Source organism: Rhipicephalus microplus, chromosome 9, assembly GCF_043290135.1.
Source record: "Rhipicephalus microplus isolate Deutch F79 chromosome 9, USDA_Rmic, whole genome shotgun sequence".
In the NCBI taxonomy this organism is placed as follows: Eukaryota; Metazoa; Arthropoda; class Arachnida; order Ixodida; family Ixodidae; genus Rhipicephalus; species Rhipicephalus microplus.
Genome location: NC_134708.1, coordinates 10,541,532 through 10,680,434, shown reverse-complemented (window position 1 = coordinate 10,680,434; position 138,903 = coordinate 10,541,532). Strand labels below are relative to the sequence as shown.

Below are 138,903 nucleotides of genomic sequence, written 5' to 3'. Positions count from 1 at the left end.
AATAGGTCAGCTAAATTTACATCTCCGTTTCCGCACCATTGTTTATGGCAAGCGACATTCTGGCTCTAGGAATAAAAAAAAAAAAACGCCAGGCCTGCGTGGAATGCGCAGCACAGTCACAGTGAAAACTAGAAGAGCAGCCTTTCAGAGTCTTTTTCTAAACACTCTTTGGGTAACTACTGCAAGCACACTTGCTTCATACCCACTAGTTCATTATTAATAAATTTATTTAGGTAGTAGGCCAGCGTTCGCTATGCTATTTTTTGTCATTCTTCTGAGAATCATGGTATCCGCTCAACACTTGCAATGAATTTTGTGGCAATTGTTCATGCAATGGCTGACGACGATGAGGAATTATAGCTGAAGTGGGTATGCGCCAAAGTTAATAGGGGAACAGGAACAAGCTTTTGTGATGGGTTGGAGCATTGGACGGTTACGTCATTACGATTCACATAAAAAACAGCGCCGATAACGAGTTATGGGCGCTGTTTTTTGGTAAATCATGTCGTACAAACTCGACCAAGCAACCACGTTAGCCACCCGTTACGCTATTCGCATTGTGCGACGACTGGTTGATTTTTCGCTGTTTTAAAACGCTTTATAAGTCGTATTAACGTGATTTCTTTACCGACATCAAACCTGCCTAACGCAAGTTTGACAAGTCACAAGCACCGGCTGGACTCAGTGGTAAAATACTGGGCTGGAACGCAGCGGACCCGGGTTCGAGCCCCACTGTGTCATTTGTGCTAGTTTTTTTTTCTAATTTCGCGCGATGTGGTTACAGACATCGGCATCGGCGGTGGACTATTGCGTGTGACCCTAGTTGTGATCTCATAACAGCCTTTGCTGTAAAAACTATGCGTAACTGCAACCTTTATTGAAAACGTTTTTTTCTTGTCTAGTGAATATCAATCACCTTTCCATACGTAGATAATACATCGTTGAAACTTTCATATGTATAAAACCAATTAATTTCCAGACCAATCACGTGGGTAGCTAACTTTTGTGTATTTTTTCTATTGGACCAGCTACTAGCCACGTAGGCTATTGGTTCAACTATTGTGTACGCGCCATTGTATACACGTCTTAATAAGCTCATTTGATTTGATTTGATTTGGAAGGTGGTCTTGCGTCCAGTCGTAGTGAATATCATGAATCGATTAATAAAACAGCAAAGAAAAGAACTAAAATATAATTATTGTGTGCACACGAACGGAAGCCGACGAAACATTTACCTACAAGCACCGGGACCAGGAACGCTGACCATAACATACAGGATGTTGACTCGTGCAAGAATCAGAAACGCTGACCAGAACGTACAGGATGTTGACTAGTGCGAGAATCAGAGCCCCTACAAGAATTTTTATATGTGCTCACGCGTCTGTAGCTTCCACAAGATACAACAAGTGGCAGATTGCAGTGTTGCACTGCACCACGTGGGAAGCTGGTTGACAGCCTTCGATATCGCTGAACTGCGTTCTCAGTGCACAAGGTCATGGCCTCTGCATGATAAAAGTTCAGGGTTCGGTCATTCGCCGTCCTTTTTATACCATTGCTTTGGGGAGTTCATTGCTCTCTGCGAGGCAGCCTCTCTCTCTCTCTCTCTTTCATTCATATTATATATATATATATATATATATATATATATATATATATATATATATATATATATATATATATATAATATATGTGTATGTGTGTGTGTGTGTTTGTGTGTTTGTGTGTGTGTGTTTGTGTGTGTGTGTGCGTGTGCGTGCGTGTGTGCGCGTGCGTGTGTGTGTGCGTGTGTGTGCGTGTGTGTGAGTGTGTGTGTGTGTGTGTGTGTGTGTGTGTGTGTGTGTGTGTGTGTGTGTGTGTGTGTGTGTGTGTGTGTGTGTGTGTGTGTGTGTGTGTGTGTGTGTGTGTGTGTGTGTGTGTGTGCAATATTACTCGCAACAATGGGCATTGCTGATCAGAATGAAATAGGCACGTAGGGAATTCACATTATCTTCCACGCTGTTCATTGCAAGCGCTGCTTACAAAAAGCGGCTCAGAGTACATGAACCTGGCGTTGTCATATCAAATACTCGTCGGAAACTTCCGTTGGCGTGCACATGCTTTATTACGCAATATCTACGCAGCACATGATACTCGCACACATTAACACACAGTACATTACACAAAAACCTTTGCAAACGCATGCGTAAACTGACTTCGGTAGGCTTCGAGGGGAAGAAGGGTGTCAACTTTTTCAAACATATTTACAGTATGGTTGACCTGTCTTGACTCCGCTCACAATCCCTAAAGTTTGGCATAGAAGAGCAAAAGCTTAGATGACCAGTTAGAAGTAAGACGCTCAAGTATTCCTGCAGTCTTCTTTTCCCTTCAAGCCTTCGCTATTTTATGCCAAATGTCAAATCAACTAACAGAGCAATTCGCTATTTTGATACACCAACGTCTTTATTCACAAAGTACTTTCAGCATCTCAGCGCTGCTGATATATTCCACTATTTCAATTGACCAACATTGATCTTGGTTAATTTTATAAGGAATTGTTAATTGGTTTGTAAACTTGGCAACTCACAGATCTCATTCATCGTGAGGTATATGAAAATTGAAAATTTCACCACCCTTCAGCATGACCAAATCCGTACTTTTGCTTGATGCTTCGTCAACATCTCCTGAAAATTATACTTCTATTGATACTATGAATGCTACTTCAACACTCGAAATGGAATGAACGGTAGCACGCCTAAACGATAGATAAGTCATGGAATATACCTCCGCTTGTGTCTGGCCCTGATGCTGCGTGATATTTTACCGGGGCAGTCTTAGGGCTCACACAAGTTTTCACACGTGGTTAGCGCGTAATATTCTCCATAATCCGGGTAAGGTTTGAACTACGAATCATGGGCAAAACTTTCTGTGTTTACCTTTGAAACCACATCAATACCACGGCTGCGTATCTACGAGCAATTACGGTATCTTGTGTCGTTGTGCAGGAGTGCCATGATAGGCCGTCATGGGAAAAAAGAAAAGCTGTTGCTGAGCTTTTGTTGGAGCTCCCTAATTATATTGTTTGTCGCCCGGATGCTACGTACGCTACCATTCAATTGTCACGTTGTGGTGGAGGTGCTACCCGCGACTGATAACAGCACACGTTATCTGCTAGCGAGAAGATAATATAAATAACGGACGAGTATGCACTTTACCAGCACAGTTGTCTCGCTCACAGTAGAGTAAGGAACACCAGCCACATTTTCACCACCTTGGCGCTCGAACTAACTCTCTGCAAAGTGGGAACCGCTGTGGCAAAAACCGGTGAGTACGTCGTCTCTGTAAAACGATAGCAGTAATAATAACTGTAGGAATATTACCCGCCGAAACTCCGATATGATTACGAGAGGAGCCGTAGAAAAGTGCGCCGAAATTTTCGACCATCCGGTATTCCTTGACGTACAGCTAAACTGAAGTGCAAGGGCCCCTAACATTTCACCTTCATCGAAATCCGGCCACCGCAGCCGGGATTCGATACAACGACCTTAGAACCGGCAGCAGAGCTCTACAGCTGCTAGACCACCACGGCATGTAACAAAAGTCTTCCATTGTGTTTTATGCCGCCCACTTTGCCGCCCACTAAAAGCCTATTAGTTGAAGTTTTTAGGCAGTTAAACACAAAATATGTTGAGAGGAACAGCTAGAGAAGTGACGTAACAAAAAATTGTGTTTTTCACAAGTAGAAACTCATTGGATATTTTATGCTGTACCTTCATACATATAAAATAGTGAGAAGTTTCTACTGCCGGACGCAAAAAAAAAAGTGCGCCTTTATGACAAGTACCCTGAATACGTGATGGGCATCTGTTAGCGAGTTATCAGATTTTAACTAAGTTTTCTTAGTTGCTCTTACTAATTCAAACAAATGTTCGAGCCTTAAATTATAATTTGCCAACTTTTAGTGAGGTGAGCACTGTTTCATCTGGTAAATGCGGCTATAGCAATTGAAATGTGTTGTGAGATTCCATGGAACTTGTTAATCTGCCTACATCATCAACGATAACACTGACTTAAATATATCCCTGTGATATCATGTTCGCGTAGACCGAATCAGTTAAACTGTACGACAAAGAAATCAAATTGCCCATTCGCATAAAACATTTTATGCTTTGTCACCACAAAACATATTGCTCATGAAGCGAGAATTGACCATTGAAGTTTGTTATGGATAAACCTTTTAACTTGTTTAGTGCAGAGAATTGCGATCACTGTTCATTGTGCACTGTTGGTACTTTCACGAACATATAAGAAAATTTCGTTTATGCTTACTCCAATTATTTTACTTTTGTAACGAATACTCCTCACGTTCCGTATATGATTTTTACATCATCTGCTACGTTAACGTTTTCCGTCAACGTAAAACATATCAACTGAATTTATGGAGTCGTAGACTATGTAGGAAATGATTTATTCAATCTAGTACCCTTAATAAATATAGACTCTTGAAATACAAATAGGAAGATGCGCGTAGCTTGAAGGTTTGTGGTAAGCGAGCAAATATTCAAAAGATTCGAAAACAAATTTTATTGCCAGATTTGAAAGTCGATTCAATGAAGTGACGGCCGAGCTAAAATTATTTTGTTAAATCAGTAAAATTGTGAAAAGGATAAAATAATTTTTCCGTCTTTCGAAATTTAATATTGTCATGTATTGAGGAGCATGACGGTACTGGCTTTCTGGCTCACTCCCTGGCTATGCCACCGATGTGAGCATCTGCGTAGGTTTGCGCGTTGCTTTAAAGGGACACTAAAGGCAAATATTAAGTCAATGTTGATTTCCGAAACGGTAGTCCAGGAACATCGTAGTGCTACTTTTGTGTGAGGAAAGTGTACTTTGAAATAAAATCACGTTTCGGCAGTCCCCACTGCGTTAGCGCACTTCAAGACTCCCACCTGAAAGCAGTGTTTATCCCGTCACTGTTGCCGTGCACAACGTGTCCCAGCTTTACTGCAGGGCCGCCGACACTAGTAGCAGCGATTCCAGCGTGGCGGAGCCACAGCAGTACAGTGCAGCAAAAACAACCGTAGAAAAATTTATTTGCTTGCTTGGTTCCATTCAGTGCCAGTAGATGGCGCCAACTGTCCAGCCCGAACAGGCGAAAACAATTTTTCAACCAGTCATGTCATTCCCCGTAGTAACGCCAGGCAATTATTTTTTCCACAAGTCAAACAGAAACGAACAAGCAGCATTTTATTGCCTTTCCCGATGCACGGAAAGTTGTTAGTCTTATTGCAGCTAGTGTGATTACTAGTGATTAATTGTAGTCAGACGCTCTCACGTCATCGGGATCACATTCAGAACAAAAATCCCGCTCGTGACGCACGTCATGTGGCACATTTAGCCTAACTTGATAGTATGGCAGTTTTAGACGTTGTCACACATTTAGCTTTCACTCTGACAATAATTGTTCTTGCCTTTAGTTTCTCTATTAAGGATGCTTCGCTGATCTGCAAAAGCCAGAATTACGGTGCAGCAGGCACGTCGCAACTGCTATGGCAATTAGGAATTCTCGGATAGCTTGCAACGGCCTTACGCACGCAGCAGTGTGATTGCGGTATCTATCGAGAGCCGAAGTGTCAGGACAGCATTTCAGATATTGATGCCTACGGGACCCGATTGCGTAATCGCGTTCTACTCTCTCTCCACACACCCACACAATATATATATATATATATATATATATATATATATATATATATATATATATATATATATATATATATATATATATATATATATATATATATATATATATATATATATATATAGCGTAATGAAGAGACAACCTCCGCAGCAAAAAAACATGGAGCCTTTCACGTCATCTGAACATGAACCCTCGCACATGCTGCGAGGGTTCATGTTCATGAACATGCTGGGACAAGCTACCGATCCAGCTGAAAAAGCAACAACAAACAGTGCTAATGTAAACACGGGCGAAAAAAAAATTCGCACAAGTACGGGCTCTGCGCTTGAATTAGTGCTGGTTTTCTCAGATGAATCGAAACCAGCGAGCTCGCATTCATTCCATTCTGAGCTGTCGATATGCAAAAAGGAGGAGAACGAACGCTGTGATTGTGCGAGCAGCCGGAACAAGGAAGTAGCATAGATATTTTAACTGCCGTTTGTAGCATAAACAAATAAATATTGTAAATAATGAAAGCGCGCTTGTAGTGGAATATAGAAGGACGATAAACCAACTCCTTTGGGTACGGAAGAGCACTATGCCGACTGTTACGTTCGTTCTTCCGTGCTTGCACGGACGCAGCATGCAGCCCCACCAAGTAAAACTATGGTTGTGACTGCGGCGCCCAGATAGATTTTGATGCGATAGCATTAGAGTGTGCACACGAAGAAAAGCCTACCTGTGTCAGCAATTAGCAAGGAATTATTTTTTTCATTTACCTATTTCAACAGCAACAAAAAAAAAAACTTCGTTAAACCGAATTTAGTGCTATTGTAGCTTCGTTAATTCGAGTTGGTGACAGCAATGAACCTTGTGGGAGAATAACAAGTGTACTTGTAGGAGTATATTTTTTTTTCGTTATATGGAGAAACTCGTAAAAGCAGGTGTCGTCAGATAGGGTTTAAACTGTTTCTATTTTTTTTCATTTTTCAGCCTTTCTGGCAACAACATGGCCGGTGTGCTAAGTATAGCGACCGCCCTCGTGTGCTTGCTGTCGCATGCGTCACCGCTGGAGATCGACACCTCGGACGGTGGCTACAAAGACATATGGGTTTCCATCAGCGAAGATGTCCCATACAACGAGTCCATCGTTGAGAATATCAAGGCAACGTCTTACTACTCCTTCCAAACATCATCATTTACTTCTTCGGTCTTTCGGGGCTCGCGTCCTGTCATATTAACTGCTGTGGTTTCACGTGAAAAAGCCACGATATGACCATGCCGTGGGGAAATTCTGTTTAATTTTTTTTTTTTACCAGCCGGGACGCTTTAACGTGCACCGAAACCTCAGCACACGGCTGCTCCTTTACATTTCATTCTATCTGAAGTGTTTCCATCGTAAAATAGATTAGAACCCACGTTCTGCAGCACAGCAGCGACACCTTACGTGTTAGGCTGCCATGACGGGCGTTTAGGGCCTGTCGCAACCAGCAAGAACGGTTTCAAATAATACACACCTCAAGCTTCTAATTACGCTGTTCCATGTACATTCTACTATAGCAAAATAACTAACTAAACAATAAATAATTATTTTAATAATTCGCTGTTCAGGGTACATAAAACTATATAATACTAACTCAAATTTACCTTACCATTACCTTATCTCACTTTACCTGCCTTATTATATCTTAACTTGCTTTAGTTTTGATGAATTTATTACTTTCCCTTCATCTTCACTTATGATTTTACATTGCTTTTGCTCCCTTAGTTACTTAACAAATAAATCAATGAATAACCTCGCAGGATCTGTTCCGCTCATCGTCCGAGTTCTTGCACAAGGCCACCAACGGACGCGTGTACTTCAAGCACGTAACCATCGAAGTTCCCAAGACTTGGCCGAAGAGAGCCACCGCCCGTGCGCTGTCGTCCGGATTCTTCGAGAAGAGCGACATCCGCGTCGATCAGCCCAGCGCACCCCACGGGGACAAGCCGTTCACCATGCAGAAGAGGCGGTGCGGCGAACCCGGCGACTTCATTCAAGTCACGCCCGGGTTTCTGGCCGCCGTGGGTAGCTCCACGGTTAAGACACTGGTGAACCCAGGCAAGCGCCATTTTGGGCTTGGAAAATTAATCGTAAATTAAAGAGAAACACTCGCATGGCACCGAGTGTATTCGACTCAGGTGACCTCTAAGGCGAAAGCCAACCTTTTTTTCTAAGTGGTTGCATTGATTCACCATCATCCCCCTGCAAAAGCTCTCAGCTAGCGAGCATACTTAAAACTGAATGACATATTCTTGTTCGGCCCCATCTTGAGGAGAAAAAAGAGCATTTAGTGATGAAAACAAGGGCGAGTAACAGGTCCGTAGCCGGAAACTTTTAAAGGTTGACGACCATGACAAGCACCTATATATATTGTAAGTCTGCCGAGGTAAAAGTAGCCTATAGGGGAGGGCTCTACCGACGGGCCTCTAGCGGGACCCGCCATCAATCAAAAATCAGTAATGGCTTCTAGTGAGACCCACCAGTGCTCTTGCTAGAAGCCATTGTTGAACGTTGAGTAATTGATTGATTGATTGATTGATTGATTGATTGATTGACTGAGCTCGTGAGTGAACGTGCTCCCATGCTGCAAGTCATTTAGAGTGCGAACAATTCAAAGTACGACTCTGTCTTGAAGCGTACGTGATGGTGCACGAGTGGGCTCACTACCGTTACGGTGTCTTCGACGAGTACGGCAGCAAGGACGACATCACGTACCCGCTCACCTACTGCCATGGCGACAAGGTGAGGAGAGGCATCCACCCACGTGCTCACGTAGCCGCTTTTAAAACCTAAATGTGTTTTAAGTAACATTGGTGCCTGGGTATAGCTCCTTCTACTCTTCTCTTGTATAACAATCTTAAGTCGGGAGGTTATTAAAACTATACTGTAATGCGGAATTCACGCTAAACTGTCTATTCCCAGAAGCAATGCGAGAGGGATACTAAAGAGGAACAATGACTTGGGTTTGAATTGGCAAACAGCACACTGAGAACTTCAATGCCCGATGTTTAACTACCGTGAGTTCATTATTAGAGGCAAAGTGAAGGTTGAACTTTCACTTTTGAATTTCGCGCCAGTATCTCCACGCGTGGCGTAAAAATTTCAAAATGTACTTTCAGTATTTTCGAAACATATAGCCTTGATGAAATCTTCTGGAACTTCCTATGCTATGCCTGTGGCAATCACAGCTTCTAATCTACTTCATTTTTATTGATTGGAAGCTACATAGGACCCAGGAGACGGCTTCGAAATTTCTTACGTTGCGGTGTTCTATGCGGGAATATCAATGTGGCGTCTCCATCCGCATTACATTATCACAAGTTTTCTCGTTTGCTAGCCGTTGTGTTACGGTAAGAATGTCGTTTTTTTCATGATTGTGAAATTGTACTTTATTAATGCGCGGAAAATTGTTATGCTATTCAGTGTCCCTTTAACATTGCTAATGCGACTTGTCATGAACAATGTTCCCGCATCAACAATAATGTGCACTCATAGTGATGGAGGAAATAGATAAAAAGAAAGGACGAAGGTAATGAGGTTAACTAGAAAGATTTTGTTTGAATATCCTACGCTGTGAGGATTAGGGCTAGCTCTATTTATGCTAACGCTCAGAATGCAGTAAGGAAAACTATTGAATAGAACATCACTGGCGTTTCACGGTGTGCTTTCGATTCATACGTGTAGCAGATGGGGCTGGGCATATACTTTAGCTCATATCAGTGACTAGAGTGCTGCTCGCCTGTAGTTCGGCTATGAAAATGCGAGTTGGAAGTGTTATAAAAATGTTATAAACTTTAATAAGTAATTCTTTAATCAGTAAATTTTTTAATCAGTAATCAGAACTCTGCAATCAGCTTCAAATTGTGTAAAAAAACGTAATTCTTTGTCTTGTCTCGATTCTTTATCGCGCGCGAATAGCACTAACCAAGACACTTATTTGATAATAACAAACTTGCCAAATTTACTAATGTTCCAATGAGTCTTGGTTGCAAATGGACGCAAGGGAAATAGCATGGATTCAGAGCTCGCTTTCAACTCACACACACACAAATTTCTATTCAAAATGTAATCACCGAGATGACATGAACCTCAACTTCCAGAGAAATTGCAAAAGAACAGAATAAACAGAGCAAAGGCCGTTGTGCACACACACACACACACAAAAGAAAAAAAAAGTGGGAAATAACATGCGTGTCAACTTTGAGGTCTGTGTTATGTGTTCTTAAACGATTTGACTTTGGTCTGCAACACATTCACGATTACGCGTTCCACCTTACTATTCAGGTGAAGCTGAACGCTTGCTCGAGCCGGATCACCTTTACTGCACGTAAGACCAACGGAGGCAATTGTACGAAGATAGACACGAAGTGCCGTTTCATCGACGGATGTGAAGTCACGCCGATACAGCCGACCCAGCACCCCGTCGAGTCATCCATCATGTTCATGCCGTACTTAGCCAACGTAAGAGCAGCCCTGGATTGACCGCCATAGGCGTGCGTAGGATTCCCTAAGATATCCCGAGAAGAGGGGGCTAATGTTTCCCCGCCTCAGTGCCCGCCCCAGCCCACCTTTCGGATACTCGGAGTAGATAAAAAAAAAGAAAACGTTTTTCTCAAATGTTGCAACAACCTGAGGGCTGGTTTTCCTTAATTAGACAAAATGATGACGAGAACTAACGATGATGTCATTGTTCGAACACTCGTACATATAATTCTGCGCCAAATGCTACTGTACTTGCTGCCACAGGCTCTTAACTCATCCGCTAATATGATAAATTAAACATTTAAATAGACTTCCATAACTAGTGAAGTAAGAGCGATTTCTGCCCCCAATGATTTTAGTTCCGTCATATAAACGTAGATTGAAAAGTGTATCTATAAGCCGTCGCTATGTTTATAGGCCTTTCCTTACTATAGCACTTAATTCGTTGTCCACTGTTGTTTTTGCCTTGTATGGTTTTGTGAACAGGGCGCTGGCTTTTGTCAAGCCGATAGAGGCTTTTTGCTAGCCCCCGTTTTATTATTATTATTATTATTATTATTATTATTATTATTATTATTATTATTATTATTATTATTATTATTATTATTATTATTATTATTATTATTATTATTATTATGATTATTATTATTATTATTATTATTATTATTATAGAAGGTATAGGGGATGTTGTTACCAGTAATTGTCAAGTAAATGTGAAAAAGCAGATGAAAAGACAACCAGACGCTGGTGGGGAGCGAACCCTTGACCTTCGAATACACACCCGATGCTCTACCGACCGAGCTACAGCCGCGCTTGTACTGCCGTCCTATAGACCTATAAAAAGATTACGAGCTAGTATAAGCATTCCTTGAGTTCGGAGAAAAAAAGTAAAATAGCGTGCAAGCTAGCGGTTTGATAAACTACAGCAAGTCCGAGTACCCAGCACCTCCATCCAATGTAAGGAGGTTTATCGAGCGAGCTGAACAAGCTGGTGGCAGCTCGAAGGTTACGCCGGCAGAACCAGACCTTGGTGCTCGAACGGTGACCTCGTGCCTATACGCCCCCTGGTGATCTGGAGCTGAGCCCGTGACTTTACCTTCTTCCTCTGTTCGTTATATTTTTATATATAGTTTAACTACTTCATTGCTTCAAATAGACAGTTTGCAATAATCTACAAGCCGCCTTATCTGTAAGGTTTGTTTTCCAACCAAAAACTCGCGTTCACAGACTGCTTTTCTAGCTCATTATGCCGTACTCGCGTGCGTTTGCTGCACAATGAGCGAGAAAAGCAGTCTGCGAACGAGAGTTTTTGGTTGTAAAACAAGTCTTACAGGAAAGCTGACTTGCAGATTATTGCAAACTGTCCAATGAACTTGATAGAAATCGCATGCAAGTGAGAAATAGTTATGCGAGTGCTTTTATTATTACCTGGTAGTTGAAGATCAGTTTATCGCCGAACAGTGGCGCTTGCGAAGGTACCATTGCTCTTGGCGAGCGAAGTAACACGACTGTTGACAAAAATATTGCCTCAGGTAGATAGGTACACACACCTTTCCACAGGTGAGCCAGTTCTGCGACGATAATGACGGCCCAAATTTCCACAACCCGTTTGCTCCAAACAAGCAAAACCACCTCTGCAAACAACAGTCCACTTGGAAAGTTATCTCTTCGAACGCTGACTTTCAAGAGTAAGTGAATTATCTCCCTTATGCTGCATGCAGCCGTTTACGTATATTTTATCAGCTTTAAGAGGGTTTGTCTTTCGAAAAAACTGTACACAAAACGTTTTTCTTTCATGCTGTAACTATAGCTCCCAAAATTACGCGGCATAAACTCTAAGGGATCCTTAAGTTTCACCTTCGAGAGTTGAAACTGATAGCGATAGTCCGTTCCTGGTGCGTACTTCAAACACTTACCTCCGTATTCACAAACGCTCCTCGACTCGACTTTCACCCTTAAACTTGACAGAGTTGAGCACTGTGCCGCTGCTCGGCTGAAAACGACGCTGCGCTACTCAAGCATAGCAGCAAATTATCACAGATATGCAGTGACTTTCTCTGCCTTGAGATGGCGCTCCCATCGGCTTTCTCAACCAAGACATATCGGTCCAAATACGAAGGGGTAGACATGGTATGCAGTGCGTGTGGAGAGGAAGAAGAAACTGCCGAACACTTGATAATGTTCTGTAAAGGGCTTCACCCTATAGTTCAGGATGATGGCGCAGAGTTTTTCAAAGCACTGGGGTTTAGGGACAGTGAGGGCAAAATAGACTTTAAGTGGGTAGAATTAAGTAGAAGGAGGTTATCTGACTGGTGGTTAAAGTCAAAACACTAGTGAAATTTAAACCCTTTACTGCAATGTACGAACCCCAACCTCCCTATTTAAAGGGAAAAATAAATATAGTTTTTGGTTCGTTAAGTATTACGGCTTGGTGGCGCTAGCCACCGCCCGATCTAAAGGGTACAGCCACGTCCGTCCACCCGTCCGTCCGTCCGTCCGTCCGTCCATCCATCCATCCGTCCATCCATCCATCCATCCATCCATCCATCCATCCATCCATCCATCCATCCATCCATCCATCCATCCATCCATCCATCCATCCATCCATCCATCCATCCATCCATCCATCCATCCATCCATCCATCCATCCATCCATTCATTCATTCATTCATTCATTCATTCATTCATCCATCCATCCATTCATCCATCCATCCATTCATTCATTCATTCATTCATTCATTCATTCATTCATCCATCCATCCATCCATCCAGTGAAGGTGGACGTTGAGTGAAGGGGCGTTCTAGAATACGGTGGTTAGTGTAAGCAATTTTTTCGAACTTGCTATGCCCCCACTACGTGGCCTTAAGGGTGCAGTAGTGTTTTGACGCCCGATGGCAATTACGGCGATTTTTCACGTTGTATTGTGAAGCCAGTGTACAGGATGCGTGTGTTGTATTTCAAAGCATTGAAGCTACTTTCAATGCATTTCCAAGTCGACGAAGTTATTGTTACTGGACTCCCAAGCAGAGAGAGGCTTTAAGTATTTTGTACACTATATGTGCATACCCGTAAGCTACATTTTTAATAAATACCACGAGAGGAAAAACAAAAGAGGCGTGGCTGTGAGGTAGAACATCCGTTTGCTATGAAAACAACCCGCGTTCGATCCTCACTCAGATAAGAAAATTTTAAATATTCAAACTCCCGTTTGAATTTCACGGAGGTCTATGGCGTTTTTCCCTTTAAGAGATTTGTGGAGAGCGCCATATTTCTGCCGTGTGCATCGCTGGTGAGCAAGAAGCTCTGCTCTCGCGGAGCCATCCGAGCCGGGTCGTTTTCCTCCTCCTCGCGAAAGCCATCGTGTGTATAGTGCTGGGTAGAGGCAGAGTCCTTCAATGCTTTTCTGGTCACGAAACTCCGCCCGAAGGTTGATATAGGGACAAAATCTGTCGCTAGAGGCGCCACCCGTTGTATGGGGGCCACAAGCCGCCGCCACTGCTGGGCTTGTATGCGCACTGCGGCCGACGTTTCGACGCGATTATGTGCGTGCTGTTCTTCCTGTTACCTTTTTTAAACGTCTCTGAACGCATCAATGCCAACAGATAAATAAGTTGAAACGGGATCCAGTGTCGACGACGAATGAGAGCTGTTTACTTTGGAACGCACGCGTAGTTTACTTGGAAGTGCAGGCCCACCTTATAAACAGCAGCACATTAAAAGTGTTCTCACACCGCGCGATAACGCATTGTGTCAATAATTGCCTCATAGCCCAATTATATGCATACTTACGATGCCTCGAAGCGGTACTTGCGAGCTATAGCTCGCAAGTGTTGAAAGACGATGCTTATGCTCCATGCTCTTGATGCGAGCAGCTACTGCTTGATCTGCTCGACAACATGTTTGTATTTGCGCCCGGCCAAAGGGCGATTATGTTTATGCGGTAGGTGAGCTTTATATTCTGGTAGGGCCGCTAATAGGGGGAGGAAGGGGAACGAAACGAAACACGACTGGGTAGTACAGGAGCAATCACATTGGTTTATATCCGGCTCGCCTCTCGCGCGTTACTACCCAAGTATTCAAATGAACTGAATGGTTGAGACAGAAGTTTTATTCCAGACCTTTCAATTGAGTTTATACCCAAATGCGCAGTTGTTTTGGACACACGTTTGTGAGCACCGATCGCTTTTTTGACGCGGGGACTTTTGATGCCGAGGGCTTTCGCGACCGCTCTAAACGTGCCCAACATTTGATTGATCACTTCTTTCCACGCAGTTTACACGGGACACCCGCCGCTTCACGTTTCCTTGTGTTTACTGTTTAGGGCATTATTATTTACCGGCCGACAACCCATGATTTCTCCGGGAACAAAAGTACAGCAGCCTAATCTGGAAGTTCCTTTTGATGCCAGTGCTAGCCGCTTGGCCGCCTCTGCCACTACCGAGGTACCTCATCACACATTTGTTTTTATTTTTTGGGTGGGAGGGAAGGGCGGTTATGATTTAAGGCATGCAATAAATCTTAAATTTGGTGCTAATGATACGCCCGCCGCCTAGTAGTCAGGTGTGTACTTATGAATGGGAGATTCACATATGGTGCATGTAATGGGGAGAAAGTTGGAAAACATTTATTTACACAAAATACACTGAGGACAACACTTTGGAGGAGAAAAGCACTAGAAACTATTGCAACTGTTCTGAGCAATGTTACACAATCTGTGACTCTACTGTACAATGTGTATTTCATTTCATTAACAGCTGCACTCTGCCTTAGCTCACTGCCTAAAATAAACTGTATTTGAATATACACTATTTACACTATATGCAGATAAATATGAATAGTACGAAAATATTACAGTGTAATGTATACAAGATATACAACACTATATACAAATGGGAAGGCGTGCTCACATACACAGCCATTATGCTTAACACTGTGGCTTCCGCCCACCACTTCCAGGGCATGAACTGCGCACAGTTGCCCGCGAGGCTTTGTTTTTTTTCTCGAGTGAAGAAATGTAATCTACATCTCAAAAAAAAAAAGTGTACAACCTCAGATGTTGTCCCTAAAAAGTGCAACAGACAACCTACACTTGCTGACGCTGTGCGGCTGTTGAGCAAAATGCCCTCAACAATCCTCGCGTACACGTCACCGCATGTAATGTTTTGCACCGTGTACGTCTCTACATGTTCTGCAACAATTTTCAGGAGAGCAAGAAGACGGCTGCTAGGTACTTTCAAATAGCCCCTCGATTTTGTTTGGATCAAGGCAGATGGCTGACGTGTTGTGCTCGACATCGTTTCGATGCAGCCTAAGCAATCCAAAGTAGAAAACTTCTTGGCCACATATCCACCGAGGTAATCCAAAATGGAGTCTTTGGTCGAAAGGGGGCCGAAAGGAAGCGACACGACCACCCCGTTCACGATGTGCTCGTCGGTTCTCACAACGTCGCTAGCATCAAAATGCTTTTCGCAGACACAAACATTCTTACTTTCGAAGCTGAAACCGCCAGCTTCCAACCTCGGTATAGCTCGCTTCATTTCTCTCGGAGTTCGGCGCTACTTGGGAAACAGAAGAGCGACGCCTTTTCTTTGTTGCTTCGGTATCCGGAGCTGCAACCCGTCACACAGCACGTCTTAGGCATTGTTCATTCAAATTTTCATGCCGTCCATCTTGAGCACGGTGCACTGGCACATGAAGTTCGCGTTTCGCTGATGCAGAAACCGCGAGTTGCCACCACACAACGCCTTCGGGATGCCGCCGCGGCCAGTACGTTCCGCCGGGCGCAGCGGGGCGATGGCCCCCCTAGGACGACTTGCGCCGCGTAGCGGCCGCTCTGGGCACCATATCAAGCTCTCCCATAGAGTGACGGAGAAGTTTCGTGACCAGAATGGTATTAAGGGACTCTGGTAGAGGTAACAGCGGGAAAAGCTGCTGCTCCGCTCGGTTCGTGAGCGCTCGAGCTAGAGCGTCTGCCTTCTCGTTACCCTCTAGGCCTGCATGTCCCGGGCACAAGACAAACCTACAAGTGTTGCTCAATTCACCGCCTAAAAGTTTGCAAATGTTTAATGGGAGGCGGCCTTTCGTGAATAGCCGGCACGCCTCTTGCGAATCTGATAGTGTGTTGATGTACGTCTGGCCATCGTTGCGCTCTCGACTTTCAATCGCCAATGCAAAGGTGAAAGACTCGGCCTTGGTGATGGATGTATTGTACAGTGATGCGCTGGACGCCATGCTTCTCGTGTCGCTGCTTACCATTGCGACGACGCAGTGCTTCAGGTTATACCTGGAAGTGTCAACGTATAGCCCGTTCTCATTGCTTCTGACTGATTTTCTGATCCATTTAGTGCGCTCCTCGAGGGGTAGAGGAGGCACATGCTAAATGAGGTGTAAACGCCGCCGGGAGGAATGCCTAGAGGAGAGAGAGGGGGAGCGAGCGTAGATTAGCAGACGCTTTCTGCATCGGCGTTGCAAGGAGAGAGGGTGAGGCGTAGGAGAGAAGAAAGGAAGCGGACGCACAAGCGCATTAAGGGTGGTCACGCCGCACACCTGACTGAGCTCGACCTAAACTGTTTGGCATTAAAAAAAAAAAAAAAACTCGAGGCAAATTTCAAAAGCTTGTCTGAGAACTAACAATCGTAGATAAGATGTTCGGTAGAAATGATGCTTGCGATGACCATTGTAGAGATCTTTTGGCTGGATTCCCTAATGTTTAAGGTCTTGTTGGTTCTTTCGCGAGTGTCAGTATGTTCTCGTCTGGAGGCCCATATGTTCTAGATTGACGGCCCGGATTTCTCGTCTGCCTACTATTAGGAATGAACCTATGTGTTTTCAACGAATAATAAACTGAAACATAACTAAACTGTAGTGCCTGGATAACGGCCCTGAGATCTGGGTCAACGTCGCTTGAAGGACCGGGTACGGCTCTGACAACCTTTTATGGTTATATAAATGAATGAGTACAAGCGTTGAGAAAGAGTACCAACTTTTCGTGAGGGCAACGCTAAAGCTACAGGTGACGACATAATTCTGAAATGTTTGTGCTTACCAGACTTCCCAGTCCAGACCTATCCAAGTCCATTCGCGTGACCTTCGAAGAAGCCCAGCAGACGGAAGACCTCGCGCCCCGCGTCGTCCTTGTACTGGACGTTTCGGGCAGCATGAACGTAAGTGCCCTTTTCTGTGCAGCGTATACGATATCAGAGTGGCTATTTGCCATGCCTTCCTTCACACCTTCGCCACCTTCCATTACACAAAAACGTTACTCGTCTGCAGTGCAACATGAATGATGGCCTAGTCATCACCCAACATGATTTAAAAATGAAAGAATGACTTTACGCAAAGCGCTCCCAGTACGTAATGTTTTCAGTACAGCGAAATAGCCGCTGCCAATTTTTTTCGTTTATGTGGTTTAATTAATTAGATCCTATTAACTTTGTAACTGTGCACGGGCTCATCTCATCAGAATATCAATGAGGCTCGTGATGGCACGTTCAAATGACATCTATAGATTCGCTATTTAACGTATTAAGTGCATAATCATTTCTCCCGGTTGATAAGGAATGCCCACAAAGCTGGAAAATCACTTTTGACTGGACATCAGCGCGCACAATTTATGCTATAGCTGAAAAGCTTCACCTCCCTGGCTTCAGCTCGCAAAATTACTCGCCGAAATCGCAGCTGAAGGTGACTAAGACACTTGTGACGTTTTCAAGAAATGTCGTGTCCGCAAGAGCGACAAACTGTAACTAACTCCAGTTAGATTGTGTAACAGTGCATGTGTGTGCGTGTGTGTTATATGCTGTCCTCCTCTCTCACTCCTCTGCGTCTTTCAATCTTCCCTATCCTGTTGCGATGAGTAGGGAACCAAACCGGTTGTGAAGTCGTTACCCTTCCCAGCTGCCTTTCCTTCTCTGCTATTTTTTTTTACTTGACTGCCTTGTCATTCGTTACAGGACAACAGACGCCTGGAGTTTCTTCAGGAATCGGCGACACGCTACATTAGTGACATCAAAGACGGCTCACGTCGACTAGCCATCATCACGTTCAGTTACGACTCTCACGTGGTGCACACCATGATGCCGGTGAATGTGAACACAAGAGATGGGTTCCTGAATGCCATAAACAAGTTGCGAGCGTATGGAGCCACCTGTATCGGATGCGGCCTTGAAAGCGCTCTAAAGGTGCGCCTACATTTCGCTTCTTGTGCAGATTCATTTACATATGGCCATATTGAGGAGGAAGAAGTAATGATTAAGCATTGTTATTCAATAGAGCGGTTATCTGCGTTCACCAGAGCACTATTCACACCCTGAAATGCAGCTTTTTAAATAGCGTCAGCCGATGTATCGTCCACAGCACAAATCTCTCTTGTACCTCCTCTCATTGAAGAAGCAGTGCCAGTAATAATGAAATGATTCATCTGTTCAGCACCGCGGCGAAATACGTAACGGCGAAAACATTTTAGGTTAGCCTGGGCAATAATAGTAGTAGCAGTCCAGATCCGATGAAAACTCAGTGGCTGAGTCACCAGGTCACGTGATTCGCTTTGACCGATCAGCTGTAAAGCGCGCATTTGAAAGATAACGATGGATTCCCAAAATCACGGGACCTCGCTAGTTAGTCATGTGGATTCACGTCATTTACCAAGTACACGGGATCTCGCTAAGCAATTGGGTATCCTCGTGCGTATAGCCATCCTCGTACCGTAGACGCAGCGTTGCCAGCTCGTCCAGTGGAGGCCAAGCTCAAGCAGAAAGTCAATGACTCCAAAGTGCGAACTGACGAAGCCGAGGTGACCTGATAACGAAGGAATGCCACCACTAGCATCAAGGGTCACCGCTAGGAAATTCTGTAAGAGAGGTCACTGAATATAGACAGCTTTGCTGGACGACCATCTTCACTTATTGGATGTGCCATGATTTGTTCTAAATTAAAAAAAAACAGAGGGAAGTAAAAATACATGTAAGAAAAAAGATAAAACAAACGTTAGCTAATCTGGCACATCGAAAGACCCTTCTGACGGTTTGCCATGTAGTTCAAAACATTCACAAAGAGTGGCGAAAGTCAGAAAAGGAAAAAGAAAGCACATTTACGTTGTCGATGATGTCCATGACCGAAATTAGAGCTAACGCTCACGCGTTTTTATTTTCCGTGGTAGTCTTGTGACCTACTTCAGTAAATATGGCTCACAGGCAGGTCTTTCAGGGTGTCTTGCATACACAGAACAGCTTGTTTGAATCGAACTGGTATTAAAGAACTGGTTGCCCGTTTTATAACACATCCTCACCAGTACTTTTAGGCCATGGTCCTTAATTACAGGTGCTGACAACCGCCAGTGAGACGCCGGAAGGTGCCATCATTGTGCTCATGAGTGACGGAGAGGAGAACCAGCACCCACCAATCGCTGAAGTGCTCGAAGAAGTTATCACCTCAAAAGTCGTCGTCAATACTCTGGCCTTGGGAGCCACGGCTGACCACAACCTAGAAAAACTGGCCACGTCGACGCGAGGAAAGGCCTTCGCTTTCCGCGACCTCGATAACCTTGTGGAAAAACTAGAGTCCGCCTTCGTGTCGTCCACTACGACCCAGCACGACCCCGTCTCTCGAGCCCACACGGTACGGTTAAACTTCTTCGACTACCTTAGAGAGCGGCGGGGCAATAAAGAGCAGAGTTAGTACAACATAAGGAAGTCATAGATTTGAAGTACGATATTCTTAACCCTCGTTTGTTCCCTGACACACGCTGCTCTCTTGTGGTCTGTTAATGTGACACCTGTCAGTTCCCTTTCCATCGTTCACCGCGTCGTCCTCAATATAAATGGAACCCTCTTTGCAAGCTTCGAGGCTTCTGAATAGCGCGTAGGTGGGATGACCGCTGGTCATTTAGCGTGACTGACTGAATTTCAAGAGAAGGCAAGTGCCTGAGGAGAACACAAAATTAGGTAGGCATATGAGACTAAGACATTTGCAGGCATATCGTGGCAGCAGAAAGCCCAGGGCCGAGTTGATTGGCGGAACATGGAAGAGGCCTTTGCCCTGCTGTGGGCGTAGTCAAGCTGATGATGATAATTATGAAACAGTCATAGAATTAGGGTAGAGCGAATCGAGACTCTTTGAACAAAATATTGGCGTTTATAACGGCGGATAGACAATCTTAAAAGAAAAAAAAGAACTCACTGGATCTTTTATACATTCAACCTAAGGTGGAAGAGGAATAGGCCAAAGCTATCTTCCTATTCCGCCACTATCTGAAAGCTTTCTACATGCAACATGGTTCCTCCTTGCCTTCAGAATCGGAGGCGTTGAAAACTTTCAGCAAGTCACCCGCTGTCGCACTTCCTCTGTGATCACCGCACCTTTTACAAAGCAATGATTTCATGTTATGACGCCATCATAAGGAGTGATCAAGACGTCCTAGTAATGCCATGGAACCACGAACTTTGTCGTGTTACGATATATATATATATATATATATATATATATATATATATATATATATATATATATATATATATATATATATATATATATATATATATATATATATATATATATATATATATATATATATATATATATATAGCTGACGCAATGATGACTCATCGTTTTTCATTTTTTGCAACACCCGTGTTGGCGTCGCGAAAGTCTACGGCCAAATTTCGCGTTTGATTTACACCTTATTATTTATCCATCCTAAGGTAGAGGTAGTCGACATTAACCATAATTTCATAATTAATCATAATCTATTCTAGGCGTAAGTATAGGCACGCATGCTACAAACTGGAAGCGACACCCCTTTATTTACCCTGTATTTCGACTTTCCTGATCTTAACGTAAGTTTGCCAATCAGACGAGAGTGTTCTTGAGCTCCCCGCATTTCCTCTCTTTTTTTCATTTTGTAGCTCTTCCACGTCATCCTTAGTGAGGCAAGAGATGCAATACATTCATAATCCTATACCCTCTTTTTCTTCTTGTTCCATAATTCGGAGCAGTTGATGGAGTCTGAGGAAGAGTTCACGAAGGTATTCGAGAAGAAGTTCCACGTGGACGCCGACGTGGGCAACGCGACGGTGGTCCGCGTCATGCAGAACATCCCGCGAACAGGAACGATTGAAGCCCGCCTCACAGATCCCAGTGGCCAACCGTGCCAGCAGTGCAAAAGTACCACGAACGGCAATGAGGTCCTCATCTCCTTACCAAGTCCTGCAATGGTGAGGCACTGATCTTATCGAAAATTACCGCACTACTTTACGCGCCTTGACGACAATAACTGCCTGGGTGCCTCCATATAATATTCTGTCTGGGCTGTTAATATGCATGACCCCCGGAAATTTCACGGCCGAGGCGGTGACGTCAGCTTTCTCACTCTCGTGCAATACGGCAGAAAGGAGTTGATCGTTCTGTCCACCGCGATGTATTAGTGGCTATATATACGGTGCTCTGCAGTTGACATGAAGGTCCCGGGTTCGATTACACCCGAAACGGTCGCATTTCAATGGGGCGAAATGATTGATTGATATATATGCGGGGTTTAACGTCCCAACACCACCATATGATTATGGGAGACGCCGTAGCGAAGGGCTCCGGAAATTTAGACCACCTGGGGTTCTTTAACGTGCACCCAAATCTGAGCACACGGGCCTCCTTCACTTCCGCCTCCATCGGAAATGCAGCCGCCGCAGCCGGGATTCGAACCCGCGACCTGCGGGTCAGCAGCCGAGTACCTTAGCCACTAGACCACCGCGGCGGGGTGGGAGAAATGATTGAGGCTCGTGTGCAGTGCCATTTTAGTGCACGTTAAGGAACAGCAGATGGTCCAAATTTCCGGAGTCCTCCAGCCCAGCGTCTGCCATAATAATATCGTGGTTTTGGGACGTAATACTCCATGTAATAATATTAGGAGTTCATCGTTCTCTCCACTGGAAACGTCCACGTGTATTGATGACTGGATGAAACCTAAGATATACGTAGCAAAAAAAAAGCGTTCGACTATATGAGATTTAATTAAAAAACCCGATATGATGGCATCGCTCATTGACTAGTAGAAAGATTTAGTGCACCGATTTCCTCCACGCGTTCGTGCGTTGCAGTCAGACCGACAAGAGTTGGGCATACACTGATCCAATCTACCATGCTACAGGCCCGCCCTTATTGGCTCACTTCCCGAATAAGCAACTGAACTACGTCTTACTTTTTTAAAAGTACCTAAACACATGGGGGTGCTCTTTTGGCGGCTTAGGCGTGGGCTCGAACCTTATTGAGCCCAAAATTACTTCCAAATGTTAAATTGAAGCTGGAATGTCAGCACTTCGGGAAGTATTAGGCTGGCCATCGTGCAACGTCTTGTAGGTTGTTGTAGCAGATAATGTTTTCCAAAGGTTGTCTCTTGAAAACTGCTTTGCGAAGGTCGGTACTTGGACCCTTCACGTTGAAAGCTCCAGCTCCAGAAACGTTGAAATCAGCATCAGCGTCAAGTCACAGGCTAGCAAGACCAACGACGAGCCCATCCGAGTATCGTGCGAAATGAGCGGCCTGTTGGTGGACAGGCCCGACGGAGCTGTGATCTACGCCGTGGTGACCAAGGGAACAAAAGTAGTCTTGGACGCCGTCGTCTTCGCCACGGTCTACCGTCCCAAGAAGCTGAACGAGCCGCACACAGTCACGATCCCGCTGTATGACAATGGACAAGGTAAGTGACAGACACTTGAAGAAAGCCAACCAAAGTATCGCATTTGAGACAGAGGAAGACACAAACACCGCTTTTTTTCTTTCCGCCTTCTTTGTCATGTCCCGTGCTTTTGCTGGATTTCTTTAGGTATCGCCAAGAAACTGGCTGCAGATATCAAGTATTCTGAGACAGACAGAAACATGAAAGTCCCATGCGTTCACCTAAGACATCTAGAAGGCGAGAACCATAATGACCATTTTTTTTCTTCTCAGTCGATTGTATTGATCATCCCCACGACAGCATACGTGATTCTACATGGCCTCCGAGATCGGAGGCACTAAAAGCTTTCTGCATTTCAGCTGACTTCTCAGCGCCTCCGGGCTTGGTGCGCCTTAGACCGAACGGTGACGCCATAAGACGTAATCATATGTCACAACCCCAATTGATGTAATGTAGACGCCATACTGACATCGCAATGAGCTAGGCTTTCAGGGAAACGTGTAAGATTCAAGCGACGAGAAATTCTTGAAACACGGGGGTCACTGGCTCCGCTGACACTATGTTTTAAGGATTTTCTACAACGTCACGATGGCGTAACATTGACATCAAATCTGGAGATGTGTGACATCGCAATGACACCATATCATGATGTTGTTACGATGCTTGTTTCTATCACTCGTGTTGACGGGAACGTCATCACCGCCGAAAACTAAAATATGTGCACGGAATTCAATAAATTGATCAAAGTGGACCTACCTTATTCTTCCACTAAAAATATTTTACGAATTTGGACAAAGGAGTGGGAGTAATGGGTATTATGGCATTGCAGTGTTGTTAGAGCCAATGGCTGACATTAGCTTAAGGGTTTGCATAGAGAAAGTAGTTGTGGTATTAGAATAAGAAGAGCACACTTGACGCAAAAATTAATCATTGCTCTGTTGCAGATTTTGTCTGAATTGTAGACTTAAATGATACTGTATACACCCCCCTTCTCATCACAATATTTCTTCAGCCAAATTTTAGCATCAATAAATAATGCACTTATTTGCGGCAGTTTCCTTCGAGTGAGGCGGGGGAAGAGAAATTTTTGCATAACAAGGTTGTTTAACGCTCACTTATCCACTGCATCTGTGAATTCAGTTCTGTCCGCATAGAATGCACATTAAAGATACGTACGCCGGAGAATGTCCTGACGGCACTGTGGTGGTTCGTACTTCGACCGCTTCTTAGTGTTAACTGTCGCACTGCACAGAACGTCATATCGCATTCCGTCACGCATGCAGATCCCGACATTAAAGCCAACGACGGAACGTACAGCGGATACTTCGTCCAGTTCACAGGCAAAGGTCGCTACGCAGTAACAGCACACGTCTCGCAACAGAAAACTACGCGGCTGGCCGAACCACCAAGTGGCTCCGGTAGCTTCTTCAGCACGGCGCTGTTTTCTGCGAGCACAGGTGAGTCTAGATCATCTCTTGCACCGAGCGTGGAACCAGCTGCCACTCTCATCATGAATCGTAAAAGAGGTTTGGTGGAAGAGCATACAGTCTAATAAAAAAAAGAGTATTTCGAATCTTTTTGTTTAAATGGCTGAGCTCTTAAGGTTGATCTTTTGCGCTGTTATAATATGAAAGCATACCAACCAGCACAACTCTTCCTTTTGCTTTTTGAGCGTCTAAACTTCGGTACCCACAAAAAAAGCCAGCTGGGTATCATAGGCGTAGCAAGAAACTTTTTTCGGGGGTAGGAGGTTTAAATCACACGTTATGTTTGCTGGCGCGCTCATTTGTGTGGGTGTGTGTAATACGCAAGCCACATTAATTTTTTTTCGAGGGGGTGGGGGGTTTGAAACCACTAACCTTCTCCATCCCCCTGGCTTCGCCCCTGGTGGGTACCTGCCACAACAATTCGTCAAGTCCCTCTGCTGAGTAGAGCTGGAGCAAGCGTTGAACGGCAACTCTGCTCGAAAAGGTGAAGCATGTTAAACACGAGAGGGAAAGAGTAAGAAACTAAGAGAGAGGAATAATAATAATATCAAGAGTTTTACGTCTCAAAACCAGGATATAGTCATCAGAGACACTGTGATAGAGGGCCCCGGAAAGTTACTACCATCTGGTGTGTTTTTGCGTGTACCGAAATTCGTGTATCCGAGCCTCTCACGCTTCACCTCCATTGAAACGGGGCTTACGCGGCACGGGATATGAACCCACGACCTTTGGGTCAACAGTTCCGCATCATGATCACCTCGACGGGTTAAGTTGAGAAATTCATTCTGGAAAACGTCTGTATTCAACACAATCTCGTTTTACGGTTAGGATTAGGATACCATAGTTTGCCAGCAGGTCTAGTCTTGCGAAATTTGCAGGCAACTGCGCCGCCCTCTGTCATTTTCTCTGATCGTATTGAACTAATGTTTATTATAAAGCGAAGCGCAGGCGGGCTACCAGGAATGCACGCGCAGCGCGACGAAAACGTACCCAAGCCGTTGGCTTATGAAATATTCCGCATACAGCGTTGTACCGGACGCGGTCTGCCTCGATGCCCCAAAATTTCTTGATTTACAAAACACCAGTGTGGTCATCTTGCGTTAGCGTGACGAACTTAACCGTTCTTCTTATTATCCGTCCACATTAGCACCGACCATGATGACAGCAGATCGAACAACTGCGGCTTTGGAACTACAGTCCGAGTACCCCATCAGCGACTTCGAGATGGTGGATTCGACGGGTCAAGCCACCAATGCAACAGGAGAGGAGGCGGTAGATCCATTTGAGAGAGTGGCATCCGGGGGGTCGTTCCAAGTGACGACAGACTTGGAGCAGAAGCAAGTACCTCCTGGAGACATCCGGGACCTTACCGTCATTGAGGTACGCCCAGGGGTGAACAACTCGATGGTCGTGGAGCTCACGTGGACGTGGCCCGGAGCTCATTTGACTCTCGGAAACGGTAAGCGTTAGCTTCTCAGATGCCACACAAAAAATTAGGGCAAGCGAGCCTGACCCCCTCACCCTACTCATCTGTCCTCCCACCTGCTTTCTCTTACCTACCTGCCTACCCGCCTACCCACCTATCCACCTACCTACCTACCTACCTACCTACCTACCTACCTACCTACCTACCTACCTACCTACCTACCTACCTACCTACCTACCTACCTACCTACCTACCTACCTACCTACCTACCTACCTACCTACCTACCTACCTACCTACCTACCTACCTACCTATCTTCGAAAATTCCATTCCTTTCTCTCTTTCTTTCTTTCTTTCTTTACTTATTTCTTTCCTTCTTTCTTTCTTTCTTTCTAATTGCCTAATGGTCCCCCCAAGCCAGGGCGCATGCAGCCACTCATTTTAGGGTGGATGGAGTGGCAGTCGCTTGAAGCGAATCAAGAGGGGTGTCCGCGTATTTGGCTTTTTTTAGATATTATCGTAACAAGAACTGTAAATAATAAGTGCTCTAAATTTGCCCACTCATTTGTTCTTATCTGCGATAGGGGTGGAGGTTAAGCACCGAAAAAAGGGGTATTGGAGGGAATGCAATACTTCAGTCGCCACAGGTAGCAATGGCGTGGTCGTGCATTTGAATCCAGAAAAAAAAAATTGAACACAGAAACATCAAATGACAATTGACCTCGATTAAATACCATACTCTCATGCCAGAAACGACTGATCGCCCACAAGAACACCATCGAGAGAGTGTAAGTTTTTGTAAAATGCCGCATACAATCACTAATGCCACCGGCGCTTCTTTGAGGGCCGCATTTACGTATGCTCAAAGAATCGATGCATTCATCAATGCGATTCGTTGATCGATGCGTTGAATCGATGCATTTAGTCGCAAGACAATGCTGCCAACGAAATACACAGCTCATTACCTTAGCTTGAAATGCAATTTTTCTTTCATTAGAAAATAAAAAATTCACCATACAGCAAGCACCAGTGTTACCCCCAAAAAAAGCGTGCAAAAATAATGATACAGGTGGTGACGCCGTCTTTGTGGTTCCACACCAGTCAGCCACAAGTCAGAGATTTTGACGATGCCTGGTGAGAGTTACTTAAATGTTTGTCGGTAAAAATTATTTATATAATGTTATAAAAGACACAAAGTCCTAACATAGCAAGTTTTACGAGATTTCATGAACCAATGTGGTCCAAATGCCCGAAAAATCGATTCGGAACCAAAATCAGGGAAATGGATTACTCTTAGGCACGACCTGATCAAACCAACAAGTAGTGAAGTCAAGTAAGTTAAGGGGGGCCCTATTTGTAGTCTTTGAGTGCCGTCCCCATCTGTCGATGGCCCCTAAGGCGAAGCTCCCTCGTGCTTTGTGACGATGACAAGATTGTACAAACGCTTCTCACTTGTGATGCAGTCTTGTTCTTATTCACCTTTTCTCGTGACTCATACGCACTGTGGGGGATTGGCCCACAAATTAGCAGTCTTATGAAATACCACACGTGGCAGTTAACTTTTTTTCCTTCTCTTTCCTCCTTCAGTATCATCTTCCCAATCCGCTTTCCTTCCCCCTATGTGTAGGGTAATCAAACAGAAGTTTTTGCGGTTAACTTCCCTTTGTTCCGTTCTTCCTCACTTAACTGCAGTGGGGTAATTATAAAATGAACGAAAAGAAACTAAAGTGTGGGAAAACGCGACTCCACCGCCGGTACGGACCGCGGCTAGAACCTCTGGCTAGGGCGTCCGATGCTCTACGACACTACTGAGGTCCGAATGACACTCATGTTCTGAGTGAGTGCGAAATCAAAAAAGAAGGTTATCAAGCTTTGACCATCTCTTTTTCTAATATTTAACATATCTTGGCAAAATGAATAGCGAAAAAAAGTTTTGAAAGAACTATTTATTTGTCAAGCAGATCTTATATTTCCCCTTAATGTCCTTCTTAACTTCATTGCTATGAAGTTTTCAAAAGTTACTATGACGAAAGCAAAAATAATCACTGCAACATGGACGCAAGAAGTATCGCCAGCCATAGAGTTTTTTTTTTTAATTAACTGGAGGGGACCTTGGTGCTGCAATCGTTCAGCACACATGGGAAATGTGGGTAGTACACCGATTTGCCTATTATTCATACTTGCGGGTGGCAAATCGCACTTGTCGCTTCGTTCATTGCTGTGTTTCGGCTTTGTTTCGAAGGAAAGAACGAACGCTTTTGAACTTCGCGACCTGATTTGAAATGGTAAGCCTAAAAGAGTGAGGCGACGAAGCGCAACCAATGAACATTTGCTGATTTTTGTTTTGTGAAAAAATAATACAGCTTCGAGCCACATGAACACAAGTGGAGCCAGAAGTACGTAGATTACACAAATCCGTGTATTACCTATAATTTCGATGCTCGCTGAAGTGCCGTGCGTTGCAGCTCCCATAGAAACTAGTGCCAGAGTTCCCTCTAGTGTATATAGAGGAAACTATGTCACCAGTGCAGTGCAAAGCAGAGCTGGAATTTGCACATATTTTTTTTTCACTTGACACTTATTGCCATTTCAATTTCAGTGTGTACAATATTTGAAAACGACATAAATTGAAGCGGGTACACATCAAATTTAGTGAAGTAACTCTCCTTAGCTATAACCAATTTCTCTGTTAAGATATTCACGGGTTAAAATTTATAGGTCGCACCTAAGCTTACTTCCCATAGTGCTTAGTTTCCGTAAATTTCAGTATCATAGGTAAATTTGTAAAAACGATTGAAGAAAGCGCGGCTACAGTACTTGCGCCTGCTTTCTGCGCCAACGTCAGCAGCGATAGCACTGCATGCCTTTTTAAGATTCGCACCAAGATCTTAGCAAGAAATATTATTTGAAAAGAGGCATAAAGTTAATCACAACACTCTGTAAATAAACTTAACAAGGAAAATCTGACTTTCAATGAAAATCGAGAAAAATGGAATAGTGAAGTTTAACTATCATAATACTGAATCTGGTATACTTTTATCACGACGAAGCTTCTCTGTGCCCTTCAATTATAACTTGCGTTCCAGAAATGATATAGACCAGTTTGCAGCTTTAATTTACTCACTACACTTGCACTCGCGAATGACTTGCTACCGGCATGTCAATTTTGTTGCTTCCAGCCTCAGGTGTGGAGATTAGAGCCAGCAGAAAGTTCAACGAGCTAAGGTCAGCGTTCGATAAGCAAACCAATGTCACTGACGCCGACGTCGTGCAAGGGAACCTCGATCCGCTACCCCCCGGCTCCAAGCACACCGTCGCCGCGTACCTGCCCCGCATCCTGTCCACGCTACGTTCGGACGGCGCCTCGGTCTGGAGTGGGTACCTGGCGGCTCGCGTCACAAACGCTGACGGTCTTTATTCCAAGACGTCGAACATCGTTCAAGTGTTCCACGTTTCACCACCTGTAACAACCACGGTGGCTACAACCACCGTGGCTACAACCAGGACGAAAGTGACCACAACAGTGGCCACTACAACGACAGCTAGCACCACCCATAAAGCAACGACCACCACCGTTCCACCACTGACAGATGTTACACGAACGCGCACTGGCGTGTCGACCTGGGTGTGGATTCTGATCGGCTGCGTTGTCGCAGCGGCCTTAGTGGTCCCCTTGATAGCACTAGCCGTCAAAATGAACCCATCGAAACGCAAGATCTACCGTCTTTTTGTGAGAAAGCCCCGACAAAGGCTGCAAGATTCTGCGTAGTGCTTGTTGATTCGTTATAACGAAAGTGGGCTGTGGTGGCCCTTATTCCTACGTGTTTCTAGTCGGTTGATTCATATTTATCAGTGTAACTAGGTTCGAAATGATGAAAAAATTAGATCAGGGAATGGAGTGCTTCTTTCTTCCCGAGTCTTATATTCACAAAAACGTTTTACTCTAGAATGGTTTCCCCGATCACAATATAGGACTTTTTGCCAATAGCGAAGCCAGCTATACCTAATGTAAAGAAGCTATTTCATCGTATAAAAGCTTTGTAATTTCGGCCTATGGCGTTCTCACAATTTTGTGATCTATTACATCATAATTACGGACGAATCGTTCACTGCATCTGTAAAATCCATGATCTTCCTTCCTGTTGACTAAATACTCATTATTGTTTATTGTTGAGAAGATAGCTTGATAATAAAGTTTATCTTGTGTGCTTGACTATTGACTGTCGTCTACGAAATACAGAATGTGGTCGTCACTACTGTGTATACGTAAATTATTCCTTTCATTGTTAGCGAAGATGTCGTCAATTGAACGTTCTCTGTATTCACAACGGTCCTGCATTTGTCAGCGAGCACTTGAGTTTCGGCAAGGTTCTACTCCGAAACCCACGCATCCTCTTCACCTTTGAATACTTATGTGTGCGCGTGCTGGGGCAAAACATGGAGGTATCGGGGAGCACAAGTCGAACGACCCTTTCAGAGCCCCGGTTGCGCCATCTGACGAAGCGCGGAGCAAGTGTTCGATGTCTACAAGTGGGGTGAGCATGCCGCTCCCATCGTGCCCGTGTGTTTGATAATACGTTATTTTTTGGCCAGTGTGCCCTCAGAACAATAACAGGAGATCACATTCCGTATTCTCAGTTCCTTTACACATGTATTCTCAAATTAAGAAATAAATAACAATCAATTTGAAAGTTGGTGCACCCTGCTGTGTGTTCCAGCAGTGTGCTGATCCATATGACTGCTAAATACGTTGGTGAAAAGCAGTTTACGAGTGTTGTGAACGAAACAGAGATGCACAGCGTTGAGATAAATAGCGCTTGTCCTGTGCGTATTTTTGTTCCGTCTCCGTGTCCTTCTCAGTACACAAGCATGAAATGGCGACAGTTAGCTGGGCAACAAAGATACAGAGATGTGTACTGCATGACGACTGTCACGATGCCCAAAGTGGGCTGAAATCTCACACCTGGAAAAAATTCCGTGCTGCTTACCTTACAGAATATACTATTAAAATTTCAGTACTTATTGAAAAATTCGGTAACAAGGGAAGGGGCTGGAGCCGACATTTGGACAAGTGCTCATGTCTTTTCCAACGCTGAAACTTGAAATAGACAAGTCCACCTGTCGAAACGTCCACTTCAGCACCCATCCCCTTCTTGCCCTTCTTTTGGAATATTTACTGACATAGCAAGAAGGAAGCAAAAAAAAATTAGCAACGATTATGTTACTATCTAATGCGAAATGTGAGCGCAGCTCCAGGCGTCTTTTCATTTGGCGATATACTGGGGCAGATGATTGGAAAGGGAAGTGCATTTTAGTAAGGTTGCCGCGTAGTATTTTTATTTATTATTTAGTTAAAGAGTTCTCTCCTACTTCCTTTTTTTGTTTCTTTCAGGCTACGGAAGTGTGAACTGAACTTGCAGGCAATGATTTATGTGTTATCTTGCATTTATCACTCTTATTTATTACTTTTATTGCTCATGTTTAGAGAGAGAAACGAGGAAAGAGGAAGGCAGGGAGGTTAACCAAATGCTAGTATCCGGTATGCTACCCTACACTGGGGTTGGGGAATAGGGGGTTGAAAGAGAAAGGGAGAGTTAAAAAAATAATTAAGAGAAAAACAGCGACACACACGCACACACAAAATCAGTCCACTCAGAGGCGTTCCGACAGGCCAGTAGTTCGTAAGAAGCCCAGTAGCGCTTGCACGGCTTTCTTCTGTGACGATGAGTCATGACGATGGCGCAGTATCCTTTCTTCTGACAGCGGCTGGTCATCTAACCTGTTTAGTTTATTAGAAAGGTGTTGTCTTTCCAGGTTGTATTTCGGGCAGTCACACAGGATATGTCGAATTGTTTCTTCATCTCCGCAGTGTGCACAGTCGGCGGTGTCGGCCATACCTATGCGGAACGCGTACGCACCGGTAAACGCGACTCCCAACCATAGTCTGCACAGAGCAGTAGCGTCGCCTCGTCGAATTTTTGTTGGAAGCTGCATGCTTAACGTTGGATCAAGGGATCATGTTTAATAATTCATTTGCCTATTGGGGGTGAAGGCTACAGAGTAATCAAGCTTAAGCCGAGACAGTCTTCAACATGCTAGTTTATGTGGTGAGAGACACGGCGAGGGTCGGCAAGGAAAAATAAACAAAACGGAAAGGAAGGGATGTTAAACAGTTTGGCATAAGGGGTATGCTGCTCTGCACAGGTGCAGGGGGAAGGGATTGGAAGTACTCAACCCAGGAACAGTGCCTAAAAATTCTCTACACGGTGTTTCAAGAAATGTGTCCGCTATTACTGAAAAAAAAAAAACAGGAAAGAGGTGTCTGTCTGTGGTCTGCCGCTTTTCTTTATTGTGGCAGAAGGTATCTTCAGATGCCTACAAACATCAATTACGACAGTGATCATAAAACTTAGGACCATTAACTTTTTAACCGTTAGATTTAAGTGGTCGAGTCAAATTAGTGAATTCAAGTCCTTCCTTTCGAATAGTCCATAGCCACTTTGAAACGTCTTAAAGGTGGCCACTATACAAATGACCGCGGGGCGATAAAATCTCGCTAATCTAGCAGGTGAAACCGAAATTGACGCACCCAACAACGCATCTACCATTCACTTCAAAAACACCCTCAATGACGACACTGTTTCTCTCGCATCCAGGGAACAGAAGAAGCGAGTGTCGATAAGTGGCCATGCGGCAGGAAAGTGTTGTCCCTCCGAAAAAAATAAAAATAAAACGTAGTGTATAGATTTACGGTTAATAACGGCGAGGAAAACAGTGTCTTCGTGGATGGCGTTGTCGAAGGGAATGGTAGATGCGCTGTTAGGTACGTCGGTTCAGGTTTAGCCTGCTAAATAAGCCAGATTTCATCGAGCCGCGGAGATTACCTGCGCTTTTCAGAAATTTCGAAGTGCCTATGGACTATTTGCCGGAAAGACTTCAACTCGCCCATTTGACTAGACCGCTTATTTCCACTGGTAGAAACTGACGTTTTAGTTAACTCCTGTAATTGGTGCCGCGAATATTGTTTGTACGCATCTGAAGAAGAAGAAGAAGAAGAAGAAGAAGAAGAAGAAGAAGAAGAAGAAGAAGAAGAAGAAGAAGAAGAAGAAGAATAGAAGAAGAAGAAGAATAGAAGAAGAAGAAGAATAGAAGAAGAAGAAGAATAGAAGAAGAAGAAGAAGAAGAAGAAGAAGAAGAAGAAGAAGAAGAAGAAGAAGAAGAAGAAGAAGAAGAAGAAGAAGAAGAAGAAGAAGAAGAAGAAGAAGAAGAAGAAGAAGAAGAAGAAGAAGAAGAAGAAGAAGAAGAAGAAGAAGAAGAAGAAGAAGAAGAAGAAGAAGAAGAAGAAGAAGAAGAAGAAGAAGAAGAAGAAGAAGAAGACATATCGGAAAGGTGGGGAGGTTAACTAGACTAAGTCCAGTTTGTTACCCTACACGAAGGAGAGGAGAATGAGGGAGAAAAATAGAGATTCCTTCTGCCACAGTAGAGGCGACGCCGCATGCAGCACGCAGATGACCCCTTTCTGCAATTTTTCAATAGTGGACACACTTCTTGAAACGCCCTGTATATAAATCTGCGGGAAAGATCATAGCCTCCTAGAGCACACTTCCTAAAGGAATACTACAGCAGTGATTAAACAGATGCCGTTTTACACATTGAGAAGAAAAGACATGAAACACTGTGCGCTAGGTTAAGATCAACAACAACAACGAAAATAAAACAGCCAGTTCCTCGCCGTGAAAAGTTTGGGATAGCGAAGCTGTCAGCTGTTTCCTCCGGGATTAAAGTTTGGTTATATGTTTCAGCAAAGTTTTTACAAATACTTTTTTTACAGTTGTCAGTTTTTAAGCCGGGTGCCGGACTTCAACTGAAAATGGATCCCACACCAGACGCATCAAACAGAACGTCGGACGCGTTATTCGAGGGTCGTAGGGAAAATACCTGCCAGCTGCAGGCTTTCTTTTCGTCCACTTTGCTTTCATCACATTTGCATTACCACTGCTGCTAAGAACACCCCAAATACTTTCCTTGACATCGTTTTCTGTTCTCATTAATTTTGTGGTTCGTATACTAAAAGCGTAAGCTCCTTCCCTGTTGACATACTTTTCTGAAAAACCATTCTTTATCCTCCTCGAACTGGATCTACCCATTCGAGCGATCTTGCAGCGACGCTCCTCACTTTCTCCGTCTAGGAGCGAGTCTGTCTATCGGTACTCATGGCGAGGCGCCTTCGATTCCCTATTTTTATCGAGCCTCATTAATCTTGATCCTCTTGTACCATGACTACTACGTCAAATGCTTACTACTACTACTACTACTACTACTACTACTACTACTACTACTACTACGATGATGACGACTGCACCAGGTGGACTATGACAGCTTACGGCCCAATTTTGTTTGCTTTTTGCATTTTGTTTGAGTCCGAATCACAGGTGAAGTAATGAACCAAATAGGGAGTTGAACGCAGTAAAGAGGCAGGGTGACTGTGGTATTGGTAAATGAGTATGTCCATGGCTTCACAAATAGGCACCACTCATAGGAACAGCTGATCACGGACAAGCCCACGACCATGACAGCATCACTCATAGGAAATCGGACAACGCCACCATCACCATCTAAATCTCCAACTCGTAACAAGCTTTACTGAAAATTCGAATGCGCTAGCGCAAAACGTGGTTAGGTTGTAGTTTGATTGGTAGAAACTCGTCCAGCACTAGACAAAAAAATTGGCTGAAAAAAGGTTCCGGCTGGCTACCAGGGGAAAAAAAAAGCATGACGGCGTTTTCTTGTCGTTGTAATAGATTTGCGTCAGTGTCCTGAGAGCTGGAAAAATTGCGAAAATATGTATTGAAGAAAATGTAACACGTCATGGCGTAGGTCTGTACATTTAGAGTGATAAAATACCACTGAGCAAATGCTTTTCGCAGTCTTTTTTTTTTTGTCTATGCCACGAAGTGCGATGAAGTTCATTCGTAAAGGCCGCCTCTAGACAATTCGAAAAGGTGTTGCATTGCAGAATTTCAAAGATGTCTTATCTTTTTTTTTGTGGACACTCGGGTGTATTGTCCGCAGTTTGTACAATCGCAGAAAAGCAAAAAAAAAAAAAAACTAGCATGCTCCCTTATGCATTCGCTTAAAACGGCTCGAAAGTGACAGCCAACGTCTTTTTCTTCTCAATCAACGCTTCGATTCCCCTTGCCAGTTCGAGAGCTTTACTCCCACAACGTGGTTTTGCATTGCCTCTGTGATCGGTCTCCCACAGACCAAGCAAAGTTGTCTTGTGATGACGTCATCGTTTAACGTCATGGTGTGTGACATCCTCCGGATGACGTCACAAGCTTTAAAGATCTGTCAAACGATAGTGACATCATACGGCACGTCATCACCTATTGATTTCTTGTATCATTCTCTCTAATTGCGGTGGTATCTTTGTGTTTGATGAGACGTCTGAAGCATTATCCTTAAACGAGAGTATAAATCTATTTGTGAAAGCTGAAACTAAAGACGGATGGGCGCTGAAGCTCTACTAACCACGGGAGGGGTGAAGCATGCAGTGTTGTTCTTCCTCTTTTCTCTACATTGTTTCAGTTCCATATACAGAATGTAAGGAAGGGTGTTTCAGCTCCACTAACATCGTTTGCTAATTTGTTGGGCTAACTGATGCATTTTTGATTTTTAGTGGATCGGCTGCAAGTAGTGGATTTTACCCGTTGTGGCGCATACCAGTTTTTACGACTGACCCGGACTACATGACACACCGTGACAACAGGCGATGTTGGCAATTTATTGATTGATATGTGGGGTTTAACGTCCCAAAACCACCATATGATTATGAGAGACGCCGTAGTGGAGGGCTCCGGAAATTTCGACCACCTGGGGTTCTTTAACGTGCATCCAAATCTGAGCACACGGGCCTACAGCATTTCCGCCTCCACCGGAAATGCAGCCGCCGCAGCCGGGATTTGAACCCGTGACCTGTAGGTCAGCAGCCGAGTACCTTAGCCACTAGACCACCGTGGCGGGGGGCGATGTTGGCAAGCCTAGCCACCTAAGACTAACAGGTAGAGAGCCCTTGTCATGTTTCAAGGCCCAACGAGAGCAGAAGCCACGCAGACGGAATGAAAAAAAAAACAAAAAAAAACTTGCTGGTGAGAGCAATCAGCCGATGAAAGATTGCCTTTCGAGCCCCTGATATAAGCAGAACATGCATGCTTTATTGACATTCATTACGCGTTCCGATAGCCAGTTGCACAAGGTACAAATGAGAGGTGTAATCAGCCTGGCGCCCATTTCCTCACCGAGTGGAGTACCACTAAAGAGGGCAAGTACGCGATGGAAAAAAAAAGACTACAGTGACAGTATTGATTATCGGCCAATTAGGAAACTATCACGTAGTGCTCCCGTGTTACGCATGGCGCGTGTTTCTTATCTCGATTATCACGCGTGCAAATAGGTTTACATAACATCGCGATATTTGGTTCCTATGGTTGGCTCGTAATTTCTTCCGACAAAACATGGTACGTTGTTTTGAATATGTGAACACAGGCGTATACAACTTTTGACGGACATACATGCCAGTGTTATTAAAGCTCCTGCAAAACTTCCACAATGACTCCGATGGTCAAGTTGACGTCACTTTTGCTTTGCACGTTGTTTTGAGCTCGCGGTTTCAATTTAGCTTGCTATTATCTATATAGAAAAAAAAACGTGATTTCCTCGCGCAAGTTATGAATACAAGCCAAAACCGGAGATCTGGCTGAAAACGTCGAAAACAAATGCAACTCTTTCTTAGTGTTCTCATGGCGGATCTGCAGTGTTTACCCAGCTACGCTCACTATTTACTATTCTTTTTTCTTTATTTGTCGCAAAAAATATACACGCATTGGGGTAGTATATACAGAAGGAGGTCCCATAGCACAAGGCTGAAAGGGGACCTTTTGTTAGAGGGCCTACACGGGCCTATACATATATATATATACTATACAATATATATCTATACATATATATCTTGTATATACTATACAAGAACTACTGTTTCACACCGTGGCTAAAGTAAGTCAGCACTCTGTCGTCTCTTTTTTTTTGTTCTCGTCTCTATTTTTGCGCTGTTTTTACATTCCAACCAAAAGTATCACGCTGTGACTGCCATATTTAATTTAATATGGGAGATTTAAGGTCCTGAAACGACCACATGCGAGACGCCTTACGTTATGAACTCATGACTGTGAATACTTCGCTGAAACGCCATGTCTCTGTGCGCGCCGGAACACATTGTAACTCGCTATACTCACGCCGGAAATCGCGACCTTTACGCGAATGAAAACGAAAGTGTTTTCACTGCATGCCTATGATTGACACTATCACCAACACGTTGTTTATATCACGCGCCTGGTTACTTGCACATCATTTAACGCAGAGGCACATGCACAGGACCGAGAAGAGTAATTTTAATGTCTAAATTAAGCGTACGTGGGTGAATGTACTACAACGAATGCTTGGAAGCAGATCTGCTATTCTTTTGAGGCTTTTAGGCACAATGAAGAAGCTGTCAGTATGTCTTCCATAGTTGAACTGAAATGAATCAAGCACTTTACTTTTTGATTTGTATGGATTACTGCAGATCACCATATATATATATATATATATATATATATATATATATATATATATATATATATATATATATATATATATATATATATATATATATATATATATATGTATATATATAATTTAGTCAAATTCAAGAACCTGTGGTAAAACAACAATTATACTTAAGATAATTTCTTAGCCCGCAGCGATGGCCCAGTTTGTCCAAACTATGTTATCATAAGGAATACTCGCCGGAACGTTATCAATATTTTGTGTGGTATCTCTGCGTATCAGTTATTAAAATGAGCCGTTGCCAAACGCAATTAAGCACGAAAACAGCAAACGATTGCGAAAAAACTTATATACAGGTATCGTTCCCTAGATCAGCAAGTCTGGTGATTCTCGCATCACCGTGTGAACAGGATGAGCACAAAATCACTCGCTGTCAAACAGGTAACACTCGGGCAAACTCACAGGTAAGTGTTGGACGTGTGTGTAACAACGAAATGACTTCTCAGACGATGATTTGCGCGGGATATTCTTCGTAATGTTGGAGATAATGCTTCCATCACTCTCCCTCTGAACGCTCCCCCCCCCCCCTTCACCCCCATATTCTTTATGGCATTATAACGTACATCTTGAAAGTCTGGCGAATAGTGATAACTTTAATATGCCGAGGATCATAGTGATCTGTTCGGCTTGCAGCTAGTTTTTGTAGTTTGAAGAGTATGCCACTTACAGCTGAAATATTCAGTATGCCGATTAACTACTCCTTTCCAATTACTCCTGCATGGTATTCATACCAACTTGCGTAAAATCCTGTAAGCGCGAACAATTTATGAAACAATGCCACTGTTAAATACTTCGCATGCATTGGGTATTGATGATATGCTGATAAGTATGTTTATCTGAAATGAAGTAAAAATACATGCCGAAAAATCATTTCTAGCTATTCAGTGCAAAACGGAATGCGACCAGATAGCACTGCGCTCGCCTTTTGATTTTACCTCTCATGTGACGAAATCAGCTACGCTAGTCCATTACCAATGTGCGACAGGCATGTTGATTGGCTATATGTTAAGGCGTAAAATATGCATAATTTTATGTCGAGCATATGCCTACTTATCATAGAGGAAGTATGTTAAAATAAATACTAGTGTACTATAGAGGAAATTCTCACTGTTAAAACATGAATATTTATCTCAATATTGTAAGGTGAGCCATGCTATAATTCTTCACATACCGAATTCAACTACAAACCAAAATTACAATAAATAAATACGTGCGTAAAGCTAGCATATCAAAAAAGTGAAAAAAAAAATGTGGTCTATCGTCTTTTTTAGGAATCGGTATAACACAAAGTGAAACGTCTTCTCGCCAAGGTAGTTGAGCATTCATTGCGCATTGTTTCGATACGAGGGCGATGGAAGAAATGCTGCAGTAACAAATTTCAGTGTCACGCGAGCAACGGCCAACGGCTTGTAGCTCGCAGCGCACACCTCAAGCAGGAATCACGCACAAAATGAGCATAGAGAGCAGGAGCACGGACAAACAACTGTCACAGCTCGACACTTAATGAGCGCTGCTCAAACAGAAAGAAAAACGAAACGAACGCACAAGTAAACACCAGGACGACCTCGAACAACGGTCACAGTTCGTAGTATTATGTACAGCACAGCAAACTATCTCAACCCAAAGTGATATACTGAACTTTAGGCAGCAAGGATGCTTGATTGACCACAGGCTCAGCGTTCGTATAGTCTCTTTCTTGCCAAGAGTGTATAGAAATGACAAAAGTAAAGTTGACCTCCACGTGAGGACGCTGGGTCACAAAAAGGTTTACATTACATGGCTTTTTTTTTTTCCTGAAGCGATGATGAGGAAACAATGCCTTGTGGTGATCCTGATTTGGTTTGCAAGCTCGGCTGCGTCGCTGGAAATTGACACATCGGACGGTGGATACACGAACCTGCTCGTGTCAATCAACAGAAATGTTCCTTACGACGAGTCTATCATCGAGGACATTAAGGTGAGTACTGCCACAGCGTGGAACATCACTTCCAGCTCCCTTAAATGCTTTCTGCTTACGTTAAAACTTCTTTAGACCATGTTCTCACCAAGAAGATGCAAGGCTAAGCTAGACAAAGGGTCCTTTATAACTTCTCCTAAGACGCCTTCAAGGCGAAAGCTGTAGCGAAGCTCCTTAGGTCCTCATGATGCGCGTCGACGCCTTCATTGTGGTAGCTCCCCGTCCGACCAAAACACAGGTGTTGCATATACCGTACATAAAATGTTCATAGCGCATTTAGCTTTAAAATAGACCGTACTCTGCCCATCGATCTGTCCATACAACCGTCCATCCTTTATAATACTCGGCGATTTCAATGTTAAAGATTACGGACCTTAGTAACTACCTTTTCTCTATAATCACTGTTAATCAGCATTCACATTGTGGATCGGCTGCCAAGTTTTTTTTCTACGTCGATGTACGGATCTTTCTTTGCCCCCCATACGAAAGCTTTCTGCCCCTGTCATGGTTTTGAACCCCCTCCACGATTGAAAAGTCTTTGAACGTGTGACGTTACGCAACGTAACATCAAGTTCTGGAGTCATGATGACGTCAGACATTCTTGCCAATTCATAGCGACGTGATGATTTTTTGAGGCACATCCTTGCTGACGCCGACACCTCGGCACGCCGAAAGTCAATTTTCGTGTTTGGAGATGTATCTAGAGAATTCATCTATATTAATCTAAATGAGCGAGCACGCATAGCAGGATAAATTTCCGCTTTTTATCACTGTGTGTTTTAAAAGCTGTTACTACTATCACGCTGCTATTCAGGGTGATTGATTAGCATCTACCCGAAGTGCCAGCTCTGGGGCGATAACGTTGTGTTTCTGTAGAATGTGTGGTCATTAGATAACCTCGATATAAAACTTCAAATATGCATTCGAAAAAAAAAACGGTCAACGAAGTGCAACAAAAGCTCTTGATGTATTGCTGCTCAACATTGTATATTGCGTATTTTGGATGAAGTATGTCTACCAACAAGCGCCAAAAGTGGTTAATTGATTGAGCTGGCACAGCGTGTCATAAAAACACTTGCTTCCCGAAATGCAGGACGCTTGATCTGATTCGCTTGAACGAAATTTACAATTTTTACCAAGTATACACCAAAAGAGCCGACATACTTGTCTGAGAAATGAACGACTTACAGGTGCTGTTTACGGCTTCGTCCAAGTTCTTGCACCAAGCTACCAACGGTCGAGTATACTTCAAGCAGGTCACAATCGAGGCGCCCAGCACATGGCCCGCAAGAAAAGAAGCCCGAAATATGTCATCGAGTTTTTTCGAGCAGAGCGACATCCGCATTGGCTTGCCAGGTGAACCGCACTGGGACAGGCCATTCACGCAGCAGCTAAGACCCTGCGGTCAGCCTGGAGACTTCATTCAACTGACGCCCGGATTCCTCGCCAAATGCAGGAATTCGACCACGAGCAGGCTAGACAACTCGGGTAGGAGCGACATCTATTCAAGCTTTTAAGTGCAGAGCGCCTCAGGGGTTTATGCCTGTCTTACGCTGTGACAAGGTTCTTGCCCTGGGTAGTTGGTGAAGATCCGTAATAGCTTACAGTGCGCTTTGACACACGGACGAAGGAGGGACACACGAAGACAAGCGCTGACTAACAACTGAATTTCATTTTTAAGGAACACAGGGCTATAAATGTACAGAATTGCCAGTGCTTGCTGTCGAAAACGTCCTTTTACAATTAGTGTGGCTGCACACCTGTCTTTGGTGACACTGCTGTAATCACTAAAACATCATGTGAGAAAAAAAGAGAGACCATTAAAGCTGAGGTAATTGAAGAAAAAAACGACGATTAGTAAACCTTCTCTACTGCTAGGCACAAAAGATTTATATTTCTTGCCGGGGGCGAACTCCCTCACAAGCTTTTCTCCACCTTTCAGTGACATAACTCCTTACGTTTTATCATTGTTAAAAGGCGTTTTCGACGGCATGAATTAGCGCATGGCCTCTTCTGTATATTTTTACGAACTTGTTCTTTTTTCGGTTGTCAGCACTTGTATTTGTGTGTCACTTCTTCGTCGGTGTCTCTGAGTGCGCTGCGTCAGCTATTATTACTGTCTTATGCGGTCGTCCTCGCAACCAGAACCACGTACAAAAATTTAAAATTAAAGCCAACGAACGAGAAAAAGAAATAGAGAAGGGACACGAAAGAACAGGAGGAAGAAAACAGTAATCGAAATAAGTAAAAAAGACAGAAAAAGTGGCGAAGAGAAAAAGAAAGAAAGAAAAAAGAAAAGAAAGAGAAACAAAGGAGATTTCTCAAAATCGCACTTCCTTCGGCCTCGGCACCACTAGCACAAGCTGCCTTAATTTTTAAAATAAACCCTACAAAGAGCAAACAAGTGATATTTGCACGCCATTTTAAAACGAACACTTAAGTAAAACACTCAGTGAGCTGATTGGTTAGCCAGCTAATCGCCCACATCATTCTATTAGAATTCGATCGCCTAGCGAGAACAAGAAAGTCCCGAAATTTCATATGAAGTTCGCGTCAAAACATCACCTTCTTAATGTCAGTGGGACATGATAGATTAACAAAGTACTACTTGTGAACTCGTTGGCCAAGTTGGCTCAGCATCAAACCGACTTTTGTAAGTATCTACCTGATTAAAAACAATATAATTAGTTTTTACCAATAAAAAATTTCAGCACAGTGATCTTGAAAAATTTCTGACAGCAAGACGATTTTGTGGACAAATCTCGATGTGGGATCGGCAACGGCATTTTACTTCCTTCAGCATTTTTTGTTTGCTTAACAAGCCTTTCTCACGGCAATAGAAGCATTTTCGGTATTGTGAAACGTTATTGGATAACAGGACACAAATTGATCTTTTTTTAAACAATTTCTCGTTTGTGCACATTGAAAGGAGCGCTGCAACACTTTTCAGCGTGGACAGGAGACTCCGTTGATCGACAGTAGAAGTTACTGGGAACACGCGAGCCAAACAATATAGCACAGCAAGTGGTCTAGAATTCCTAAATAATACCCAAGGTCAGCTAAAAGTTGTCCACTCTGCTTTCGACAAATGGTGTCATGAACCCCAAGACTACGACCATTGGCCAATTTGAGCAACGTTAGCTGCATAGTTACTGGGGCAGCCGCGGGATGCCGCCGCATGTCCACGCTCGTTATGACTTAACACCGTGAGTTAAAAAAAGAAGAGTGAAGAAAGTGCTCACCGTCACGACGCACACTCGCCAACAGACGCATCTACTCTCTCTTTAGTGATTATCACCCCCTTCCTCACCACATCATCTTTCGTAGGTACCAACACGCTTTCTGATACGAAAGGAGAGAGAAAGCGTTTAAAGCATGTAGTTTGCAAATCGCTGCAACTCCGCTCGTACGTGACGGATTCTGAAAATTATTGCGTGAGGCAATCAGTTCTTTTAATCAAGCTATTCGGCAGCTGTTGCAGTGCTCCTTTGAAGCGCAGTTTTCTTCACAAGCTATCCCAGTATAATGATAGCATTATACTACTGTGTTGCCGAAAAGCCACAAAAAAATCGCTGCGAAATAAATGGTTGAAAACCACGTACGCGACGTACGCAGCTGGTTGGTGTTGTATTTACTTAAAGTGTGATTTTCATTTCTTCCCAGACTTTTGCGAAATGCCAACCGCACTGAAGCGTGCACGCAGTTTGCATAAATTACAGGCAAATGTGTGTCGACTTATTGCAAGTCGGACATTTCATACGATAATCTGGGCATGACGCGTACGGATACCTACTTCGACATCAGTCGTCCAAGCAAGCGCACATTCACGTGTTCCTATACTACTACTACCGACTATTTGAGCTAATAATATTCAATGAGAAAATAGAGATGATTTAGTGAAACTCACATAGTAAGTTAGGTTGCTAATGTTTCATATATTGACTTTCAGTGTACAAGTTGGTACACGAGTGGGCACACTTCCGGTATGGAGTGTTTGATGAGTACAACTGCGACGGTGACAGCCAGTATCCCCTGACGTACTGTAACAGCGGCAAGGTGAGTGTTCGTTAGCATTGTTTGCAGAACGGTGCACAGATATCCTTGGTTGAGGGCTTTCAACGCGTTTAAAAGCATAACCAGGACTTGATGTTATAAAAACCGACATTTCATTCATTTTATTTCACAGTAGAGCAGCAAAAGAGAAGCGAATGTATAAGGCTAAAAAGAAAGCTATATCAAAGAAATCGAGTTCAAATAGTGAAAGCCCAATCGGGGTGCTTCGATAAGAGCTTAACATATGCGAACGAATTTTTCGTTCTTATAAGACAATCCTGCAGAAACAGAGGATCGTGTTACAGTAGCGTTTTGAACAAATGTTATCAGACAAAGTTTGCATAATAATAACTGTCAGGGTTTTACTTTCAGAAGCCACGATATGATTATGAGGGATACCTTGGTGGAGGGCTTCAGAAATTTTGAAAATTTCGCGTTCTTCAACGTGTCCTGACATCACAGAGCACACGCGATGGAACCACCTAAACGCCACCTGCGTCGACATGCGACCACCGCGGCCGGTATTGAACCCGCGACCATTCAATAAACAGCCGAGCGCCACAACCACTACACCATCGTGGTGAACAAGGCAAATCTTTGACTCGGATAACGAAATAAATTTTACGGGTTTTTCAAGCTGGAGTGACTAAGTGAAAATGAGGCTCACTTTTACTGCGTTTTTAGCTTCTCACTGAAATGTGCATCTGAATGACGCACCTTCCACTTACGACGATTTTGGAAGATAGTTTGAGTAATAACTGGGTGAAAACTGGAAGCAAAAAACATTGAGGAACGAGCTGGTGCTGAAGATGAGACGCAGTCATTTCCGATGGAGGCGGAAATGTTGTAGGCGCGTGTCCTCAGATTTGGGTGCACGTTAAAGAACCCGAGGTGGTCAATATTTCCGGAGCTTTCCACTACGGCGTCTCTCATAATCAGATCGTAGTTTTGGAACGTTAAACCACACATATCAATTATTCAAGATGAGACGCAGTACGTGAAAAAAACAAGGTACCTCTTTGACCCCCTAATCTCCCCTTTTCTGCATTTTTTTTAAAACTTGCATGTATGTATATAAAGACACCAAAAGCATACGGTAGCTTCTGACTACCAGGGAAAAAAATTTGGCTACGACCCTGGCTGCAACATAGATATGAATCGGGTAATTAACTTCAGGTGAAACTGTTCTGAAAGGATCGTCTTCAATGCCAGGAGAGCATCCCATGAAAATTGCTCCATTGACAGTGTGTTTCGATTATCAAGTGACTGCGTGGTCACCTTGCGTCATCCCAGAAATGTTCATCTCATTTAGTCATCAATCATGTTCAGGCCTCGGGTTGCCAATGAGAGTAGCAGGCCTAGACCTCTATTTAATGTGCTAGTTCATGTTAGGGCTGTGTTGATGTCACAGTAGAGAAAGAGCAAAAAAAATACAAACTTCTTTATATAGGTTCCTAAATCACTCCGAGTACAATAACAAGACAGTTTTTTCCTCGCCTTCAGTACTACCTACAGGCGCTGGCTCCTTCCCACCATTTATTTCTCCATAGAACACAAGGACCATGTCACTACTAACAGTTTAGCCTATATCAGGATTTCGTGCTTTGAGGCCAAAAGACGTCGCTTCGCTTGCGCAGTCGAGAACGCATTAAACAAACTTTAATTGGTTGATCATGCCCAACATTAATGCGGGACAAGACAGAACTGGTGTGCAACTGTATGGCCAAGCAGGGTAGGAAAAATTTCGCAGCTGATATGAATACAGACCAATTGAGAGCTATGTACCTCGTGAGGTCACGTGAACAGACTGCCGGCGTCACCAATTGTGACGAAACATTTTTATATTATGTACAAGTGTGTGGCGTTTTTTTTTTTTAAATCATTCGAGATACTACTAGAGAACGTTTACTTATACACTGGCAGATTTTTTTCGTGCTATATCTAGCCTGCCCTTCCCTTTCCTCAACGCGCCCTTCATATCACACCCCATGTGATCGCTAACACAAATTTCTGGACTTTTTGCAGGCAAGCCAGTTCTGTGACAATACCAGCAGAGCCCGTCAGCACAACCCGTTTGCTCCTAACAAGCAAAACAAGCTGTGCCAGCAAAGGTCGGCATGGGAAGTGATCAGCGAGAACGCGGACTTGCGCTTGAGGTGAGTAAATCCTTGAAACACACTTTTTCAAGTATACATGGAATAAACTCAGTAAAGAAGTCTATGGCCTCACAAACTCACCATCACAAAATTTTTTGGAATATGTTCAGTACGAGTGGAGTTGCGAATATTTTCCCTACGTTGCAATTTTATTCTAAATGCTCTAATTAGAATGCCTTGCATGTGTGAATGTGGACATTAAAAATTTATTTTCTCTCTCTCTCTCTCTCTTTCTCTCTCTCTCTCTGTGCTCTTTCCGACGCCTTTTTACACACCCTCGTACAGGGTAGCAACCCGGCTAATTTTACCAGATTATCTGCCCTTTTAATCTATTTCGCCCTCTCTTTAAAAAGCGCATCACACAATCCAGTTCCCTGATTCGTGCAGTGAAGCATTTTACTGAGACGTACAACACCACACAGTGTGCACTGTTGCTGTTGTCTCGACACAGGAAAGCACAACTTAAGACCGATCTTAAAGGGGCCCTGCAACACCTTTTGAACATGGCCAGAAAATGGTGCCGATCAGTGGTCGAAGCTTTCGAGATCCCGCGAACCAAATATAATGACGCAGCACGCGGCGTAGAATTCACAATTAATTTTCGAAAACAGCAAGAAAGTGCTTTTTCTTTTCTACACATATGACGGAACAAGCTAAACAATCATCCGCCACAGCCATTGTGTCAGCCATTGGTGGCTGCTGGCTTGAGCACGGCGCGCTCGGTCATTACTGGGTCCGCCGCATAAGGCCGCGAGTTGTCGATACGCGTGTGCACGATCGCACTAAAAAGGCACGTATTCGAAGAAAAAGAGCACCGAAAAAATCCTTAAAGTCACGAGGTGCGCATGACGTATTTTCTTTCCCCGTGCCACCACCATACCCCTTCGCTTAGCTTCCAGTACTTTCGTCTGGACGAGAAAAAGGAGAATGCCATGGCAGCATGTGAAAAATCTTTGCTCGCACTTGACGAATTATAAAAACGTTTGCATTGGTGAATTCGCGAGGCAAAATCTCTTTCAATGAATTAATTTCATGGCTACCTGGAAAAGTGTTATAGGGCCCCATTAAAAGGCCTTTGATTTTAGGGGTGAAGATCCCTAGGGTCGAGCCATGTCTTTTGACCGTCGGTGTGACACGCTATGGATATCCATATCCATATGGATGTTCATATGAATATTCATAAGGATATCTATAAGTATATTCAAATGAACATCTCATATATGACAATCCATATGAACATAGAAGTCTATGTCCATATGGTTATTCTTATGGATATCCAACTGAATATCCATATGGATATCTCAACACCATACGCGCATTGTGATTTATGAACAACTTTGTATATACAATACACACGTGTTGTCACGTCTTTGCATGATCGACAGGGCTATGTGTGAGGGTTAATGATCCGCTGGAGCTTCGCCCACTCGTCATCATTCACTTGTTGGATATGCTGTGACTTTTCGTTGTTTTTATGCTCGAAGGCTTACAAGACCAGCCATGTCGGAGCACATCGAGACGTCCTTCGTGGAAATCCAAGAGACGAAGACTCGTGTGCAGTGCGTCGTGCTCGTTCTAGACCTCTCCACCAGCATGGACGTGAGTAGAAGTCCATTATTTATTTATTTATTTTATTTATTTATTTATTTATTTATTTATACTGTCAACCCTCCCTTGAGGGTCATTACAGGGAGGGATGCATATGATATGGAAAGTAAATACAGACATTGATATTTTCAGCAACTTTGAACAATAACACAATAGCATATTCATTGCTCGGCAAAGTAAACATCAAGAGCACATTCAAATTTTTTAGCGTCAGAATTTTCAACAATATGTCGCGGCAATTTGTTCCACGCTTCTATAACATCAGGGAAAAAAGATTTGCGAAAGACGTCCGTGCGAGCACCGAAGGGGCGAACTGCCGCGTCATGATTGATCCGGCTGCTGAGCTTATGCGGGGGGTGTACGTAAATTGTTCTATCTATTTTTATTTGACCATGCAATATCTCAAAAAATACTTTTAGGTGCTGCTTTTCTCGTCTAATTTCTAGAGATTCCAAACCACTTAGTTTTACCATCTTGGTAACCGAATCAGTCCTTTTATACTTCGAACATATAAATCGCGCGGAAAGTCTCTGAATTCGTTCCAGTTTATCTATTAAATCCTTTTGGTGGGGGCTCCAGGCAGCACAAACATATTCTAAAACAGGGCGCACAAATGTTTTATATGCAAGCAGCTTGACGTCTTTCGTAGCATTCGGTAATTTAGCACGCAAGAAACGCAGTTTTCTGTAAGAGGCACAGCATACATTCTCGACATGTGCACGCCATTTCAAATCATTCGCAATATGCACTCCCAAATATTTAAATGCACACACCTGCGGTAAATAATTAGGTCCAATGCTGTACGTAAATGGTAAAACGTGTTTCTTGGTAGTTATATGCGTATATGTTGTCTTAGAATAATTTATTTTCATCTCCCATTTATCGCACCATGTTTGAAAATCATCAAGACAATCATTAATTAATATTTGGTCATTCGCACACGTCACTGGGGCATAGATTAAGCAATCATCAGCAAACAATTTAATTTTTACAGGAGGGTTAACAATGTCAACAACATCATTTATATACACCAAGAACAGCAATGGGCCCAACACGGAGCCTTGGGGCACACCAGAATAAACATCAAGTGATTCAGACTCAAACCCATCAATTCGTACCAACTGCTTGCGGTTCATTAAGTATGCTTCAATCCACTTCAGGATATTTTCATTTACGCCTGTTCGTTTGAGCTTGAAGAGCAATTTATGGTGGGAGACCTTATCGAAGGCTTTAACAAAGTCTATGCATATCGCGTCGGCTTGTTCTCTGTTATCTACGGCAGCGGCAAAATCGTGGAGAGTTTCAATCAGTTGGGATAACGTGGAAAGCCCTTGCCTAAACCCGTGCTGTTGCCTACATATCAGCCCATTTGTCTCCAAGAAAATAGCCATCTGTTTGGCAATGACGTGTTCAAAAACCTTACAGCAAACAGTGGTATAGTGGTATAATTTCTACAGTTTCACAAGGCAAAATCTCGGCATGATTTTGAGGGATGCCATAGGAGAGTGTGTCGAAAAATTTCGGCTACCTGGAGTTTTTTGACGTCCACTAACACAACGGAGTATACGGTCCTCTGAAATTCCGTCTCTATCAAAACTGGAGCGCCGAGGCAGAAATCAACCCGTGACTTTCGATTTAGAAGCTCAACGACGTTGCCACGGCAACCCTTCGTTGGCAGATGGGCCTATTCTAGATGATATTGCGTAAAAATAAACGGACACTAAAGAGGAAAACGATTTTTCTGTTATTAGTAAATTACCCGTCCGCCATTCCGAAACAACTGGGCTCAACGCAAGAAGACGCTTGGTAAAAGAGAAAACGAGCTAGATGAAACTGCGGGTGGTGACGTCACCACAGATTTCCTGCACCAATATATATATATATATATATATATATATATATATATATATATATATATATATATATATATATATATTTATAGCTCCCTTCAGGCGGGTGCTCTCTTGATCGCCTCCATAAGCTGGGGTATCGACAAAATTTAGTATTTAGTATATATATATATATATATATATATATATATATATATATATATATATATATATATATATATATATATATATATATATATATAGCTCCCTTCAGGCGGGTGCTCTCTTGATCGCCTCCATAAGCGGGGGTATCGACAAAATTTAGTATATATATATATATATATATATATATATATATATATATATATATATAGCTCCCTTCAGGCGGGTGCTCTCTTGATCGCCTCCATAAGCGGGGGTATCGACAAAATTTAGTATGAAGGGGTAAGAGGGTCTGGTGAAGATCGGCGGCTGGGTCATGACACGAAGAACGTTAAAATTCCGTGTGTACGCCATAAAACTCTTTCCTCCAGACAGGTGTGGCCGATACCAGCATATCAGGGACCGCAGTATGCTGGTGTGCGCCACAGGTGGTGAAGAGTTTTATCTACTCAAGAACGGTGAAAACCGACATCGATAATTTAAATGCGAAAGTGGTCAGAAAAATTGAAATCTGCAGTTGTGGTTGCCATTTTGCAAACATTACATGTATGTACTCTTAAAAGCAGGCGTCGCGTTATGTTAACGTTAATTGAAGTTAGGCACCATCCACGGAAGTCGGTCTACGTAGCACTAACCAGGGCTACAAACCTGCCAATGTAATACCCATGTTTCTGTTCACATCGTTGCGCAACTGTAAACAACTGGTTATGTAAAGCATATGCGACTGTTCAATGTATGTCTGTGCGTACAACACTTGTACATATATTTCGCGTCATTTCATAACGTTTCGCTAAATAAAAAAAACGCCACAGTCGCTGCTCCTTCACATGTTTCGCGTAACATCGATTTCACTGGTACGTGGGATCTGCCGAATTTGTTTTTTGTTTTGTTTCACGGTTACGCTTCACTATACCATGACACTGTGGTGTGCCGCACGAAAACAATGCTTTAGAACTGTCACGCCTGTGCTGCTCACGAACATACATAAGAATAAAAAGTAGGGTGAAGACAGCCATGCGAGGCCATGGACTGCATGTGACCCGCGTGTTTCAGACCCATGGTATATGGCATCATTTGTAGAGACATGAGGAAACAATTTTTGACTGACTTTGAGAGTAGTAAATTCCAAGCTACGTGCTGCGATGCAATGAATGACTAGCGTGTTCTTAAGAGCCTCGGGAACCAATCTGCAGCATTTTCTGACCATGCTGAAAAAATAAAATACACACCTCTCCACCAAGCGAATCAAGAGGAATAGGGGAAGCTAGGTCATAAGGTCCATTATATATACGCTGAAATAACCTACTAGTAGAAAGGCTTTGCATTTGTAGGCGTTTTATACTGTTACGTCCCAATCATGATTTATAATAGTCTATAGTTAAACTTTTTTTAGGGGCGAAGCTCCTTAGGGCGTGGGCTGTGCGTCCCCTGTAGCCTGTATGTAGCCACCTCTAGTTTAGTTCTTGCAGTGTTCACTAGATGGCGGTACCGTCCCCTGTATGTAGCCACCTCTAGTTTAGTTCTTGCAGTGTTCACTAGATGGCGGTATCGTCTCCTGTATGTAGCCACCTCTCGTTTAGTTCTTGTAGTGTTTACTAGATGGTGGTACTTGTAGCTGATGATGAAAAGATGCAAGATGTTATAAACTAGAAAGCGGTACTTGTAGTTGATGAAAGACGCGAGATCTTATAAAATAGGAATGATGTCACATATGGCGCGTGTAATTAGTTGAAGGCAATCGTTCAATTTAGTGCGGCGACGTACGCTAGGGGGAGCGATGTAATAAAATCGAGTGGGCAAAATGTACAGAGGATTCATGGTTTACCAGGTTTACCTCCGGAGCTTCGCCCACTCATCATCATTCACTTCGTGGATATGGCGGAATTTTTTTTTGAGTGTGTCTGACATGTCTCGACTATACCGTACATTACGCAAACGTTGCTTTATAAAAATCATAGCCGTGAGAAAGAACAGTGGAAAGGCCTCGCCATTAACGTGCTTCACTCCTAAAAGTGCTGCGAGGCTCCTTTAATACGTCAGACTGTCGCGAAGTGACTGTCAGTTCTCGTTTGTCCTTTCCAGAATTACCGACGCTTGGACTATTTAAAGGAGGCCGTGACGCGGTACATCAACGGCATCGAAAACGACTCGCTTGAACTGGCCATCTTGAGGTTCGGTCATAAAGCGCGCATAGTGCACCCTCTCACACCAGTGAACGCCACCACGAAGCCGGGATTTATCAAAGTTGTAAAGGCTATGAAAGCCAGAGGTAATACATGCATCGGGTGCGGCCTTAAGAAAGCAATAATGGTAAGTATTAGTTCTATCACTGGTACTAGTGGCAGCAATTACAGTACCAAAGTGATGCTAGTATTAACACTACTATCATTAGTATTGCTAGCAGCGCTAGTAGTATTAAAAGCAGCGATCGCAGCAGTAGTATTCCGCTACTGGTAATAGTAATAGTAGTACTGCAAAATCATGAGCAGCGACTCCCACCCTAAGCAAAGTCAATAATTGTCAGGGTCGAACGTCCCAAAACAACAATGAGATTACACGCTTTAGTGAGGGGGGGGGGGCTTCGTAAGTTTTGACCACTTGGGGCCCTTTACCACGCACCTAAATCTTAGGACACGGGGCTCAAGCATTTTCTCCACCATCGAAAGTGCGGCCGCCACGGCCAGGATTCAATCCGGCGATTTGCAGGTCGAAAGTCGAGCACAATAGCCACCAGGACACCGGGGCGGATTAAGCAAAGTCGAAATTATCGGTAAAGTGGAGGGAATGAGGGTGGAGCTTTCGCGGAACGGCAGCACAACGTAAAAAAAAAAAAAAATGTGCGAGCAAAATTTTCGCGCAAGAAAACAATGAGTACACGCTGTCTTCCGAATAGCATAGTCGCAGAAACAAGCACGCACGTACAAACACACACACACGCACGCAAACCAACACACACACCAACACCGACACGTACACAAACACGTAGAGCGATAACGCGATTAGACCGCAAGGCGCGGAAGTACAGTGTACTAGAATACACGTTGAGATATTCTAAAATATTTTAGTACACCGTACATAGAGGCTGTTCCCATGATAGAAGTGCTAGTGACACCCTTCTTTCTCTTTCAACCACTTACGGTTGACAACTACCGGTGAAACTGACCTACATCTATAGTTATGGTTCAAGTTTAGATTTATACTTGAGGCATACAATACCGAAGCAAAGGACTGAAGATAAGGGCTGATTAGCCGTCAGCATAAATAATGAAATTTATTTGAACGAGATTACTTAAAGAGTGGACCACGGTGTTCTTGCGAGCACTTTATGAACCCCTAGAGAGCCTTCATGTCTCCACGAACTGCTAAAGTCACTGTGAACCACTGGGTCGATGCGGCACCTAGTGGAGACGATCTCAACCGTGCGCTTCATTTAACGTGGCTTTTGAGATCCGCTCCGACAAAGCGTTGAAAGACAAATTGAACGCAAGAAATACACAAGGGAACATGAACGCCGATGTGCGAGGGCCACAGCGAGACGAGAATTCAAGGGTGGGTTGGTTGGTCAAGTATTGTGGTCATCTCTAATTTTTTTAGCACTGTCGGATTTCGCATGCAGGATTATGTCCTCAAGGACACTTTTTCGTGCTTTCAGCATCTTGAATCTGTCGCCAAGACGACGGAGGGCGCAATCATTGCTTTGCTAAGCGATGGCCAAGAGAACAAAGATCCGACAATTGAATCTGTGATGCCGTTGCTCTTAAAAGCAAAGGTCGTAGTGAACACACTGGCACTGGGTGCAAAGGCCGAGGACAAACTTGAAAAGCTCGCCTCCGAGACTCGAGGAAAGGCGTTTGCCATCAAAGACATGAAGGGAAACACGGCGCTGGAAATGGAGGTCGCCTTCGTCAGAGCAACCACGCCATCGCGTGAACAGCCTTCCCAATCTCAAACGGTAAGGATAAAGTTTGCATACTTAGCTTGAAGAACTATTAAGCCTTAACCCTTCACGGCTCTTTTGAGACACTTTTTAACATACTGCAGTCTTATTTCGAACCTATCAGAAGTGGGAGCGGAAACTCATTCAAAAGTTTAGCAGTGAGAAGAAACGAATGCAGCTGGGGAGCGGGTTCCAGCTGTCCTCGGGGTGAGAAGCAGAGCGCTACCTAGAAGCTAGAGATAAGAAAGCTGTTGGTTCGGTCTCTTCTGCGGCAATGTTCGTTTAGTTCATTTAAATTTCCAATTATTTGACATATAGTACTCGACATTTAAAGGCAATAAACAATGTACCCGACACTTTCTTTGGCATCGCTGTCGGTTCTTTTTACTATGTTGTGTCTGATAAAGACACGAGTCCTTGATGAAGACCTTTTGTTTGAGGATAACACATGTTGATATTGTCACGGGGCCACGACGTTGACAGAGGCAGGTACAGTGTGTCTCAAATGCAAGTTTATTTGACTGAACTTGTGGCCGGGAAATAGAAACTAAGTAAAAGATACGGGATGTACTGTCGTGAACAAAGTAATGACAGTCGATAATTTGATCCATGGCAGCACGCGTCGGCATTGTATACGCGTCTTGGAACATTCGGGCGTTATCGCTGATGGCCGAGTTTCGATTAATATGTTGGGTTTAAGGTCCCAAAACCACCATGTGATTATGAGAGACGCCGTAGTGGAGGGCTCCGGAAATTTCGACCACCCGGGATGGCCGAGTTTCATGCAGAATAAAGTGAGCTGTGTGCTTTTGCGCGCTCAAGCCGGACAGATCATCCAAAAACTACCTTAAACGCTCTCAGACATTCTGGCATGAATTTCGCAAGGCAGTATCTACCAGTGCAATGCACCGGCAACATAAAACATGGAAAGGGGCGTTGTGACAATATGAGGATGGCACATGTGCACGCTAGTAAGAACTTTCTATGTGGAATAAAGTTCGTGATCTCAGGAAGCTTTCCTTTGTTGTGATTTTTTTGCACAGCTTGTGGATACAGTGAGACATCTGAACAAGTTTCTGAAACATCCATTTCAAGTGGACAGCAGCGTTGGTAACGACACAATAGTGTACGTCAAAGGGCAGCGCCAAGTCCAGATGAAAGCATGGCTCGTCAACCCTAGCGGACAGCGATGCAAAGGTTGTCACGAGTCTTCCACAGAAGCCGGCATTGCTATCTTGATACCAAGCCCAGCAGAGGTAAGTTCGTACGAGGTACCACTACTGTTCAACGCTATTCATGGCGTAATGCGTGCGCTGTCGTAAGAATACGCAGGCGACTCTTACAATTGTGAAATGCAAGTTTTGTAGACTAGCGTGGTGTCACCATTCTGTGAACACATTATTGAACCGGCATTAACAGGCTTGGCAGAAAGTGCGATGTTTTCGAAACCAGGGCTGAACTAACATTTTTTTTTGTTCATACGAATCTATGGTTCTCGGTAATTGCATCTCATGAAGGAGGAATAGTTAAAAACAAAAAGAAGGAAACGCTGATAGTACCTTATGTCCTACGCACCCAAGGACGGTCATCTTCAACTTCGATGAACACCATAAGGGGCGAAAATACCTCAATAGGCCGTAAAAATGTGGTGGGGTTGCGCAGCTTGACAAAGCAGAAGGTCAGAAGCAATCATTCTCACAATTTCGTCGGGGTGTGCAACTGCTGGTCTGGCTGGGTTTTCCGAGTGCGTCAGCTAGTACGTTGGCAGTGTTAAAGCCGGTACAGGCGTTGCAGTGGCCGATGGAGGAGTGGTCGTAGCGGCTGGTACGTTTTCGATCATGATTGTAGGCCCGTGTGCTCAGATTTGGGTGCACGTTAAAGAACCCCAGGTGGTCTGAATTTCCGGAGCCCTCCACTACGGCGTCTCTCATAATCATATAGTGGTTTTGGGACTTTATACCCCACATATCAATCAATCAATCAATCAATCAATCAATCAATCAATCAATCAATCAATCAATCAATCAATCAATCGTTTTCGATCATGGAAACTCCAAGACTACGACCATTGCGGAACTCCGCTGTACAGTGCTGCTTCTACACCACACCTCCACCAAATTGTCACGGGAACGACGAATACACAAGAGAGACAGGAGCGAGTATATCTACCGAATTTACAAGCAACTGTACCACCGAATGGCTGCTAGCTTCTCTCGCGGCGTTCCAGTTTCTTCATCTCTTCATCTCCAACGAAGGGCTCATATTCAATGCCTTGTAACAATATACTAATTACTATCTACAGAAAGCAGAATTGAATAATAAGAGCGCAGTGGCCTTTTTGTAAGACCCCGCATTGTCCCCACCAAAATCATACGCTACAACGAACTCAAGATATTCACAGTAGTAGTACCCAGATGCTAGCTATAAGCTCTCTGTGTCACATGTGGTATGTTGGAGAACATGTAACGTATCAAGATCCACATCTACTTTTTTGGTCACTGAAGGCTGGTACCTGGTTCCTTCACCTGTCGAGCTCCGACGAAGGGGATGTCAGCATTCAGGTGAAGTCTAGAGCCAGGAAAGAAGGCATAGATCCGATTCAGGTCTCCTGCACCATGGCCGACATGCTGGTAGACCGACCTGATGCGGCAATCGTCTACGCCAAAGTTAGAAAAGGAAAGAAGGTTGTCGTGGGCGCCTCCGTTCTTGCCGAGGTATACGGACCCAAACAGCGGCACGCATCGACGCTTCTCCTTCACGACGACGGAAGAGGTAAGAATTGCGTCTCTGCGTTTGCGAATGTGGCCAAGCATGATTTATTACGAAAATTGCAGGCCGATTCTGAAGGCATTCAAGCTTGACAGTTCAAACACTGCACTTGTTCGCGTACGACCCCTACAAGCATATATGAGAGCCCGGTATGGCAAACTACAACAGCAACACTGGTTCACTTTGCCTACTGTTGTACAAGTGATGGTCAGTCACGGCTATTTTTGGCTATATAATGGTACACTAGGGCTCAGTAATCTTTGTCATTTTATGCTATGAACATAAATGTATTTCATTCATTGCTGAAACTGCTGCTTGGGCAACTTTTTTGGTGATTGGGATAAGAAGATTAAGTGATTTGCTTCTTGTGCATGTAAGCCTACTTTATTAACCTGAATGCATTCATTGAACTGCCTACTAGTATTCATCATATATTTGATGCAGAGTTGAAGGGTGAAGACGTTGAAATAAAGCATAGGACGAGCGTTGCGTCCTTTATAACGTGTTCGGGGCTTGTCCTGCGCTTTATGCAACTACACTTTGTTCTTTCAGCAGAACATAAACAATGTAAACATTTGAGCGAGCCCAAGTTTAATTCATACGCTCAAGCGCAACAACGCGTGAAAACTTACACTCAGTTTTCTCGCCCAACCATGCAGAACCTGACAACCATGCTGGTGACGGGACGTACAGTGGCTACTTCACAGACTTCACTGGACAAGGGAGGTACACCGTGACGGCAGGCGTTTCGTACCAGTACGGAACTCGAGTGGCTTATCCTACGGACAGCTCGGCGTGCGCACTAAATGTAGCCACGCGTGCTTCTAATGACGAGATCACAGGTGAGTGTAGGATCAAAAAATCACCATAGTGCTAATGAGCTTGATCAAAGAAGAGGAAAACTATACCAACACAAAACTACGACTGCAAGACACGTTTTGTTTTCCAATTTTCTCACATAAATGTGTATCACGATCAGCATTGTTTCTCACGCCTAGCTCAGGGTCGTTTTCTCATACTTGCCGAATGAAACTTTCCCACGGTTTTCTTTGTTCTCTGAAAGCTCGATAATTTTTTACCCATATAGACAAGCGCGTTGTCGACTGCAGATTAGAGTTAATAAATTGTAAGTGGCAGAAAAAAAACTTGTTTGAGTATAGTGCAAGCTCCGTCACGCCAAGATGACGTCGCGGCGGAAATATAATGTGTTGCTTCAACTCGCTTGACGTCGCGAAGACGGAGTGTAGCTGAGGGGAAGCCCCAGTGAAGGAATGCAAAGCAACGCAAAGCGACGCAAAGTAGAGCATGGTGTAGCAAGGTTCAAAGGTGTTAAGCATTACCATCCACCATCTCGCCAGTCACTGACGAGAGCTTGACATGATTCCATTTTTTACCAACGCCATTGTAATTGTGCTCGGCGCTGATGAGCATTATCGCCCGGCTCCACCCTGCTACCTTTACCTGTGCTCACATTCTCAGTAAGCTTCTGTACTATCCACACGACCACCTGCATTTGTCATCTTTCCTTGCCTTCTCCCCCTCCTCTCTCGCCAGATCTGCCAGCTTAGGAATACGCTCTACCTTTACCACCTCATTCCTAACTTCCTCTACCTCACTTTCGTTTCAATCTCCTTATTATGCTGGGCTTCGCTGTCACCTAAACTTAGCTTATGCTATGTTTTTCTTCTCGCAATGCACTTACCATCTCCCGGCTGGGACACCGCTGTGTCCAGTCTAGAAGCGAGTAGTGGGGCCTCAAATTTATGAGGGATACCGGCTGGTGAAGTTATAGACAACTTCGATTTTATTCGAGCGGAGAAGGGTTGTAGGGCTTCGCCAATTGCAGCCGGCTGCGATTTTCACAGTTGAGCAGTGAAACTCGCAAAACAGCTTCGCTGTAAAGCTAGAATAAGTGGCCACACAGCTTATCATGGTCCGGTCAATCAACGGTGACCGAAATGAACAGTTCACCAAATAGCTAGCTCGGGAATAGTACTTCTACATGCCTGTGTTAAGGGCCTCCACCAAGATACACGGGAGAACAGGTGTTTCCCACGATGTCGGGTTCGTTCGAGCAGTGCAGAAGAATTTCACGTCACATGGACAAAATACTCGCAGGATCAATCCAGGGCCGTGCATCTGAGAATCCCATGGACGACTTCATCCTCACGAACACGTCGGCAAAAACCGCAACCGATAACGCGACCGGCGTCGAGCCAGTCGATCCTTTCGAGAGGATAGCGTCCGGAGGGTCTTTCCAAGTGACCAAACCCATCGCGAAGACTGACGTGCCTCCCGGGAACATCCGGGACCTTGCCGCCGCCGGCGTTCGCCTAGGAAGGAACGGCTCCTTGTTGGCGGAACTGACATTTACATGGCCTGGAGCTCACTTGACGACGGAGAAAGGTTAGCAGTGACTTCGCAAGAAATTTCCTCGTATGTTAACTATAATGACTTACACAGTAGAGCAAAGGGTAATGAAGGAAGGCAGCTGATCAACGTAGAATTGTCCTTCCAAAGGCATAACCTAATAAACCAACAGACAATGAGGCGAGGAAAAGCTCAGGGCGCATTATTTAATTTTTGTCACATTTGGTGCTTCGAAAGAGAAGAAGGGTCCCGTGCTCTTCAAGACTGCCACAAGCGAGAAATATTTCTGCATTACTTTTCTCCCATTTCCCCTCTATCCCGAAAAAGGTTGCAAACAGGATCCAAGCTGCCTAACCTGCTCGCCTTTTATTAGACTTTCTCTTACTATAATGTAGTGGTTTATTCACATTTATAACATGCAAAGAAATTGACGCGGACGAAAACACATCTTGTCGCCGGGAGCAACCGAACTTACGACGTTCGCTAAGGGTCGCAGACAAACAGAATCAGAAGCCGAAGAACAATTTGAGAGGAGGTTTGCAGGACAAGTGTCGCAGCACTTGCTCATGACAAGTGCGTAGAAATGGCAAGGATGACAACATCACGTCAGAAACTACAAGGATCGGATAGAGGAAAACCAAGTGGAAAGTAGTTGAGAAGCCAAATGCTGGGCGTCGCAACTTATGTCCGATGACGCTGTTTGCCCAAGACCTTAGCAGGCAAGCTACCAAAGCGCAAGAGGCAGCCCTTCCCTAATTGCAGGACATATTCGAATAAAATTGTTTATATGGTATAAGCAAGCAGTCTATTACACAGAGCATACCGAAGAAAACCTATCTCTGCCACATTCCAGAAAATGTCTTAATGGTACTAAGTCCCAGTTGTGAGCCAGTTTGGTCGTATTTGTTGTACTAAGTGTTAGAATATTACAAAGTTCATTTGTACACCGTACAATAGTTTTGTACATACATACATACATTCGTACATACATACATACATACATACATACATACATACATACATACATACATACATACATACATGCATACATGCATACATGCATACATGCATACATGCATACATGCATGCATGCATGCATACATACATGCATACATGCATGCATACATACATGCATACATACATGCATACATACATGCATACATACATACATACATACATACATACATACATACATACATACATACATACATACATACATACATACATACATACATACATACATACATACATACATACATACATACATACATACATACATGCATGCATACATACATGCATACATGCATACATGCATACATACATGCATACATACATGCATGCATGCATACATACATGCATGCATGCATGCATGCATACATGCATACATGCATACATACATGCATACATGCATGCATGCATGCATGCATGCATACATGCATACATGCATACATGCATACATACATACATACATACATACATACATACATACATACATACATACATACATACATATCAGCTACATGTTCACGTCACATGTCATTTGCATGAAAGAAGTCAATCTGTTTTGGGGCACTTTTCTCTCGCAGCTTCATCAGTGGAGATCAGAGCCAGTACGGATTACGTCAAGCTGAAATCAGACTTCGACAGTCAAGCTAAAATCGCGGAATTCAACACGCAATATGAAATCCTCGACCCGGAGTCTTCATTCACGAAGCACGCCGTGAACGTGTCATTGCCGACCAGCTTAGCCGTACATCAGCAAGCAGACGCATCCGCGTGGAGCGCTTACGTCGCAGCACGTACCACCAATTATGGCGGCCTCAAGTCGAACACGTCCAACGTCGTCTGGCTGTTCTACGAAGCTCCCCCACTCTCCACCACTGTTGCTACGACTTCAATCAGTACAACCAGCGCAATGAATACAACGACAAGTACAAAGGCAATAATAAATACGACCACTGCAAGCACCACAACAACAACGGAACGTTCTACAACAAAAACACTGACTACCACTTCTCAACCTGCATCTACGGAGGTATTTAACAGTCACCAAACCACAGCTCTAACGTCAACTAAGGTACGGATTACGAAGCAGACTTGCACGCTCGGGAGGCAAACCTCGCAACCTCCTGCGACTCCAACCACTTCGAGAGGAAGGGCTGTAGCCACCACAACTGGAACTCCACCTGTCACTGGTTTTACACCAACAACTGAAACTACCACCGCCACGACGGAACGTGCTACGATGAAAACACAACTACTTCTCGACCTTCAGCTACTGAAGCTACTGAAACTTCTACAACTACAACGGAACGTGCTAAAACAAAAGCGTTCGCCGTCACTTCACGTCCTCCAACTTCGGAGGCATCTGCCAGTCACGCCACTGCGGTACAAAGTACAAAGCGCTCGACGCTAACGATAACCGAATCCCCTCCGAGCATGATTCCTACCGCTTCGAGAGAAGGCACTGTAGTCACGGCTACCGAAACTCCGACTGCCTTTAATTTCAGCTCAAACGTAGAGGCGCTTCCCGCCGCCAGCATTGATACACGTGGGTTAGATGTATTTTTCACGCTGTCAAAGTGGATACCGATAGGCGGTGTCATTGCGGGTGGCGCCGCCACCATCTTGGCTGCCCTAATAATCAACAGAAAACGCAAAAGTCGGCCGAACAACCAGAGGCCTTTACAGAGAGCACAGCAAATACAAAAGCAATCCGCGTGACCTCGACAAGGACAGTAACAGGAGGACGCGGGTGATAAAGAAAGACAACGTGATTGTCTCACCACAAGTTGTCGCCATAAATTGGACTCATGATATTGTTCATAATAAATCATCATATAACGTGTTATTTGGAAGAGTATGTTGTCCTTTATTTCAAGGTTTCCTTACGAAAGAAATGAATAGTCGAGGGTTAAATAACGAAAATAATTATACGTGGACTAATAATTCAATAATCTGTGGCTTATTATTATCCAAAAGTATTATTATCCCAAATTGTGCGTCCGAATTAGTGTGTGTATGTGTGTGTGTGTGCGTGTGTGTGTGCGTGTGTGTGTGCGCGTGTGTGTGTGTGCGTGTGTGTGCGTGTGTTGCATGCGCGTGCAGGGTTCACTATGGTAGGGAGCGGGAAGTGAAGTTTCACCGTAGCGTCTCACCCTCATCCCAGTAATTTACCCTCACCCTTATTACCAGAGTACTGTTCATTCTAAGCTTGAAAGGAGTGGCAGTGCATAAGGGCTACAAAATGAAATAAAATGAACATAAATGAGTGAATAAGTAGCTAACAATAAAATTAAATAAATTAAACACGAAAAAAGGATGTTAGCAAGCGTGTGTCGAAAAGCTATGAAATGCACTCAGCAAAAAATTTACAGTGCACATGTCTGAGGCACAGAAGTGTTTAGCACACAGGAATTGAGAGAATATTTCAATTCTCGCTAGGCTTCGGAGCTTAAGATTTAGTAAGAACTTCGACCTGTAGCATTTATTGTGACTCAGAAAGCAACCATGCCAAGAATTGTCCGGATAGTAAATATGGAAAATAATGTGACCCCTGAAGCCAAGGCGAAAAACCATGCAACTGAGAATGAAGTCCCAAAGTTGGCTTTACTGAGTGTAACACGCGCATGCTAGCAAAGCCCGCTGAACACCAATTGTGGAACTGTTGCCGCCCTCTGTCGTGCTTCTGGCCAAATGCGAAACGCTACCATTCAGCGGCACCCGGACGTGGCGCTAGCGTCGCTTCAGTGCTATAGTATGGCAAGCGCCTGCTCCCGCTTGCTTCAAACTTGATAAAATAACGCTAACAGAGAACCGTGTCGATTAAAGTTACGTACATTTGCGAAAATCTGTACAATGAACAACTCGACAAAACTATATTTCCAGTAAAGACAAAAGGATTCAAGTTTCTCTGCCATAAGCTAAGGTGGCGGGGGGGGGGGGGACGTTAGGGGGTTTAAAATCCACCCGAAAATTTTGAATTTTGCATGCGTCCACGTACATATACAAACGCACACACAAACCTACATAAAAATAGGTATTCTGTCTCCCACAAGGGTGTCGGAATGAAATGTTTTTCTTTTTAAGTTTCAGTTTAGTTTCAGCGCCAAACGTTCTATTCTGTTTCCGGAAGAACAAAAATGTTCCGTAACAGTTTTTATTTGTATGCAAACATTTGAAGTAAAAGTTACGATAAAACTGCTGGTGTTGAACACGTTATTCCCACGTTTTTAGGAGGAGCACAAGGAAATGTACCAACAATCTCTACCAACTGGTGCAAACCAGTACCCCCTTCCTTCTATTAATTAGGAAGTTAATTAAAAATTTTCGAGACAGGCTCAATGCTTTGCGTCAAGGGGGTGAGCATGATCTCTGAAGCAGCCCGCCGAGTGGTGGAGTCATTAATGTATGAAACAGGAACCTCGATATGCGAGACCATTGATGAGAAAAGCTTGAGCGCCGAGAATGAAGTATCCACACTGGCCTGTGTGATTGGCACACCAAGGACCACTTGCGTTAATCTAAACAGCTCTGGTCACCACTATTTTAGTTTTTAGAAAAAAAAAATTCAGCACTTTCTTTAATTCGTCAATCATGCCTGACATAAGCGCTAGTATGGTGTACCCTAAGATATGCATTACTTCTCGAGTTCCATGACCATAGTTATTCCGGATCGCCAAGTTTGCTATTCAACAACAACAAAAAAGACGAAAAACAATGCGAATATTTCAGTTTCCTACGGTACGAAGTAATAGGTAACGTTTCGGCCAAGTTTTCGTTAAGGTCATAATTTGTTTGTTCTTTTATTTTTCACAGTTCCATTTCGACAACTTCTCCTAGCTACAGAGAGAGCATTTTGCCTCTGGGATAACGTAGCTCCCGCGGTCGAGTATCAAACCCAGGATTTTGGGGTCCACAGTCAAGAACCATAATCACTAAAACAATTCGGAGAGTGTTCAGGGTAACATCAACCACTTGCGGTCAAACTTAGCCTCTCGTTTTCAGACAAAAGCAGCAAGGCTACTTAGCCGACTGTCGGCAAACGCGAATATCTCACATCGCAGGTGAATATTTGATGAGCAGGGAGCAAACTAAAGCAGGCATTCATGCTCACAGATATTCTGGCTTCGTAATACCCCAAAACTCCTTGCTACGTGAAAGACAGCGGGCAGCGTCGTGGGCAGCGTCGACCACGCTTTCGGAACCTGCGCGATGCAGCCCTCAAATTTTCTGTACCTCACAAATAGCCAAGTACCTCACAATGTCTAACCGGGATCAACAAGCCGAGATAGTGTTCTGTACCTTCATGATAACTGCGGGGGTTTTACATACCAAAACAACGACATCGTTATGTAAAGGCAATGGCACAGGGCATTGGAAATTTACACCCAAACGGGTGTTATTTCACGTGCACCTAAACCGAACCACGCCGACCTGAAGCGCATTGCCTCCATGAAAGTGCGCCTGCCTCAGCCGGGGTTTAAACTCGCGACTTTCGGGTCACCAATCAAGTACCATTACCCCACCATTACGAACGTTATTGAACGTCTTCGTCTCCACTATAAACAACCAAACCTGAGGAAAGTTGGCTAGATTTCCCTGGACATTGGAGCTGCCGTCAGTGTGCGTGGCGTCAATAGGGAGTTATAGAATACCGTTTGCAAGCGCTGCGGGCGTAGCGGGTGCCATATGCGTTTTAGAATAGCGTTTGCCCCACTGCGAACCGCAACGCACAATCGCAGCGACACCGTAGCCTCGAAACCAGCGCTTGCGGGCTGCCATCACCCCACGTAATTTCGGATTTTTTGCGTGCGGTCCACGAACGCGATCGCCGACTCACGTTACGACGCATGCGCAGTGGCAGCGACCGCACCGCAAGGGCTCGCGGTGCGCTATTCTAAAACTCCCTAATGTCTTTAAATACTAGACATAAATGCACCTCGCACGGAGGAACATTCCGTTCGACAATATCAATGGGTAGCAATAGTAAATGGGTAGTCATAGTTTACGCCACACCCCACGTGTCGTGCCCCGTGCGCAGGGTTACCAGCGTTATGAAAAGAGTGCATCTCACCTGACGAACAATGTCTGAGCGTATATTATACCTTTCCTGAAGCTGCCCAACGGATTGCCGGTTACCCGTCACACGACTGCATAGAAAGAGTACTTACCTCTCGTTTCTCGGGAAGCAGAACAACGTCACCTTGCCGTCTCTTTTGCGAGCTTGTACGCCGTGCCACCACGCAGTCCGCCATTGCTGCCTTCCATCGGTGACATTTCGCAGACATTTAAAATATAATTCCGTGGCACGCCGTTGACAAGAACAGCGCACACGCATGCAACAAGCAACAGAAGCAGCATGGACGAGCGGCGGTCGTGATAAGAGCGATTGCGGCGGCGCATCAACTAAAGCGGACAAATGTAAAAAGAAAAAGGCGATACGAAGATAGGACAACGAGGAAAACATTTTATTCTTGCGCATGATCACGTAGGTTTGCCTTATCGTTTCGAACTTTTAAAGGAAACTGACACACTTTGCGTGTAGCACGCGGAACATGACGCTACGCTGAAAAAAACCGGGCCATTTTTGCCCTACCATACTTACTCCGAATATCGTTATACAATTGCCGAGTGGCGCATTTACGCAAAGGGATCATTAGAAGTTCGCGGGCTGCTACGCATGTGGTCCTATGAAAACACGGCACGGGAACTTTTGACCACGCCTTTAAACTCATGGTAAAAATTGACCTCCATTTCCTGCCCCGAAATTGTTCCACGCATTTCACTTACAGCGAGTGAGTGCTGCTCTGCACGTTACGGATGGCGAAAGCGTATTCGCACCACAACTGCTAGGAGTCACGCCAGACCACAACAGCCGACTTGTCTTCAAGGGCGGCACCAGGCAGGGCGACTGTTATATCGGCAGCCCTCCAATAACGGCGCCTTACGCAATAGGCATGCAGCGTTTCGGACTAGTTGGTATTGCATGGTATATAGCGTAATAGCGCTACATTGCAATGCGATGGACACTGGTGTTTCGCAGTGGTCGTGTTTCAACACGTGCCTGACTCTTTCGCTTTTCATAAGTATACCTTCTGTTAACACTACTGCTATAAATACATCGTAGAATTTTTTACAGCGCAACGGGTTAGAGACAAACAGAGAAGGGTATATATACCTTGCTTCATTTAAGAAGAAAGCTTACTTAAATGTGAGCACTTGACAAAAAAAGAACACACACACAAGAAGGGGCTCTTGTTTTTGGCTGTTTCCGTGCAATTCCAATATAGGCCATACCTGTTTCTTTTCGGGTCACGTGACACCGAGGGACGAATAGACCCTCCCGCAAGACTTTCTCGCTGCATGTATACGCTACGCTAGACCGGGTCCGGTTCCGCATGTCGTTGTTTCCTCGCAAAAATAGCGTAAACGTCACGCTTGTGAAGTTTCGTTTTCCTTACGACAACCACCACAATAGCTATCAAAACGCACGCTATGAGCAGAGCAATCACGATCCATATCCAGTCGTAGTTATGATATTTGACCGGGGCGGCAGAGGGCGCTTTCCGCAACGTGGGAACGTGGTACACGCTGACCACGTTAGAAATGTTGGACTTCAGCCCGTAGTGGTTGACGACGCGAGCCGCCAGGAGGGCGCTGTAGGCGAGTGTACCAGCCGCCCGAGGCGTGGAGAAGGTGACGGGCAAGGATATGCTGACGATGTGCTTGGAGCCCGGTGGCAAAGGCTTCAGGCTTCCAACCACGACATCGGTATCATTTACAGGAGTTTGTTCATCGAACATGAATGTCAGTTGATCGTAGGCGTGTCCTATTCGAATTTCCACAGAGGAAGCTGCAAGAAAGTAGACACACATACAGTCACATCAGTATGTCTATCGAGTGAGGGTCGATATAATCCGTGAAGTCTGTGAATTCCATGTTGACACAAATACAAACGCAATCAAACTATCCCATCGAATTGAGAAAAAAAATAGTTTTAAGGGTCTTACTTGCCGAAAACACAATATAATTATGATGGAATTGGACATAGTGGGGAATACCGGATAAAATTTGGCGCACTTGAGTTTTGTTAACGTGCACTTTACTATATAGTTTGTGTTTTTACGTCCAAAAACCTACATATAATAAAGAACAGGTGATGTTAAGGCGGAAGCCTCAGTTGCCATTAAACGTGAAAATGAACCGCGTTAAGGCGAAAGCCCTAGTTGCAATTAAACGTGAGAATTTACCGCCGTAACACTTCAGCGGCGTCGACATCCCGCCGCGTCGACATCAGCCCGAGTGAAGCGAATAAAATGTTATCGACGCTGGATAGTATCATCATGACATCATAACAATACTGATAATTTGGCTAGTTCTTACCGATTCATCCTTTTTTTTAGCACACACATAGACCAGAAAAAAATAAAAACCGCGGGCGAAAGCTCAGAACTGTTTAGTTTGAAACAATGAAAATAACATTTACCTTCAGACACAAAAATTCTGTCAAAAGACAGGCAAAAATAAACTGAGGTAATTCGAGCATTACAGACTGGAGAAAGAGTGTAAGCCAAGCTTCTGTCGCGATGTCCGATAAGAAACTTGACTACTTGAAAAGCCCGTGTAGTAATCCTGCTGCAAACATGCGAGGTCAGCAATCGAACTTGTTTGATGTTGTTTTTTTCCCCACGTTTTTTCGTTCTTTCGATGAAGTAGGGTTGCCGAGTACAGCTACTTAGTTTTATCTCGTAGGTTTTCGTGTCCACTGCCGGGAGGCGTATGAATTTCTCGAAGATAAAAGCGCTTTTTGCTGTTTCGAATAATATAGTTGTGAGTTTGCATTTGTGGTGCCTCTTTCTAGTCCATGTGTGTGTTGTGCAAAAAGGTGTGGACGTCATAGATCACCATCGTTTGTGACGACATGACGAGGTCACTATGAAATCACAGTGAAGTCCCCTCATGCGACGTCACATGATCCAGTCATCACACATTATCGCTCGGTCAAAGGCGGGGCCAATCATAGATTGGGCCGGTGCAAAATAGCGTAAGCTGCGTTAGACTTTCCGAGGGTGAAGGGACGGAATCAATGTTTTGAATTAGAAAAAGAAAAAAAAAGAAGCTTTTACCTCCGAGTCATCGCACGTGAATGCATAAAGGACAGTCATATTTCAATTTTCGCGCATGCCCAAATAATAGAACCATCATAAAGAGCAGTCTCCACTTGAAACATATGGTTTCCGAATAAGTTTTTTGCAGTTTAAGACGACGTTTTTGCTGTGTCCACAGTAAATCTTTGGGTATTAACTCTTCAGAATTTAAGTTTATTATTATTTACATATTTAGGCACGCGATGACCTCCTGTGCATTTTTTTTTGTTACGTAGACGGGGAGACTCCAAATCAGATATTTATTGCTCTAAGCCGCTCAATAAACTGAAATTGAATGCTTTACTTAATGTTGACTGTAGAAACTCCGTATTTTTGTACTAGAAGGATTGAAGTAGCCATGTTTCAAAGTTTCACTTGCAAGAATTCCTCGAGCATGCCTACGTTCTGGTCTTTCTGACTCCAAATTAAAAAAAAAAAAAAAGATCGACCTACACTGCATAAGCAATCCTATCAAAGTGGTGCCTCGTTTTTGGAGCTTACCTTTTCCCGTCATCAGATGTGCTCCGGGCCACGTCCACGTGATATTTACTAGAAGCTTGCCGTTTTTTAATGCCTCCATGTCGGTGACGCGGAGGTCTCGGATGCGCGTGGGAGGTATATCTTTCTCGTAGATGTCCGTGGCAACGTGAAAACTTCCGCCAGTGGCCGCCCTTTCGAAAGTTTCCCAGTTCCCTGCTTCGTGAGGCCTCGCCGTACACCCACCATCGTTGTTAGAGTCAACAATATCGAACTCGTCGATCAAATATTCGGAGGACGGCCGTTTTCTCGTTTCTGTAGGCATATCAATGTCAAGAAATGACAAAAGAAAGAAAAAGTTTTGATTAAATCTGTGCAAGTACACTGTCTCCGTTTGGTTCATTTTCTGAAATAATCACTCATGGCTGAGAGAAGACATGCCGCGTAAAACTCGTTTCTTAGAGAAAAGCGAACGCTGATGGCATTAACCCGTGTTTTTTTTTCTTTTCAGTGATTAAAACGAAATCACCAATGCTTCAGCTTACGGCTTCTCTGGAGCAGGTATACAATACGATCTTTTTTCTAATAACGTACATTTCAGTACTGATAACTCCGCGAAGGATTTGTCAACTTCGATTAAACGAAGTAGTCTGCGAATTTTATAATCCCGACACTGCAAGATGCACCGTCAACGATTATGTCGCTGTTGATTTCGCTGTATAATCAGTCTTTATGATGTACGTAAGGAGTGAGTGCTCAATGCTGCAATATTTATTCAGTGGCTTCAGAAAGAAAAAGAAAAGCTAGTACAGCGTTATCCCTGTTTCATCCATCAATACCTTTTCTCCGCCGCTGAACACAAGTCTCCTACGTTCCCATTTTCAGAAGCTGTTCGTCTAGTCGTGACTTTCGATACTGCCTGGCTGCTTATAAAGACGTAAGCGTTAGATGCCTCATCAAACGCAAAAGCTGACCGTCTGTGGTATATGCGGCGTCGGCAACAAAAGAGATAGAAAAAACCATGTGACGATTGCGCTCTATGACGTCGTCATGGCGACCCAGGCCTCCAAAATTAGTGACGATATTAAGACGCCCACGCTGCGATGGCGTAGTGGTTAGAGCATCCACCTCGCATGCAAGAGGTCCGTGGTTCAAATCCCGGTACCGCGCCGTTCCCAACCGGATTAAAAAAAAAAAAATCCGCGTGCTGATGGAACTGCATTAAGAGGCCTGGGGTGCGGCCTCACCGGCAAACACCGCCGAGAACGCACTCCCTCACCAGAGAAGGATTGGCCACCCTGGTGCAGTATCTGGCCACTACCTCCCACATGATTACGTCAAATAACTCACGGCCCTCAGTCCCCAGCAGCTGCGAAGCAACTGACCACGGCGGCGGTCAGATCTGCAACGCAGAAGAGGGTGCTAAGAATCTCTGGATCCGGACAGGCCGCCATTGGAACCTGAACTTGGCAACGTTTAACGCTAGAACCTTATCTAGTGAGGGAAGTCTAGCTGTACTATTCGAGGAGCTAGAGGGTGTTAAATGGGATATAATAGGGCTCAGTGAGGTTAGGAGGACAGATGAGGCCTATACGGTGCTACAGAATGGGCACGTCCTTTGCTACAGGGGCTTGGCAGACAGAAGAGAACTGGGAGTGGGGTTCCTCATTCACAGAAACATAGCTGGCAACATAGAGGAATACTATAGCATTAATGAAAGGGTGGTAGGTATCGTAATTAAACTGAATAAAAGATACAAGATGAAGGTAGTACAGGCTTACGCGCCTACATCCAGCCATGATGACGCTTCAGTTGAAAGCTTCTATGAAGACGTGGAATCGGCAATGAGTAAGGTAAAAACACAGTATACTATAGTGATGGGCGACTTTAATGCAAAGGTAGGGAAGAAGCAGGCTGGAGACCAGGCAGTAGGAGATTATGGCATCGGTACTAGAAACGCCAGAGGAGAGCTACTAGTAGAATTCGCAGAACGCAATAATTTACGGATTTTGAATACCTTCTACCGAAAACGAGAAAACCGCAAGTGGACATGGAGGAGCCCTAATGGCGAAAATAAGAACGAAATAGACTTTATAATGAGTGCACACCCTGGAATCGTGCAGGATGTGGAAGTGATTGGCAAGGTACGATGCAGTGACCATAGAATGGTACGGTCTCGAATTCGCCTAGACTTGAAGAAGGAACGACAGAACTTGATACGCAAGAAGCCAATCAATCAGCTAGCACTGAGAGGGAAAGCACGGGAATTCAGAGTGTCACTGCAGAACAGGTACTCGGCTCTCAGTGAGGAAACCAACCTTAGCGTAGATACAATGAATGATAATCTGACGAGTATCATTATGGAGTGTGCAGTAGAAGTTGGAGGCAGGGTAGTTAGACAGGACACTGGCAAGCTTTCACAGGGAACGAAGAACCTAATTAAGAAGCGTCAAATCATGAAAGTGTCAAGTACAACAAACAAAATAGAACTGGCAGAGCTTTCGAAGTTGATTAATAGACGTAAAGTATGCGATGTAAGAAGGTATAACATGGAGAGAATTGAACACGCTCTGAAAAACGGAGGAAGTGTCAAAGCATTGAAGAGGAAACTTGGGATAGGCAAAAGTCGGATGTATGCACTAAGGGACAAAGAAGGCAAAATAACTACCAATATGGATGGGATAGTTAAGATAGCGGAGGAGTTTTACAGGGAGCTGTACAGTAGCCGAGACAACCACGACCTTAATACTATAAGAACTAGCAGTAACCCAGATTACACCCCACCAGTAATGATAGAAGAAGTCAGAAAAGCTTTGGAGAGCATGCAAAGGGGCAAAGCTGCTGGTGAGGATCAGGTAACATCAGATCTGCTGAAAGATGGAGGAGAGATTGTGTTAGAAAAACTAGCCACCCTGTTTACGAGGTGTCTCCTGGCGGGAAGAGTACCAGAGTCTTGGAAGAACGCTAACATCATCTTAATACATAAGAAAGGAGATGACAAGGACTTGAAGAATTACAGGCCGATCAGCTTGCTCTCTGTAGTATACAAGCTATTTACAAAGGTAATTGCTAACAGAGTAAAAAAAACATTAGAATTCAATCAACCAAAGGAACAAGCAGGATTTCGAACAGGCTACTCAACAATTGACCACATTCATACTATCAATCAGGTAATAGAGAAATGCTCAGAGTATAACCAACCACTATACATAGCCTTCATAGATTACGAGAAGGCGTTTGATTCAGTAGAAATATCAGCCGTCATGCAAACACTGTGGAATCAGGGCGTAGATGAAGTATATATAAACATTCTGGAAGAAATCTACAGGGGATCAACTGCTACCATAGTGCTTCATAGAGAAAGCAACAGAATACCAATCAAGAAGGGTGTAAGGCAGGGGGACACAATTTCCCCAATGCTGTTTACCGCGTGCTTACAGGAGGTTTTCAGAAGCCTAGAATGGGAACAGTTAGGGATAAGAGTCAATGGAGAATACCTTAGTAACCTGCGCTTCGCCGATGACATTGCATTGCTGAGTAACTCGGGGGACGAATTGCAACTCATGATTACGGAGTTAGACAAGGAGAGCAGAAAAGTGGGTCTTAAAATTAATCTGCAGAAAACGAAAGTAATGTACAACAACCTCGGCAAAGAGCAGCGCTTCGAGATAGGTAATAGTGCACTTGAAGTTGTAAAAGACTATGTCTACTTAGGGCAGGTAATAACCGCAGAGCCGAACCACGAGATTGAAGTAACTAGAAGAATAAGAATGGGGTGGAGCACATTCGGCAAGCACTCTCAAATTATGACAGGTAGATTGCCACTATCCCTCAAGAGGAAGGTATATAACAGCTGTATCTTGCCGGTACTTAGCTACGGAGCAGAAACCTGGAGACTTACAAAGAGGGTTCAGCTTAAATTGAGGACGACGCAGCGAGCAATGGAAAGAAAAATGGTAGGTGTAACCTTAAGAGACAAGAAGAGAGCAGAGTGGATTAGGGAACAAACGGGGGTTAAGGATATCATAGCTGAAATCAAGAAGAAGAAATGGACATGGGCAGGGCATGTAGCGCGTAGACAGGATAACCGCTGGTCATTAAGGGTAACTGACTGGATTCCCAGAGAAGGGAAGCGGGTTAGGGGGAGACAGAAGGTTAGGTGGGCAGATGAGATTAAGAAGTTTGCGGGTATAAATTGGAAGCAGCAAGCACAGGACCGGCTTAACTGGCGGAACATGGGAGAGGCCTTTGTCCTGCAGTGGACGTAGTCAGGCTGATGATGATGATGATGATTAAGACGCCCCTACAAAGCCACTTAAGGTGCCGTCACGTGATTATGTCAGCACATCGCATCATGTGACGCCACATATTTTGTCTGACTTTGACCTCATGATACCCTGCTTCGTTTTGCATTAGTTTCTACGGACGCCGACACCGGAGAAAGTTCCTTTTCTTGTTTATTGTTGCAGCTAAGGCCTTCACTTTACAAGTACCAGTGATATTAACCCCTAATGAATCCAATAGATAATTATGCCAGAGAAAGCGTAGGGGACATTTTTATGGTATCCTAACTGTAGTGTAATGATTCTCACAAGTCAAAACTTTAAAGTGTACCAAAAACTACGTTTTCGTCAGTGGGATACACACCCACAACCTTCGAATCGCGCAAATTGTACTACAACATTCGAGCTACGGTGGAAAACGCTCAGTCTTCCACTTTTTTAAAAGAAACTTATGTATCTGTACTTATATAATACTTGAGAGTGTTATCAATCACCACTCGCAGCCCAGGCGGTGAGCGTGGAACACTATTTTCGATACAGAGGGCGTCACGGGGCACGTAATTATCGGACGAGATGGCGGCTGACCAAGTGATACTCACCGTTATTCGAGTGGATATCGACAGGGCTGATAATGCCACCGGAGCCAGGAAAGGGATCATCACCAGCTGTCGTCCTATTATTGTTTTTGGCCCGAACCACGACGGTGTACTTCCCTCGCCCAGTGTACGCAGTGAAGTATCCGCTATACGTGCCATCATTAGCAGTAATATCGGGGTCTGCACAAAATAAATAGAAATAACAAAAAATAAGAAAAAGAAAAGGGGTGCCAACCCTGGGTGATTCAGTGTAACTACCTTTTATTGCCTCGTTAAATGAGTTGCTGTATATCTGACAACTTAACGTCTTGAAATACGATTAATGTTTATTGCATTGAGCACTTGTATCCCATTTATGCTCGTCAGACGACTGTCCGTGAAGCACTGAACAAAACTTACGGCATCAAACTTCATTGTATACCCGTATTTCTCAATGCGGCCATTGGGAGTGTTGGCGTTGAAAGAAAGTAATCAACAATATATTCACGTATGGAGATCAGGCAGGCGTCTTAAGGGAAAGCACCCTATCATCCTGGATCAGAAATTTCAACTCGAATGGAGTAGAGCAGTAGGCTTTTGCATGGCGGGTAATTCATATGTGGAGAAGAGGTGTTTACATTATACAAAGAATTCGTCAGAGTGAGGTCCAGTGGCCAAAGCACGTACGAAAAAGAAGCTTAATTTCTGTGTTTCTGCTTCTACCTCTTTTTTTGCTCGTGTGTTTGATAAACCAAGTGATCATGACACAAAGATTTGACTGGTGGCTTCCCCATGTCGCCCTGAATATAAATAGCGTAAATAAGGCAAGTCAAGCTCTGCGTAATCTTGTATAGCGAATAAAACACATTAAATGAGAACAAACGACCCTGCAGGTTACCACTTTACTCATTCGCAACAATCGGTGTCTCCGTGTTTTGCGTGGCTAATGTTTCCACTTAGCGCTGAAACCTGCTAGCGTTCTGCTTGTTCCAAAGGCTTTCGATGAGGGCTAGTTTATACGGATGGTTAAAAAAGAACAGGAGTAAGAGGGGCGTAATTAAACTATTTTTTGTTATATTGACATACTTGTCGAAAAAAATTACATGGACACTAACAGCAGCGTTTGATTCAGACCCAAAAAGATTTAAAAGAGAAGTGCTCGCTTACAGTATGCTTCCTGGCTAGACGCTTGAGCTACCACCCGGAAAACAAGGTTCTGTTATATTTACATGGTATGTTGCCGGGGTACATGTTTCAACGCTGATGAATGTAAGCTCATTTTAAAACAAATAACTACATGAATGAACATCAAAATAGTTATCCTCAGTACAGCAATATGAATGCTCAAACATCTGACAACAGGACAAGTAAGCACAAAACTGAAATGTTTACATCCAACTCGCGAGTTTGCACGGGAGAACTGCTTCTAAAAGATAAATATTTGCACTGAAAATATTGCGTACTTGCAAATCAGGACTGCGTCGATTGTCACGTTCTAATACCGCAGTAACGTATGCAGATACGAACGCTACGCAACCACGAAAACGCGTTGTTCCAGGGTTGAAATCTCAGACGAGGACGAACACTGTCAACCGGGAAGTTTTCTAGATTATAAATCTTTGCGGATCTATTTATAGCTTCGTGCTTCAAACGGGGAGATGGCAACATTGCTTCGTCAAAAAAAAAAAAAACTTAATGTTACTCACAGTTGCCGTCGTCATGGAGTGGTGTTGTCGACAGGTACGGCGGAATCGGACCCAGGACTTCGGCATCGACGTCGGCGTGCAGGACCACCTTGACGCCTTTTTTCAGGTGTGCGTATATCGCGAGGTTGGGGACATGCACCAACGGCGAGCTCACTTCGGAAACGAGCGTGACCGGCACCACTACGGTGGACCTTGCTCGCGATTTCACTTCGACGTATAGACTTACAGCACTTGTATCGGGGCTCTTCATGTGAAGCGTCCAGTTTCCTGCCTGCGGAAGCTATAGGTTGAAAAATTTTACGATTGAAGTCTTGTATGATAAACGTAAGGACACAGGAATATGGGGGCTGCTATAAAGCAAAGTTATTTTATCGCAATTTCATCCGAATCTCCTGACGGTCCAGTTAGCTAGCTCACGGTACAAACGTATGGCAAGATCTGCAACGGTTTTTGTACAGCCTAATGATACTCCCCTTGTTTTCATGAGGTACCTCTCGTATGGTTTGAAAGCGAACAGAATTGCCTGATTTCACGGGCTGAGAACGTAGCGTGACACCGCAAAATATTTATTACATGCAATGAAAGCCCTTCTGGACAACAGACGCCAGTAACCAATGCGGAAGAGTGTACACCAGGCCCGTACACAGCATACCAGTGGCACATACCCGTGGACGGGTATGTGCCACTGTTATGCGGGTATGTGCCACAGGAGATGGACAATTAGTATCTACCCAAGAACAACGAGAACACACTTATTCTTTAATGCTTGAGCATACTGAAAAACTTGTCCTCGGCAGCGTTGACCTGACGAATGCATAGAAAGAATGCCAGGGTCGCAGCCGGAATCAAACCCGCGCATTCTGCGCGGCAATCCAGTAGAGAGAGAGAGAAGGGGTGAGAATTTATTAGAAGGCAGAGAGGTCGGCCTGAGCTAGTTCGCTCTAGCCTGCTACTCTACACAGGGGATAAGGGAAAGGGGAAGGAAAGAGGGATGAAGGGTGATGATGGAGACAGGAAGAGGTGGTGCGTACGTACAGTAGCCACTTAGTATAGTACCATACAGTCTAGTATCTAGAATTCTACCACAAAGCTACGCCAGGACTCAGAACTACTTTTCGAACAGACCCTAATGCTCGCGAAACGTCAATTGTAGTGGCAGTACTGGCTGTTCAATTTTATAATCATTACATATGTCCTCCTGTAAAACAGCCGTAACGTTGGGTTAACGTCAACTGTAGTTAGGCACCATCCGCTGAAGTCGATTAATGTAGCAGTGAGCAGGGCTACCATCTTCACAAACACAAGCGCTACATATCAGCTTACCGCTTCTGGTGTTGTCAATGCCCGTCCTACCCTTGGCCTCGTTACGCAACTGTGAAAAACTAATTACGTAAAACGCATGCGACTGCTCAGCGTATACGTAAAATCATACATCATTTGTACATATTTTTAACGCAACTTCTCGATGTTTTACTCAATAAATATTACAAAACAATCACGTTCCATGCACATGCTTCACATAACATCGATTCTCAAGGTATGTGGAATCTGCCGAATCTTGCTTTAAAATTTTTCTTATCTTTGAGTACATATTAAACATTACTACATGCATTATGCTTGCATTGCCGGCTTTAAATTATGCTTCCATCTAATATTTTTTGATACCATAAAGACAAAATGTTTCGCAGTTTTCGTGACGCTGCGTTAAAGATAAGGAAGAAGGGCTTGGTTCTCAACAGCTGTAAAGAACTTGCTGATTGGGTGGTCGCTGAAACATTTCAAAAGTTATTTGAGTGCGAACACGGCATTTTAACACTCGCACACACTTTCAAGCATTGCAGAGAGTAGATGTTGAATTCACATTACAAAAGCTTTTTGGAATAGTTTTACGTTACAGCGACAGCGGAGGTAGATAGCCCCTTTTTTACCTTTGGCTCGTCGGGAATAGTGATAGTCGTACTGAGCCACGTTCTGTCGACGCTGCACGCATCGCAGGCAACTCCGTTAGGATCCGAGAGCCACGCATCGACAGCGGTCTTGTCACGATCCATGTGCCGAATGTGCACTGTCGTACTTTTGCCCACCGTGTGGTCCACCAGAAAATTCACATCCGTCGGAAAGGAAAAGTTTCTTTCTTGTATCATTATCTGCGTGCGAACATATACGACATGCCGTCTGCCATTGTGTTTTCAACACTCTCACAAATGTTCACCGTGATTAGGCACTCTGAGTAACGCATGAATAAGTTTCGTCAGAAGGCTCCAAACGCATTCAAAAAGAGTATAAATAGGAGTCAGTTGGTAACAAATTGTACAGGACTCCAGCTATAGCGTGCGATATTCGCGGATTCAGACACGACATCAAGCTTTCTTTTTTTTTTAGTATAGCGACTGGTACGCGCAATAGCCCGAGATGACCACGTCATGTCGTGACAAAATAGACGTTAGAGTATAATATGGCGGCTATTATCTACGCGTTTCCGGCGAAATTGCGTCAATCTGCGCTGAACTGAAGAGGGTGGAGGTGAAAGTACGTGCATTACTTATCACTGATTTGTCATATCACAATTTAGGAAGTACCAGGGATGTAGGCAGAAATTGATTTAGGAGAGGGGTCGCCTCCGTCGTCTGAAGTAGGGGCCGGGAAGGCAGACATGCTCGAGTGACACTTCATGATTTGTGTACCGTGGCGCAAAAAAAAAAAAAACAAAACGAATTGGGAGGTGCCCGCGTTTGGCACATCCCCCGACCGCGAACAAATTACGGACTCCAAATGCTAAAGCACTCTGTTCCCCATATACTAAATAAGTTCAAGCTCACAGAACAGCAATTGCGTCTCCTTTCAAGTAGTGATATATTAAACCTGTTTGTATAAGGAGCTATAAACCCAGAAAAATTACACCCAGTACTTGTAAATGCATGAAGTTTTAAGTGTACCCCTTTCTGTTATAGCGTCTTATATTGGTTGCCTTTTTTCCCAAAAATTGTTTGTTTGTAAACACCCAAGTGTGCATCTATTCTGTACTTCATAAACAACCACTAGAATGTTATTTTCTTTTCTTTTTTCTTTCAATCATACGTGAGCACTGTATGGAGTTTGGTGTGCCATTGTTTCTGTTGCCTTGTACAAATGGGAGGTGGGGCTAGTCAAGCTGCTATAGCGCAGCTTTTTTCCTACTTTCCATGCCACAATTGTTTCTTGTTTGTGTAAATCACGGTGTATCGTTGTGGTGAAATAAATTTCAACTTTCAACTTTCAACTTTCAACTTTTTATGTGCCACTTGTGAGTACTGCACATGAAGGGATTGGAGACACCCGAATACCAAGCGCAGACCAACTGCCTGTTCACATAGGTATTACCACAGATTCAAGAATTAATAAAATAACGAACAGCATACTTATCATGCGCGTGACAAAACTCAAGTTTCTTGCATTTCTTTTGAAGACCGATTAAATGACAATTTACAGACGCATTCGCAGGCACATGACTGTGTCGTCATGTATGTATCCGTGATTAAGGGTGCACATTGGTACTAGTCACATGTATATATGTATGACAAAACTTGCTTTCGTTCAGTGTTACGGTGTCTCAGCCCGTCCAAGTAAGTTACAAAGACTAGCAGAAGGAACAGAGGCAGTGCCTCAGACAGGCTCGCCGAAGTTTCGATAGTGGAACCCACCTTTGTGAAAGATGTGTTCTCCTACTTAAACGCCGGCCAACATGTATCGGCCACTTTTTTTTATTTTGGTCTTCCAAGTACATTACAGCGTTATTATCCAACATCACGAATGCACACGTTCTGAGCCGGCTATAGGACTCGAATCTTGGCGCGTAAAATATAAAAACGACATCTTGTCAATTAAGGAGGTAGTTTTTAAAGGCTTATTGATAAACAACTCCCGTCAACAATGTCTTGTTTGGAAATTATTATAAGCAATGAACAAATAAAATGAACGTTTGTCAGGGGCGTATGAAGTAATGTTTTTCCTGGGAGCGGGAGAGGGTGGCGCCTTTAAAAGTGGTCATTTTTCGCTCTGTACGCTATAAATAAAAAAAAGGGGGGGGGGTGGGGGTGCATGGGCCTAGTGTGCCACTTCTTGGATAAGCCACTGTTATTTGTGGTTCAGCGGCCACTGCGAGCGCTGCTGTATTTTATTATGAAGCTTTCGGTGGCGGTGCACAAGTCAAATACGTAAACGCAGAACTATTACTGAACCAATGAATTCACCGCGTACCGTAATGCTGGACAAGCTATTTTGCAAAATATATAACCATTTTTAAAGAAGAACACCCATCTATATGTCAATACTCTCGCACGAGTGTCACGGTACGGATGTTTCTCCGAGAAAGAGATAACGCGTTCATTGAAAGGAATGAAAAATTCGTGAACAGCGAGTGTGCTGGCTCCAGCGTATTCTAAGTTAAAAATTTCTTGAATCACAAGCTTCCATCTTTCCCTGACTCTTGCACAGAGAGTGACGCATGCGGCAAGTCAGGATCCACAACAGAAAAAAAAAATAATACCATGTTTCTTTTTTCTCAAAGCGTACTATCAGCGTAAAATGAAACCCGAACAGCGGCGAGCCTTGGCGATGGTATACAGTACAAGCCGTCCACTTATCGCTACGAACAGGCACGCATATATGCGCAATGCTGCCGAACGGGATGCGCACGCCTGTAAATGGTAATACCTGGACTGCACGCACTACACTTTCGAAAAGGCTTGCAGCTGTTTGGGCTTTATTTAACGCTGATAGTACCTTCAGGAGATATTTTTCAAACAAGTGTGTCTTGGCCAAACTACCAATAAGAAAGATAAAGTAATACTATTTTCTGGCACTCCTAATATGTCTGTGAGCTGACAATTAGGCGTGGAATAGACAGGATTTGCTGCCTATTTCACGCGTAAATTATTAGGCAGCATTTTGCTGCCCAATAAACAAAACAAAAGGTTCCCGTAGAGAACTACCCAATATCAAGCAAACGCTGTTTATATGTAGCGATTGGTGAGTCACTATATGGATAAAGCAGCGCACAGAACGCATATTCACGCAAACATAAAAAAAAATTCCGCCATATCCACGAAGTGAATGATGATGAGTGGGCGAAGCTCCGGAGGTAAACCTGGTAAACGATGAATCCTCTGTACATTTTGCCCACTCGATTTTATTACATCGCTCCCCCTAGCGTACGTCGCCGCACTAAATCGAACGATTGCCTTCAACCAATGACACGCGCCATATGTGACATCATTCCTATTTTATAAGATCTCGCGTCTTTCATCAACTACAAGTACCGCTTTCTAGTTTATAACATCTTGCATCTTTTCATCATCAGCTACAAGTACCACCATCTAGTAAACACTACAAGAACTAAACGAGAGGTGGCTACATACAGGAGACGGTACCGCCATCTAGTGAACACTGCAAGAACTAAACTAGAGGTGGCTACATACAGGGGACGGTACCGCCATCTGGTGAACACTGCAAGAACTAAACTAGAGGTGGCTACATACAGGCTACAGGGGACGCACAGCCCACGCCCTAAGGAGCTTCGCCCCTAAAACGACGTAAATGGAAGCACACGTGTTTATGAGCACTTAAGCATGATTTTCATGCACCACTTCATATTATCATGATGAAACAAGTGCTAAAAATACATACACTCAGAGAGGACACAGACAAGCGTTTGTCTGTGTCCTCTCTGAGTGTGTGTATTTTTAGCGCTTGTTTTATCATGAACCTTTACCGACAGGCCCAACTGGCAGCCGTCCTTCATATTATGAGGTAAACAGTTTTTTTTTATCAGCGACTGTGACGCACTTACCACCACGCGGTCATCCAGCTCAGCCGTGGTAGCGTCCACCACAGCTGCCTCGATGTCGGCAACGGTGCGTCCCTGAAGGTTGTGGAACGCGTACGCTTTGCCTCCCGTAACACGGGCGATCTCTTCGAGTTGATTGGCACCCGTCGGCTCCAGAGCTATCGTGGTTACCTTCACTTTGGCTTCGGCTAGCTCATGCGCTGCACTGGCGATGGACCAGTCCGTCTGGTACTCACCGTCGCTCATGAGGACAAAGGCGGCGCCTTCTCTGCTGTCGTAAGGCACCACCTGTTCACGTATCAAGACGAAGCGTAGCCATACTGATTTTCTAATTCTTTATCTAATACTGCAAACCATATATGAAGGCTCAAACAGTGCGAGTCCAAAGCAAGAAACGAAGAAATTAAAGCAAATATTAACAAAGATAATACAGTCTGAATCTATCACAATGTGGCTGAAGGCAACAAAAAATATTCCACTCTGTTACAGTGCGAGGATGAAAAATAAAATACAATAAATCTGTTTTTGATTAGCAACGCGAATGCATAAGTATACACGCGAGCTTATGAAAACGAGAGCCCTATTGGATCACGAGCAAGGAAATTTGGATTCTGGCGTAGAGAACAATAATACCTAATGCCGCATGTGGTATATTCTCGCATTTGTCAATTGATAATATTAGTTGGAATAATATCACGGGAAATCGGTGAAATAATGCACCAAGTGCACGCCAAGTGATGCATATATGATGAATCAAATGTGAAGTAAGGTCCACTAAAGGGGAAAATAGTCGAATTAAGGCCGAAATAAACGAATAACTTGGCAGCGAAAACATTTAAAGATGCATGAAGTCTAAATAAACCAAAAATCAAATGGTGAAATGACTGAAAGTGAAGTAAGCATGAAAGAGCTGCTCTGAATTAACATATAATTAAACGTGAGAGCTTTGGCTTTCATCTCTGCTGAACGTAAGCTAAAGAGAATCAGCTTTTGTACCATCGTTTGCAGCTCATGTAATCCATTGTATACACATGTGCTGTAATGTAAAATAAATTAGAGGTGATTCGGCAATTATAGGTGAAAACGTGTTTGCTCACGTAAACTAGTTAAACTTCACTAGAGCTCGGTTGGCACATTTTATACGCGAAGTCAACTCGAAAGTATTATAGGTAAACTGAGCGAATCAAATGAAGCGCGCTCTCATCATCTTCACTTTTCTATTTCATACAGACCAGTACAGGGCGGTGAACGTATTTATAACTTCCGAAGGTATACAAGAGGGCGTCGCTATCGGTTTAATGAGATTAAGCAAGTTTCTGACGAAATATGAACATAATAAGTGCCACTAAACGTGCCCGAGCTAACTTCCACGGTCATTTGCGCGAAAGCTACCAGCACTTGCAATCGTCACGATCAAGACTTCCCCCACTCGGTGTACAACCTACCGTTAGGGCGTCATAGAGGCCACAGCTCGTGCAAGTTCCATCCAGGCAAGTCAGCCTCTGAATCACGTCAATGAAATCTCCACGCGTGGTGTCGTCGACGGGCTTCAGACAAGAGGCAATCCGCGCAGTGCTTTCAAACACGACTATCGCCAACTGTATAGAGTTGTCAGGAACGTGTCGTATGTATCCTTTAGCCGTCTCTTTGAGATAGTCCAGCCGGTGGTGCTTCTGGAAGATCGAGACGAATTGTGAGAGAATTTTCAAGACGTTTGCCGTGGAACACAAATCACGAAGAGTGAAAACTTGCTCACCCACCAACATTTAAGCAATAACGATTCGGGAGCAACGATTCAAGGCCAACATAACACATAACGCGCTCTAGTTATAAGTCAGTGCACGCCACAGAAAAAATGCAAACACGAAGAATCGAAGAATGGCAGGAAAAGTTGTTAGTGACGAATCGTATGTGATTAATTACTTCCAAGCAATACTCGACTGTTTTCTATTTGATTCAGTCTATTACTCGGTAACGATCATTATAGTTCATTTATTTGATCACTTTTATGTAAAGATTAACTTTAGTGATATTGACGTGCTGTGCTGAGGCTGTTTTAGGCCTTTGAGTTTGGAGCGAACTGTATACGCAATAAACCCCCTCTCCGCGATTGCACGAAAACCGTCGCCTACGCACATGAACAAAAGCAAGAGTGACAACTCTGCTTTTGCTGCTTCATTAATGCACTCCAGCTGATGCAGGCCTAGTAATAGGGTATATCATGCGTAATAGGTTTACATATGGGACAGCGCAAATATATTTTCCAGCATGTATTTAAAGGCAGCTTTCAGAGTTGTTGCAAAAGGCCAATGTACACGCGCACACGCAAACAAAACAAACAGACGGCCAAGGCTGTTAACGACGTTAAAAGAATCCAAGTTGGGATGCTTATCTAGCTGTTCTCATATAAGATTTTACGTCTGTCTCAGCGCAACATAGGTTAAAATCTGGCCAAGAGTCTTTGCTTGAGAAAAACATTTCGCAGTACAAGAAAGCTACAAGAAAACATTTATCCGTACAATACGGATGCACAGCCACACATTTTTTATAACCTGAACGCGCTAGCGCCGACCGTCCAATCGATAAGCGGTGTTTAACAGAGCACAGCGGCGAAACGAGCAATAAAATATACGTGCACGCCTGCGGTGAACCGTCCTGTGCAGCTGTCTTCTGCTAGGCTGTTCCGGGCCAGACACCAGGACGTCCACAACAGGCGCTTACATACCCGGCGGTTGACGCTCGCGCGTTCAGGTTAAAAAAGGTCAGCTGTAAGTGATATATGGGAGAACTGCACTAAAGCGCTTAAGTGTATAGCTGTCGCAGTGTGGTGATAGCAATGCGGCAACGTGAATCGGAGTCCAGAGGGTCCAGGATGTGGCGTTCGGGCTTGGCCTGACTGCCCCAACGTAGGAGCGAGCATCCGCGAGTTCAGACGTGCACCTCAGGGCTAAAAATAAAGTTTCGCACCCATTCACCCAGCTCCCAATGACAGAGAGAAAGCACTTACGAACATGCTACCCGACACATCGAGAACCAGCACAACCACTGGTTTCAGGCTGTCGTCTCTGGAGACTACTTCGAATGTTGTCTCAACTGATTTGGCCATGTCGGGGAGTGGTAGCCTGCACCACGGTCAGATAATCCAAGTTAGTGGCGAGAAAATGCTTGCGAAAACGTCGTGAAATCACTGAAATCAGGAGATGTGTCGAATGTCGATACACGGGGTTTCAGGTCCCAAAACCAGCATATGATTGCGCAGAGACGCCGTAGTGGAGGGCTCCGAAAATTTTGACCCTCTGGTGTTCTTTAACGTGCACTGTCATCGCACACTACACGGACCTCTATTATTTCGTCACCACCGAAATGTGACCGCCATGGTTCGGATCGAACCCTGCAACCTTCTAGGCATCAGCCGAGCACCCGAGCCACTGATCTATCGAGGCGGAGAGGGGATGTGTCTATATGGAGTCACCAATAAAAAGATACATAATCCCTTTGCACCTGACGAGCATGCACCTTCCATATAGGGCACACCTTGTCTCACAAGAATATTCTTAAACACGGTGCACGCACCTTCGATGAAGTGCCGAATGCGACGTTTTGTCGAATTTTTTTCTTTCTTTAATGAATGTTTAAGCACCATCCCAGCGGCTGCCCAAATTTTCAATTTTTCTCGCAATAACTCAGCACAGGATGGCGTTATACTCTAAAAATTCTTAATATTGTTATCATTAGAGGCCCGATTTAAGGTAACAAACTGTTTCAAAGAATTTTGTCAATTATGAAATTACATAGTAGATATCGAATGTTCCATGCATCAGTAATATCACACCATAAAAACGTGCGCCAACCGAGTATATAGTCCATTCGCATTGAGGCTGGAAATGATTAAATTGTGTTTAAGCGTACGAACACCCTGAATATATTGTGTTGCTCTGAGAATGATTACGTTCGTTTTACAAAATTCTACTGAAAAATTTGCGCTGACTACGACAGCAGTGCACAACACTTCTGTTTTGTTGGGTGTACCGTCTCATTTGGTGCAATATGAGCATTAATTGCTTTTTTTCTCGATACCACAGCATTGGCGTCTTCAACACCATATCACTCGTGCAGATGCCACGAAAATCTACTTTTCCGTTATTTGTGCGCGTTTACAGAGCAGCTAGATAGTGAGCCAAATCTTTCTCTTTGCACCAGATAATACAACAGATAAGAAGAGCAATGTGATAAATGAAGACGCCAAATAAAACGGAAAAGTTTAAATTGCGCGCAACGCTACAAACTTGGCAGCGTCCTCTGTGGACAGTTAAACACTGCTTGCTCAGTATGAGTAAGTTTTCGATGTCTAGAACACATATGTGCCGACGATCGATCTCAAAATATTTTTAGTGTTGAATCAACAAAAAAAGATCACATAAGAACGAACAATGCAAGAGCGGAGCTCGAAATGTGAAAATATACAAACTTTCTGAAGTCTTCATTGTGCATTATCACTTGCCATGTCGACATGCCATCGCAAAACTTGTTTTGCTTATTCGGCGCAAACGAATTATGCAGGCGGTTTCTCTTGATGTCATCGCAAAAGTAGCTGATCTGTAACCGAACGAAGGAAACAACATTGAAGGATGCCGCACACGCCAGTTGCAAACCGGCGCTCGAAGAAGTTCCAGTATGAATACCCACAATAAAAAAAAAACAAAAGGTGTCAGTGTGCAACTAGTTATACGAAATTATTGTGAAATATTTTCTACAAACAATGAAGAACGAAATAAACTTAGTTTTCACGTATGTGAGCACAAGATAAGAATAAGATGACGCCCATATTTTTTCCCGGTAGTGATGCACACTACAAGGAGCCTGTATCCTTGCTCTTTTCGCAGCGCCATGCACACACGTTTGTTTTTAAATATTGTCCTCATCACTACCACCGGTATTTATTTGTTGTATCCTTCAATCTCCATGCAGTCATTTCACTATGTAAAACTTATTTACAATAAATAGCTTATATTGAACTCATTCCAAACGTGGATTGTCACACTACGCTAAGTCTGTGCTTTCTGGTTAAGGATAATAATAATTTCCGGATTTTACGTGCCAAAACGACAATAAACTTACGAGGCACGCGATATTAGACAGCTGGAGAAATTGGGACAACCTGGGGTTATTTAGCGTGCATTGATGTCGCACATTACAGGGCCTTTTGGAATGGCACTTTCATTAAAATTCTACGACTGGGGATATTAGGTTGTGATGTCATGGCTTTTTACAATTCCCTGCTGAGAAATTCTCGGCAATGTTTTTTTTAATAGCGCAACTATTTCCGGGCCGAGCCTGACAACAGTTAAGTGTTCACATCGCATGTCACGCTCCATTTCCCAGATACGTCCAAAGATGGCGAAACAGTTTTGGTTGTAGACAAAGTGGTAACAGCGCAGCGAATTGGGAAGGGGTGGCTCTAGATTGACTAAGACCTGGTGTAAGTATACCAGGGGCGGGTGTAGCGAGGGTTGCCACACGTTATTTGCCGAGCTTCTATCACACTGTATAGATAACACGATCACAGACACTCATACAAAATCCGAAGATATGATAAAAAGTCACAGAAACTTTCAAGGCAAATAGAAGAGAACCGCAGCTCGGCTGTTTCTGCAGATTTCCCAGTGGATAGGAATTGGGCAACTTATTTACACGATGGGAGCGCGACACACTTACATTGCTCACATATGGCATGAACATGATGGATGATTCCACTGTGTAGTTCATTGGCGAGAAGAATTCAATCAGACAGTCCTTGGTGAACTGACAGTTCTTCCTCATTCCGCACGTTTGGCTCATAGAAGTGTTCACCATGAATTGAATTCTTTCGGAGCAAGAATTCAGCTTTACCTAGAGCATAGAAAAGCGAGAAAGCAACGAAACTGATCGTTAGAATGACCCTTATGTCAAAGTAATTTTTCGCGAGTCAGTGTCACACTTTATGTTGTTATAATCAAGCGTTTGTCAAACCATTGTCTGGCGAGGGAACATAATTGTGCAGTAAACTTACGCTCGCCAAGGTAAAAATAAAAGTAAACAGGCATTGACGTTTCGGGCCCAGTACGGGTCCCTTGATCACAGTGAAGATGTGAGCATGGGAGTGCGACTATTTATATGTCAGGTGGCGCAAAGTGCGGGAGTATATCTCTGGTATATTGCCGTTTGTCCTGTTTATCGTGTGGTTAGCTGACTGAATGTAAGATGACTCTAAAAGAACACGGGCAGATAAGTGTCCTTTCGTTGTCATGATTTCTGCTGCGTCCCAGTCAATACTGTGGCAAGTTTCATAAGGTGTTCTGCCAAGGCTGCGCCACCACTGGAGGATCTGGACTGTGCCGCCCTTTCCCAATTTGTGACACAACCAAGTTTTTTTCTTCTAAGATGTATACATAGACGATTGCTTCTGCATTATTCATCGCCAACACACAACACAGTTACTCCAGCACCTGAACTCTTTCAAGGCGAGCATACAGTTCACGGTGGAAGAAGAAATCGATGGACGAATTCCTTTTTCTGACGTCCTTGTGGAGAGAACCTACAATGGGTTAAAAACAAGCGTGTACAGAAAAGCAACGCACACGGGAAAGTACCCCAGCTTCGACTCAGCAGACCCCATCAGACAAAAGAGATTCGTTGTAGCGGAGCTTCATTCCCGGGCATTCCGTGTCCGCTCCAGCCCTACAAAACGTACGCAAGAACTGCAGAGGGTCTGAAGGGACCTGTAATGAACGGTTACTACTCTATCCAACTTCTCAGGACTCAGGAACGTAATGCAGCTAAGCCCCGCCGTGAAACAGCCAAAGAAAAAGAAAGGGCGAAGCACGCAGCGATTCCTTACGAAGCGGGAACAGGCGAGGCTCTCGCAAGAAATTTTAAAGGCTATGGTGAAAGTAGCCCACGTGCCTACTGGAAAACTCACCACAACAGCTTGTTCGCGTAAAGGATCCTTTGAAGCGCACGCATTTACCGGGAGTTATCCACAGGATGCCGTGCGGGGCATGTGACGCGTCGTACATCGGCACGAGTGGTAATTTTAAACGGCGTTTAAAACAACGCCAAAATGACGTCCCCAAGGGTCACACAACTGCGAATGCCTTGGCGCAACACTACAATGAAACTGGCCACAGTATTGACTGGGACGCAGCAGAAACTTCGCAACGGAAATACATTGGTCTGCCCGTCTTCTTTCAGAATCAATTTACGTTCAGTCGACTGACCGCACGGTAAGCAGAACAAACGGCAATCTACCAGAGATATACACCCGCGCGTTGCGCCACCTGACGTATAAATAGCCGCATGCCCATGCTCGCATCTTCACTGGGATCAAAGGGCCCGTACGGGCCCCTAAACGTCAATGCGTGTTTACTTTCATTTTTACCTTGGCGAGTGTAAGTTTATTGCACAACTTTACATTGTTGAGTTGAACGGATTGCAATAGCAAATGAATTTGATACAGAAAGTGTAGATCAGCGTGGGATGCTTTAGCTCTATACTGGTAGGTCTTTGCCTTGACACCTTATTTGATGTTAGTGGTGAAAACGCACAAATCATACATCTTTCTTTAGACTTTTTCATTTACTTATTTTTGGGGTATTTTAAATACTAAAAAAAAGCTTAAATAAACACTAACATAGGCGTACACAGGGTTCCCAATTAAGGACGGCCAAATGCCTCCCCCCACTCTTTCCTTAGGTGGAGTCCAAAAGAAAACGACCTCCGCAGTGCGTGAAATAAAAATGAAAACGAAGAGATGACATGTCATTCTTGAAGGCCTGTCATTGGTCTCTGGCTCTCAGGTGTAACGATGGGAAGTAAACAGTGGTTGTCACCATTTTCGCCCATAAATAGGCGCAGCTTTAACCCTGTGTTTAAAAATGACTCGATGGGTCCGACTGAGTAAAGGTGTCGGCAAAACTAGCACCCAACTTTGAATACTCAGTGAGGGGGGGGGGGGGAAGGGCGTCTTTGCTATTGACGTCAACTCGTCTGAATCGGTATACACTAAATTTCAGGCTAGTCTCAGGCTTAGAGCGATCGAAAACCCCACTATAACGAAAATCCCCGCCTTCCTACATAGAAGAGTCGAAAATCAGCGCTGTCTCACCTTATCTCCTTGGCAGTAAGTGAGTGGGTGCTCGTCATCGTCTCGACTGCCGTACTCGTCGAACACACCGTACCGATAGTGGGCCCACTCGTGCACAAACACATGCGCTGTCGGCCAAAGAAAATGTTTATGCAAAGATTAACAACTAGAGCGTTTAGTACGTCAATTACATTTAGGCTCTCAGTTAGTCGAAAACAAATAGTACATATATACCACCAGGATCGCCACACTGAGCCGCACAGTATGGGTCACTTTCACTGGAATGTAGCAAGAGTCCTCTCGCCATCAACGATATTAAAAAAAATAAAACATACAATACGCGAGTTGTTTTTGAGACTCCCCCTCAAAACTCATGAAGGTGATTTTTTTCTAACATATATCCTTAAACGGACACAATTTAATTAGATATAATTTTATCTTGTAATCAAAGCGTGATCGGTCCTTTATATGGTTCATTATTTCCACCCCCTAATCACTAACCCTAGTGTAAGGTAGCACACTGAATACCAGTTTCGGGTTAACTCACCTGCCTTTCTCTTCCCTTTCTCTCTCTCTAGCGATTGCATTAACATCCGGTCAGCCTGATCAAGCTGAGAGCAGGAGCCTTAATAATAATTTTAAGTGGGGTGTTGCCCCCCTAAACCAAGGAATGTGGTTATGAGGGACGCCGCAATGGAGGGCTCCGAGAAATTTGACCATCTGATGTTCTTCAACGTGCACCTTAATCTTGGTACATGGGTCTCAAGCATTTCACCTTCGCCGAAGTGCAGCCGCCGCGGACGGGATTCAATCCTGCGACCTTCAGGATGGCAGTCGAGCGCCATATAGCAACTAGATCGCCGTGGCGAGAAAAAGGAGCCTTGTTTACACCTTTGAATACGCACTTCAAAAAAGGGGGAGGGGGGCGCTATGGGTATCAGTTTCTAAACGAATTACGTTAACTATTTTACATCTCGCCAGTAATGCTCATGAAGCGGTGCAATAATTTTAGAGCACATTTTTTTAACGGTGAAGCATTTCAACTAGCTATGGTGTTGATGTTTCGTTTAGCTAGTGAGATGACGGTGTATAACACCTGGGTATGACGCCAATAAATCAGAATTCAAAGACAAATTTTAAATACCATGTCGACTTGCCTGAGCTCTCACTCTTGGCCATGGTGGGTGGACTCCATTCGTCGAGAAATTGCGACGACAGCTGGATGAATTCACCCCGATGACCACACAGTTTCACCTGCTTCGTGAAGAGGCGGTTCTCGCAGAGTCTCGAACAATTACGTACGCGCACGTCACCTCTGCCAAAAGCGGTCCGAGATACCCTCCGTGCTTTCATGTCTTCCGTCCACGTGTCAGGAATGTCGATGATCACGTGCTTGAAGTACACGCGCCCACTGGTGGCTCGGTGTAGGAACGCGGAGGACGATCGAAACAGAGCCTGTGTAGAGCGTCACACCACGATAAAGCGTAGTAAGTAATGCACCTGGAACTCTCCATAACGTCCCGAGTAAAGTGATACCGTTAGCCAAGAAGCTATGCAAAAAACAACAACAAAATTCTGTGAAACAACACTGCAGTTTTCAAGGCATTCGTTAGAGCTACGCCACATGCTGATCTCTATCGTCTTTGATAACTTACACGCTTGAAAGGTTTCGAGTTCATGTTCCAGTATACTTTGGAAGTGATTGGTATGTATGATATGTACAGGTGCTCCAAAGCGTAGAACGGAGCGCGCGAACTGTGGTCAAGTTACGAAAAATTGAAAGTCAGCGTGCTCCCTTAGAGAAATGGCTGTGTATTTTTTTTATACGAAAACGTGCCAGTAGTTAGTGCCATCATTTCCACGTAAAACTGAAGAACCAGTGCTGTGATGGAGCACGCTGGCATAATCTTTTGCGTAGCTTAGCCACAGCTCGCAAGCTCTGTTTTCCTTTTGCAGCACCTGTACCTTCGAGGTGCGTTATCAAATACTTTTGAAGATCACAAGTATTTAGTACGTCGTAGGTTTGAGTGGTAAATCCTGTGTGTACCCAGTTTGAATCCTGTATGTATTCAATATTTACCGTATATATTGTCCAAAACCTTCCAAAGAGAATGACGTTAAGTTAAGCAGTCGAGATGTATAACATCTGTCTTACAATAACAGTAGTGGCATAAATATCTATCCTTATTTACATAGCTTATTTAACTGTGGACATAGTCAGGCTGACGATGATGACGATAAAACTTATAGATATCAATCTGAAGGATAATTACGTATTAAACTAAGTAATGTCCTCGCTATACCTACGAATTAACGCAGGACCTTATTACGGGTGCGTATAGGAGAGCGCACTCTGTAGCGAGCAAACACTCTTGGACAGGTTCCGCTTGAATTGCTAGATATAAATAGGAAATCAGGCAATGTTCGACCAGTTTCCCGGATATACCCAGCATTAATCTAGAATTCGCACAAGAGTGTATTATTAACTGTATACTTCCCAAGCAAAGCGCAGAAAACAAAGACAGGATAAGCCTGCGAAACGCAGTACCATAAGTTACTTGCCTGAATGTTTCCGATAATGCTCCCATCGTATGATACACTTTCGTCGATGGTGACGAGAAGATTCGTGTAGCCGCCGTCCGAGGTGTCAATGTCCAGCGAGGTCACTGTCCTCAAGACACAGAGGAGTTGTACGACTGCTGCTAACGAGCAAAACATGACTGCACGATAACGTTGTACGACCTGACATAGGATATCGCCGATAAAAAAAAGGCCACCGGTGATCAAAGTGAACTAAGGTAAGTGGGACTAAAGCCTTCAGACACGAGCTGCAGAGTGGAGGGACTCGAAGTGACGCAGGTCGCGTTAGTGTTGCGTGTTCAACGAGGTTTCCACACAATGCTTCCCACATTTTTTTTTATTAGTTGCACTCGACTTCCGTCGTTTACTTTTGGAGCCGCGGCCGGATGCCCATGCGGATAAACCAATGCACGTGGTGGTTACGACTCCATTGCTAGCTATTATTTATTCCTTTATTTAAAATATTTTACAGACGCCTCGAGGATTCGCATAAGGGGAGTAAATAAAGCAAAGAGTTCAAGCATGTGTAATAACTAGCACTAAAAAAAATTAAAAAGTTTAGAAACGAGAACACGAAAAGAAATATTACAGTAACATTTACTGAAACATGAAGCAACGTTGTGTTACAACATGTACAACAAAAAGAAACGCAAAAAAACACCGAAATACACTCTTCTGACCCCGACAGCTCATAAACAATACAGATTGACATAGCAACTTATGAAAATGTAGTTACAATAAAAACTGGGGTCAGCTTCAAGGTGACAAGATCATGGAGTTTGTGATGTACTAACCTGACGGAAATCCGCTGCTGCAACCAATCAGCCACCATGGGAATGGATTCGTCTAATATTCGTGCTTGCGGCTTCAAACGCACATGTGGCTTTGTTTATCCTGGTGTTTTGGATTCTTTTTTTATGATACAAGAACGAACCATTGCGAGCTTTAAGGGTCCGTTTGAATTGGTGAGCCTAGAAACGTCAAGGGGGCTGAGTGAAACTCCTGAACTTCTTGCGGAACATTGTCTCGCAACAAAGCGACTGTAGGGCACACGGAGCAAAACAGAGCCGAAAGAATGAAGCTTAGAAAAATCCATGCACTACCCATCGCTCCCATGCTCGTTGACAAGGAACGAATTGCAACACCCTTGCACAGTAGCACCAGATTTGGCTCTTGCGTATTATTCGAAAATTGGAAGCTCTATAGTGGGAAAACAAACCGAATTACCTTTATAAATGGTTCTTAGTTGCCAAGACAACTTATTCGTGAATATTATTATGAATACACTTTTTGTTACTGCGTGTACTTTGAAAATATTTGCGAGCATTTTTTTCTTTCACTGACGAACATTGTTTACTGCCTTCGAAGCTGTCCTTTGGGTGATCGGTGCCTTACGCTAAAATGAAATAGCACGGCCTCGCTGATGTTGGGAAGTGAAAGTGATGACGCCTGATGCTGCCGCCAACTCTGAGGCCCTCGATTACGAACGATGTCGTGGACAAGGTGATTGCACCAATAGGTAAATACTCTGTTAAATATACATTGCTCACCACTCATGGTGCGCGACTGAATAATGATGGTTGTGCTTCACATCGCAAAACGACATAATTTAGAAAGAAACCGTAACGGAGGAGTAAAGAAAAAGAATTCGACCGCCTGGCGTTCTTCATCGCACACCTCGATTTATGCACACGGACCTCCAGTGTTGTGCCAACACTAAAATGTATCCGAGCTTCGAACCCGCGACCTTCGGTGCGCACGGATACGACTGGGAGGCACAGACGCGGGTGGCTATAAGAAACGCGCCGCTATAAAACTTCCTATTTGAGGCAGCAGGGCGGCGATGAACGAGTGACGGCGAAGTAGTGACGAGAAAGACGAAATCGTTTTGTGTCAGGTGCCCCCTTGCGTTGATAATCTTCCGTGAACAGTGGCTTCACTGTGCACCAAATCTTTAGTGCATGCAAGGCTGTAATCTTCTGAGGCAGCAACGAGCGTACAACACCGAAAGACGGTAGAGTCTAATAGCACGTCAACAGTTGGTGTTCACATGCCGTGAGTGCAAACGTCACGTTGCAGCTCATTAGCAGAGCCGCACGTCGCTGTCGACCATGGCGACCCTGAAAGCATTGATGATGGACAAGTGGAAACCACTCCTCCCCCAATCCCGATGATACGGACCAACCACACACACTGACAGAATAGCGGACATTCATGCGAAAACCTCGGTCTGCATCCTCGTCTTTTCTTGCACTGTAAGGGGATCAAAAGTGCACTTTCATCCACTCGCCCAAATCCGATCGAGGTGGGTGCACGACCCAGTCGCGTTCCGGAGGACCGAAATAAAGTCATTTTCCTTCGTTCCTTCAGTAACCTAAACATTTGTCACGTATTACCTCAGCAACTGCTACACTGTTCAATGGATGTCCCTGAATAAACGACGGTGCTATGCGACCGGATCAGTAGCCAGGATAGACGGTGACAAGGGAAGCAAGACCGCAGCTGCGGTGTTGTTGCAGTCGCTGTTACTGCGTCACTGTTTAGTCTACAGCACGTGATGCCATTGTCCGATGACCGAAATACAACATAAATAAAGAGAAAAAAAATGCGTTCTGCAGCTCCAGTTGCGTTCGGAGAAGCATGTTTTGATACACCTTACACATGGGCACCCGTTGACGTGCCGTAAACAAAGCGCTGTCCACAGTGTCTAGGTGTTCTCTAGTAGAGAGGGTGCACGAGAGGTTAAGGGCACAGGGTGCAAGTAAAATTTAATTAGAAGTATAAGAGTCTGGCTACGGTTTCAAACCCAGATACCATGCATGCTGCAATGCTTAGAACGTGACTCTAAATAAGGGATGCTGTAGAGTAGAGGTGCATTTTAATTTGTTATTTGCCCTGAGTAGCCCTTAACAACCACGCTTGTAAGGATAACAGGAAGATAACAACGTCTTGAACTTTAAAGCGCTTTGCGGCTGTTTGCGCGTTATACTATGATGGCGTTGATCGTAGCGGGCTTCAAAGACGCATTAGGAGGAGCGAAATGACTACGGCAAAAATATCCCTAAAATGTGATCGTTGAATGTGCAGTATGAATATGCATTGAATGAGTGCTAGAGAACGATCGTAATTACCTTGGCCGTACGATCTCTTCTTCTTCATTCACACAGTGTATGGGCAGCTGACAGTGAGCAAGGCAGTCGTTTTTTTCGGGAGCTAGGCCCACCATTGTTGTTCAATTTCAAAACGTGCATTTTCGACAGTAGCCTTTGCAGCTTGCAATGTTCGAGGTCGCGGGTGCCATTTTCGGGCGCTCGCATACGGGTGAAAAAACACCCGTGTAGTTGGATGTAGGCGCGAATGAAAAAAGCTACGGGTTGTTGGAAATAGCCCGGAATCCCCCACCACGTGGCGTGAGTCATATTGTGGTTTCGAAGGGTAGAAGTTCTGCAATAGTTTTTTTTTTTGGTGTGTGTTATGCTCTCGCCTTGTTTCTTCGACTGCCATAACCGAATAAGTTAAAACTATTCATGCCACCTATACAAAACGAAATGCGCTAACAATTCATGTTAGTATAATATTTTTCATTCTATTCTAAGCATAAGCAAAATATAAATGTGCAGAAGCATTTTTTTACTTCTGATATGTGATACATTTAGCATGTTAATTAGTACATTGTAAATAAAGCAGCCTCAGTTGCGAGATATTTAAGGGGCTACTTCATTCTCTTACTGCGATCGTTAAAACGCGGCTGTAATTTAGTCGTGTACACCCATACTCTAACATGAATGCGTTTGTTGAGATCCACACGCATGTCAGCTTGGAAATAAACTAGAAAAAGAAAAGTGAGAATATGACAATTACATTTGTTTTTGGTAACAGGAACCGGCACCTTAGCATCACAGAAAGTAAACAAAATTAAAGAGCAGGAATTTAAGAGTCGTAGAAGGCATATCGGGTTGAAGTTTTTAGAGATCTATGATAAAGTAGGCGTAAATCTCAAATGGAATAAAAAGGCATCATATACCTTATCAAAGCAACCGGACCGCTTCTTGAACGTGAGTGAATATGCTTGGTAAATGACGCCGTGAATAATAATAATAATAATAATAATAATAATAATAATAATAATAATAATAATAATAATAATAATAATAATAATAATAATAATAATAATAATAATAATAATAATAATAATAATAATAATAATAATAATAATAATAATAAATTGTTTATTATTATTATTATTATTATTATTATTATTATTATTATTATTATTATTATTATTATTATTATTATTATTATTATTCGAAGAAGTGTTCGGTATTAAAACAGCTTGCCAGCGAGCGTTGTATTATATGACATAAATAATCAAATGATACGCTTTTTGAAGCATCGCAAATAGTATACTTTAACGTGCGCAATGTAATGCCCTCTGGGACAGTGCAGGTCACCAGAAAATAAAAGCCATCAAGTGGACATTTCTCTGAAAAATACTTCAGACGCATGGAAGCCGAAATATATACACGCGGATCATGCAGCGGGTGCTCTTAACCGCAAATGTCTTCCCGTCGATGTTCAAGCAACCCATGTAGCAGCCCTACTTAAAGGGTCCCTGCAACTCTTTTTGTGCGTGGGCAGAAATGCTGTCGAACGGTAGTAGAGACACGCGAGTCAAATATTATGCTACAGCTCGCGGCCTGTAATTTGCACTAAATTTTCAGCTAAATATCGCTCTCTTTCGTGCAATGAGGTAGGATACCCAAAATCGTTACGTAAAAACCAATGCATCCGCAATTGGCTGATTTGAGCATGGCGCGCTCGTTGGTTACCGGGTTCGCCGCGGGAGTACGCTACTTATCCACTCGTGCGCGCGCTAAGGCACTGAAAGATGTGTATTCAAAGAAAAAAAAAGAGAAAAGTGCGTATACGGTAATGAGGCGCGCGTGTCGTTTTTTTTTTTTTTTCGGTGCCGTTCGTCCCTGCTCAGTTTCCAGCGATTACATCGGGACGAGGAAAGAGAATGCGATTGCAGCGTGAAAAAAAACCCAACTCCGCGTGTTCTGAATGAATTCTAAAGGTTTTTGCGGTGGTGCATTCGTGAGGCAATAAGTTTCTCAGGGAATCTTTTAAATGCCTGTTTGAAAAAGTGCTCCGGGGCCCATTTAAATACTACAGGATTTTTTGAGTATAGAGCTGCGCACGAAAATTGTGAGAGGTTGACAAAAAGTGGGCGCACTCGAGAGTCGCAACTAAAATTTAAAGGGGTTACGATACCTAAATTCACTCCATTTAACTTGGTTTACTTTCTGCCAAGTTGAGAAGCCAGTTAATATTACCAAAGAATCCTTTAATGAAAAACCAACCAGCCTGCATAGAAACCCCTGTTTAGTATCTAATTAAATGTTTAGGAAGACTTATTCTCGCAGTAACTTTTTTCATTTTCTTCACATTTAAGCACATGAAAATAAAAGAATCAAGCTGTGATGGGGGCTCATAAGCGCTGGTTTTCAGCAGTGTTGTTCTTTCCGCTGGCCCATGTACTGTTGACCAGCGCGGCCACTGCAGTCGCCGACGGGGCCACAGCGGCAGTCCGTGCCATGGCGAGTTGCTCGAGCGTCCAGTTGTTGAAGTCGCGCATGACGCGGTCCCGCTGACCAATCACCTTGACCGTGCTGAAGACCAACGTCGTCAACACGGCAGCGATGCAGCCTAGCAGGGCCAACACGCACATCATGGTGCACAAGCGCGAACAAGGCGTGTCGACAACGTTAGGCTGAAATCACGAATCAAACATTTAAATACATTTTTTTCCAACGGACACATGTTTACCAAAAACATTACATCATCTCTCCCTAAAGGGAACTATGAGTTGCATGCAAAGCAGCGCATGGGTCGACGTAAGGTTCCGCTCACCACGGGCACCTTTCCCGATGAGAACGCCTCCTTGCAAGAGGAGCACAACACGAATTCACTGTAGTTTGTCGTTTTTACTCGTCCCGAATTCTTGTTGGAGCACGCCACACGGGTTCATCGCGAGTCTGCAGAATCTCGTTCTTTGAAGCCATCACATGATTACTGAGAGAGTGCAAGGGGAGGGACTACAGTCACTTACACAGCCACTTCCGCAGGCCCGAACGCGCTAGCATTTTCTAGAGGAGATTGAGAGAAGGAGTGAAGCGAAGAAGAGGTGACCGAGGGGGGTGGGAAGCGCATGCACTGCAGGGGTGTGGATGACACGGAAAAAAAGAGAGGAGCAGCTTAGGAGAAACTAGAGGGAGAGGCCACGAGCATGCGCAGTAAGGGTGGTCACGCCGCACACCGGATTGAACTCCGCGACAAGCTGCTTCACATAAAAATATTTCTGATAGTTTATTAACGGACGTTGCAGCCCGTGGACCAGCCTTCGCTTTACGAAAGCATGTCCACCGGTCGCAACGTTGGTTCGTAACCTGTCTTTTTTTGTTTCTTGACCCTCTACTTCGGCATCTCACAATCATCATGAGGTTTTGAAGAGTAAACTCCGCATTTTATACTAATATCTTCATTGCATACAATGTGCGGCCAACTCTTGTGCCATACGCATCACCTGTCTCCAGCTGCCACCCCGCAATTTCATGCCCCTTCGTTGGCTGACAACGCTTTTTTATGTTAACTCGTGACGAGCGTTTCCTGTTTCGCACGTGCAAGTACGATCAGGTTGCTAGCAGTGCCCTGTATTTTAAAGGAGAAGCTCCTTAGGGCATAGACAAGTCCCGCGTTGTAGTAGCCCTCGCTAGTACTCAGAGAGCTCGCTAGATGGCGCTGCGGCGCTCACACCGCTGGTACTCGAAATGCTAACTAGATAGTGCTGCGGCGCTCTCTTTACTCGGATGCGTGCTCTGTTGTGAGAGGAGACCGCGTTCACATTTTTTAAAAAGCGTTTTCTTTTGGCACGCTTCCTCTTTCAGTGGCAGTTGGTGCGCTTAAAGTATGAGCGATGAAAACAAGACGGTGGAGCAGAGCGCTCGGAAAACGGCTGCAGCGCGTGCTCGCCATCCTTAAATGATTATCGACTGGTCGAGATATACAGAGGATTCACAGTGTAGCGATATACCCCCGGAGTTTCGCCCACTCATCATCATTCACTCCAAGGATATGCTGTGTGAAAAATGCATTAGTTGGAATTTGGAACCTGTTTCATTTTCCTGTTGTAGACGTTACGTTAAAAATCTCATAGTTATTAAATACCAGGTAGCCCGAACTAACACTTTTGTGCAACTTGCATCGTGGACTATGAAAAAAGAACGATGCATTAGCCGTTTTTCGGATTCTGGCACGAGTTCTTTGTGTGCGCACAGAAAACTAAATGTGGCGTAACGCTCCATTGCTGTTAACAAAGCAGGGCACAAAGCGTAGACACGTGATGTTCTCTTAACGTTCACACAGAACTAAGGAGACAGTCGTTATCACATTATGCTAATTTCATGATAACTCCTGCGACACGCAGTCCACCGCGGTGGCGCAGTGGGTTTGATGCTCGTCTGCTGTCCCGAAAAACACTTGTTCGATATCGACTTCTACACTCACATTTCGGTGGATGCGAAATGCAGAAAATTCATGTTTTGCGTGACGTAAGTACACGTTTAAGAAACTAAGGTGACTGAAATTATCGGGAGCCCTTCAAAATGACCTGGCTTATATTCATATCGTCGTTTGGCTTGTAACACCTAAAAATTATTATAATTATCAGTACTTTTGCGGCTGGGAGTGAAACACGCGATATAAATAGTTGTCCGGAGCTTAACGTCACTATACCATGGCAGATTGTGGTTATAGGGAATCACAATGACGTCGCTCATTTTCTTGTCGTTCTTAAGGCTTGTAACACCTAAATATTATTATAATTATCAGTACTTTTGCGGCTAGGAATGAAACCCACGATCTAAATAGTTGTCAGGAGCCTGACGTCGCAACACCATGGCAGGTGGTGGTTTTACGACGCCAAATACCACAACAGCTGCCCACAATGTGTTAGCATATCGATGATGTGGCATCATGACAATGTTTTGCTAACGAAGAAGTAAAAAAAAAAGAGAGGACTTCTCGTTTCGCTATGTTACAGTCACCAGCAGTCGTGCATTACTTTTTGCGTACATCCAGATTCCAGATTTGGCCCGTGATGACGACTGGGTGCGTGGGACACGGCGATGTCGATCCAGCGAGCGGCTGCAGCGGCGACGCGTCACCAGGATGATCCGCGACCAGCTTCTTCGGCGATTCGCCGGTGAGGAGCTGGTGTCGTCGACACCGCTTTAGCCGCACAGACCGCTTCTTTCGACGTGTGCTGCGTCGTGAAGATGCCTCCTTGGCTTTCTCCAATGCATCCCTAGCTTCGTCTTCCTGCATATGCATAATCAGTTTGCGATGATGAAACATAACCGAGTGCATATTGCAGCGAAGCTCTCGTGCCGAATATGTGAAGTGGAAATCAATCACTGCGAACGTATTGGAAAATTAGCTAAAAGAACGATCCAAGCAGTGAAGGATGGAAACTTTGGCATGTTGATAGCGCACACTGAACGTAAGAACAGTGCAACGAACAGTAACGATATTATCTGAAGTTTTACGTCCCATAACTGCCATATGACTACGAGGCACACTGTAGTGGAGGGCTCTGAAAATTTGGTGTTCTTTTGCCCAGTTTCATGCCCGTTTCGATGTTAGCGCTGTTGCTTTCAGTGGCACACACATTAGCCAGATATTATCCAACTTTACAACATCCACAGTGTCATTATAGAAGCGAGTTACTCTGTACAGCTTGATGATAAATAGGCTTCGATAACGTAAGGGCGAGACTTGGCCAAAGAGCACCGAAACGACTCCTTGATTTCCATAGGATATTAAAATATTCGTGGTAGAAATAACGTTGTATAATGGTCGAATAACCAATGGCAAAGCAGTGCGTACAAATACTCATATCAAATAAAACTACGGCAATGATCGATGGAGTGTGCTATGTTCAGACGTACTGGTTTCGAAGAGGATGACAGACTAAATTATATCTGTAAGAGTAGCACAAGTCAAATCAAAGCAATAGCTTCCACAAAAGGGTGGAGAGGCATGTGTTATACAAACGCCCAACTCGTAACAGTGGCTGCAAACACGGGCCATGTGTATACGAGCCGATAAGTCGCAAGGAACGCATGTCACTGATAAAACACAGAAGAGAATGTGTTCAAGAGAGGTTTATACCAAGAAAAATTGCTGGCTGCAATCTCATGTGCAGCTGATATGCCATTGAAAAATACTATTTTTCTTCGAGTATCCACGTGCCGACACTGCAGGAGAAATTGGAGAACGGTCAGCTTTTCGCCGCAGCTATTACATACAGCATTGTGTTCTTTTGCACACAAACGTCAGGTAGAACAAGTCTAACACAGAAAACATATTCACGGCACAACGGGAGGATACCTTGATAAATACGAATACAGTCTGCCAGATGTGCCTTTCGGTCCGGACGGCGAGAGAATGCATCAGCGAATACGTTGAGGACGAACAAACATCACAGCCTCAACGAAGTCTCCTCTTTAAAAATAGTTGGAAATAGTTTTCCAAGCCTCCAGAGAAACTAACTAGTTGGTAGGTATTCATGTTAGAAATACAGGGCATGCAATCACGGCGATCCGATCTGAGTCAAGACATATTCCAAACGCCGACTAACAAGTGAAAAGGAGCACAGGGACGGAAAAGAAGGAATGCACAAAAATGCATCTGCTCATGCGCAGTGAAGGGGCGCACCGTAACGATATGCCTATCCATCCGGCACATACGGTGGTTTACGTGGGAGGTAACTATTCAGACACTTGATTTCTTGTTTGTGCAAGTTAATCAGCGGTTGGCTCACGCACACGCTGCCACAATTGTGTCGAGGCCTTGACCATTGGATGCGTTTCTTTACTTCTGTGCCTGTACAAAACTGTGCAGTGAAATGATTTCGGCGTACATTGACACTATGGACAATTTAAAGATAGATTCGATGGTGAGCCTCCGGTTAGCCAGTTTTTTTATGTTCCATTCTTCTTGGGTTAACGCAGCGACACATAAAAGCGGCCGCAGCTTTGCGGAGCCTTATACGTCATTGCTGTACGGCAGTCAGGAAACGTTTTGGTCTGTTTTACGAAAGAAATGTCAGTCCACTACCGGTCCATTACCGGCTCATTCTTTCTCTGCACGGTGTCTTATATTTTACCTAGCTTACTGGTAGTCCCAAAAACAACATAAACGCTGTATTCATTTAGCCTGCATTGGCGCAGTGAATGTAAGTAATACATATGACACGTTTTCTTTTTTTATTGGTTTTTGCAACAAAGCCCGGACTTAAAAATACGAGCTTCAAACATTCAGCAACAGTGACCACTGCAACATTAGGATAGCCTCTATATCAGGCCGAACCTGTGCGTAAAAGTACTCACTCATTTTACGTTCTCTCCAGGCCCTAGTCGGGGGTCGGGAAGGAAACTAACCCCCCCCCCCCCCATTCAGATGAAGGTAGCGTGTTTTGCCGAGGACGAATATTAGAAATAGGTTTTTAAAAACGTTCAGCAAGTTTCGCTCTCCCCCCCCCCCCCCCTCCAACCTCCGAAAAACTGGATAGCTCACCCCCCTCCTATATTCAGATGAAGGGAAGGGGGTTACGGAGATCAAATAATAAAATTCAGGGCCTTCCGAAAAGCTCCCCTCCCCCCCCCCCCTCAAAAAATGTTTGGCTGTGGGTCTGGCTTATGAGCCTTAATTGGAGAAGGCTTAATGCGTTTGCGGCGTCTTGACCTCTTTCTTGTGTCCGTGTTCGGACACCCAGCATCTTTAGCACAAATTCGCAATTTTCCCGGTCTTTTTATCCGAAGAACAATTGGCACTTGTACGAACTACAAGCAGAGCATGCTTCTTTGCATACTTGCTCTTAAAGCCTAATGTTCCTACTAGTACCTGCGCAATAGGGTAATGGTGGAGTTGCGAAATTAACAGTTAAATCAATGAAGTGATCATAAATAGGTATTGTACCTGTAGTTGGGACACCAAAGCTTCAGTTCCCGCGTTCGTAACTTCAGCACTCCGTGAGGTCATTGGATTAGGCGTCCCTGACGCCACCGACGACTTGGCGCCACTCTGACGGCGACGCGACTTGTCGGGTTTGTTTTTCAAGCTGCGGTGGCGACGCTGGCGTTCCTTAAGCTCGTCAGCCACTTGCAACGTCTTGAGGGCATCTTCTAGCTGAGATATAATGGAAACTTGTAGCAATTCATGAAATGTTGTACATAACACAAAAAATAGTAACCAAGAAAACGATGTATTTTCAGGATTCATGATGGTAAACTGCAGAGTGCATGTCTAAGGTACGGGACAAAGAAGAGCGTAGATGACACAGGATAAGCGCTAACAGTGCCTGCCGGTTACTCTGTGCGTTCTTCGATGTATCGTAGAAAATTTGCGCTTTGCATTTTATCACCATTGAACCAACTAGCCAAGCAGCTACTTCTCTTTAGATGCATTTCTTAGGATTCATATGCGTCAAGACCGCACCGAAGACGACCGCAACACGACATGAATGACGTTGGTCGAACGCTCTCACATAACAAAGGCTTATCAAACCAACAAATAGAAACTACAGCATGTGCGCACGGCTCATGGGGACATTCGAATGAGTATCGAACCGGTTGCATCCCGCAATCAAAAAGGCGGTATGGTTACCATGGAAAAGCCCCGTTGTGTGTGTCGAACCACGTGCTTTTCACGAGAACGCTCGTATACGCCTGTTCTCTTTCACTTGCCGTCGTCACGAAGTGACAGTGGCAAGCAAAAGTAACACTCAACTATTTCCTCTCTCTCTCTCTCTCTCACACACACACACACACACGCACGCACACACACACACACACACACACACACACACACACACACACACACACACACACACACACACACACACGCACGCACGCACACACACACGCACACACACACACACGCGCGCGCGCGCGCGCGCGCTGCAGTTGAATAATTTAGTGAAAAATGGCGGTGCTAGCACATCGTATCCCTAAATACACTTGTTTCGAGTTGCTTTCAGCTACAAAATCCCTTTACGTCAGCGTGTCTTCTTAAGGTATTACCGTTCATTATTACTTTCACTGCCGATTGACAAGTGCGTCAAGTAAATTCATAGCGTGCCATGCATGACATAATCGCGAACGGAATCTCAACCTATACCTTTTCAGCTAGCACACCGCTGAGGGCTTCCTTCACGGCAGTGTCGCCTTGTTCGCCGGGCAGGGGGAGCATTCTTGTGGAAAGAGTCTGCGGCATGCGACAGGAGTGCGTTCTCCGCTGGTCGGGATGGACCGCAGAACCGGAGGAGGACGCCTCCCGCTTTTCGGGCTCCTCGGCAAACGTCGCAAGCGAGATACTTTCTGACGCCATCGGCTTTTGGTGAACCTTGTTCTCGGTCACTTATTAACTGTGGCGCATACCCACTGGCGGGGATCGGCCAAGAATTGAATGGTTTTACAAAGTAGTATCGAGTTTTAGAACAATGGAGGTTTTATAATTGAATGATTACACAGTACAAGGGAAGTTATGGGGTTTGATCTAATTTTATAATGTAACTCAAACGTCAACAACACCAACGGCCTCTCCTTCTTGGCCTCATACGCTGTCACACTCAGAACAGAGGTGGTGTCTTGGACATTATCAAATTCCATCATTAGTGAATTATGATTCGCTCAAAAGCCCGCCACGAGCTCCCTGATTGGCTTAACGCACCGTTATTACGAAATGAGACAAGACAGCGTAATCGGTGCGTGCGTGTCCGGAATCGCAGCCCAAAAGATCCGGCGAGTATTGGGTGAGTTATTTTATAAGGCTTTAAGTGTAGCAGTACTAAATGCTATACATAGGTAGTACTTTAATTTTATCTGTGAAGTCCCCCAGACCCTCCACGTTTATTCGTCGCCTCAGAAACAATGGTTTGATCTCGCGACGTGACGATACTGATGACGATGATGATTTCCCTCATATAAGGTTAGCGGCAAAAGTGGGGGATTGAGCCCGAATTTCTCGGAACTTTAAAACAACACATGAAGTACTCAACAATCACACTGCCAACCATTTCTTGTTCGATGAGCCACAAAACTACGTGACAATTACGTGAAGAAACAGTTCTCGCCGCATGCAGCTACTGACTTTCATAACAACTGATTCACGCAGTATTCAAGGCACTGCATACAATATTGTTCGGGAAGCACCCAATATATTTAATATATTTTTATAATATCATGATCACATGAATAAGTATTAACACAAGACTAATATTCGACCGATATTCAGACATATATTAGCGTTCGAAATTCCCCACTGTCTCTTTTCAGAACTTCGTCATCGTGTTGTTATCTGTACATTTGAAGCGGTAGATGTGCACGAAGCAGTTTTAAGCTGAAAGCTTTATACCACTCTCACACGGCAAAGCAAATGTCATTTACAACAAATGACATTAAGCGGACCTATTGTCATTTTACCTGCGTGCTGTCACAAGACAAAAACAAATGTCGTTTCGGAATTATGACCATCACCTTATATCTTCTTAGCCGGAGCTTTGGGAGAAATAAAAATATATTATTACCAGCACGTAACATGCGTGCATTCACTAATAAAAACTTTATGGGTCAAAAGGGGCTTCTAGAATATAAGCGCGGCTGTTTTGCACAACTTGTCACAGCTGCACGACGCACTCGGAAAACAATATGGCCGACGATATGACTGGGCGTGAGTACAGTCAGCGAGGCGCTGGTATACAGTACACTGAAGCTGGGCGCACGACTTACTTCCCGGCTGCAGAAATGAGACAGCAGCAACGATTTTGTGCAGTCATCACCTTGGTAACCACAACGCGCACAATCGGACCATAAAAATCCACCACACCGGCAACAATTACGGCGCAGAAACGAAACATGGCCGGCGTTTAGCTGCTGTAGTGGAGAGTTGCTTCTTTTTTTTGGAAACTTTCACGTGTACTGTTATGTTATCAAACCAGTAATAAATTGATATAGTAAAGAACAAGATATTTACAAATTATAACAGTTACGTGTACAAAAGTTAACAGCCATATTCCGAAAAGTCTCTGTCGTCGAGACTACTTTTTCGGTCCGAAATTGAATGCGAATGTTCTTCGGAAACTCATTCGACCAAAATTGTCATTTTCGTCAAATGACATTAGTTTACACGTGAGACAGCAAATAAATGACATTACAAACGAAAGACATTTCATGTGAAATACATTAGATTTGCCGTGTGACAGGGGTATCAGATCTCTACGTTTCAAAGTCGTTCGAGGATAGGAGATTAGCACGCAAGCAATTGAGCTGCGCGTCCATTTCTTTGCGGTGTTCGCTTCAATGAAGAAAAAAAAAAGACACGTAAAAATGACGCGATCAGGGCCTAGCCGCAAGCGGTTAATAGCAACTTGGATAAGAACATCTGATTTGGTAACCGCGCAGTTTGGCGTCAACGTCGAATTGACCTCTGAGACGCTTACAGAATGCTTCAAGGCGCACAGGTGTCACGTGACTCAGAAACTAATCAAGAAGTGAGGAAGAATCCTGAAGTTCACGTGGTGTGTCTTCAAACATTCACTTCCAGCCAGCCCAAATAATAAGTACTTTAATGTCGAAATGACAAGATTTCGTAGGCGCGCATAGCAATTTTGTCTAGTGAGAGGCAACGTGTACGGGGCTTCCAATTACTCTTCATTAACAGGCCAGAGCGCTTCCGAACGACGTCATCTAGTGGCGTTGATCACTTGATCGGTTTATGTGACAAGCCCTAAAAGTAGGTTGTGATATTTATCGAAACACTCGGTGTGGAAGTAGTCTGAGCTCGCTGTGGTTCTCAGCTAGTCCATGCTGGACTCCTGCTTGCCTGACAAAGACCATTGCTTTTCGGCAGGACAGGTCTTGATCCACACAGGCTTAGCATCGGTACGTGCAGATTTGCTCCTGCTGTTTTTGCGTTTGGCTGGTGCTTATGCTACGACGAATGTATATGGACCTGAATTAATTGGCTCGCGACAGCAGGAAAAAAATTTTACGCTCTGTTTTTTTGTTGTTGGCTTGGGCTTTAAAGTATATTTCTCAATATTTGGCTTGGCCATCGCCCGTCTCAGAAGACTCCTCACTAAATGTGTCTTCCGCAGAATCAGGTACGACTTCACGCGCAGTTATAGTGACCGTGGTGACCTTTTCAGCTGTTTGTCGTTTGACCGCCTGATTAGCGCCAACGTTTTTAGCTGCCCTTGCCTTTTTACCAAGCCGGACGTTTGTTTCGCGCATATTGTTCATCTTAGACTTGCTGCTCCTGCTCGAGCTGGCGGAACTTCTAGGTCGTCGGCTCTTCTTTAGGCCGTGATGGACACTACTGACGCTGGGCGTACTGCTACTGGAATCGTACCAACTGTCTGTCCTGCTGTCTGTGAAGCTGATGTTGTTAGAGGCCACAGCTCTTGACCGACGTCGCTTCTTATCCTTCGACGCACTTCCTCTAGTGCTCCTCGACAAAGAACGGTAGGCCTGCCTGGCATTTCGCTTGCGGCTGGTGCGCCTGGATGAGGACGTCGACGGATCCCTCTTGGTCACTGTTTTCCTCTTCTTGCTAGTTCTGTCACTCGATGACTTTAGAGACCCATGCGTGTCAACGGTGCCGCTGTCGGAAGCCCTCGAAGTCGCGCAAGCGAGACATACGCCGTTGGCGCTGTGGATGTTCGCCGGCATTTGGAGTTTGGCCTTGCCGCTTGAGCTCATTGATGACAAACTTTTCGACCAACGTGTCTTTTTTCTATTTCCTTGCTGACCAGAGCTAAATGAATAAGCTCTTGAAGACGCGCTGGTACTGAGAGACCGACTTCTGACCGTGCGTTTTCCCTTGGTTTTCAGTCTTGGCAGTATGGTCATGCTGCTCGCAGACGTCCTTTGGCGCCGAGCCTTCTTAGCTGCGCGACTGCGCAGACTTGCTGTGCTGGAAGACAAGCTTCTCGTTCTCCGGATTCTCCTGACGCGACGTCTTTTTGTTACGCGGCCGCTCAAAGATCTCTTCAGATATTCTCCTTTTTTTGTTCTGGCACGCGCACGGCTTCTCACGCTTCCTGACAATGCACTACCAGACGGCTTACCTCTCTCAACCATGCCGCTTTTACGAGAATATCTGGTTGAAGTGGTGCTCGATCTACTTCGCGCTCTCTTGGCACGAGCGTTTTGTGAGCGGACCCTTACTTTCGCAGGTCGATTGGCTGACGATTGAAGGTTTTTAGTCTTGAGTATCTTCTGGCCATTTTCGCTTGTAGACGTCGTGCTTTGCGAATGTCTAGCTCTTTTCGCACTGCGACCACCTCCGCTTGCCTGGCTAGGCGACGTGCTTCTTACCCTGTTTCTTTTGACACCGCGCGTTGTCCTAGCGTCGCGCAAGCGCTGCATGTGAATCCGTCTCTCGCTTCCGGTGTTTCTGCTCGATGGCGACCGAGTCGATAATGCACTCCTTGACGTCAGGCTTGTCTTCCCGCTGCCCGAAGACCTTGTAGAAACTGCAGCCTTTCTAGCCTTGAGCTTCCATCCAACACCTTTGGCAGATTGCTTGAGTTTTTCCGTGCCCCGACTGCTTGCCCTGCTCGCGCAACTTCCGCGTCTCGCTAACTTGTCCCAAGAAGCATCGATCCCTTTGGTCTTGCGTGTTTTGCCACTGTCGCTGCCGCCAGATGACCCGCTTCGTCCGCGCTGTCCTCTCCTAACCACGCGACTGCCCTTTCTCGCTCTGGTTGAAGTCGGACTCCCTCGTCGGCTCTTATCTGAGTTGTGCTTGCCGCGACTGCCAATCGTTGACGACCAGGTAGGTGAAGTCTCTTGTCCATTTTCCCGGCTTTTGCGCGCCTCACCGGACCTCGCAAGATATTCTTCGTTGTGTTCTTCGAGGCTAGACGACGACTTAGAGCCGGATTTTTCGCGGCCTGCTTTGGTTCTCTTAGGGTTTTCCTGCTTCGACAGATCCCTGGCGAAGCCCACTCCTGTCATGTTTGCAGACCTGAGAGATACCAAGCACTCAAGGATCGGTCGGTGTTTCTGTGAAACTCCGGCTTGCCTGTGACGGTCAGTCTTTTCCGAGAAGGTTCGTCGCGGCTCGTTGCGCAACGAAGCGTAGTGGCTCCCAGCTGTCTAATTTAGAGTCACAGCTGGGGATGCAGAGAGATACGTCTGCATCGCCAGTACGCCGGCGAAGCGGGCCACTGGATTCTTCTTCCTCTTAGGGCAATGTAATGATGATAATGGCGCTTTGGGAATAATTGGCATGAACCCACTAAGGGTGATTGGCCAAGAGTCAGGCGGATCATTTAGTGCATACTTCAGTTTCTGCTTGTTGTTGATTGCTCACAAAAAATGCAGAAGATTGACCGCGCAGCTGCAGTTTCACATTGTTATGCTTCATTAGGAATATAGCGTGGGCGATGCTTTAACACTTCAAAAAGACCGTAAATGAAATGCGCAAGTAAATTGAAAACTGTGATTGCTTTAAAGATTGGATATTTATATTATCCACGAACGTAAAGAATCTTTACAATGCCTCTGAAATATATCAAAGCACTATTATTAAAGTTGTTTGTCTTCCGTGATGCTTCAAATGGCACAAAATGTGTTGTTGCTGCTGCAAAAGCAGAGTGAAGTTGCCCAAGAAAAAGAATGGTTGTCAAATGTCTCCTTTGTCTTGTACGCTGACTGCAGGTTGGGGAAATAAAATTCGGATGCATAATAAGAGTAACATGTTCTTAATGAAGCCGCATAAAAGGTGCACATGCAAGATTACTAAGGGTGACCGTTTAATACTTAAGGGCATTCTCAACAAGACGGTTACGAAGACGAAGAGCGTTAGCATTATTCAGCACGCTATGTAATTTTTCACAGTCAAACTGTGTCAAGTAAAGCCAGTAGATGGCAAAAAGACAACAGTCGTAAAGTTAGACCTCAATGGTGGATCAGTATAGGGCGTGAATACAACGTTCCCGGTGAATACGGTTCGTCAAAGGATGTTCCCTCTATGAAATCCTTGAATGGACACATAGAGAGAACACTTTTCAATTCAAATGACCGACGGCAACTATTTAGTACTTTATGCAAAGACATCGTAATTAACATAAGATTAGGACTGATTAGTGATATAGAAAGCGGGCTTATCAGTTGCAAATTTCTGCTCTTTAATTTTACTTAACAATACGCTCTCTAAGGAGAGGCACCAACCTCTCCTTACATACATTTAATTAAAAAAATAAGCTCTCCAAAAGGGATTATCCTGCAAAACTCGGTTGGTCATTCTGGCCTGGAACCAGGGGAGCTGTTTTCGCGGTGTCCAATTCGTAGCCATGTCTGATTCGCCAGAGCATGTCAGTTCAGGCAAAAAAAATGATGAGTCGTGGCTTCATAGCACGCTTGACCACGTTGGCACACCGAACCCGATAGCCCATCTCGAGTGTAAAAAGAAATTAAGTCGACGAAATGTATATGTATAGTATCAGACTAAAAAAAAAAAAACTAAGGATTTCTCCATTTGCACATGAACGTGATGTTTGAAGAGCAATGTGGGTAATGCGTACAGACCTTTAAGGGGCACCAGGCAGGCGGCCACGTGATTAGTGTCTATGAACGGCCTCAGAGATGTGCGTCTAAAAGCGGATCTCTGGGGGCAACATTTGTTGTGACGAAATGTATTCTATCTTTCACATATGTGTCGAGAGCTGATAAAGCTGCGTGGCGTCAAAATGACGTTGTGGAAGAAAGACCGGAAACAGGCGGCACGCTCCAGCCAATCCTGATAGGGGAGGCCAAATTGGGCGTGTCCACGAATTGGAAACCGCGAGAATAGCTCCCCTAAATGACGATAAATTTATGCTGCCGTTATTTTATGACGCACACGAATGGTTTAAATAAATAAACTTAGAAGAAACATTTGCCTTCCAGTGTGCAAAGTCTGGCCTATGATGATGATGATGATGATGATGATTATGAATATGATCAGTGTGAACAATTTCTATAGGTACAAAGACCGAGCATGTTATCAATTCTGGCATCTTCGGTCATTCCAGCACGATTCAGGACGTCCGCAGTCCATTCATAAGATGACATGCGCAAACAGGCTCATGATTGGTCGATATACGAGAGCTATCAGTTGTGAATTGCTTTATATTCTGTTATGCCATGCAGTTGGTCGCCCACTGTGCCTTGTCAAGCATGACTATCGCACGCGATGAATTGATTTATCGACGGTTTGTGCATTTTCGATTGCGGGAAAGGAGATAGCAGAGCGTAGCCAAAAATCAAGAAATCATGCATAGGCTCAACGCTTGGTGCTGACATTGTACACGCACTTTATAAAAAAATACGTGGAGAGGAGAAGATGTCGCTTCTAGGAAGGGCAGTGAAGAGGAAAAGGAACCACTTTATCGTCCTCGAACAGAACACTGAGTGCATTAGAAACCCTTTAAGTGCTTCGTAATAAAAAAAAAAAAAAACACTCTTGAATAGGTGCGAAAGCGTCTTCCTTAAATGACCATCAGCAGTGCCCCGTAGTCAACTTGCACACGGCAATGGTCTCCCCAAATACACTTATTGGGATTATCTATTAGGCTGAACTAATTCCAGTGTTTTTTTTTCTAGTTCGATATATGCAATTCGGATTGTGGTGTACTTCTAGGATACACCAAAATCCAAAATCTAGAAGGGAGCCGCAGATGAAAACAACATAGTGGGATAATCAGGGTATTGAACAGTGGAAGTGCCTCAGACTGGCTGACCGAAGTTTCGATAGGAGGACCTATCTTTTTCGAAGGCGTCGTATCATCTATGGCGTGTTAGTTTCAAGAGAGGTTAGTGGTGGCGCCATCTACTGGTGGTGGCGCGTGTCTTTGTTGATAATCTCCGTTTGAAAAGCAAACAGAGGGAGAAGCAGGCGGCGTACTTTTAAACGCCAAGATGTTGAAGGTAAGCGATACCGGATGGGGTCTGAAGAGCGCGTGTTTGATGGGGAAGGTCATTGGCAAAATATGCTTCCAGTATCCTCGTAGGTGGCCCGCTCCACGGGATCGATTCAAGAATTTGGCGGCAGGTTGGCTGACAAAAATGAAAATTGAGAAAGCAAAGGAAATGAGCTACGAGGAGATGCACAAGAAAAAGAAAAAAAAGGCCAGGGGTGGGAAGTAAGTGAGACGTAAGGGTAAACAAACGAAAAGAAAGGAATAAAAAATGAAAGAGAAAGGAAAGACGCAGAGAACTTTTTGGGTTGGCAATGCCCTTGAGGAAAGAGGAAACAAAAAATGAAAACTTCGTACTTGTATATAGACGCATTCATATTGTTACACAAGGCAAGGTAACTTAACGGGGGTTTTTAATGGGCGCTGAGTCCACGATCCCCGTATGATGATGATGATCTCCACCGCCATGGCTCGTACCCACTCAGAGGGATCGCAGTGAAGGCAACGTCGTCTTCATTCTCCACCCGCGCTTCCCTTGTTTTTCCTGGTAGTGATACCATTCCCTGTGTTGGCTGGTCAACCTTCGTGACCCATCCGGCCGCCTCGCACGATGGGCCATTCGTTTGCAAGAACATGTCTTCACCATTTCATACAAGACTGGCCGTCTACACGCTGATGCGGATTGCCTCTCCAGAATGCCGCTACCCTCGACAGATTGTGAAGGCGATAACTTTGACCACCTTATCGCTTCTCTGTCGTCTGGCTTTCCCGATGCCGTGACTTTCGCCGCTGAGCAGCGTAATGACCCAAGATTGAAAGTTCTCTTCCCTGGAGCGAGAAATTCATTAAGCGAAGGCCAATTCTGTATCCGAAATGGTCTTCTTTACCAGAGAAACTTGTCCACGACGGGCGCCCGCTTTCTCCTAGTTGTTCCTGCGTCCCTCCAAACGTCTGTTCTGCGTCTCACGCATGATCATTCCACCTCTGGCCATCTAGGCACCGCACGAACACTTAGTCGCACGAAAGAGCGGTTCTATTGGCCGAAAATGAGCAAGACAATTCAGAACTACGTGGCCAGCTGTATGCAGTGCCAGAGCCACAAGCGGCCCTCCTCGGGTCCAGTTGGTCACCTGCAACCTGTAAAGCCTCCCGGTTCTCCTTTTGAAAAGGTCGGCATTGATCTGATCGGACCATTTCCACGCTCCTCAAAAGCTAACCGGTGGATAATTGTATGCGCTGACTACCTGACGCGGTACTGCGAGACGGCTGCCTTATGCTCCGCCACGGCCGTCCAGGTTTCGGAGTTCCTGTTGAATTCAGTCATCCTCCGACACGGACCTCCTCGCGTGATAATAAGTGACCGTGGACGACAATTTACCGCTGATATTGTCGAATGATTACTTCGTTTGTGTGCCTCCAAGTTCCGACACTCAACTGCGTATCATCCACAAACTAACGGCCTCACCGAGCGCACAAACCGAACGTTGATCAACATGTTTCAATGTGCGTCGCCTCCGACCACAAAAACTGGGATGAAGTTTTACCATTCGTCACGTACGCCTTCAACACGTCGAAACACGAAACGACAGGCTACAGCCCTTTCTATCTGCTCTACGCTCGCTCACCTCGACATACACTGGACACTATCTTTCCTTTTGTCGTCCATGACGATTTAATGATTGCGGAAACTTTGTGTCGTGCGGAAGAGACACGTCGACTTGCCTGCCTACGTACACTGGCAGCGCAAGAGTCCTCCAAAATTCGCTACGACAGTCAACAGAGGCATGTAACCTATGCCCCCGGTGATCTAGTGTGGGTGTGGACCCCAATACGCAGACGTGGCCTGAGCCAAAAGCTACTGGCACACTACGCCGGTCCTTTCGTGATACTCCATCGTCTCAGCGAGGTCAACTATGAAATTGTACGTGTCACCACTAGTGGCCGACGTTCATGCAAGACAGAGGTGACGCATGTTGCCCGCCTGAAGCCATTTACACGAGGGATGCAAGAATGACTCGCCCAGAGGGCTTCGTCTGAGACCAGAGGAATGATAAGAAGTATCACTACCAGGAAAAACAAGGGAAGCGCGGGTGGAGAATGAAGACGACGTTGCCTTCACTGCGATCCCTCTGAGTGGGTACGAGCCATGGTGGTGGAAATCATCATCATCATACGGGGATCGCGGACTCAGCGCCCATTAAAAACCCCCGTTAAGTTACCTTGCCTTGTGTAACAATATCTATATTTCAAAAAAAGAAAATTTAAAGAGGACATTATAGTACGGTATGCAGGCTAGGAGCGATTCAATGCAGTACCGGTTATGTCCATTTGAAGGTTGAACGTATCTTGTCTCTGTAAATATTGCCGCAATTATACTATGCATTTCAGTGATTCCAGATTGCCACGTGCTACATTGATTACTGATGGGTCGATAGTTATAGCGCAAGATCATAATGACTACACAGAGACAAGAAGGACACGTCGTCGTTCTGTTCTCGCGCTATAACTATCGTCCTGTCATACCAACTAGCTTAAACTGTCACACTCCTGATGGGTGTAGGGACTTAAACTTGTGTATCAAATATGATTCCATGTATTTTCTTTCTCGTGGTGACCGGAAATTAGTTTGTAGAACGTAAAGCTTTGCTTGGTCGAAATTGTGGTCCTGTTCCTTGAAGTGACCGGCTACTGCTATAAAGCAGAGGGCTGCACTTCCCTGCTTTATAGTTTTTTTTTTGCTTTTCAGACGGCGATTATCAACAGGGGCACGCGCCCCCACCAGGAGATTACGCCACCACTAACCGCTTTAAAACTAACCCGCCAAGGATGACATGGCGCCTTTGAAAAAGATAGGTACTCCTATGGAAACGTCGGACAGCCAGTCTGAGGCACTTCCACTGTTCAATACCCTGATTATCCCACTAGGATACAAGAAGGCATTTGTGGTACCTCATGAGAGACAAGTGCTCGTTAATTGTGCACAACAATGCACTAATCGTCGCAATCTAACGCATACCAGCTTCAGAATCATACGCTATGTCACAGCTCTCTCTTAACATCAAGTGTCGTTCACGGATCACCTGTTTCCTAATACTACCTGCGTTTGAATGTTCCTTATTATTTTTGCCATGATGGTCCTCAGAGCCGCCTATGTTTAATCGGGATTTCTTAAGGCACTCCTAGCACCAGTTGCGTACCCTCAATTAGTGCTGCTTAAATCCCAAGTCGACAAACTTCGGTCCGCGGGGTAATAATGCGGCACGACGTAGAACACTCTCTCCCCTTCCTTAGTCACTTCCTATACCTGAATGCCGACGTAGCAGTTTTGACCTAAGACGGGATTTTCGCAAGTCACCAATGTTCAGTCGCAACTTTCTGAAATACGTGCTTAAAATAAACGGTATTTATAATTTAGCTATGTGAGTACAACACGGTCGATTCGCTAATATTTCTTTTTGTAAAGCACCTGTATTTTTTGTGTATTATACTAAACGGCCTTATGGGAGGATTATGGTTATATTTACTTTTTAAATATTTATTCATTGGTTTGTATACACAAAAAACACGACGATGTACACAAAGGAAATAGGTTGAGAAGTGCTGACAACTGAGCTCTGACGGGGCACAATGCCTGCCAGCTACTTCAGAAAAGGAAAACATTGAATGAAGCAATGAGAGATGAAAAAAAGAGATAAAAACAAACAAAAACACTTAACAAAGATGTAAACACGAATAAGCATTGAAACGAAATTCACGACAACGACATCTGAAATGCTGTAGCGATCAGCCATGACCTGAAAACGATTCGTCGGCACAGGATTTTTGATAGTAAATCCCCAATGTTTGTTAGTATATCTGTCAAACACGCGAAAAGCATTAGAGTAAAAATGAGCGTAGCAGTTTACACGTTCGTATGCAAACAGCTGTTGCGTTAGATAGAATAGTGCTATTGGTCTGAAAAAGATTTCATTCGGTTATTAGTGCGTGACAAAAATAGTTTCAGCACATGATTTGATCTTGGAAATCCGTAATTCGTTTAGGTATGAGAAATCGTCGAAGCGGGGTGTTCAGACTAGCATACTAGTACTCGTCAATGAAGCAACTGCTTTCTTTAGCACCGTGTATACGTGCGCTTCTCCCCAACAACAGAAGAGAAGGATGAGAAGAAAGGAATCGCAAGAACTGGGGAGAGGGACATGTAGGAAAGGGTGTTTCAGCTCTACTAACGTAAAACGATGGGAGGGGCGAAGCACGCAGTTTTTTTAGAAGTATTTCTATGATAAGGCACCAGTCTTATTAAGCGTGAAACTCGTGGTGTACAGAAGAGTGTGTGCACTCCACTAGCGTCGTGGGGAAAGTGCACCGGGCTGCGTCTTACCCTATGGAATGGTGTTTCTTTTCAGGAGCGAAACTGCTTAGGCCTGCACCATGGTGTAAACTATATTCTTACACCGTGGCCTGCACTAAACCGCCGCCGTCGAAGCTCCCAGAGCCGGGCAAGCACGCCGGGCAAAACAAGTAGTGCGCGCTTCTGTAGTGCGCAGGCGCGGCGGCAGATGGCTCGCGCTTCGCCGCACGCAGCACACACTCACTCGCTCAGCCGTTCCCGCCACCACAGAGTTTCCTAAATATACACTAGAGAGAACTGTGGCGCTAGTGTGTGTGAGAGCTGCAACGCGCGGCACTGCAGCTGAGCATGGGAATGATGGGTAGTACACGGATGCGTCTAATCGTCATACTTCTGGATCCATGCGTGTACGTATAGCTTGGCACTGTTTTTTTTTACGAAACAAAAATCAGCAAAGGATCAGCGGTTGCGCTTTACCACCTCATTCTTGTAAGTGTACCATTCCAAATCGGGTCACCAAATTCAAAACGATTTGTTCTTTCTTGAAACCAAAACCGAAACACAGCAACAAACCAAGCCGGAAGTTCGATTCGCCGCCCGCAAGTGTGAAGGCTAGGCAAATACGTGTACTACCTATCATTCCCATGGTGTCTGAACGATCGCCGCGCCAGAGTCCCCTGTAGTTAAATTCAAGAAACTCTATGCCCACCACCCAGCGCAGCAAACGCTCTCCCCACCCGCTCCCCGCCTACGACCTTCACGAAAGCCAGTGGCGAGATGCGGTACCTAGTCGGTTGCGTCCCATTTCAGGAGCTTCCCTCATCGGTTGTATTCGCAAAGGAGATAAATGCTAGTTTTTTTTCTTCCCCGCATGCATGGTATCAGTTCCCTACGGCATGTAGGGAAGAGTGTTTCTGCGCCTCTTACAACGTCGAATAATTGTTTGGCTCACTGTTTCCTTCTTAATTCCTTGTCGGTAGGTAGCGAGTAGTAGGATTCACCCCCTAGAGTGCATACTCATTTTTACGATGGATCGTGACTACAGGACACACCCTGATGACAATAGACGTCGATAAGCCTAGCTCCTAGGGTGCTTTGAAGGCAAGAACTATAGTATAATACAGCTTAAAAGGACCACGACACCCAACCTTCTTTCATAAACTTTGCTGCGTCAGTTAATACTTATGCGTTCAAAATTAAGGGGGCGAAATTTTAGCATACATGGTGAACAGCTCGTTTTTAACTGAATATATCTATAAACACGTGAGTTGTCTGAGAGTCAAGCGACACTGGCGAACGAGCAAGCCGTGACGTAATAATCAAATTGCTGTGCGAACGTCTGTGGTACAGCGAGCAGTAATTTTTTGTGGTCACCACGCGTGAAATTACGTTATTTTACCTTTCTCCAGATGGCACTCTAAGTGAACAATTCACAGCGGCCGAAATCGGTAGAAGACGACGACTGCACTGTGCCCATTGCGTCACAAACGCCATGGCCAGATGACACTCGCCAGGGTTTGTGGAGTTTCTAGCCGGGTACAATTAGGCCTTGTTCTGCACTGAACTATTATTTTACAGTCTGCTTTTCATATATGCTGAGGCATAATAGCCCCATACTTCTATTTTTCGCTGAGAACCACAAACTGCCAGGTGGCCATTTCACGGCTTCTTCGAGAATTCCAGCAAGGCCCCGCTGAGACGACCGAAGGGTCGCAGCCGTTTGCCTCCAGGACGAAAGCAATAGTTCCGTTCATGCTCGTGCCAGTGTTCTCCGAAGGCGGAGCCACCGACCGTCTCGTTCATCACTCCAGTCTGGAGTGCGCGTCAGTTGGTGTAGGCTTGTGCGCATGCACGTTTGAGTAGAAAATGCCGCGGACTTCTCAATTTGTATCCGACCATATAGGAGCCGTTGCGCCACCGAGAAAATGTGGGCAAGCGAAACATGACATGTGGTGCCTTATTTACAGTTTTTTTTTCTGTTGTTATTCAGATGGCTATTATACTAACTCTCTCAACGCACTTTTGCCCTTGACGTCGTCATCGTGGTCGTTTTCTCTGTAAAGCCCGGATTGAGAACATCGCCTTGCGAGTGGTGTTTTTAACAGTGAGTAAAAGCGTTGGCGGCAAACGCGGCTGAAGCGAAGATGAAGCCAGTCGGCCATCTTCGCCCGACAGAAGGTGCATGCCATAACATCCTCCCGCGTACGAGGCCTACCGTGGATTGCAACTTTGGCGCTAGTGTCTTGGGAGCTGAAAGGCAATGAGCTTAGGCGAGAATGGGAATTATGATTAGTACATGGATTTGCCTAGCCGTCGTACCTTACGTTCCTTCTGGGTTCCCTTCACTTGAAACTGCTTTGTAATGAAACGACAATCAGCAATAGTTTATCAGTTACGCTTCATCCCTTAATATTTTAGGCTCACCAATTCAAATACGGTCGGAAGTTCAGAACAGTTTTTTTATTTAAATTCGAAATAACACCGAAACGCAGATATAAATGAAGCCACAAGCGCGATTCGAGGCCCGAAAGTATGAAGACCGTGCAAATCCATGTACTATCCGCGCAGTTACCATGCTCGCTGAATGACCGCCGTGCCAGTGTCCCCTCTAGTTAACGTTAGGAAACTCTATGGTTAATTATTGAACATCGAGGAAAAAGAAAGCGCTCTGCCCGTATTTCGTAAGCAGCATGAAGAGACGCCGAAGAAGAATGGTTGAGGGTGGCGTCACACTTGAAGGGCTTGGATGCTGACGCGCGTTTTCTTGGCGTAAACTTGCTGTGCCCTCCAGTTTATGAGAGTGATCACGCGAAAACCACTTCAGTCCCTGAATCATGCTTACTCCTTTGAATCAGCGTTGTGTTGAGTTACGCGGGGTTGGATACAAAAGCGTAAGCTTTTTACGTGCTGAACCCAGAGGCCTTTTGGTCAGTAATTATGTTCTCACTGTCGTTACACGAAATCCTACCCTAAGCCTAACTTCGTGTAACATGAGTGTTTCTTGCTATATAACGTTCCTTACTTTGGCTTTGCAGAGAAACTGTGACATTTTCACGTATAGACATATTCTGTGTTTGTAAGCAGGGGTAGGTGCCATTGACAAGGCACTTGTAGCGACGCCGCAGTGCGTAGGCTCCGCCCAGCCCAAAGCTCATGGCGAGCTTTTGGCTGGGCGGAATCTACGCGTCGCGAGGTCGCTACAGATACCTCAGTATGCCAACGGCGCATGCCAACATGAAATAGGCCTATAGCGCGGAGACGAAGCGGCGCGGCAGTGAATCGAAATTAGCAGGGCTTCAAGCGTTTGATGTAAATAACAATCTCTGGCGGAGGGCTCAGTAAACATTACCTTGTTAACTAAACCAAGAAAAAAGAAGAGCTAACCGTGGGGGGACAAACACCGGCGAACCACTTGATTTAATAGGTCGGTTTCACTGTTAATTCCATTCGTGCTATAGAGTATAGAGCGCAAGCTAAGTATAGAGCGCAAGCTGCTCATATTATGAAAAAAAAATCAATAAAACAACAAACCGCTGTCATTTATCGTGAAGCTCACGATACTTACTCACTACTCTCACTTATTAAGGTCATACTAAACTTTGAACCAGCCACGTAGTACGAATTATCATGATAGAAGAATGGGGGGTCAGCCTGTAAGGAATAGAATGGTGAGAAAAAATACACCCCGTATATTAATATGTCAGGGTACGGAAATCGCGAAATAAACAATTTGCCGACGATTGTCAGCCAGTGCGCAAGTCTGTGGCTTCGTTATTAATGAAATGTTGCTATCTGTACCAACGGTTCCTTTATTATTTATAAAGGAGGCACCATCTGGATCTACACTCCCATAAACGGTGAGAAAAGAGACGAAATTGGAGTAAGAAAAAATTGCGAAGTTACTAAGCGGCGCAAGGCTTGAAATGGCGAAACCGGAGGATTCTGAAAATTAATCCGCAGTTGCTTCTAGGCTGTTTCTAGGTTGTTTCTAGGTTGTTTCTAGGTCACTACTTTTGACAAACGATGCTGCATTGTCTCCGTGTTGGATCTCAGCGCGAAGAGTTGCAAATTCCTTAAGCTCCTTAATTCCAGACAAAGACTGCATAAATGTAATTAAGGTTGAATTCAGTCCAATTTATGGACACGTATTCGTGGCGTATGCCTTCCATAATTTCAGTGTTTTGTACTACGCATTCGGAGTGTTCGGCTAGCCACCGTCGCATCGCCTTCGTTTGTTTGTTTAACTGTTGCCTTAATTTTTGGTTCACTAATAGTGAGTACTAGGACTTGACGAATTTCTGAGGCGCATCACCGTTTATGATGATGATATTACTCTGGTAGACCACGCAGTGGCACATACCAGTTAAGACGATGTTAATTTGCCGTGATCGACACCGCAATAAACGATTTGCTAAAACGCGTCGTAGTTTTAAAAAAAGAAGACACTGCCGCCAGTACAATCTTGAAAGCTTTAACCTAAACGTGGCGCACTGTAAACCAGTTTGCACCCTTAAGTGGGCTTGTAGTGTCTATAACTACATCCTGTATACAATTTTTTGACAAATCGAAAGGTCCACGTCAGGAGTGTTTTCAAACACTAAAACATCCATGAGATGGGTGTTTAGATTTGTGAAAATACTCTTATTGTATGGTGCTAACTCGGCAAGGCAATCTCGAAGGTGCAAACTGGATTATATTGCGGTAGCGAGCGGCGTTTTACCAAAGCTCTATGCGGCAGATGCCAAACCGAAACAGGAAGGAAGAAATACTCCACCATAATTAATACACAAAGGTCGGTGTTGTTTGCGCGAGGCCATGTGTACATTTACTTGAATAGCATTCCTCCTATTGCTGACATCATCATCATCATCATTCTGACTACGTCCACTGCAGGACAAAGGCCTCTCTCATGTTCCGCCAGTTAACCCGGTCCTGTGCTTGCTGCTGCCAATTTATAGCCGCAAACTTCTTAATCTCATCGGCCCACCTAACCTTCTGTCTCCCCCTAACTCACTTCCCTTCTCTTAGTTAGTTACCCTATTGCTGACATATATTTCTATAAATGAAGAAAAGAACTAGGCGAAATTTTGACCAGTAGGCCAAAACTCTAGCGTAGCGGTACTGTGAGGTCATCCTTGTTTCGCTATGTTTCTTCCTTTCTCGTCTTTCCCTTTCTCGTCTTTCCCTTTCTCTGTTTGATGTATCTCGTTTTGTACAATCGTTTCCATATAACTTATTTCTTCCTCCCCTTATTTCATTCTCATCATTTCTATCTTTGTTTCGTTTGTCTCTTCACTTATTTATAATCTTTGTTTCTATCTTCTTCTCTCACTTTTTTTCTGCCTCTATTTTTTTCTCTATCTGTCATTGCTCTTTCTTCTATCTCATTTTCATGCTTCCTCCTTTTTATCGCTTTCCCTCCTTTTGCTAAATCTTTCTCCGTTCACCTTTTTTATATTTTTAATACCACCCTTTCACTCGGTTATTCGTCTTCCTATCGTTTTCTATCACTTAGATTTTTTTTCTTCCCTTTTCTGTATAATACTATATGTTTTTGCCCCACCATGGTGGTCTAGTGGCTAAGGTACTTGGCTGCTGATCCGCAGGTCACGGGATCGAATCCCGACTGCTGTGGCTGCATTTCCGATGGAGGCGGAATTGTAGTAGGCCCGTGGGCTCAGATTTGGATGCACGTTAAAGAAGCCCAGGTGGTCGAAATTTCCGGAGCCCTCTACTAAGGCGTCTCTCATAATCATATGGTGGTTTTCGGACGTTAAACCCCACACATCAATCGATCAGTACTATATGTTTTCTTTTTTCCTTTCTTTTTTCTTTTCCCTCTATTTTATATTTCTTTCTCTCACTATCTTTTAAACCTCTCCTCTATTTCTTTTATGTCTGTCTCTCTCTCTATTAGCTCTCTCAATTTCTGTCTATCTCTTTAACTTTCTTTCACGTGCTCCATTTCGTCGAGCAAAGTTTTTGTTTAACGCTCGCACCTGCCGCACTCGGTAAAGGGGCTTACCAAATTCGTGTGGGGCGTGCCCATCTGAAGAGCTTTGCTCTTCAGATTATATCCCTGGCGAAGAGACTTTTGCCGCACTCGAAAACAAGAAGTAGCTATCACAAGGCTGCGTTGCCGGGTACCAAATCTAAATTTCTACAAACACAGGTCTGCTCAGGCTCCTTCGCCACTGTGTGCATTCTGTGATGAACTGGAAACAATAGACCATTTCTTTTTGACCTGCAGGCGGTTTAACAAATTACGAAAAACCCTATTAGAAATACCTTTGCGTGGTATTGATATGGACTTATATCTGCCTGCAATTTGTCTTTTGGAGCTTCCATTTCTGGTTTCTCTAATGGGACAGTGTGCGCGGCCGTCCGGGACTATATTGATGAAACTAATAGGTTGACTAATTAACCACTTTCATTATCCTAACATGTTCACATAATTATATACATATAAAATTAGATTACTGCTCTATTCTAAGAATAAATTCGTTTATGTAAATATTTTTATGCATTACATTAAGCACCACACTTGCCTAGGCTATCGGTAATCTTTCTGTTATACCTCCATCATTCTAAATCTGAACAGTAAATTTTAAAGCCACTCGATTCTTGGCCAATCCCCCACAGTGGGTATGCGCCACAACAATAGGAGAACAACAACAACAACAGCTTTGCTCAGCGAGCATTTGTAAGCAGCTGCGCTACAAAAAAAAATCATTTTACGTTTTAAACTTACCAGTGACAAAATTGGTGTGCCTGCCTCACCAAGCTCATGAACTTCATGGATTGTTCCGAAACTCAAATCGTTGCTAGTCTCCATCTTAGTGAAAAACTGATAATAGATCTCAGCCGGTAATGTACTAAAGTTTGTCCCATCGAATAATACCTATAAATATAACGTAATGGCTTAATCTGCACTTATTGTAAGACATAATGGCGAGGATGAAAGTGTATCCCGAGCTAACAAATAACAAAAAGAAAACGGCATATATCGCGTAAAATTAGAATCGCTGTTACGCGAAGCACACGTAGGGAAGATGACTGTGGTGTGATGTAATTTCTTTATTCGGCGAGAATGATGTATGAAGAGACGTATGTTGAATAGGCGCATATATTTTACATAACTGTGCTTATGAACGACGAGAGTCCACTGAAGACAAACACGCAATGAAGATACTGTATGTGTGCATGTGCGTCTTCATTCTGTGTTTGTCTTCAGTGTGTTCTTGATCTTCATGAACATGGAGGGCAAACGTGCCCATACTTCCGCCTTGGTGAACTCATGTAACCAGTTGTTTACAGTCGCTTTGTTGTGCCGTTTCATGAGCATGAAGCCTTAACAACCCATCCATCTCTCAGTACTTTTTCTCAGAGGAAATTCGAAGTGAATTTGACCAACGGTCGATGTTTGGTAAAAAGTGGGCCATGGATGCTCGGCAACCGCTGTTGTCAGCCTACCTATGGTGGCACAAAGTGTAGCCCTGGTTGGCAACCAATTTTGCTGGTTATTAGTTAGCTAAAGATGCTCCGTCAACGGTCAGCAAATTATAGGGAAATTGTCGGCAACCAATGTCAGGGCGACCACGGGGGATTCTTTGTAGGGCCAAGATTTTCTACCTACTAAGTTGGCCAGTTGCTATAAGCCTGCCTCAAGTCGACATTGTATTATGTCAGTGGGTGCATTCTTCAGGGGGAAGCTTCTTAAGGTGTGAGTAGTTCCCTCCTCTGTAGTAGTAGTATGAAACCACCGCTAGTTTACGAATTGCTCAATAGATGGCGTTGTGTGTATATCTCCTTTCGAGGTACTGTATATAGCCCAGTTGCGCCACTGTATTCCGAGTGCCGCTCGCTCTGCCTGCAGGAGTTGAGCGCCATATTCTCCGAGCGCCATCATGTGGTGATAGGTAATTCATATACGCTGCGGAGAGGCCAACACTACGCAGACGACGCCGACGCTACGCAGAATCCGGGCAGATAAAGAGCCGCTGACATCGGCTATTGTTGCTATACTCGCCGCGATATTTCTGTACTGTAGCGATGTTGCCTGTTGGTCTGAAGAAATGTGGTAGCAAGTTCATTCTGTATTAAATTGTACTATATACAGCCGCGAATTAGACGCAGGTGCAGCGGGTGTTGTTATAGAAGGATTAGTGTTCAGCGAGGAGGGAAGAAATGCTTGGCTTCTTTTCATCCATCCATGGCACTGCAAAATTTGCTCTATTTGGAATACCTACATATGCGGTGAATACATTGTACAAGCAGAGTTGGCCAGCGTCTGTCGGCTGCATACGTGCGAATTTGTCTGGTGGGCAAAACGCTAAAAAAAGGGAGAAACTAAACTAGAATTATGCGAATCGCCAACGTGTTGCAGCCAGTGCGTGAATTCTATGCAGCTTCCAAACCTTAAGCAAAAGGCACGTTGGATCACGACAGGACTGTTGGAAAACGGTTCAAATCAGTTGTGGTGAGCTGCGATTGTAATACGAGCGTAGTATGAGAGCCGCGCGTAACATGGGCGTCGCACGGCCACTCTCGGTCGCTATCCAGCACGATTGATTTTTTTTTGATTTTTTTGAATTGTAACTTTCACATGCATGTAACAAAAAACTTCGCAAACACTTGTTTGGTTTTATAGCCTAACTGGCTAGTAGAGGGACCTAAAACTGCAGCTGGCTTCCTCACATAGTGAACGAATTAGCCGAACGCGATGAAAAAAGTTCAACCCTAACAGGCCCGATTGCGAATCAAAAGTGCGAAAATAACTCCATATCTCTTATTAACAAAAACAGCGAGAAAGAATTCGAAGCTATTAAGATATTGTGGGACCAACTGTAAATATATATCTCGCTGGTTGAATGAGTTGACGCACTTTGTTTCGTTCTTACGTACCAAGAAGGCAAGCATGAAATCAAAGCTTCTAGGCGTGACCGGAGCAACCGAGTTTCGCGCATAACTTCATAAAAAGTATAAAGAAAGCTAAAACCTAAATAAAGAAACGCTAGTACTCTGAAGCGTGAGAACTGCTCCTATGCTTGTAGTGAGTATCTTTTTCGCAAAACATTTGAACCTAAGATGACGTACCTTAGCGCAACTCTGCTACCTAAAAGTAGCATATACAATAATTTAAGAAATTACTTTGACCATGGCTTGAGCTGCATCTTCTGAAAAAGGTGAACATCTTCCTGACAGACTTTTTAGTGGAGACCAGACTGGACAAGCGCCTGTGATAGACAGCCAGGGATGGATATATATGAAATGTGTTTGTGCATATACTGACAGTACGAAAAGAAGGTGTGCGTGCAAACAGTTTGTGATAGTGTGAACTGCTCTAAGAAAACTATGCTTTGGCATGATATTTGAACTGGTTTCAATGTGCTAATAATTTTTTGTTTTTTGAATTGGTCATTTTTGGTACAATTCATTATTATTCTTTTTTTTTCACTGCCGTGCTTCGTGATATGGAGTAGCCGAGGCAATATGGACCTCGATCTCTCCACAGCAAAAACAGTTAGAACAGAACATATCATGATTCCGATGTCCTTGGAAATAATATCAAGAGGTGGCGTTAGTGGTTTTCGTGTAGTTGACCATTTCCTATAGTTGACGTACGGACGGACGGGTGGACGGGTGGGTGGATGGGCGGACGCACGGATGGATGAACGGACTGATGGAAGCATGGATGGATGGACGGATGCTTCGCCACACTCATCATCATTCACTCCGTGGATAAGCTGTGAATTTTTTTCTGCACTGCGTACATTAATTTTTGGTCAGCGAAATTTTTTTTATTTAAGCGATGAACGTCTGGTGTGCAGTAGATTATTGCAGAACTATATTTATTCCGGCTGTGCACCACCTGCCATCTAGAAGGTAGGCCTATATGAAGTTGAGCGTGGTCGACCAGTGTAAGGCCATTAACCAAAGTCACTCTCAGTCCAACCTTGTTTACCAAGCCCGGTATCATGACCGGCTGGGTTAGCCATGTATGTTGGGCCAGCATAGAGCCGATGTCTTTTTAGTGGTGAAGCTCCTAGTAGCCCACCCTTGTCACTAGTCACGCGTAACTGAGAGAAGAAGAAACGACAAACAGAAATGGATGACCATTTCTCGTCTCATTTCCTAGATGGCATTACTCTGCTGCTACTCTCTGATTGGCTGCTGCGCGCGCTTTGCGTGAGTGTGCGAACGAGTCTCTCAGTCTCCTGGATAGTCGCCGTACGTGGCAGATCGTTGGTGGGGCATGGACGGAACAGAGCAACGGCTGCGTTGAAGACGCTTCTGCTGGGCTTTCTAATTGGTTCACGTTACCCACGCACCGTTATTGTTACCACGCACCGTCTGCATTCTCTAACGTGATCAGACGCATAGACGTAAGCACGGATGGATGGACCGATGAACGCTTCACCCCACTCATCATCATTCACTCCGTGCATGTGCTGTGATTTTTTTTTCACTTGGGATGACGCAGGAAGCCCTCGGGGTAAAGTGTTGTCAACACGGTGCTCGTGTGCACGCGTTTCTGTGTGCCCACGGCGCCAGTTATGTTTACATAAAAGCCACTCTGGGTCATGCCTCACTCTTCGCTCTCTGAAAACGGAACTGGGCGCTACAAAAGTATTTTGAAATAATTACCCACATTCACTCGAGCAAATGGGGTCTCCAGTCGTGATAAGTAGGTCGCTAACTACTTATTGCCGCCGAAAAAAACCAACACGCAAAATTTTTGTTTCAGTGCTCCTTTGAAAGACAAGATTTCAAGCTCGCCGTACAAGATGCCCTGGATTTTTTCCCCTTTAACTGCACATGTAAGCATTATTTTTCCAGGTCCTTTCTGTAGTGCCTTCAGGTTTTTCATTATTTTCCTAAATAAATAAATTTTTCGTAACGTTGATTCCAGCATCACCCCGCCTTCAAGGATTCATCCTTCAAGGTGAAAGGAAAGTATCGTACTGCGAGAGGACCATAGACATAACATGCCAAGTTTAGAGAAAAGTCACAGAGCCAATATTGCTAAATTACGAAAAATACTGTGAGCAATCCCCGACATCACACGCGAAGTTTCGGCGCGAAATATAAACATGAAACTTCGAGCTTGATTTTTTCCTTCATTAATAAGCATAATATGATGAAATTTAACGACACTAGTCGTCTTAAAGTACACTTCATCAATATAAGTTGATTTATTGCTTCCTTCAGAGTACCATTAAAGAATGCATGACACAATCGCCCTATAGTTAGTCGTTTTCCGCGAGAACGAGAAGTAAAGAGGATCTATTATGCCTGTACAGGTGCTCCAAAAGTAAAACGAAGCACGCGAGCTGGGGCCAAGCTACGCAAAAGCGCACTTTAGCTAAGTGTTTTTTAATTTTTTTTTACAGAAATGATGGCACTATCTTTGGGAACGTTTCCGCATAAAAATAAAGAGACACTTCTCTGACCGAGCATAATGGCATTCATTTTTGCATAACTTGGCCACAGCTCGCGTTCTCCATTCTACTTTTTGAAGCACCAGCACGTATATGAAGAACGGGTCGTAAAAAAATATTTCAGAGTCGAACAGACTTTTTGGGTCAACGGTTGAAGCCCCCCGTTTCCCCGGCCGGTGACCGCCATTTCGACATGGTGCCTGTGACGTCACGAGCACCGAGAAGCGGTACTGTCGTCTTGTATACAACAGTTTCATCCGCTGCAAATCGTCCAGTTTCAGTGCGGAATTGAGTAAAGTTGACGTGCAGCTGACTACTGAACAGTATTGCAGGCCGGAATGCAGACGCTCGCACTACTAGCTGCTTGTTAGGTCACGGACTGTGAGTGCGTCAGTGTTGCCTGACTTTCAGGCCACTCGCGTGTTTTTGAACATATGCTATTATAAATAAAGTGCTCGACCAAACGCGCTAACAGTTCTCCCGCTTATTTGTCAATGCTGAAGGTGTGACTCACATAACACCCACCATGATCGAAAATTGGGTGCCATTCATGGCTTCCCTTAAACAAACTCATAACATTACGGTAGTTTAACAACGTTCGCATACTCGCCTGTAACTTGTCCTTTGCACTCAGCAATTGCAAGACATGGAATCGGTCAGATATTTTTATGCTTTGAGTGGGGCACACCAATGGTGGGAAATCTGAACATTCTATGTGTAGGTATTCATCCATGATAATTCGGTACCCACGGCCGAAGCCCTCGCATTGTTGCATTGTAGAAAACCTAATGTCAAAAGGTAACGCTAATAGGAAAAGAACAATATTTTAACAGCATAACGGCAGTAAAACTGTTACGCACTAAGAATATATTACGTATGATTCGTCGAAAATGCGCATGCATATCTTACATATAGGTGACTAAAACTTATATATGAACGGAAGAAGGTAATTTAAGGTCCACTTTATTGTTAATTTAAAAAAAAACAGCAGATAATGAAACCAAGGAAGGTATAGACCTGTTGCTTGTTCGTAAACAGGGGAAGGCGCCATCGACATACTTACGTGCTTATAGCGACGCCACTACAAGCGCCTCAGTATGTCGACAGCGCCCACTTCTGCTTACAAATATGCAACAAGCCTATAGCGACAAGCTTCACCAGCTCATCGAGCTCCTTGGCACAACAAAGAGCTGTGCAGCCGCAATGCACAGCTTTTCCGATGCTCAAGCTGCTTTCACGGCTGCTAAACAAGCTGTACCCGACTCCCATAACGGGGATATACTTCCAGATCGGTCATCGGCGCTGTTGTCCAACAGAAGATCGATTCCGACTGGTACCGACTGGGTTTCTTCTCCCAAAAACTCCAACCGGCGAAGACCTTGCGTTGTCGGATGCTGACCATCTACTGCCCCATCTATAGCCCTTCAGGCACTTCTTGGTGGGCCAGCCATTTTATTTTCTGACCGACTGTAAGCATGATGTAGGTCTGCCGTACGAACTCCACTAAGTATGTCGCACGTGAACGTCGCAATCTGGCCAACACGTTGGACTTCACAACTGGTATCCGACACGTCCAGGGCACTGACAACAGCCGACGCACCTTCACGTATCACCGCACTCAGCACTGCATCCACCGTGGATTGAGAGCGTCTCACTACGGCGTATATAGAAGGCCCTGTGCTGCAAGCATACCGTAACCACTACCATTCCCTCCACCTGCCGGAACTCTTTCCTCAGCCGCGTGTGTCAGGCTCGCAGTGCTGTGACATGTTATCAGCTACACCTCACCCCTCAATTCCTGCTTCCTTTTGTCATGCACCGTTCCAGTCACCTCACAGCATCTGACATCCCAAGATACAAGCCACGCAGTACCTCCTCACTCAGTGGTATGTCCGGCCGATATCGTTCCAGGCTCGTTCTGTTAAACTGTGTCCTGTGTTGTTTCTGGCGTTTTCTTACCATAAGAGCGTCGCCAGACCACCATGAACCAACGAGCCTCTTTCGTCGAATCACTTAACGTCCATGTTCGCGCAAAGACATGCTAGTGATTCGCCTGCCAGAACACGAGGGTGACGCACCATACGAAGACTCCCAAGCAAACTTTCGTGACATCTGGTGGTCCCTTTCATCACGTCCACCTTGGATTGGTTGGACGATTTCCTATGTTTCGCTGGCAAGACGACTGACATGCCAAGCAACCAGTGTGCCATGCCAAAGACAGTGAATCGTACGAGTTCCATGAACACCGACACGATCAACAATTAGGTTTGCACGTCTCAGCGTTCCTCCACTAAAATCGCACACACACACACACACGCTGTAGACAGCAGTTACGTACCCGAACCGGTTAAACAGGTCACTCAAGGCGTTTCTTTTTTCCTGTCCATCACTGAGCAGGCTGCATTACCATTGATCAATATCTCTTTACTAATATTCGGACTTTGGCAAGCACCCTCTTGTAAGACTCCCAAACGTGTACGACGTGGGCGCAAGCCGTTCCTAAAACTATTGCCTCATGTTGCCCGCGGCCGCAGCGCCATCTTCACGCTGTTCATATTTCACTCATGGTCAGTACTCTGACAAAGACAAGTATTTTTGTCGAAGCTTTGACTCCAGCGACAATCTACACTCGACATTTTCTGATCACTTGGTGGCCTACAGCATGCGAAGTCACATAAAATGATCGTAGAAGTTTTATGCAAAGCTGACGGCACCGTGCATACCTGATGAAGTTTGCTACGTAAAGGTTACATCTGAAGGGTCCCTGGGACGTTTTTTAGACTAACTTCTAAAGGATTGAAGGGCGTACACAGTTTAGTAGCAAGATTAACGGAAAAATAACAGTACAAACAGGTGCACGTAAACGGAAGTTGTTAGACTTTAAGTATGTAAACTTCAGCAGGAAAAGAAACAACACGTTTTCTTTAGCAGCTAGCTCTGCCAGAGACGGCAGTGGTTGCTTCCTATGACAACACATCTTTTATAGAAATTTACTGGAGCTATAGCTTTATGGTGGCGTTTGAAAGCCATTGCACAGAGAACATAGAAAGCAGTTGCAATTTTTTTAGATAAAATATTCCAAAGCACCAACCCTTTGGTATTTGATGTGTAAAGAATTTTTTTCAACGTTTAAAATTTATTGCGCACAGTATACCGTGACCTGGCAGGGATCACACGATTGTAAGGTGTAGTGAAATGTGACTTGGAGTGTCAAGTCTTTCAGAACGCGTAGCCATCGTGTCATTATCTTATGTCCAGATGTAACTTCCGACGTAGAAATCGCCATTACGTGCCACAACAGTCGAAGCAGAACGTGTACTCTCTACTGAAATATTATTGCAATTCCTGTACTAGCGTCATTTGTACTAGCACTTTGAGGTAGCGGCCTTACGCAGCAACAGAAGAAGCAGAGGAAACGACATGCATAATTAGTGTGACGCTTAATTAGTGTCAGAGAGCACTCTTTAAGCAATGAAAAGTTACAGGTGCCGAGAAAAGACTGAATGGCATGATAGTGAATTTATAAGATGCAACAAAGGCAGAATTGTCCGAATCTTAACCATTCATCTTTTATACTAGTAGAGGATTTTCGGATATTGATTTGCGAAACGAAAATATTTAATATTGCACAATACATCACGTGAGACGTCAATGTGGAAGAAGGTGGACATTCTTTGTGGTGTCTTGTTTCGAAATGGCGAAGCTTTCTTTGTTGCTCAAGTGCAGAATTCAAAAAGGTACGCCTGTACGAATGATTTCATCGTTCAGCATTCTGTAGGCTTTTCGCATTATGGCCTCGATAATTATCAAGCCGAAACATATGCTTTAACAGAGACACACACGCCGTGGATATCTTGCAGTGTCCATCCGCTGGTTTTGTCAAATGTTTGACGACATGTAGAGACTGTTTTGCGCCATTAAAGGGGATTTCAGACGTCTTCCTTCTTACACACGAGCATGGTCAGATTCATGACGAATGTAGAATTGTGGAGCCACTCGGTGCGGATCTGGCAAAACCACTGAGAGAACAGTCAAGTATTGCTCACTTGCACTATTTAGTCTATGCATATCCCCACCATGCCTCTGCTAGGCTGGTGTTGTGTGTTTTCCTCCTATATTCTGTGATTATTTCTTGTCGCTAGCAAATATTTCGCAATAGTCTGTCAATGTGTCGGCCTACGCGGTTAACGCTTCATAAAATTCCAATCGCTTCACCTCCGCGCAGTGAATTGATTCACATTACACGTTGCAGCAGCGGACGGTAGCAATTTCGGCGTTACATTACGGAGACTGAAAAGGTTTGCATACTCTTTCTGCGTAAAGCTCGAAAATACTCACGGTTATCTAATTCCAGTAACATCGTTACACTTTTGTTATCCAGTAAATCGACGGCAAAGTAAGCCTTATATTGTCTTTCATCTGTTCTGTGGCCATACTGAAACCAAGTGCATTGTGACAGTTATTAAAAAAATCAGGGGGCCCTCAAGCTCGGTCTTTAACTGCTCAACAAAATAGCAATATCCTGCGCCTAGTGCATACTTCACTTAGTGGATGAAACCTTTTCGAACTTGCTATGCACCCACTGCGCGGCCTTAAGAGAATAGGCGCCGTAGCGTGTGTGCCCTTGGTAGAGAATGACTTTAAACCTCGAAGTCATTACGATAATCACATGTTCTGACACCCGCTGACAGTGCGCGTTTCAACACTCATTATATCTGCAATATTTCATGTTGCATTGTGAAGCATGTTCACAGGACGCGTGCGTTCGCAAAGCATGAAAGTTACTTTCACTGCATTTCCAAGCAGATGAAGTTAATTTCTCTCTATGCACAGGCAGAGGCGTGGCTGTGTACATCAAACCACAAGCACAACGAAAACAAGCAGTAACAGTCCGACACAAACTAAATTTCCTAAGTGCTGCCAAGGGCTCTACACTCGGCAACCACTCAGGTACATTCTTTTGAGTTTTCTACAGTTCAACAAACTTGGCCATACATTCACGGAAATACATTTCGTGCAGGCCGTGCATCGTGATCGCAATAAAAACCCGACGTACGGGCCCGCCATAAACAGTGAAGGCCACATAGCATAATTAAATCATAAGGCATTCCCTGTTCGTCCTCTATTGGCAAACATCTTCTACCACATGAATTTAAAAGTAATTCCTTTTTTAACGTACTTTGAAGTACACCCCAAAAATACACTCCCTCCCAACGATGTAAGAAAACATGTTCTATAGTTTCCGATTTTTCGCAAATAAGCCAATTTGTCCCCCAAACTGAGTAAAAACCACGCGCCTATGAACAGACAATAAAGCAAAAAAAAAAAGAAAAAAGGCATGGTTGTGTGGCGGACCATGCGGTTGCGACGCAAACGACCCGGGTTCAATCCCCACACTGATTCGGGTTATCTTACATTATTTATTTTATTTGCATCGTTCTCGATTTATCGGTCAAGCGCAAGAGGATCATTTGTCGCTCACAACAAATGACGCCGACACCAACTCCGGAATTTCCGCAATACGAGCTCTTTAACGCTATCACTTTAAAACAAGTGACGGCATGTGAACTTCGACTCAGGGGTTAAGAGGAAAAAAAAAAACTGGAGGTGACCCTAATATTTAGCATAGGTGTCACGTAGCTCTAATATCAATAGTTTAATAATCAAGTTTATTAATAAAGTAGAAAATAAACGCATAGGTTCTATGTTCAAATTTCACACCGAAATCACCACGCGTGACGTCACGAATGTCCAAATTAATTTGTCTCATTCAGGTGACATTGGCTCGACGAAATTTTCTGAAACATGGTATGTTCAGTGTCCAGCCCCTTCAGAGGTTGATCTAGTTAGTTTTATTAAATTATGAAGTGTGAATGCCGTAGTTGACGACGTCAAAATTGATGACGTAATGGTTTTTAGTGCGGGAATTTCAAGGCGGCGTTGCAACCTGCACTTTATTTTTGCGCGTTTCCTCGCTTATCAAGCGTCTGCTCACGGCAAGCGTGATGGTGATATCGGGACTGTGAAAAAGTATTTGGCCAGTGATAGCGAAATCGTATTTACTGTCCCTTCAGTATTGCAAAAACCGGAAGTAAGTGCTCGACCCAAAGTACTTCAAAGTGGGACAAGGGCGTCACTCGGTTCTTGAGCAACTAAACAGAAACAACGTTATTATGTAAGCGGCTATACTTTCGTAAAGCGCTGAAACGAGCCACTCATCAGTATCTTTTTCAGCTGCGATGTCTGTGCGTATAAAAGCAAATATGTTCCAAGAGATGAACTTGAGAGAATGACAGAATATTGCATATATGGTAGGAATGGAACATGCTGAAATCAGGGATCCGGACACCAACCGAAAATACTCAAACCAATATCAACGTCCCAGTTTCCTCACGCAATATTGGTTCACCTGATCCATGATTTCAATAAACATAATATTTATTTTACTTTAGACAACGACAATTCTGTAATAATGCCAGGCGTAGAAGTACATGTAACATTAACCATCAGTGAGACAGTAGCGTAAGATGCAGGGTGGGGAGAAGGGTGCCGCGAACCTTGGAGCACAAATTAGCATTTTCGCTATATTGCTCCAAATATGAAGGATACTGCTGAAAGGAACACTGCGTCAATAACCCTCCAAATTGATCACAACGGTGACCGATTAATTATAGTTCAGTACTTAATTTCAGTTGACGTGGCCAAGTTATTCGCAGAGCGAGTACATGCGAAGGGTCGCTAAATGCAGCTTCGCCGTGTCTGCACTGCGAGTACTCCCGAATTCGGCGTGGCGGCGGTTATAGGCCGCACACAGGTGTGAATATCTGTTGGCTTCAGTACATGGGCCTTCGGGTTGTGGGCCCGACGCCCAATCTTCAGCGCCCCGTCCGGTGACGGCCTTTTTCTCGCCACGTCCTCTTCGATCTATCTCGATCTTCAGCGGCCCACAATCGCTTCTTTTCGGGCACAATTGTCCACTACTGATTGAAGACCTTTGGACCTCGGTGTTGGCAAGTGATTGGCTTCCGAGATGCTCCAAGTTTTTTTTTCTTTTTCATTATGCCACTTTTACGTCGACTCCTCGCACCTCTTGCCCTCGAAGCATTATTTCGATGTCACCATCCTCTTTTAGGCCACCGCTCACACACACCATTCTTTTTATGTTGGCAACTCCATAGGCGCGCACTTCATTCATCACAATGTCATGTATTGTGCGATCCATGACGTCATGATGAAGTCATATGCTGAAGCCATAGCGTAATAATTATTTTGCAAGACTCGTCTCCGACGCCGCTTGACGGTCGCCGCCGACCATGTTCCCCGTTGGATTACGCATCTAAGGCTTTCACCTGAATATAAGTAATAAACCTTGAAGCCCCTATCGAATTCAGGTACCGTTTCTGGGGCCTCTTTAGCGCGCTTGGCAGAGCAAACACATGTAACAATAACGTTGCTGTTTTGAATTCTAGAAATATTTAGTCGGCGGTCTTCCTATAAAACTTTTTACTTCCATGCCCATATTCAGAATAGACTGAAAGAAAGAAAAAGAACAATTAGAACAATTACAAAGTGACTGAGACTAACTTCCTAAAGAAGTGTATTAATTGAAAAAAGTGCTATATTTAGGAGTCACACGTGCGCAATGGTGCAGTCTAAGTTTCAGAAATAGGTGCAATACCATTACGTTAGAAGCGAAATACATTATTCTTTTCTCTAGATTCATACGCGTTCAAGTAAATGCAAAAATGTTACCCGACATATTTGTAATAAGATTGCAAGGTCCAGTAGAATGTCTTGCAGAAGCGTCTGTAAGTTTTAAAAACTTCGTAGGAAACAATTTGCGCAATTCTGCAACAATTCATAAATTCCAGTTATATGAGAGATGAAATCACATCTGTTAAACTATTATATAGAGGGCTGGTCTCTCACCGACATAAACGTGATTCTTGCCACTATATTGAAAGTCAACAATACCAACCTTTGATCAAACAGGCTAAAAAATCTGGCATGATTTATCATACCACATAGATACGGATCACAACGCAGACAAATACTCACTGCATATATTCCATTTACGCAAATTGTCCGACTGCCATCAGCGTATAAGATTGTAACATTCTGTGTATGTATGCACACACTTAAGCGGAAAGTGTCGGTGACGCCGGCCCCGCCGCAGTGGTCTAGTGGCTAAGATACTCGGCTGCTGACCCGCAGGTCGCGGGTTCGTATCCCGGCTGCGGCGGCTGCATTTCCGATGGAGGCGGAAATGTTGTAGGCCCGTGTGCTCAGATTTGGGTGCACGTTAAAGAACCCCAGGTGGTCAAAACCTTCCGCAGCCCTCCACTACGGCGTCTCTCATAATCAAATGGTGGTTTTGGGACGTTAAACCCCACAAATCAATCAATCAATCGGTGACGCCGACGATGAGGTCGATAATAACCTGTAGTCCTGACACACTTGTTATATAATAAAGTACATCCCTCTCCTGTCATTGCGTTGAAGATTGCGAGCTGGTCCTCCTGGCATATAACGCGTGCAACTTGGTGTTCCAGTGGCAGTGATCTGCACGTGGCAGACACACGGATCACTTTGATCTAAGCTAAAAGGCGGACAAGTTAAACATAACAGGGATGCACGTAGCTGAAGTAATTTCATGGCCAGAAAGATGGCGTGGCTTCCGCGTTTGAAATATCATCAACTTTTGTGGATACGATACCAGGCAGGCTGTGACAAAAGTGTCTTGTAAGAGTGTCACCTCAGAAAAAAAAAATATTGTTGGTGTACACCGATACAGATAATTTCCGAGTCGTTTCAAAATATATTTTGCCACGCAAAATTTCGGAATAGAATCCCATTACCAATGACGTTCCAACCACGAAATCTGACACTGCACTCTTGATTGATTGATACGTGAGGTTCAACGTTCCAAAACCACCATATGATCATGCCGTAGTGGAGGGCTCCGGAAATTCAGACCACCTTGGGTTCTTTAACGTGCACCCAAATATGAGCCCAGGGGCCTACAGCATTTCCGCCCGCAACGGAATTGCAGCCGCCGCAGGCGGCATTTGATTCCGTGACCTGCGGGTCAGCAGCCGGGTACCTTATCCACTAGACCACCGCGGCGGGGCGACGCTGCATTCTACTTCATGTTATGATGTTGTGACTATGTTGTCATAAAAAATATAGAGTTTGTGTCAAATGCCTTTTTTTCTGTATATTCTACTTCCTTAGTGTACGTGATACTTGAAAATATGTCTTTACCGACAACACTACTCTGTGAGCCCCCCTTGCAATGCCTTATGGCGGTGAGGTTACTGAATGAATAAATAAATAAATAAATAAATAAATAAATAAATAAATAAATAAATAAATAAATAAATAGATAAATAAATAAATAAATAAATACAATAAAAAAATAAATAAATAATAAATAAATAAATTAAAGATAATACATAAATAAATTGTAATAAGGCATATTTCTGCTTTGAAAGTCGGCACCCTCCTTTTGGTAACGCGTTCGTAGAGGTCTACATTCAGTAGAGGTCTATGAGGCATTGGTTCTTCATCACCATAGGCACACAGGGTTTCCTTCAGAAGGGAGGGGAGGTTCACCACAGTGCCCTCCCCTCTCTATTAATTTAATGTATGCGGCAGATCTTGCAGCTCACGACTACAATCCCGGACACCCAGCTCCAGTCGATCAAACGCGCTGACGAGGTGGCGACCAGGCACGGCCTGACAGCCCTCGCCACTTAAGAAACCGCCAGTTGCCTTAATAAAGTTGCCCACTACTACTTGCACCCCAGTTGTCTTTTACGTGACTCAAAAAAGCGGCCCACCTGCACCCCTCACCTCCTGTGTGCAGCCCTATGTTCACCAGAAGAACTCGTTTTTTTGGCGAGTTGGTGTCTTAGTTTGCTGAAATTTTCGTTACTGGCGCAATACTTGGAACATGAAAATGAAGGAGAGAAAGAGGCAGATTGGTGCCCGTCTGCGTCTTTCCTGCTTCATTTTTAGGTTCCTAGCTTTGCGGCAGTTACAAAATGTTCAGCCAACTAAGTTCACCACAGTCTTCTAACTTTCTAAAATACCGTTTACGCAAAATTGTCTTTGCGTGCTCGTGTAACGCAGGTATTACTTACTCTTTCTTACCTGGGAAGCAGAAAAACGCAAAGCGGTCACGCAGGAGCAAGTGTGTATAGTAGACACCTTGCATGTTTTTAGCGTTCCCGTCCGCAAAGTTTGCGCAGGGCTAACGATGTTGCCGTTGGAACCGGAAGCGAAAAACTTCGGAGAAGTTAGCGAGCTCTCTTACGGCAAGGCGAGAAACGCAGAAGCAGAGACTTATATTGCATTCACTTCACCTGTTGGGACGGAAGTTTACACTGTCGAAAAGACAGTGTAAATGCAGTACAACGAGCAACTTCTAGGCTTCTGCGTCTGCTAACACTGCAGCTGATATCGCGCGTATTATATGGTCTCTAAACCACTCAAATTTGATTGATCGATCCAGTGATTGATTGATATGTGGGGCTCAACGTCACAATGCCACCATATGATTACGAGAGATGCCGTATTAGATGGCTCCGCAAATTCGACCACCTGTGGTTCTTTAACGTGCACCCAAATCTGAGCACATAGGCATATAGCACTTTCGCCTCCACCGAAAATACAGCCGCCGAAGCCGGGATTTGAACCTGCGACCTGTGGGTCAGCAGTCGAGTACTTTAGCCACTAGACCAACTCAGTGGGGTAAAGCACTAAGATTTCCAAGACAACAAAGTGGTTTCTTCCTTGTCCTCACTAGCCTTTAAAAAATCTATATTTCCTCCTTGCCAGATATTTCTACATAAGTACGAAGACAACTTTAACCCTAAGCTTGAAGCAATTCTGAATCTCGCGATTTTAGGTTGCACGCTGTTCTCCATGCTTGCGCAGTCGAAAACGTACCAGACAAAGTGGTATCAGTTATTGCGCACGAACACAAGGCAGGACAGCAGTGCGACTGCTTTGAAAAGCACGAAACGAGACAATTGACAACTTATATTTTCCTGTATGAACCAATCCAAAGCTTATTTTCTCATTGCATTACAAACAGACTGTCGGCGTCTGCAATAGCGCGGCAAAGACAAAAACTACCAGCAAATGACAAAGCGATTGTTCTTTCCGTTGAAAAAGGTTGTTGGGGGTTCTTTAAAAATAGCAAGCCCAGCTAATGCTACGCGCATGAATAAGATTGATTCGCCAGTTGCATCAAGCAGCCGGTGTCAACGTTACTTCGAAAACGGAACCAGACCCCCTGCCACCGCAGTGCTCGAACGAAGCCTGCGGTGAACGTGTAATCTTCGATTAACGTCGACTGGCCTAGCAGGAAACGCGATTTTTCGCTTTCAACATTAATGTCTTATCATCCACGTTTCAGGGTCGGCCGATACCAGTGATAATGCGGCCAGGGTACACTGTTTCCACGTAATAGCTGATCACGGCGTTGACGTACGCTAACACACACAAAATAATAGAGTCTGACAGTCCATAGAAAAATGGATGAAAGCATTCCACGTGGTCAGCTGATGCATTGAATGCGTCACGAACCGACCTGAGTTGTATTGTTCTACAGCATTCTCAAGCAAGATCTCGGTTAGAAACAATCTAGACATTGTTATAGCGCGATCCTACCACAGTATGCAAAATTTTCCCGGTTATTAGAATGCACATAGAGGAGGTGAAGCGTGCTGGCTATTCACATAGTGACAATGAAGTTACTCGCTCTGCAGTATTACTGCGCTGGTCACCGTGTCCCTTTCGTCTGTGTCCTCATGTGTGCACGTCAACGATTCAGTATGTTACTCGTTTTGTTTAGAGGAGCCCGTCTCGGATGCACAGTTCCCAGTAGCAGCTTTGCTCGCAATAAATTCTTCATCCGGTACGAGCCCCCACCTCAAAGCTGTGCACATTGTTGTGGAGTTATGTGCCTGTCATTGGTGCAGCTGCTGCGATCTATAGCTCGTTTGTCATTATACAGTGCAGTCACCATTGCGATATATATCACTACTGCTACATATTATCGCTATAACTATATACTACGCGGCCGCAACTATAT

At 44.3% G+C, this 138,903-nt stretch overlaps 4 protein-coding genes across 7 annotated transcripts; 2 read left to right on the top strand and 2 right to left on the bottom strand.

The window, feature by feature from the left end:
- Positions 1–3,171: 3,171 nt before the first annotated feature.
- On the top strand, positions 3,172–29,977 carry LOC119164853 (calcium-activated chloride channel regulator 3A-1). 2 transcript variants are annotated; one of them, XM_075873123.1, is made up of 14 exons: positions 3,172–3,300; positions 6,653–6,824; positions 7,463–7,760; positions 8,338–8,444; positions 9,987–10,163; positions 11,745–11,872; positions 17,234–17,348; positions 18,138–18,365; positions 19,504–19,800; positions 21,177–21,395; positions 22,591–22,873; positions 24,136–24,309; positions 25,487–25,798; positions 28,944–29,977. In XM_075873123.1, exons 2-14 carry the CDS (start codon positions 6,669–6,671, stop codon positions 29,531–29,533), a joined length of 3,084 nt encoding a protein of 1,027 aa, XP_075729238.1. In that variant the 5' UTR covers positions 3,172–3,300; positions 6,653–6,668; the 3' UTR covers positions 29,534–29,977. The 2 variants fall into 2 exon arrangements, with proteins under 2 accessions (XP_075729238.1, XP_075729239.1); XM_075873124.1 differs by lacking the exons at positions 11,745–11,872; positions 17,234–17,348.
- Positions 29,978–37,757: 7,780 nt separating this feature from the next.
- LOC119164852 (calcium-activated chloride channel regulator 3A-1) lies at positions 37,758–61,120 on the top strand. Of its 3 annotated transcripts, XM_075873120.1 has the most exons (13): positions 37,758–37,832; positions 39,228–39,385; positions 40,576–40,873; positions 43,335–43,441; positions 45,464–45,594; positions 47,079–47,193; positions 51,276–51,503; positions 52,846–53,145; positions 54,174–54,386; positions 55,635–55,902; positions 56,559–56,741; positions 58,018–58,305; positions 59,856–61,120. In XM_075873120.1, exons 2-13 carry the CDS (start codon positions 39,230–39,232, stop codon positions 60,683–60,685), a joined length of 3,117 nt encoding a protein of 1,038 aa, XP_075729235.1. In that variant the 5' UTR covers positions 37,758–37,832; positions 39,228–39,229; the 3' UTR covers positions 60,686–61,120. The 3 variants fall into 3 exon arrangements, with proteins under 3 accessions (XP_075729235.1, XP_075729236.1, XP_075729237.1); XM_075873121.1 differs by lacking the exon at positions 54,174–54,386; XM_075873122.1 differs by lacking the exon at positions 58,018–58,305.
- Positions 61,121–64,720: 3,600 nt separating this feature from the next.
- Positions 64,721–91,389, bottom strand: LOC119163467 (calcium-activated chloride channel regulator 1). Its single transcript, XM_037415470.2, has 13 exons — positions 90,968–91,389; positions 89,563–89,860; positions 88,427–88,533; positions 85,999–86,172; positions 84,752–84,879; positions 83,291–83,405; positions 81,729–81,956; positions 80,287–80,571; positions 76,388–76,606; positions 74,460–74,739; positions 72,778–72,954; positions 67,920–68,210; positions 64,721–66,124 (listed from the first exon to the last, which is right to left on the bottom strand). Exons 1-13 carry the CDS (start codon positions 91,121–91,123, stop codon positions 65,649–65,651), a joined length of 2,934 nt encoding a protein of 977 aa, XP_037271367.2. The 5' UTR covers positions 91,124–91,389; the 3' UTR covers positions 64,721–65,648.
- A 6,721-nt stretch (positions 91,390–98,110) lies between these two features.
- On the bottom strand, positions 98,111–103,764 carry LOC142771530 (uncharacterized). The gene is made up of 3 exons (XM_075873118.1): positions 103,226–103,764; positions 102,026–102,235; positions 98,111–99,364 (listed from the first exon to the last, which is right to left on the bottom strand). The coding sequence occupies exons 1-3, from the start codon at positions 103,433–103,435 to the stop codon at positions 99,104–99,106; spliced, it is 681 nt and encodes a 226-aa protein (XP_075729233.1). The 5' UTR covers positions 103,436–103,764; the 3' UTR covers positions 98,111–99,103.
- Positions 103,765–138,903: the final 35,139 nt, after the last annotated feature.

What these genes read in the sequence shown, in the direction of transcription:
- LOC119164853 (XM_075873123.1), top strand. Translation starts at nt 6,669, where the DNA reads ATGGCCGGTGTGCTAAGTATAGCGACCGCCCTCGTGTGCTTGCTGTCG. An exon ending in CCATCGTTGAGAATATCAAG is followed by an intron (nt 6,825 to 7,462) that starts GCAACGTCTTAC and finishes ATAACCTCGCAG; the next exon opens with GATCTGTTCCGCTCATCGTC. An exon ending in GCCTTGAAAGCGCTCTAAAG is followed by an intron (nt 18,366 to 19,503) that starts GTGCGCCTACAT and finishes CCTTAATTACAG; the next exon opens with GTGCTGACAACCGCCAGTGA.
- LOC119163467 (XM_037415470.2), bottom strand. Translation starts at nt 91,123, where the DNA reads ATGTTTTGCTCGTTAGCAGCAGTCGTACAACTCCTCTGTGTCTTGAGG. An exon ending in GCATTATCGGAAACATTCAG is followed by an intron (nt 89,861 to 90,967) that starts GCAAGTAACTTA and finishes CGCTCTACACAG; the next exon opens with GCTCTGTTTCGATCGTCCTC. An exon ending in CTTACTGCCAAGGAGATAAG is followed by an intron (nt 86,173 to 88,426) that starts GTGAGACAGCGC and finishes TCTATGCTCTAG; the next exon opens with GTAAAGCTGAATTCTTGCTC.
- LOC142771530 (XM_075873118.1), bottom strand. Translation starts at nt 103,435, where the DNA reads ATGGCGTCAGAAAGTATCTCGCTTGCGACGTTTGCCGAGGAGCCCGAA. An exon ending in GCGGTGTGCTAGCTGAAAAG is followed by an intron (nt 102,236 to 103,225) that starts GTATAGGTTGAG and finishes ATTATATCTCAG; the next exon opens with CTAGAAGATGCCCTCAAGAC. An exon ending in CTTTGGTGTCCCAACTACAG is followed by an intron (nt 99,365 to 102,025) that starts GTACAATACCTA and finishes ATGCATATGCAG; the next exon opens with GAAGACGAAGCTAGGGATGC.
- LOC119164852 (XM_075873120.1), top strand. Translation starts at nt 39,230, where the DNA reads ATGATGAGGAAACAATGCCTTGTGGTGATCCTGATTTGGTTTGCAAGC. An exon ending in TGATACCAAGCCCAGCAGAG is followed by an intron (nt 54,387 to 55,634) that starts GTAAGTTCGTAC and finishes TGGTCACTGAAG; the next exon opens with GCTGGTACCTGGTTCCTTCA. An exon ending in TTCTAATGACGAGATCACAG is followed by an intron (nt 56,742 to 58,017) that starts GTGAGTGTAGGA and finishes AAATACTCGCAG; the next exon opens with GATCAATCCAGGGCCGTGCA.